We start from the raw sequence: 144,179 nt of genomic DNA, 5'->3' as shown, positions 1-144,179 counted from the left end.
ACTAATAAATTCAAGAACTTGCAAGGAACAAAATCAATATGCACAAATTAGTGGCACTCCTAGGTGCTCAGAAGGACCCATCAGAAAGAGACTGCTGAGAACGATCTCATTTACACCTGCATCCAAGATAGCAAGATACCCAGGAGGCCCCTGAACCAAGAAAGTGACAGCCCTGCAACAATGACGACAGACAGGGAGGGGAACACACGGAGATGGGGAGGCACTGTGCTCAGGGAAGAACCCACACTGGGAAAATACCTACTCTCCCCCAAAACCGGCTACAGAGTCCTCACTCTGGCTCCCGAATTTCTGGACTCGGCGCAAGCCTGGAGTGGGTGTGGACACGGGAAGGACCCCGCAGGGCTGAGGTGGGGAGAGCACAAGCACCAAAGAAGGCACACGCTCCCTGACTGCAGACCATCTGAGGAGCCCCAGGAACCAAATCCGCGAGCATACAAACACAGACAAGGACCAAGGATCACCCGAGCCCAGAAAGTGGGGACCCCACAGCCCCGCGCACAGCACAGCAGGAGGCCACGTCTCCTCACACAAAACGACGGAAGCCCCAGTGTCTACACAGGGCGCCCTTTCTCTGTGGGGTCCTGAGACCACGAACCCCTTGACAGTCCACTAAGGGACTTCTCCTCACCTCCTCCAGCGTCTGGTCCTTAGGAGGTTGGACTGCTGCCAGTGTGGGCGCGTCCTCCACAACAGGTCCGGTCAGTGTGGATGCAGAGCCACACCCTCCTCAGCTCGTCCTGTCAGGGTGGGAGGCGCCCCACATTCTCCAGAAGTCTCCACAGTGGGTCCTGAAAAGGCAGGGCTCAGGTCCCAGCTGTGGCTGTGCAGCCTGGGCTCAGGGCGGGAGCTGGGGTCTGGCGCCCTCTGCAGGCGGTGGAAGGCAGTGCAGGACTGTGGGAGCTCACCCTTCAGTGGAAGGTCCTGCTCCCTCCCCGGGTCCAGCTGAGGCCATTTCATTCCGGAAATTCAAAGTGCATGGAGCCCAATACCCCCCAACTTCCCCCCAAATAGCTAAGGAACAATGAATTGGAAACAATGTGGAATTACAACAGTCCTTGACCCAAACAGTGTCACTGAACATGGCCCTGATGCAGACCCACACTCTGACCTCAACTTGGTCTCAAGCCTGGACCCTACCCTAATCCAAGACCCTAACCCTAGCCCCCAACCCAAACAATGTTCACAAGAATCAAGAGGTAGAAACTGCAAATATCCATCAATGGCAAGTGCATAAGCAAAGTGTGGTAAAGGGTTTGAATTTGGGTTCAGGTTCAGGTTTTAGTCAGAGTTCTAATCAGGGTTTGGGTTTAGTGTTATGGTGAGGATTTAGAGTGAAGGACAAGGGAACAGAGTTATAGTTTAGGGCTTTAAGTTTATGATTTAGGCTTTAAGACTCAGGGCTTATGGGATAAAGTTCAAGGTCAAATTTGGGGTTTGACTTCATGCTGAGATTTGGGTTCAGGTTTCATGACTTGGAGGTCTGGTTTAGGGTTTGAGTTCGTGGTTCAGGGCTTGGATCCAGGGCTCAGGTACAGGCTTTGGGTTCCATTCCAGGTTTGGGATTCAGGGTTCTAGTTTGGGCTTTAAGGTCAGCTTAGGTTTCAGTGTTGGTAGGGTTTAAGGTTAGGTTTAGGGATGACACATTTTCTTCAGTTGTCATCATGGACAAAAAAATTCTATCTGAAGTTTCTAAGTCAGAAATGTATTTCATCTGGGGGCGCCTGGGTGGCTCCGTGTGTTAAGCCTCTGCCTTGGGCTCAGGTCATGATCTCAGGGTCCTGGGATCGAGCCCTTCATCAGGCTCTCTGCTTTACGGGGAGCCTGCTTCCCCATCTTTCTCTCTGCCTGCCTCTCTGCCTACTTGTGATCTCTGTCTGTCAAATAAATAGAATTAGTAAAAGCTATTATATGATCTTTTACAAACCATTTCCTATCTTTGCCTTCTCATGTGCCAAGACAGACAGGGATTATTTAAAACCCTGAAGAGAGTGCTCTTGCTTTTAAATTGCCTGTAACCTTCGTGTAATAGATTTATGATTGATGATAGATTTAGTTAAAATATAACTATTTAAAATATTTACTCTCAGTAAACGATTTCAACCTATGCTCATTTAAGTAACTTGGTGCATAATCCCTTTTCTATTAAACCATAGTGCAAGGACCAATGCCACGTTTCCGAGAGAACCCCAAGCTATTTTTCTAGAATGGCCATATGCATATATATCAGGCGTCCTGTTTTCACTCCCTTTGTGGAGCACCTACCCTGGAGGTCATGTAATAACCAATGACCAAAAAACAAACAAAAAACCCAAACATCCAGGTCGAAGTGCTATCCCTGCCTGGAGTTGAGGAGACTGCTCAGACAGATCCCAGGCAGGCATCTCAGCCCAGGCCTGTGCTGGGGAAGCTGTTTCCTGGCTTTGGGCGCAATCTGGAAGCCAGCAAACTGACCCAAGAGTGCAGCTGGCCTTTAGGACTGATGATCTTTTCGCAGCCAGGCTGCCCGTGGACACCCGCTGAGGGAGCCAGGCTAGGAGTCCGCCAAGCGCAGGCGCTGGCAATGGGGCAGCATGCTAGGGCATAGCCCTGCACCCCAGCCAGGGCTCAGGCCCCTGGAGTGAGGGGGCAGGGCCGGCGCAGAGAAGGGTCTTTCCTAATTTCCAAAGCTGGAAGTGAGCTCTCAGAGGACTCAGGAGGGAGGGGGGCGGGGGCGGGGTGGGGGCGGCCAGGAGAAGGGGCTTTGCTAATTGCCCAGGCGGGAAGGAGGGGCGCACAGCGCCAGGGTGCTGTGCTGCAGCCCATTCGGGACTGCAGGAACCACCATACTCGCTGCCCCTGCGCTCCCACGCTCCAGCTTAGCCCCAGAGGCCGCGGTGTCCCGTTCTCATTCCTGCCGCCTGCTGCCCCTCCCTGACCCATGGCTTCTCTGGAGGACCCTCTGCTCACAGGTAAAGTGACACCTCGACGCGCCCTCACCTGAAGCAGAAAACGCAGGACAGGAGCGGGGAGGGGGGGGTGGTGGAGTGGTCAGGGCCCAGGCAACCGCCAACCCCAGGGCACCAGGACCACCCAGGACGCCGCGCCACACCCCCTCCGCAGGGGGTCGGGCCAGGACATCGCCACAGGAGGTACCCCCCCCACCCCGCCAGTGGGCAGGCTAGCCCCCATAGTTCGGCACCCCCACGTGCATGTCAGAGCCTCCTGCCATTCCCAGGGCACCAAGAACCCAGAGAGTGAGGCCTTGGGTGCTTTCTAGTGACAGATTCAAGGCAATTCTTCGACTTTGGGACTTCAGAGTTAACATAGTTTTCATTTGTGATTATTATTTTTGTGTGGGCCATAGCTTTTCTTTTGACCTATGGTTGTTTTCACTCCCGGTTCTGAAGAAGCCCCTAAATCCTAACCCTGTTGAGGACTCCGAAAGCTCTCAGAGCAGCAGTGCTGGGGGACAGTGTGGACACATGGTTTGGTTTCTCCTCTGGCCTGCTTCTGTGGCAGCCCCGCTCTGTCCTCCTCAGACTTCAGAGCAATATCTGAACAAGTGGAGAAGCGACCAGGGGGTCAGGAAGGTGGCCACCGAAGAGTGACTTCTTTGGAGGGTGGCTGAGCTAGCAAGTGAGCATGTTAGTCCAGCTCTGCCTGCATTCAGTATGGAGCTGAACAGGGGCCAGGGAAGGGGAGGAGGAGCAGAGAGCAGGGACAAAGGGACCAAAGAGGAGATTCAGATGAAGGGAAGTAATGGGGAGGAAAAAGAAGAAACTCTAGAAGACAGGCATGTAGAAAGGAAAAGGGATGAAGTGGGCATTGGGAAAGGGCACCACCAGGGAAGGAGAGAGGGGAAGGAAAGAGGGAGGAAAGAGGAAAGGGGAAAGGGAGAAGGGAGGAGTCAGCATGCCAGGGCTCCCCCTGCATCTGAAGAAGAGGTGGCTGGTCCAGCTTGTCAAACAGGGTGCTCACTCTTTGGCCCCAGTTTCTGCTCCCAGTGCTACTGGGCTTTGCAAGGAAGGCAGGCTGTCCCTTGAGACCTACTGGAGCCGACTGGAGCCCACAGGAGGATGGGAGAATTAAGATGCCACCGGGTCCTGTCCTGAGCTGCTCCCAGCCACCAGCCTCACCACATGGTGCAAGAGGGACCCCAGAACAAAGGAAGGATACAGGCCAGCATGTCTGCTGGTGGCCCTGGGCACTTAGCTCATCGCAGTGAACCACACCGCCTCCTCAACCCACGCTTTTAAAGCCTCCTTTTTCATTTCTGGCTTTCATGTCTGTAGGAACATGAGGCAGATCTAACTCATCTCCGACAGACAATTCTGACTCACCCCGCGTCAGATTTTTATGAGTGGCTGTGATAGAGTAAGATAGCAATGCTCCAACAAACGGACTGTTTCCTCCCACTTGACCTCAACAGTCTTATACATTTTCTTAGCGAAAACATCTTGTCTCCTTCCATTAAGCTCATAACGTGGTCTAATAGTATACATGCGCCTTCGGTAGATGCGAAGCGATACAGAGGTCCTTTTTTTTTTTTTTTTAAATTTTACAAGGTAAAGTCAGTGAACACATCCAACTTGACCAATACGTCTCTAAAATGTCAATCCAGGCAAAGCTTTTTCTGCCTACAGTTTGGAGCCTACGTGGTGACATTTTTAAAATGCTTTCAGTCCCTCAGTGAGGCTCTTAGAAGCTAGCCAGGGCTTACTACGTGCGAGGCACTGTGTCAGGTGTTGGAGCTAAAGGGAAAGAGAGCTTGGAGGCTGGCTGGGGAGGGACATCCATGACACAACCACAGCTAGAAACGGAGGCCAGTGCTAGAAAAGAGAGAGCAGGCTGCATGGAGAGTGTGTACCATGGGGCTTGTGAGCTCACGAATAAGTGGGAGTAACTGGAGTGGGGAGATGGGGGAGAGAAGAGGGTCTTCCCATCAATGGGAATCACCTGTGCTTGGAGGCAGGTGCCATGAGAGGTCTCCACAGGAAGAAGGAGGCAGTGTGGTTGAAGGGCAGAGAGATGGGGCAGAACAGGCATCAGTCAGTTGGAGGGGTATGAATAGACTGATGGGAGGATTATGGGTGCCTTTGGAGGACTGAGAATTTGTTAGAAGATCAGTGCAGATTTCTATGGAGACAAATGCCAGGAACTGATAGGTCTTTGAAAGGTCACTCTGGCTGCCTTTTGGCAAAGGGGTTGGTAAAAGGCACTTGCAGGTGTGAACACACCAGGTGGGAGGTGAGTGCAGAAAATCCGGTGAGGGAGCATGGGAACTTGGTCCGGGGGTATATAAGGGAGAATAGCCTTTAAGGAGTTCCACAAATTGGCACCAGCTGTGGCTTCATTACAGAGCTGGAAGGGGGAGGTGGGTGTGTCCTGGAAGTTACAGAAATTACATGAGAAAGGGAAGTCTTTTTAGATCTCTTTTTCAACTACAGGAACTCTCACCTTATTGATAGAATTCCAGAGTGGGAACCAATGATATGAGGACATCTTTGAAATGTCTGAATATATTCTTCGACATCTTTGAAAGTGACGAGGAGACCTTGGCCTTAGGAGGCCTTGGCCCTCTTTGTAGCCAGAAAGATTTCACGTACAGATTTGAGTTCTCCATTTTAAAGTCAAGGAGTCAGTCCTTCCAAAGGACACCTCCTATCATTTTACCCTCTCATTATACCTCACGTGCTGGCATCTCCAAGACCCTCTGTTCCAGGTTGAGAGTATCCACTTTGGCCGGGCTGGTCTTGCCAAGAACACCACCACAGGAAATCTAGAGCCTATAATGCTATTAATAACATCATCTAGGACTGTGTTTGCTGCCCTCATAGCCTCTTCCCACCATGACTCACTGAAGCTTTTAACACATTGTATCCATTAAGCTATAGTTCCCAAAGCTCATCTTCTCTAGTGCCATTAATTTTTAGGGGACCAGGCAAACCTTAAACTTGTCCCCCCTAATTGGACCCCTGTTCCCCCACAATCTATTTGAAAGCCTTTCACCATGATTCTTGAATGAGATCTGAGACCACTGCTGGTACCTAACACTTCTTGGCACCTTGTCTGTTAGGTTCTTGGAAGAGGAGATGGCTATGGAGGTGAGTGGGAATGGGAGTGGGAGGATTTCTCCCTTCACTTCCCTTTTTGTGTTTTCAAATAATGGGTTTTGAGGGGGCCGGAAAGTTTAACCAGACCATTTATTTTCCATCTCCCATCGATAAAAAGTTTACCACTCCCCACTGGAAGAATTTATATCTTTCCTTTGAATCTACAGGAAAATCTCCCAAACCCAGACCACCACCATGTGGATTCAGCCATCTTCTGATTCACCTCCAGATTGTCTCCTCCTAACTGCTCAAGCCACAGGTTAAGGGCGAAATGTTCAATGCCCAAGCAATTAAGTGGGGAACACGTTTATCTAAGCAATTGCATGCAGCTCTCTATCTGCATACAGGGGGTCTCTCCCAAGCCTTTCCAACCTCAGCAAAAGAAGACAAAGCCCCAGCAGTCTGGGGTATATATCATTCATTCATTCCTGTGTTCAACACTCATGGCGGATCCCCAGCAAGACAGTGGGAGAGCAAGGAATGGAGAAATCCTGGAAGCTGAAGTCTGAGGAGGATTTCAAATTCAAGTCAGAGATGAAAGAAACATCTGGACTTGGTCCTCAGGTACATGCAGTATTCTGAACTGAGGCTAGAACCAGAGACCATTCTAATGAAAGGCCTCTACAGGTGGGTTCTCACAGGTGGGCCCCAACTCAGTTTCGTGTATATTCATTCATGAAATAGCTCTTTGGGTCAACATGCAGAAGAAAACCATTTCAGAAAACTGACAATGAGGAGAGGAAAGGGAAGCCAGAAGGCTTGTGAATGGGGAGAGAGGAGGAGCCAGGGCAGAAAACCAAGAATCCCTCCCTGCCCTCCTTGCTGCCAGGGAGGTCTGAGGGACTAGTTTCCACCTGGGATCCCAAGTCCAGAACAAAAGCAGCGGGGCCATGGCGGGGGAGGGAAGGGGGTCCTCAGCATGGGCGCATGGGGCTGCGGAAAGATGGGGGCTAGCGTGCCTGCTGGCGGGGGGCACCTCGCAAGGCGCTGTCCCCAGCCCGACCCCATGAGGACCCGGGTTTGGCGCAGCGTCCGGGGTGGTCCCGGTGCCCTGGGGTTCCGGGAGGCTGGGCCTCCACAACCTCCCTCTCCGCCCCCAGGTCGGGTCCGCGCTTTCTGCTCCAGGTGAGGGCGCGGCGCGGTGTCACTTTACCCCTGTGCAGAGGGTGGTCCGGAGAAGCCTTGGGGCAGGGAGGGGCAGCAGGCAGCAGGAGCGGGACAGCGGAGCCTCACATGGGAGCGTATGGGCGGCGAGTCCGGTGGGTCCTGCAGTCCCGACTGGGCCGCAGCACAGCACCGCGGCGCTGCCCGCCCCTCCTCCGCCAGCCCCTCCACCTCCTCCCAGACTCTCAGCCACATCCTCTGTGAGCTCACTTCCAGCTTCGGCAATTAGCAAAGCGCCTTCTCCCCGCCGCCCTCCACCCGCCCCCGCCCCCCTCCCTCCTGAGTCCTCCGCGAGCTCCCTTTTCGCTTTGGCAATTAGCAAAGCCCCTTCTCCGCGCCCCCCCGCCCCCCTCCCTCCTGAGGCCCCGCCCTGGCTGTGGCGCGGGCGGAAGCCCCGGGGGCTGCAAGCTTAACCAGCGCTGGCGCTGGGCAGCCTCCTAGCCTGGCTCCTTGAGCGGGTGTCCACCCGCGGCCTGGCTGCAAAAAGATCATCAGTCCTGTTAACCCTGGCTGCACTCTCCCGTCAGTTTGCTGGCTTCCTGATTGCGCCCAAAGCCATGAACCAGCTTCCCCAGCACAGGCCTGGGCTGAGATGCCTGCCCAGGATCTGTTTGAGCAGTCTACTCATCTCCAGGCAGGGATGGCACTTCCACATGGATGTTTGGGTTTTTTTTATTGTTTTTTGGTCATTGGTTATTATTACATGACCTCCAGGGTAGGTGCTCCACAAAGGGAGTGAAAACAGGATGCATGATATACCCCTCACCTCCCATGCTGTCTTTCTCTTAAATAATAAGCACTGCTGAACTATCTTAGATTCTGTACCTTCTCTCCAGCCATGAACCTATCACTGTCTTTAACTCTTGAAAACTTCATTAGACAAATTAATGTGGTGAAGGAAGCAATATGAGAAAGCCTATTAATCTGATGAGCATGGAACTGAACAAACCCTATAGATACTTTCCCTTTGATTTCTAGCCTATCAATACCTACAGTGAGTCACATACACTCAAGATTATTGTTTTTATTGTATACTTCATATATTCATTGATTTTGGACTCGTTATCATTTCGTTGAAGTGTTAAACTATGGTAATAAACAAACTTTTAATTAACTTTTCCTCCTATGATACAAATATAACTTGCACTTGAGCTTTAGCTAATTTTATGTTCTAAAATTGCCAAAACAAAATGATCAAGGTTTCTAGATTATTTACTGTATTTTCTACTATATAATATTGTTCTATCTCTTCTGTATAAAGAAAATGAATGCTTGGGGCTCTTGGGTGGCTCAGTGCATTAAAGCCTCTGCCTTCTGCTCAGGTCATGATCCCAGAGTCCTGGGATAGTGTCCCACATCAGGCTCTCTGCTCAGCAGGGACCCTGCTTCCCTTCCTTTCTCTCTGCCTGCCTCTCTGTCTACTTGTGATCTCTGTCTGTCAAATAAATAAATAAAATCTTTAAAAAAAGAAAATGAATGCTTGATAACTAAATGAATGCTTTACTGAACAAATTAAATATGGCAATAGCATTTTATTTTATCATGCTTTACATATTAAACAATAATATTATATCACTAGTCTACAAATAATCTACTCGCATAGTCATTTGGAAGCTTTTAGCAAAAGAATTCTTCCTCCTGATTGTAGTATAAAAGCCACAGAAATATACAGAAGACTCCTAGGATAGAAAGTTAAATCCAGTTATCCGTGATGCCTTGAGGAGGACCTGACCTATGTATGTCCTGGGATGCACTAGTAACTGTTACATGTGATAGGATTATATTTAATATATACAGTTTCATTTACTTCACAAAGGACATATAAATTTGAGAATAAAATATTTGATGAATCTATAAAGTCTATATCTATTTGTAACTAATGTGGTAGAATTAAGATGTTAATTTGAAAAAAAATTCATTGAACACATACACATATTCAATTGTTTTTATATATATAAACAGCATTATTTATTTATGTAAATAAATGCATTGTCAGTAAAATCCATTTACTTATCAATCATAAGGGTAATTTTAAGTACTAAGAGTAAGAAATATGTGAAAAGATAAGTGTTCAAGAGTGCAGTTTGTGGTAATTAATACAATATGATAGGCTCATGAAAAAGATATATTACTTGAACTTAAAAGCTTCTATAATTAAGCGATGACCACTTGAAATTTGTAATTAGTCTTGCTGCAGTTTTTCCTTGCACTTATTGCCCTTCCCCAGAAGTTCATTAAGAATTTCTGTGAATGTCCTTATGTTTAATCTCATTCATAGATTCCACTGCTGCTCACAAAACAAAGCCAAAAAGAGAGGTAACTCTATGTGGCACTCCATCCACAAGCAATACATTCATAAATAATTAAAAAGCTCTCTACTTCATTTGTTACCCATTCAGCTGATAATTTAAATGAGTAACTGAGGCCATTTTATCAGCACTTTTAATAGAATGCGACTCAGAAACTTCACAGTGTCATTTAAGAAGAAATGCTCACGTGTTAAGGTTTTTATTTTTTTAAATCAACAAAATAATTTTCAAATATTAAAAGCAAATGTCTCCTTTTCCTCCAAGTTTCCTTGCTATGTCAAAGTTACAAATAAATACATTAAAATCGTATTTTGAGTAGTAGATAAAAACAAAAGTTTTGAAACTGTGGGTTGAGTGTCTGGGTTAACTTGTATAAATATCTGAATTCAATGTATTTAGACTTTATTAGATTTTTTTTTAGACTATTTAAAAATACATGCTGAGATAATGACAACATTATTTTATTCATTTTAATAAATAAATTATTTTATTTAATTATGTTTAGATATTTATTTATTAAATTAATGATTTAATATTTAATAATCTAAATTTGAAATATTTTAAATTCTAAAAATATTTATTTAATTAAATTGATATATTTAATATAAATATTTAATAAATTATTTAATCATTATTATAATTATGCAATACATTATGTATTGTGTAATAATTGCATTTTAATAAATAAATAAATGTATTATTTACATTATTTTATTTTATTTTATTTTATTTTATTTACTTGACAAAGAGAGGGAGAACACAAGCAAAGGGAGCTGCAGGCAGAAGGAGAGGGAGAAGTAGGCTCCCAGCTGAGTAGAAAGTTCAACCTGGGGTTCCATCCCACGACCCTGGGATCACTACCTGAGTCGAAGGCAGATGCTTAAGTGACTGAGCCATCCAGATGCCCAAGGCTTTGTATTCTTCGCTTCTAAATATTGATGCTCCTTCATCTCTGGAGTTAGTAAATTGATGTTGAGAATTCATATCAAAGAATTGATAGTAGCTGTTAAACAGAAACATGTAATTTAGGGGGAAAAAAAGAGCAGAAGGAAGAGAAAGGCCAAAAGTAAAAAAGCACATTAATATAAAATTTAATTAGATAAAAAAGCTGATATTCCTGAAGGGGGCTAATAAAAGAGCTGCAAAGAGCTGATAGGATTAGGAAAATTGTCCACTCCTGGTCATTTCATAATTTTAAACTATTCCTTATTAATAAATATACTTAGTTCCAGAAACACAATCACATAAGAACATTTCCACCAAGTTTCCTCTAACAGCATTTACAAATTAGACGTTCAAACAATGCAGTTCATTACATGTTGCATCTGTATCTTAAAGTTTAAACACTTTCTCTGACACATTTTCTAACAATTAAAATTAAAAAAAAATATATATATACATATATATCTATGTATATATACATATACCTTATCCCTAAATGGAAAAAATATATATAGAGAGAGAGAAACCTTATCCCTAAATGAAACCTTTCTTTGTTTATTAGCATAAGTAGGTAAATTAGCAACAACAACAACAACAAACAGCTAATATTATAGAGGTAGGAACAATTGACCTTTTCATTTATTGCTATTTTCTAAAAATTCCTATTTTATTTTTTTCTCAAGTCTGTCATAATAATTTTCTAAATCTCCTGCCTTATTCAATTTTTTTCTTTTAGTGGAAATCTCTATTTCATATTTATTTTCTCTTCCTCCACTCTTTGCTCTAATAATTCAATGTATTATTAGATTTTCTGTTTTTCTCTTTATCCAGATATATCTTTTCTTTCTTTCTTTCTTTTTTAAATAATTTGATTTGCTGGCATTTTACATCAGTACATGCTTTCTTATGGATGTTAGAAATGTCTGTGGAACTACTAGAAGAATAAACTTTTTTACCTTTAAGAAGTTTACAGTCTAGAGTGCCTGGGTGGCTCAGTTGGTTAAGTGTCTTCCTTCAGCTTAGGTCATGATGCCAGGGTACTAGGATCCAGTCCTGCATCAGCTGCCTGCTCAGCAAGGAGTCTGGTTCTTCCTCTCCCTCTGCCCCTCCCTCTCTCACTCTAATAAATAAATAAAATCTTAAAAAAAAAAAACTTACTGAAATCTGAGACTGAATTACTAAATTCAGTCTTAATAAAAGACAGCTAAACAAAGCAATGATCACAACTGGAAAATTTAGCGAGATCATGGTTTAACATTTTTGGTTGACACAGGACCTCTTTCAGTAACAACTTTCCCTAAATATCAATTTCTTTTTAAGGCAAAAAATTTTGACAAGAAATCCAGATCCTTCTGATCATTTTCATATCAATTTAAGGTGACATCCTCAGAGTATATAATCAAATATGTAATTATTCTATCTGTTGCCTTGTATATTGCCTGTATCTTTTTCAGACTCAAAGTTCCATTGAGGTAGAGTTTTTTTTTTTAAAGCAGAGATTTTTTTTTAAGTGTTTGATATATACAAGATGCTTAATAAGTGTTTACAAAGCCTATGTATTACAGAAGCCTTAAACAGGCTTTAAAATAATGTAGGTGATATTAGTGATCATATCAAACAATTTTTAGGTTTCAGCCATGTAAATAACTACATTTCTCAGAGACAGAGAAACATACAAATGGTCTGGGTCCAGTAGGATAATGCTAGCATGTGTTGTAAATTCTTTTATATGACCTTATTCTTGCAAGAATTGGTTATGTGGCAGAAAAAAAGGTATCACTATCTTATACTTTAGTATTTAAAGAGATTTATGGAAGTCTTAATTTCTTACACTACCCCTTTGTTTCAGTGGACCCAATTTCCGTGGTAATGGTGAGAGGAAAGTAGGCAATTTAGGCAGCAGCAAAAATCTCCTACAAGGCACTATAAAATAAGGCTTGTTCTAGATCATGGGTCTGTCCAAAGGGGAATGTTAAAGGGTAGAATGGATGATGGATGCATTGTGGACTTATAACTTTAAGATTAATACTGTTATGCCCCAATAATGGGTCTATGATTAAAGGAGCGAGACTGATGTAAAGCAAAGGTCAAGCAAAGCTTTATTTCATGCCATGCATCAAGAATCTAACCAAACGTTCGGGGCCACACCTCTTATGAGAGAAGGCAACCATTCGCTGTTTCACAGTCTAGCTTTTAAGGGCAAAGGCCATGCAGTCAGGCCTGGCCACGCACAGGTGACCAATGAGATTTTAACACACACAGGAAACTCCACAGTGAGGCTAGATGACCAATTGAGGTTCAATTTACCCTAGTATAGACATTTGACCCAGCCTATTACACCTTGATTAGGATTGGTGCAAAAAAGGTTCCCAAAGGGCGGAGGAGTGGGGCATACTCCTTAATATCTAGGGAGACAATATGCAAACACCGCCCCCCTCCCGCTGATTGATGTCTCCACCTGGTCTGACCCACCCTTGTATATGGGCTTTGTTACCTGGAGCTGATTTCCAGGACTTGTTTTTAAGTGAATCCCCTGGGGGAAGGGGAACAAGGACAGTTTAAGGGTTAACCTCAATGAAAGCCTCTTGCTAAAATATAAAAATATAAAATAGGTCCTTACATTACAACAACTCAGTAGGTAAAGTACCAGTGTGGTGATAAAAGAAGTGAGGTAACTTGCATTGCACATTTTTTTTTTAAAACGTGTAAGTTGTATTTTTCCGTGCCATGACATCATACTTTATCTGCATCTCTGTCTACTAGTTTAAAACTAGTTAAACAAATTCAACAATTTTTTAAAAAATATTTTATTTATTTATTTAAGAGCAAAAGCCAGAGAGAGAGAGAGAGAGAGCATGAGCAATATGGGGCTCGATCCCAGGACTCTTGAGATCCTGATCTGAGCCAAAGGCAGACACTTAACTGACTAAGCAAATGAGACTCCCACAAACTCAACAATTTTATAAAATTTTTATTTGTTGGGGTGCCTGGCTGGAACAGTCAGTAAAATATGTAAATCTTGATCTTGGGGTTGTACATTTGAAATCCACCTTGGGTGTAGAGGTTTTATTTAAAAATAAAATCTTTAAAAAAATTTTTTTTCATTTTTTTATTTAAGCCATTGTATGGCAGTGTTGATCACTATATTGTACACCTGAAAGTAATATTAACCTTATTTTAACTAACTCCAATTTAAATAAAAATTTAAAAATAAAATAAAAATAATAATCATAAAAATAAAAAAGAGGAAAAATTATTTGGCAGGCAATTTTCTTAATTGCATTATTATTTATTATTATCATAGTCTGTGTGTGTCGGTGGGAAGTGGCTGGTATTACAGTGAGTTCCATATCTGTGTTACACTGAGGTCCATGTCTGTAGTCAGTCTTTTTTTTCTTTTAGTTTATTTTCAGGGATCCAAAATTCATTGTTTATGCACCACACCCAGTGCTTCATGTAATAAATTCCCTCCTTAATACCCACCACTGGGCTCACCCAACCACCTGCCACCCTCCTCTTCAAAACCCTCAGTTTGTTTCTCAGAGTCCACAGTCTCTCATGGTTTGTCTCTCCCTCCGATTTCCCCCAGCACACTTCTCTCCATCTCCCAGTGTCCTCCACGTTATTCCTTATGTATTGAGTCTTATAAAAACTTTTATTTCTTTCCCTATTCTGCTTTGCATATGCTTACCTTAGATGTTAAAATGTTATAAACCTCTCCTGCCTGGTCCATTTTCTCTCTCTTCTCTCATGATTTCTCATGCTCTCCCTGCCAACCCCACATGCCTTACAATATCTGGATATGACTAATTTCTTCCTGAGCTACTTTATTCTACTCTGCCATATGGTTACCCTTCCCTCTTCTGTACCATAACTTCTATCCCCTGCATTTGTGCTTTAACAATACCTAATTCTTTTCACTGCATCTGTATCTTTGAGGTCAATACTCAGTAGTGCAATCGCTGGGTCATAGGCTAGCTCTATTTTTCTGGAAAGAAGGGCCATATGTACCCCAGTGTTCATAGCAGCAATGTCCACTATAGCCATTCTGTTGAAAGAGCCAAGATCCCCTACAACAGACAAACGGATAAAGAAGATGTGATCCAAGGATACAATGGAATATCACTCAGCCATCAGAAAGGATGAATACCCAACTTTTGCATCAACATGGATGGGACTGTAGGAGATTATGTTAAGTGAAATAAGTCAAGCAGTGAAAGTCAATCATCATATGGTTTCACTTATTTGTGGAACCTAAGGAATAGCATGGAGGACATTAGGAGAAGGAAAGGAAAAATGAAGTGGGGGTATTGGAGGGGGAAATGAAACATGAAAAACTATGGACTCCAAGAAACAAACTGAGGGTTTTAAAGATGAGAAGGATGTGGGGATGGGTGAGCCTGGTGATGGGTATTAAGGAGGGCACATATTGCATGGGGCACTGGGTGTTTTACACAAACAATGAATCATGGAACACTACTTCAAAAACTAATGATGTATTGTATGGTAACTAACATAACATAATTAAAAAAAATAAAGGAGGGGGACAATACCTAACACTCAATATTTGCTAGTTTCTTGTTTACCTCCTTTTAAGAGTAAGCTCATTAGTGTTTTTTTTTTTTTGGTTTGTTTGTTTTTTTTTTTTTGTCTCAACTAAAAGAAGAAAAATAATACACATTATTTTGAAAACTTTTTGAACAGTGTACAAACGTTAGTCAAGTCCACAATGTCTCATCTCTTCTTCCTCCTAACATGGCTAAGATGAAAAACCCTTTATCTGGGAAAAGATCATTCTCCTGCCACCTTGTGTAAGATTTTGGCTTTAGCTTAGATTATCCTTTCTTTCCTTTTCTGAAAATAAGTTGAAAATATTAATAGCCTCAGTTTCTTCTTCCAAAATATGACTGCTTCTTTACCAAGTGCAAAAGCAACCCATTTTGACCATAGTAAACAGCTTGGACCTACTTTTTTTGGCTCACTGTTTTAGTGAGACAAGTGGAGTGAAGATGACACACCATTTCCAAATGTATTAATAATTGGTAGACCATACTTCTAAATTGAAGTTTTGTTGCCATTAAACTACGACCAGACTCGCTATAATTACAGAGGTAAATTCTTTATATTTACTATATTTGAAATTACCATATAATACCAAAATAAAATTATGATTATGTGAAGAGTCTGTAATATTAAGAAGATGACTTTGAAATGATTGATTATCTAAATGAAATTTCCCATTTTATAATCTTGTATAAGCTTCCGTTTTCATTTCCTATTTAAAATCTATTAGAAGACACTCTTATTTTCCCTTAAGTGGGAAGTCAAATGTGGAACAAATTCATCCCAAAGGAACTGATTCTATGTTCCACTGAAGACCAGGTGGCTTCCATGTGGCATTTTGCTTCTTGCATATTGTTCATCTCCTACAACAAATGGGGGTATGCTCTCTATTAAACTAATTCAACTCAATTAGAGACATTGTCTTCAAGGGATAACATCATAGAGACTAGAATCAGCATCATACTTTTGGGAAAATTGGGCCCAGGATTTTTGTTTTGTTTTGTTTTAAGATTTTATTTATTTATTTGACAGACAGAGACCACAAGTAGGCAAATAGCGGGGGGGTGGGGGGGTGGGGAAGCAGGCTCCCTGCTGAACAGAGAGCCCGATGCAGAGCTTGATCCCAGGGCTCTGAGATCATGGCCTGAGCCGAAGGCAGAGGCTAAACCCCCTGAGCTACCCAGGTGCCCCTGGGCCCAGGTTTTGATGGCTTCTTTCCTCAATCTTATAAAACCTATTTGAACTCTACTGGATGCCAGAACTGCTTAAAAATATTTGGTCCCTTGTAATTTTAACCTTCCAGTATTCAATGCACCTGATCCATGTAATATCCTATAGTATTTTTGTCAAATGAAGACTCTCAAAGTGTGTTTCTTGGGAGACACTTTTCAATTGGTTGCTTACATTTCTGCATTTATTATTTGTTCTAGGCCATCCTTTGAAGATGGTTGTATTGAATAGACTTGGAAGACAGAAATAGTATCTTTTAATTTTAACTTAACCTGTTGTGTTTGCAAATATTTTCTGCCTCTGTTTTGATTCTTCTTGTGGGAACTGAGGCTCAGAACTGATATATAACTCCCATCCCTACACACACACACACACACACACACACACACACACAAACACAAACACACACACACACACAAATACTGTTAATATTCTGGCTACCTCTATTGCTGTGAATAATAAACTATATTATTTCTGAACCATGAGTCTGCGTCTTCTATCAACACCCAAGAAACTACGGCAGACTCATACACCAGCTTTCAAATAAGGGAAAATAATCTCAGATGCTTTATATTTTTTGATAGTGTTACCTACTTCTGAACATATGACTGAACACATATAAAGCTGGAGCCCTGACCATTTAGAGCTTCTTCTGTGGAAGAACTATGCATTCACTAGTAAGCAAAAGTAGTTTCTTCTTTTTTTTTTCCTCCTGGACACCATTTCCTCTCTCACACTGTTGCTCAAATTGGATGGAGTCTAAGGTCCTTTGATACTCATGATACTCATGCAAATAAAATTTAAGCTCAAGGAAACCTGTCTTGTGTGTTACTTAATATCCAGTTTTTAGTCAACATCCAAAAACAAATAATCCAATAAAACCATGGATAGAAGACATAAACAAGTGTTTCCCCAAAGAACACATTCAAATGTTCAGTAGATACATGAAAAGATGTCCATCATCATGTATCATCAGGAAATTGCAAAGCAAAACTAGAAAGAGATACCACCTCACACCTGTCAGAATGGCTAAAATCAACACTACAAGAAACAAAAGGTGTTGGAGAGGATGTGAAAAAGTAACACTTGTGGGGGCTGCCTGGGTGGCTCAGTGGGTTAAGCCTCTGCCTTCAGCTCAGGTCATGATCTCAGGGTCCTGGGATCAAGTCCCACATCGCGCTCTCTGCCAGGCATGGAGCCTGCTCCCTCCTCTCTCTCTCTCTACTTGTGATCTCTCTCTGTCAAATGAATAAAATCTTAAAAAAAAAAAAGAAAAAGTAACAATTGTGAACTGTTGGTGGTGATGCAAACTGATACAGCCATATTTGAAAACAGTATGGAATTTCCATAAAATTTAAAAATAGAAGTCCTTTGTGATCCAACAATCCTGTTGGTGTGTATTTACCCAATGAATATAAGAAAACTTATTCAAAGGGATGCTAGCACCCCTATGTTTATAGCAGCATTATTTATAAAGCTAAGATATGGAAAGCGCCCAAGTATCCATCAATTGATGAATAAATAAAGAATAAGTGGTATGTATATACAATGGAATATTATTCTACCATAAAAAAGACTGAAATCTTGCCATTTGCAATAACATGGTTGGAACTAGACAGTATAATGCTAAAAGTGAAATAAGTCAGTCAGAGAAAGACAAATACCTTTACTCATATATGGAATAAAAGAAACAAAACAAACAAGCAAAGGGGAAATAATAAGACATAGAAAGAGAAACAAAGCAAGAAACAGACATTTCATTAAGGAGAACAAACTGATGGTTACTTGAGGGGATCTGAAAGGAGTGATGGATTAAATAAGTGATGGGGTTAATTAGAGCACTTGTCATGATGAGCACTGAGTGCTATATGTTATATTGTACACATGAAACTAATACAACCATATATGTTAACTAACTGGATTTCAAATGAAAATTTTTTAAAATCCCAGTTTTTAGCTCACATTCTGGCTTACAAAAGGGATTTAGTCAGGAATTTGGAGATTAGTTAATGAACAAATAAGGGGTGAACAGGCAGTTGTTAGATAAAATTACTATCCTTTCCGGCATGATCTTATACCTTTTATCTAGAATTATTTTTAGCACTTTAGACTCTTCCTATTTTATTTTGAGTCATTAAACAAAAATTTCCTCAAAGGACCTTAGACTCCATCCAATTTGAGCAACAGTGTGAGAGAGGAAATGGTGTCCAGGAGGAAAAAAAAAAGAAGAAACTACTTTTGCTTACTAGTGAATGCATAGTTCTTCCACAGAAGAAGCTCTAAATGGTCAGGGCTCCAGCTTTATATGTGTTCAGTCATATGTTCAGAAGTAGGTAACACTATCAAAAAATATAAAGCATCTGAGATTATTTTCCTTTATTTGAAAGCTGGTGTATGAGTCTGCCGTAGTTTCTTGGGTGTTGATAGAAGACGCAGACTCATGGTTCAGAAATAATATAGTTTATTATTCACAGCAATAGAGGTAGCCAGAATATTAACAGTATTTGTGTGTGTGTGTGTGTGTGTGTGTGTGTGTGTGTGTGTGTAGGGGTGGGAGTTATATATCAGTTCTGAGCCTCAGTTCCCACAAGAAGAATCAAAACAGAGGCAGATAATATTTGCAAACACAACAGGTTAAGTTAAAAAAAAGATACTATTTCTGTCTTCCAAGTCTATTCAATACAACCATCTTCAAAGGATGGCCTAGAACAAATAATAAATGCAGAAATGTAAGCAACCAATTGAAAAGTGTCTCCCAAGAAACACACTTTGAGAGTCTTCATTTGACAAAAATACTATAGGATATTACATGGATCAGGTGCATTGAATACTGGAAGGTTAAAATTACAAGGGACCAAATATTTTTAAGCAGTTCTGGCATCCAGTAGAGTTCAAATAGGTTTTATAAGATTGAGGAAAGAAGCCATCAAAACCTGGGCCCAGGGGCAGGTGGATAGCTCAGTGGGTTAAGCCTCTGCCTTCGGCTCAGGCCATGATCTCAGGGTCCTGGGATCGAGCTCTGCATCAGGCTCTCTGTTCAGCAGGGTGCCTGCTTCCCACCCCCGCCCCTGACTCTTTGCCTACTTGTGGTCTCTGTCTGTCAAATAAATAAATAAAATCTTAAAACAAAACAAAACAAAACAAAAATCCTGGGCCCAATTTTCCCAAAAGTATGATTCTGATTCTAGTCTCTATGATGTTATCCCTTGAAGACAATGTCTCTAATTGAGTTGAATTAGTTTACTAAAGAGCATACCCTCATTTGTTGTAGGAGATGAACAATATGCAAGAGACAAAATGCCACATGGAAGCCACCTGGTCTTCAGTGGAACATAGAATCAGTTCCTTTGGGATGAATTTGTTCCACATTTGACTTCCCACTTAAGGGAAAATAAGAGTGCCTTCTAATAGATTTTAAATAGAAATGACAATGGAAGCTTATACAAGATTATAAAATGGGAAATTTCATTTAGATAAGCAATCATTTCAAAGTCATCTTCTTAATATTACAGACTCTTCACATAATCATAATTTTATTTTGGTATTATATGGTAATTTCAAATATAGTAAATATAAAGAATTTACCTCTGTAATTATAGCGAGTCTGGTCGTAGTTTAATGGCAACAAAACTTCAATTTAGAAGTATGGTCTACCAATTATTAATACATTTGGAAATGGTGTGTCATCTTCACTCCACTTGTCTCACTAAAACAGTGAGCCAAAAAAAGTAGGTCCAAGCTGTTTACTATGGTCAAAATGGGTTGCTTTTGCACTTGGTAAAGAAGCAGTCATATTTTGGAAGAAGAAACTGAGGCTATTAATATTTTCAACTTATTTTCAGAAAAGGAAAGAAAGGATAATCTAACCTAAAGCCAAAATCTTACACAAGGTGGCTGGAGAATGATCTTTTCCCAATAAAGGGTTTTTCAACTTAGCCATGTTAGGAGGAAGAAGAGATGAGACATTGTGGACTTGACTAACGTTTGTACACTGTTCAAAAAGTTTTCAAAATAATGTGTATTATTTTTCTTCTTTTAGTTGAGACAAAAAAAAAAACAAACAAACAAAAACACTAATGAGCTTACTCTTAAAAGGAGGTAAACAAGAAACTAGCAAAGATTGAGTGTTAGGTATTGTCCCCCTCCTTTTTTTTTTAATTCTGTTATGCTAGTTACCATACAATACATCATTAGTTTTTGAAGTAGTGTTCCATGATTCATTGTTTGTGTAAAACACCCAGTGCCCCATGCAATATGTGCCCTCCTTAATACTCATCACCAGGCTCACCCATCCCCACATCCTTCTCATCTTTAAAACCCTCAGTTTGTTTCTTGGAGTCCATAGTTTTTCATGTTTCATTTCCCCCTCCAATACCCCCACTTCATTTTTCCTTTCCTTCTCCTAATGTCCTCCATGCTATTCCTTAGGTTCCACAAATAAGTGAAACCATATGATGATTGACTTTCACTGCTTGACTTATTTCACTTAACATAATCTCCTACAGTCCCATCCATGTTGATGCAAAAGTTGGGTATTCATCCTTTCTGATGGCTGAGTGATATTCCATTGTATCCTTGGATCACATCTTCTTTATCCGTTTGTCTGTTGTAGGGGATCTTGGCTCTTTCAACAGAATGGCTATAGTGGACATTGCTGCTATGAACACTGGGGTGCATATGGCCCTTCTTTCCAGTAAAATAGAGCTAGCCTATGACCCAGTGATTGCACTACTGAGTATTGACCTCAAAGATACAGATGCAGTGAAAAGAATTAGGTATTGTTAAAGCACAAATGCAGGGGATAGAAGATATGGTACAGAAGAGGGAAGGGCGACCATATGGCAGAGTAGAATAAAGTAGCTCAGGAAGAAATTAGTCATATCCAGATATTGTAAGGCATGTGGGGTTGGCAGGGAGAGCATGAGAAATCATGAGAGAAGAGAGAGAAAATGGACCAGGCAGGAGAGGTTTATAACATTTTAACATCTAAGGTAAGCATATGCAAAGCAGAATAGGGAAAGAAATAAAAGTTTTTATAAGACTCAATACATAAGGAATAACGTGGAGGACACTGGGAGATGGAGAGAAGTGTGCTGGGGGAAATCGGAGGGAGAGACAAACCATGAGAGACTGTGGACTCTGAGAAACAAACTGAGGGTTTTGAAGAGGAGGGTGGCAGGTGGTTGGGTGAGCCCAGTGGTGGGTATTAAGGAGGGAATTTATTACATGAAGCACTGGGTGTGGTGCATAAACAATGAATTTTGGATCCCTGAAAATAAACTAAAAGAAAAAAAAGACTGACTACAGACATGGACCTCAGTGTAACACAGATATGGAACTCACTGTAATACCAGCCACTTCCCACCGACACACACAGACTATGATAATAATAAATAATAATGCAATTAAGAAAATTGCCTGCCAAATAATTTTTCCTCTTTTTTATTTTTATGATTATTATTTTTATTTTATTTTTAAAGTTTTTATTTAAATTGTAGTTAGTTAAAATAAGGTTAATATTACTTTCAGGTGTACAATATAGTGATCAACACTGCCATACAATGGCTTAAATAAAAAAATGAAAAAAAATTTTTTTAAAGATTTTATTTTTAAATAAAACCTCTACACCCAAGGTGGATTTCAAACGTACAACCCCACGATCAAGATTTACATATTTTACTGACTGTTCCAGCCAGGCACCCCAACAAATAAAAATTTTATAAAATTGTTGAGTTTGTGGGAGTCTCATTTGCTTAGTCAGTTAAGTGTCTGCCTTTGGCTCAGATCAGGATCTCAAGAGTCCTGGGATCGAGCCCCATATTGCTCATGCTCTCTCTCTCTCTCTCTCTGGCTTTTGCTCTTAAATAAATAAATAAAACATTTTTTAAAAAATTGTTGAGTTTGTTTAACTAGTTTTAAACTAGTAGACAGAGATGAAGATAAAGTATGATGTAATGGCACGGAAAAATACAACTTACACGTTTTAAAAAAAAATGTGCAATGCAAGTTACCTCACTTCTTTTATCACCACACTGGGACTTTCCCTACTGAGTTGTTGTAATGTAAGGACCTATTTTATATTTTTATATTTTAGCAAGAGGCTTTCATTGAGGTTAACCCTTAAACTATCCTTGCTCCCCTTCCCCCAGGGGATTCACTTAAAAACAAGTCCTGGTAATCAGCTCCAGGTAACAAAGCCCTTATACAAGGGTGGGTCAGGCCAGGTGGAGACATCAATCAGCGGGAGGGGGGGCGGTGTTTGCATATTGTCTCCCTAGATACTAAGGAGTATGCCCCACTCCTCTGCTCTTTGGGAACCTTTTTGGCACTAATCCTAATCAAGGTGTAATAGGCTGGGTCAAATGTCTATACTAGGGTAAATTGAACCTCAATTGGTCACCTAGCCTCACTGTGGAGTTTCCTGTGTGTGTTAAAATCTCATTGGTCACCTGTGCGTGGCCAGGCCTGACTGCATGGCCTTTGCCCTTAAAAGCTAGACTGTGAAACAGCAAAGGGTTGCCTTCTCTCATAAGAGGTGTGGCCCCAAACGTTCGGTTAGATTCTTGATACTTCGCATGAAATAAAGCTTTGCTTGACCTTTGCTTTACATCAGTCTCGCTCCTTTAATCATAGACCCATTATTGGGGCATAACAGTATTAATCTTAAAGTTATAAGTCCACAATGCATCCATCATCCATTCTACCCCTTAACATTCCCCTTTGGACAGACCCATGATCTAGAACAAGCCTTATTTTATAGTGCCTTGTAGGAGATTTTTGCTGCTTCCTAAATTGCCTACTTTCCTCTCACCATTACCACAGAAATTGGGTCCACTGAAACAAAGGTGTAGTGTAAGAAATTAAGACTTCCATAAATCTCTTTAAATAATAAAGTATAAGATAGTGATACCTTTTTTTCTGCCACATAACCAATTCTTGCAAGAATAAGGTCATATAAGAGCATTTACAACACATGCTAGCATTATCCTACTGGACCCAGACCATTTGTATGTTTCTCTGTCTCTGAGAAATGTAGATACTTACATGACTGAAACCTAAAAATTGTTTGATATGACCACTAATATCACCTACATTATTTTAAAGCCTGTTTAAGGCTTCTGTAATACATAGGCTTTGTAAACACTTATTAAGCATCTTGTATATATCAAACACTTAAAAAAAATCTCTGCTTTAAAAAAAAAAAACTCTACCTCAATGGAACTTTGAGTCTGAAAAAGATACAGGCAATATACAAGGCAACAGTTAGAATAATTACATATTTGATTATATACTCTGAGGATGTCACCTTAAATTGATATGAAAATGATCAGAAGGATCTGGATTTCTTGTCAAAATTTTTTGCCTTAAAAAGAAATTGATATTTAAGGAAAGTTGTTACTGAAAGAGGTCCTGTGTCAACCAAAAATGTTAAACCATGATCTCGCTAAATTTTCCAGTTGTGATCATTGCTTTGTTTAGCTGTCTTCTATTAAGACTGAATTTAGTAATTCAGTCTCAGATTTCAGTAAGTTTTTTTTTTAAGATTTTATTTATTTATTAGAGTGAGAGAGGGAGGGGCAGAGGGAGAGGAAGAACCAGACTCCTTGCTGAGCAGGCAGCTGATGCAGGACTGGATCCTAGTACCCTGGCATCATGACCTAAGCTGAAGGAAGACACTTAACCAACTGAGCCACCCAGGCACTCTAGACTGTAAACTTCTTAAAGGTAAAAAAGTTTATTCTTCTAGTAGTTCCACAGACATTTCTAACATCCATAAGAAAGCATGTACTGATGTAAAATGCCAGCAAATCAAATTATTTAAAAAAGAAAGAAAGAAAGAAAAGATATATCTGGATAAAGAGAAAAACAGAAAATCTAATAATACATTGAATTATTAGAGCAAAGAGTGGAGGAAGAGAAAATAAATATGAAATAGAGATTTCCACTAAAAGAAAAAAATTGAATAAGGCAGGAGATTTAGAAAATTATTATGACAGACTTGAGAAAAAAATAAAATAGGAATTTTTAGAAAATAGCAATAAATGAAAAGGTCAATTGTTCCTACCTCTATAATATTAGCTGTTTGTTGTTGTTGTTGTTGCTAATTTACCTACTTATGCTAATAAACAAAGAAAGGTTTCATTTAGGGATAAGGTTTCTCTCTCTATATATATATTTTTTCCATTTAGGGATAAGGTATATGTATATATACATAGATATATATGTATATATATATATATTTTTTTAATTTTAATTGTTAGAAAATGTGTCAGAGAAAGTGTTTAAACTTTAAGATACAGATGCAACATGTAAGAACTGCATTGTTTGAACGTCTAATTTGTAAATGCTGTTAGAGGAAACTTGGTGGAAATGTTCTTATGTGATTGTGTTTCTGGAACTAAGTATATTTATTAATAAGGAATAGTTTAAAATTATGAAATGACCAGGAGTGGACAATTTTCCTAATCCTATCAGCTCTTTGCAGCTCTTTTATTAGCCCCCTTCAGGAATATCAGCTTTTTTATCTAATTAAATTTTATATTAATGTGCTTTTTTACTTTTGGCCTTTCTCTTCCTTCTGCTCTTTTTTTCCCCCTAAATTACATGTTTCTGTTTAACAGCTACTATCAATTCTTTGATATGAATTCTCAACATCAATTTACTAACTCCAGAGATGAAGGAGCATCAATATTTAGAAGCGAAGAATACAAAGCCTTGGGCATCTGGATGGCTCAGTCACTTAAGCATCTGCCTTCGACTCAGGTAGTGATCCCAGGGTCGTGGGATGGAACCCCAGGTTGAACTTTCTACTCAGCTGGGAGCCTACTTCTCCCTCTCCTTCTGCCTGCAGCTCCCTTTGCTTGTGTTCTCCCTCTCTTTGTCAAGTAAATAAAATAAAATAAAATAAAATAAAATAATGTAAATAATACATTTATTTATTTATTAAAATGCAATTATTACACAATACATAATGTATTGCATAATTATAATAATGATTAAATAATTTATTAAATATTTATATTAAATATATCAATTTAATTAAATAAATATTTTTAGAATTTAAAATATTTCAAATTTAGATTATTAAATATTAAATCATTAATTTAATAAATAAATATCTAAACATAATTAAATAAAATAATTTATTTATTAAAATGAATAAAATAATGTTGTCATTATCTCAGCATGTATTTTTAAATAGTCTAAAAAAAAATCTAATAAAGTCTAAATACATTGAATTCAGATATTTATACAAGTTAACCCAGACACTCAACCCACAGTTTCAAAACTTTTGTTTTTATCTACTACTCAAAATACGATTTTAATGTATTTATTTGTAACTTTGACATAGCAAGGAAACTTGGAGGAAAAGGAGACATTTGCTTTTAATATTTGAAAATTATTTTGTTGATTTAAAAAAATAAAAACCTTAACACGTGAGCATTTCTTCTTAAATGACACTGTGAAGTTTCTGAGTCGCATTCTATTAAAAGTGCTGATAAAATGGCCTCAGTTACTCATTTAAATTATCAGCTGAATGGGTAACAAATGAAGTAGAGAGCTTTTTAATTATTTATGAATGTATTGCTTGTGGATGGAGTGCCACATAGAGTTACCTCTCTTTTTGGCTTTGTTTTGTGAGCAGCAGTGGAATCTATGAATGAGATTAAACATAAGGACATTCACAGAAATTCTTAATGAACTTCTGGGGAAGGGCAATAAGTGCAAGGAAAAACTGCAGCAAGACTAATTACAAATTTCAAGTGGTCATCGCTTAATTATAGAAGCTTTTAAGTTCAAGTAATATATCTTTTTCATGAGCCTATCATATTGTATTAATTACCACAAACTGCACTCTTGAACACTTATCTTTTCACATATTTCTTATTCTTAGTACTTAAAATTACCCTTATGATTGATAAGTAAATGGATTTTACTGACAATGCATTTATTTACATAAATAAATAATGCTGTTTATATATATAAAAACAATTGAATATGTGTATGTGTTCAATGAATTTTTTTTCAAATTAACATCTTAATTCTACCACATTAGTTACAAATAGATATAGACTTTATAGATTCATCAAATATTTTATTCTCAAATTTATATGTCCTTTGTGAAGTAAATGAAACTGTATATATTAAATATAATCCTATCACATGTAACAGTTACTAGTGCATCCCAGGACATACATAGGTCAGGTCCTCCTCAAGGCATCACGGATAACTGGATTTAACTTTCTATCCTAGGAGTCTTCTGTATATTTCTGTGGCTTTTATACTACAATCAGGAGGAAGAATTCTTTTGCTAAAAGCTTCCAAATGACTATGCGAGTAGATTATTTGTAGACTAGTGATATAATATTATTGTTTAATATGTAAAGCATGATAAAATAAAATGCTATTGCCATATTTAATTTGTTCAGTAAAGCATTCATTTAGTTATCAAGCATTCATTTTCTTTTTTTAAAGATTTTATTTATTTATTTGACAGACAGAGATCACAAGTAGACAGAGAGGCAGGCAGAGAGAAAGGAAGGGAAGCAGGGTCCCTGCTGAGCAGAGAGCCTGATGTGGGACACTATCCCAGGACTCTGGGATCATGACCTGAGCAGAAGGCAGAGGCTTTAATGCACTGAGCCACCCAAGAGCCCCAAGCATTCATTTTCTTTATACAGAAGAGATAGAACAATATTATATAGTAGAAAATACAGTAAATAATCTAGAAACCTTGATCATTTTGTTTTGGCAATTTTAGAACATAAAATTAGCTAAAGCTCAAGTGCAAGTTATATTTGTATCATAGGAGGAAAAGTTAATTAAAAGTTTGTTTATTACAATAGTTTAACACTTCAACGAAATGATAACGAGTCCAAAATCAATAAATATATGAAGTATACAATAAAAACAATAATCTTGAGTGTATGTGACTCACTGTAGGTATTGATAGGCTAGAAATCAAAGGGAAAGTATCTATAGGGTTTGTTCAGTTCCATGCTCATCAGATTAATAGGCTTTCTCATATTGCTTCCTTCACCACATTAATTTGTCTAATGAAGTTTTCAAGAGTTAAAGACAGTGATAGGTTCATGGCTGGAGAGAAGGTACAGAATCTAAGATAGTTCAGCAGTGCTTATTATTTAAGAGAAAGACAGCATGGGAGGTGAGGGGTATATCATGCATCCTGTTTTCACTCCCTTTGTGGAGCACCTACCCTGGAGGTCATGTAATAATAACCAATGACCAAAAAACAATAAAAAAACCCAAACATCCATGTGGAAGTGCCATCCCTGCCTGGAGATGAGTAGACTGCTCAAACAGATCCTGGGCAGGCATCTCAGCCCAGGCCTGTGCTGGGGAAGCTGGTTCATGGCTTTGGGCGCAATCAGGAAGCCAGCAAACTGACGGAAGAGTGCAGCCAGGGTTAACAGGACTGATGATCTTTTTGCAGCCAGGCCGCGGGTGGACACCCGCTCAAGGAGCCAGGCTAGGAGGCTGCCCAGCGCCAGCGCTGGCAAAGCTTGCAGCCCCCGGGGCTTCCGCCCGCGCCACAGCCAGGGCGGGGCCTCAGGAGGGAGGGGGGCGGGGGGGCGCGGAGAAGGGGCTTTGCTAATTGCCAAAGCGAAAAGGGAGCTCGCGGAGGACTCAGGAGGGAGGGGGGCGGGGGCGGGTGGAGGGCGGCGGGGAGAAGGCGCTTTGCTAATTGCCGAAGCTGGAAGTGAGCTCACAGAGGATGTGGCTGAGAGTCTGGGAGGAGGTGGAGGGGCTGGCGGAGGAGGGGCGGGCAGCGCCGCGGTGCTGTGCTGCGGCCCAGTCGGGACTGCAGGACCCACCGGACTCGCCGCCCATACGCTCCCATGTGAGGCTCCGCTGTCCCGCTCCTGCTGCCCCTCCCTGCCCCAAGGCTTCTCCGGACCACCCTCTGCACAGGGGTAAAGTGACACCGCGCCGCGCCCTCACCTGGAGCAGAAAGCGCGGACCCGACCTGGGGGCGGAGAGGGAGGTTGTGGAGGCCCAGCCTCCCGGAACCCCAGGGCACCGGGACCACCCCGGACGCTGCGCCAAACCCGGGTCCTCATGGGGTCGGGCTGGGGACAGCGCCTTGCGAGGTGCCCCCCGCCAGCAGGCACGCTAGCCCCCATCTTTCCGCAGCCCCATGCGCCCATGCTGAGGACCCCCTTCCCTCCCCCGCCATGGCCCCGCTGCTTTTGTTCTGGACTTGGGATCCCAGGTGGAAACTAGTCCCTCAGACCTCCCTGGCAGCAAGGAGGGCAGGGAGGGATTCTTGGTTTTCTGCCCTGGCTCCTCCTCTCTCCCCATTCACAAGCCTTCTGGCTTCCCTTTCCTCTCCTCATTGTCAGTTTTCTGAAATGGTTTTCTTCTGCATGTTGACCCAAAGAGCTATTTCATGAATGAATATACACGAAACTGAGTTGGGGCCCACCTGTGAGAACCCACCTGTAAAGGCCTTTCATTAGAATGGTCTCTGGTTCTAGCCTCAGTTCAGAATACTGCATGTACCTGAGGACCAAGTCCAGATGTTTCTTTCATCTCTGACTTGAATTTGAAATCCTCCTCAGACTTCAGCTTCCAGGATTTCTCCATTCCTTGCTCTCCCACTGTCTTGCTGGGGATCCGCCATGAGTGTTGAACACAGGAATGAATGAATGATATATACCCCAGACTGCTGGGGCTTTGTCTTCTTTTGCTGAGGTTGGAAAGGCTTGGGAGAGACCCCCTGTATGCAGATAGAGAGCTGCATGCAATTGCTTAGATAAACGTGTTCCCCACTTAATTGCTTGGGCATTGAACATTTCGCCCTTAACCTGTGGCTTGAGCAGTTAGGAGGAGACAATCTGGAGGTGAATCAGAAGATGGCTGAATCCACATGGTGGTGGTCTGGGTTTGGGAGATTTTCCTGTAGATTCAAAGGAAAGATATAAATTCTTCCAGTGGGGAGTGGTAAACTTTTTATCGATGGGAGATGGAAAATAAATGGTCTGGTTAAACTTTCCGGCCCCCTCAAAACCCATTATTTGAAAACACAAAAAGGGAAGTGAAGGGAGAAATCCTCCCACTCCCATTCCCACTCACCTCCATAGCCATCTCCTCTTCCAAGAACCTAACAGACAAGGTGCCAAGAAGTGTTAGGTACCAGCAGTGGTCTCAGATCTCATTCAAGAATCATGGTGAAAGGCTTTCAAATAGATTGTGGGGGAACAGGGGTCCAATTAGGGGGGACAAGTTTAAGGTTTGCCTGGTCCCCTAAAAATTAATGGCACTAGAGAAGATGAGCTTTGGGAACTATAGCTTAATGGATACAATGTGTTAAAAGCTTCAGTGAGTCATGGTGGGAAGAGGCTATGAGGGCAGCAAACACAGTCCTAGATGATGTTATTAATAGCATTATAGGCTCTAGATTTCCTGTGGTGGTGTTCTTGGCAAGACCAGCCCGGCCAAAGTGGATACTCTCAACCTGGAACAGAGGGTCTTGGAGATGCCAGCACGTGAGGTATAATGAGAGGGTAAAATGATAGGAGGTGTCCTTTGGAAGGACTGACTCCTTGACTTTAAAATGGAGAACTCAAATCTGTACGTGAAATCTTTCTGGCTACAAAGAGGGCCAAGGCCTCCTAAGGCCAAGGTCTCCTCGTCACTTTCAAAGATGTCGAAGAATATATTCAGACATTTCAAAGATGTCCTCATATCATTGGTTCCCACTCTGGAATTCTATCAATAAGGTGAGAGTTCCTGTAGTTGAAAAAGAGATCTAAAAAGACTTCCCTTTCTCATGTAATTTCTGTAACTTCCAGGACACACCCACCTCCCCCTTCCAGCTCTGTAATGAAGCCACAGCTGGTGCCAATTTGTGGAACTCCTTAAAGGCTATTCTCCCTTATATACCCCCGGACCAAGTTCCCATGCTCCCTCACCGGATTTTCTGCACTCACCTCCCACCTGGTGTGTTCACACCTGCAAGTGCCTTTTACCAACCCCTTTGCCAAAAGGCAGCCAGAGTGACCTTTCAAAGACCTATCAGTTCCTGGCATTTGTCTCCATAGAAATCTGCACTGATCTTCTAACAAATTCTCAGTCCTCCAAAGGCACCCATAATCCTCCCATCAGTCTATTCATACCCCTCCAACTGACTGATGCCTGTTCTGCCCCATCTCTCTGCCCTTCAACCACACTGCCTCCTTCTTCCTGTGGAGACCTCTCATGGCACCTGCCTCCAAGCACAGGTGATTCCCATTGATGGGAAGACCCTCTTCTCTCCCCCATCTCCCCACTCCAGTTACTCCCACTTATTCGTGAGCTCACAAGCCCCATGGTACACACTCTCCATGCAGCCTGCTCTCTCTTTTCTAGCACTGGCCTCCGTTTCTAGCTGTGCTTGTGTCATGGATGTCCTTCCACAGCCAGCCTCCAAGCTCTCCTTCCCTTTAGCTCCAACACCTGACACAGTGCCTGGCACGTAGTAAGCCCTGGCTAGCTTCTAAGAGCCTCACTGAGGGACTGAAAGCATTTTAAAAATGTCACTACGTAGGCTCCAAACTGTAGGCAGAAAAAGCTTTGCCTGGATTGACATTTTAGAGACGTATTGGTCAAGTTGGATGTGTTCACTGACTTTGCCTTGTAAAATTAAAAAAAAAAAAAGGACCTCTGTATCGCTTCGCATCTACCGAAGGCGCATGTATACTACTAGACCACGTTATGAGCTTAATGGAAGGAGACAAGATGTTTTCGCTAAGAAAATGTATAAGACTGTTGAGGTCAAGTGGGAGGAAACAGTCCGTTTGTTGGAGCATTGCTATCTTACTCTATCACAGCCACTCTTAAAAATCTGACACGGGGTGAGTCAGAATTGTCTGTCGGAGATGAGTTAGATCTGGCTCATGTTCCTACAGACATGAAAGCCAGAAACGAAGAAGGAGGCTTTGAAAGCGTGGGTTGAGGAGGCCGTGTGGTTCACTGCGATGAGCTAAGTGCCCAGGGCCACCAGCAGACATGCTGGCCTGTGTCCGTCCTTTGTTCTGGAGTCCCTCTTGCACCATGTGGTGAGGCTGGTGGCTGGGAGCAGCTCAGACAGTACCTGGTGGCATCTTACCTCTCCCACCCTCCTGTGGGCTCCAGTAGGTCCCAAGGGACAGCCTGCCTTCCTTGAAAAGCCCAGTAGCACTGGGAGCAGAAACTGGGGCCAAAGAGTGAGCACCCTGTTTGACAAGCTGGACCAGCCACCTCTTCTTCAGATGCAGGGGGAGCCCTGGCATGCTGACTCCTCCCTTCTCCCTTTCCCCTTTCCTCTCTTCCTCCCTCTTTCCTTCCCCTCTCTCCTTCCCTGGTGGTGCCCTTTCCCAATGCCCACTTCATCCCTTTTCCTTTCTACATGCCTGTCTTCTAGAGTTTCTTCTCTTTCCTCCCCAATACTTCCCTTCATCTGAATCTCCTCTTTGGTTCCTTTGTCCCTGCTCTCTGCTCCTCCTCCCCTTCCCTGGCTCCTGTTCAGCTCCATTGCTAATGCAGGCAGAGCTGGATTAACATGCTCACTTGCTAGCTCAGCCACCCTCCAGAGAAGTCACTCTTCTGGTGTCCACTTTCCTGACCCTCTGGTCGCTTCTCCACTTGTTCAGATATTGCTCTGAAGTCTGAGGAGGACAGAGCGGGGCTGCCACAGAAGCAGGCCAGAGGAGAAACCAAACCATGTGTCCACACTGTCCCCCAGCACTGCTGCTCTGAGAGCTTTCTGAGTCCTCAACAGGGTTAGGATTTAGGGGCTTCTTCAGAACCGGGAGTGAAAACAACCATAGGTCAAAAGAAAAGCGACGGCCCCCACACAAAAATAATAATCACAAATGAAAACTATGTTAACTCTGAGTCCCAAAGTCGAAAAATTGCCTTGAATCTGTCACTAGAAAGCACCCAAGGCCTCACTCTCTGGGTTCTGGGTGCCCTGGGAATGGCAGGAGGCTCTGACAGGCGCGTGGGAGTGCGGAACTATGGGGGCTAGCCTGCCGTCTGGCGGGGGGGGGGGGGGGGGGGGGGGGGAGAGGTTACCTCCTGTGGCGCCGTCCTGGCCCTACCCCCTGCGGACAGGGTGTGGCGCGGCCTCCGGGGTGGTCCTGGTGCCCTGGGGTTGGCGGGAGGCTGGGCCCCGACCACCCCACACCCCGCTCCTGTCCTGCGTTTTCTGCTTCAGGTGAGGGCGCGTCGCGGTGTCACTTTACCTGTGAGCAGAGGGTCCTCCAGAGAAGCCATGGGGCGGGGAGGGGCAGCAGGCGGCCTGAAGGCCTGAACGGGAACGGGACACCGCGGCGTCAGGGGCTAGGCTGCAGCGTGGGAGCACAGGGGCAGCGAGTATGGTGTGTCCTGCAGTCCCGAATGGGCTGCAGCACAGCACCCTGGCGCTGTGCGCCCCTCCTTCCCGCCTGGGCAATTAGCAAAACCCCTGCTCAAGGCCGCCCCCGACCCGCCCCCCCCTTCCCTCCTGAGTCCTCTGAGAGCTCACTTCCAGCTTTGGAAATTAGCAAAGACCCTTCTCTGCTCCGGCCCCGCCCCCTAACTTCTGAAAACTGAGCCATGGCTGGGGTGCGGGGCTAAGCCCTGGCATGCTACTGCATTGCCAGCTCCAGCGCTGGGCAGCCTCCTAGCCAGGCTCCATGAGCGGGTGTCCACGTGCAGCCTGGCTGCGAATAGATCATCAGTCTTAAACGCCGGCTGCACTCTTGGGTCAGTTTGCTGGCTTCCAGATTGCGCCCAAAGCCAGGAACCAGCTTCCCCAGCACAGGCCTGGGCTGAGATGCCTGCCCTGGATCTGTCTGAGCAGTCTCCTTGACTCCAGGCAGGGATGGCACTTCGACCTGGATGTTTGGGTTTTTTGTTTGTTTTTTTTGGTCATTGGTTATTACATGACCTCCAGGGTAGGTGCTCCACAAAGGGAGTGAAAACAGGACGCCATATATAAGCATACAGCCATTCTAGAAAAATAGCTTGGGGTTCTCCTGGAAACGCTGCATTGGTCCTTGCACTATGGTTTAATAGAAAAGGGATTATGCACCAAGTTACTTAAATGAGCATAGGTTGAAATCGTTTACTGAGAGTAAATATTTTAAATAGTTATATTTTAACTAAATCTATCATCAATCATAAATCTATTACACGAAGGTTACAGGCAATTTAAAAGCAAGAGCACTCTATTCAGGGTTTTAAATAATCCCTGTCTGTCTTGGCACATGAGAATGCAAAGATAGGAAATGGTTTGTAAAAGATCATATAATAGCTTTTACTAATTCTATTTATTTGACAGACAGAGATCACAAGTAGGCAGAGAGGCAGGCAGAGAGAAAGATGGGGAAGCAGGCTCCTCGTCAAGCAGAGAGTCTGATGAAGGGCTTGATCCCAGGACCCTGAGATCATGACCTGAGTCCAAGGCAGAGGCTTAACACACTGAGCCACCCAGACGCCCCCAGATGAAATACATTTCTGACTTAGAAACTTCAGATAGAATTATTTTGTCCATGATGACAACTGAAAAAAATGTGTCATCCCTAAACCTAACCTTAAACCCTACCAACGCTGAAACCTAAGCTGACCTTAAAGCCCAAACTAGAACCCTGAATCCCAAACCTGGAATGGAACCCAAAGCCTGTACCTGAGCCCTGGATCCAAGCCCTGAACCACGAACCCAAACCCTAAACCAGACCTCCAAGTCATGAAACCTGAACCCAAATCTCAGCATGAAGTCAAACCCCAAATTTGACCCTGAACTTTATCCCATAAGCCCTGAGTCTTAAAGCCTAAATCATAAACTTAAAGCCCTAAACTATAACTCTGTTCCCTTGTCCTTCACTCTAAACCCTCACCCTAACACTAAACCCAAAGCCTGATCTAGAACTCTGACTAAAACCTGAACCTGAACCCAAATTCAAACCCTTCACCACACTTTGCATATGCACTTGCCATTGATGGATATTTGCAGTTTCTACCTTTTGATTCTTGTGAACATTGTTTGGGTTGGGGGCTAGGGTTAGGGTCTTGGATTAGGGTAGGGTCCAGGCTTGAGACCAAGTTGAGGTCAGAGTGTGGGTCTGCATCAGGGCCATGTTCAGTGACACTGTTTGGGTCAAGGACTGTTGTAATTTCACATTGTTTCCAATTCATTGTTCCTTAGCTATTTGGGGGGAAGTTGGGGGGTATTGGGCTCCATGCAGCTTGAATTTCCGGAATGAAATGGCATCAGCTGGACCCGGGGAGGGAGCAGGACCTTCCACTGAAGGGTGAGCTCCCACAGTCCTGCACTGCCTTGCACCGCCTGCAGAGGGCGCCAGACCCCAGCTCCCGCCCTGAGCCCAGGCTGCACAGCCACAGCTGGGACCAGAGCCCCGCCTCTTCAGGACCCACTGTGGAGACTTCTGGAGAATGTGGGGCGCCTCCCACCCTGACAGGACAAGCTGAGGAGGGTGTGGCTCTGCATCCACACTGACCGGACCCGTTGTGGAGGACGCGCCCACACTGGCAGCAGTCCAACCTCCTAAGGACCAGATGCTGGAGGAGCTGAGGAGAAGCCGCCTGAGTGGACTGTCAAGGGTTTCGTGGTCTCAGGACCCCACAGAGGAAGGGCGCCCTGTGTAGACACTGGGGCTTCCGTCGTTTTGTGTGAGGAGACGTGGCCTCCTGCTGTGCTGTGCACGGGGCTGTGGGGTCCCCTCTTTCTGGGCTCGGGTGATCCTAGGTCCTCGTCTGTGTTTGTGTGCTCGCGGATTCGGTTCCTGGGGCTCCTCAGATGGTCTGCAGTCAGGGAGCGTCAGCCTTCTTTGGTGCTTGTGCTCTCCCCACCTCAGCCCTGCGGGGTCCTTCCCGTGTCCACACCCACTCCAGGCTTGCACCGAGTCCAGAAATTCGGGAGCCAGAGTGAGGACTCTGTAGGCGGTTTTGGGGAGAGTAGGTATTTTCCCAGTGTGGGTTCTACCCTGAGCACAGTGCCTCCCCATCTCCGTGTGTACCCCTCCCTGTCTGTCGTCATTGTTGCAGGGCTGTCAGAGGACAGGTCTGTCACCTTCTTGGTTCAGGGGCCTCCCGGGTATCTTGCTGTCTTGGATGCAGGTGTAAATGAGATCGTTCTCCGCAGTCTCTTTTTGATGGTTCCTTCTGAGCACCTAGGAGTGCCACTAATTTGTGCATATTGATTTTGTTCCTTGCAAGATCTTGAATTTATTTGTTCGATTGGCCTTAAACTCAATCTGCCACTTATTTGACCAGCAGCATGGATTTAATTGGGAAGAGCAGAGAATGGCAGTCTGGGCTGAGCAAGCTAAGGTCCCATCACAGGCAAGTGCGAGAAACAAAGGAGAGGAACATTATTTCATGGAGGAGGAAGAAGTTGGGAAGGGTGCTTGAAGGAAAGTCCCTTGGAGAAAGGCAGGGTGATGGAGAATTCTCACCAGCTGAGCTGCAAAGCTCCTACAAAAAGTCAGGAGATGAACCTCCAGCTTCCCGTGTGGGGCCTGGAATTGGTGAGTCTCTCCTGTGGGGAATTGCAATGTGGAGTCTGTAATGGGCACTGAGCAGCAGGCGCCCCCTTCCAGCCTCCCCTTCTGGCATCCCCAGTCCACTTTACTGGGGCTTCCCTTCCTGCTTTTGCACAGTTCTAACCAGCTTGTGGTGGAACGTTGTGGAAAAACTGAAATTCCAAATCCACTGCTTCTACTGCACCTGAGATACAGGGGCCCATGATTTAATTCTCCCACGAGTCTCTTGCTAACATGTGTCCTCTCCATGTTGGGTGACCTGGATCTGGGAGGGCTTGGACTCCATCCCAAAGTCTGATGTTCTCTCTGCTTCCGTGTCGTCGTGCTAACATGGTTGTTTGGAAGATTCATTTCCTCTGTGGTGATTTCAAAGTGCAGTCAGCTTGTTATAGCAGCACAAATACGTGCTGTCTCCACACTCAGATTCCCCAGCCGTCATTTCTTTACCACGTTTGCCACTTCACACGGGATGCTTCAGTGTGTTTGATCCCACACCAGGACAATGTCCTGCAGAACCACCACATAACCTGAAATGAGGAGATCATTACAGAACCCATCCAAGGGTTAGTGTTAGGAACCAGGGACATGGCAGGGCTGATCTGAAGACCCCATGGAGAGCTGTCTGGGTGGCTGAGTTGACAGTGGAGGTGAGGGTGAGTGTCTGGCTCTGGCTTTGTGTCCAGGAGTCAGCTCTGTGTGGGTGTGTCCTCAGCTAGGCATGCAGATTTCTGCTCCTCTGAATCCTTTCCGGAGTTCCAAATGGCACAGTTTCCTTCTGGGCAGCAGGCTGAGTCCTCTGGGATTGCCCATGTGTCCCCAAATTGTAGGGCACCTACTGCAAGGCCTTTGGGGTCAGAATCCTGAGAACCGAACCAAACCAAAGGTTATGGTTAGGGCCCACCACATGGCAGGCCCGATCTGCCAGCACTCTGTCCATCTTTCTGGGGGAGGAAGCAGTCGAGGGATTTGTTCAGGGTGAGTGTCAAGCTCCAGGTTTGCATCCAGTGGCCTGCTGAATAGGGGGGTGTCCAGAGGTAGGAATGCAGATTTCAGTTCCTCTGAATCCTTTCTGGAGTTCCAAATGGCATGGTTCCTTTCAGGGTGGCAGGGTGAGTTTTATGGTGTTCCTCACTGTCCCCAATCTCTGAGGCTTTGGAGCCAGGCCGTCGGGGACACACCTCTCAGGACAGAATCTAGGCTTAAGAGTTTGTGCCTATGGGCATGGCTGCACTGATCTGAAAGCACTGTGGCGAGGATCACAGGGGTCTGAGTTGAGAGCATGGTTCAGGATCAGTATCAAGGTCTGGGTTTGTGTCCAGTGGACCGCTGAATGTGGGGGTGGTCTCAGATGTCCAAGACGATTTCCCCTACTCTGAATCCTTTCCAGCATTCCAAATAGCCTGGTTTCCTTCTGGGTGGCAAGCTGAAATCTCTGGGATTTCTCAGGTCTTGCCATTGCCCTTGCAAGGGCAAGATACTTTTTACAGTAAAAGAATTCACCAGATGAGCTGAACAGCAGAAAAGACACAGCTCAAGAGTTAATCAGTGAACAGGAATATCATGCCAAAAACTTCTTTGATAACACACTACAGAGCAAGGGAAGATAGGAGAGAAAGCTGAGATATAAAGGACAAACCCTCCAACTTTCCAACATCATTCCCTACTTGTTTATTTCCATTGCTGTCAGCTCCTTCCCAGTCAAAAATATGTCACCTGAGCCAGCCTTTTTTCTTCCTGAGATTGGGGCACTGCAAAGCCCACCAGAGGGGCCAAGGGCACCCCTATACCTGCTGAGCTGAGCCCATTTGTACCCCAACTGTGAGGAGGTACCAGCCTGTCCCCCTGGTGCTCCATGGTCTGTGGCAGTCCTTCCTTCTGGACCCTGCTTTGCTGCTCTATTTTCGCTAACCCTGGTCTCAAACTAGGGATTGCTCCTGGAAGAGGAACTCAGGGAGATGAGGCTCAGGAGGGTCTCCCTGCCTGGAATCTTCGTGTGAGGAGTGCACAGCCAACAGATTTTGCCCAGGGACTTGCAAAATGCAGAGAGGCAGATTTCTTTTCTCTCTTTCTCTCTCTCTCTAGCCTCATACTAACCAGGAGTTCTTAGAACTTTCTTCAGTGACTTCTAGGTGTAGCTTGGCCACTTTTTCACAGAAAGGCCACTTGAGCATGATGAAACACACGTATAAGCAATTACATTAAAAAAAAAAAACAATAAGCCAATGCACACAGACCTTTGACAGCAGCACAGGACGCTCAAGGGACCAGAGTTCCTACCTTGGGCAATAGTGGTAGAGGCCGGGTTCTGCCATGCAGGTCCCTAGACCTTTGGCAGTTTCCACGATTGCAAATCCAGACATGCAGAATCCTGAGGGACAACCTACTAACTGCAAAAGAGCAAAAATTCATCAGGATTCAGAGAGTGGAAATCCATTTGTACTGGAAAAGAAAGAAGTAGGCTTGCTGTGAATCCAGCAGGGAGGACAGGCATAGATAAAGGCTGGTGTATGGGTCACGGAAACTATTGTTTCTCAAGGGTCCTGCTGTCTCTGTAAAATGCTATGAGGACTGTCTCTTGGGGACCTCCTGCTTTCCTACCAGTGACACCCCCAGATTCTGCTTTGCTAGTCCCATGGATTCCTGGGGATACCCAGTTGATAAGCTATGCTGTCCTCATGACAACACTTGCTAATGGACTGAATGTTTGTGTCTTGTCCCAATTCAGATGTTGAAGCCCTGACCCTCAAGGAGTGCCATCAGGAGGTATGGGCTTTGAGAGGTGGTGAGGTCATGAGATTGGAACACTTGTGAATGAGATAAAAGCACTTCTGAGAAACGACCTGAGAGATTGTTCTGCCAGCTGTCATCCATGCAAGTCTACAACAGAAATATGGGCATTTGTAGATAATGAAGCAGTCTCTTGCTAGATATCAGATCTCCCAGGATCTTGCTTTTGGACTTCTCAGTCTCTAGAACTGCAAGGAATAGTACATGTTTTGCTGTTTCAGCCACCCAGTCTGTCATTTGTTGCAGCAACTTGAACTGAATAAAGCAGAGCCCAAGTCCTGGTTAATCCCTGCTTCTACTCATTTCCCCTCAGAAAGAGCTTCTAATCCAGAACTGACGTGCTTCAGACTCCTTCTGTGAGAGCCCAGACTTTGTAAAAGACTCCTCCCTCATGGCAACCAGCATTCTGTGACTCCTGAGGACTGTCCTCCCTGACTGTATTGAGTCAATCAAACTGATTTTGATTCTGGAGTCCCAGGATCAAGGACTGCATCAGGCTCCCAGCTTCATGGGGAGTCCGCTTCTCCCTCTGACCTTCTCCCCTCTCATGCTCTCTCTCTCACTCTCTCTCTCTCTCTCAAATAAATAAATAAAAATCTTTTAAAAATCTGATTTTAACAGACCATAAGCTTGTTCTTGCTGGTCTTTGGAAGATTAGGCATTAGCCCTTCGGAGAAAGTTCTGAATGGCTGCTTCATGAAGGGGTGAACTGTGTCCCCAAAGTCTCTTTTTGCTGCCTTCTAATCACAGATGCTGAGACAAATCCTCCCAGGTGCTGGTTTTTCAAAGCACTTAATGCTTTGGCTTTGAAGTTCCTCACTTGACAGTTCTGCTTTAATCAGTTTGTGACAAAACAGCCAATTGGTGGTGGATGCAAAGTGCACTGATAAAGTCAATATCAGGGAACAATTTTTTGAGTGTCATGCATGTGCACGTGTGTGCACACACATATCCATGTGCTAAGCATTATGGTAAATGTCTGACAAGAACTAAAACATCAAAAAGTCAAAATACCCCAATAGCTGATATTTTTATTATTCCTACATCCTAATCTATGAAAAACAGGGTCAGAGAATAAGAAGTGGCAAAAAGAATCAAGATTTGAGGCAGTTCGATTTCTCAGCCAGCCTTGATCAATAGGCATGTACACCTGTGTCTAGTTTCAGCTCTGTGTAACCTTGCCATAACCTTGGATAAGCCATTCATCTCTCAAGTTCAGGTTCTTGGTCCAAGGAGGGAAGGGGCACAGGTTGAGTACCTCCAGTGGGACATCCTGGCAGGCTTGTTCATTCAAGCATTCCTGTTTCAGTTTGAGTAATTGAAGCCAGTCTTTGTTTTACCGAAGGCCAAGCTTGTCCAGTGTGTCCATGCCACCAGCCAACAGCATTTGTCCATGCCATGTAACAACTGAGCAACATTCATAGGAATGGGGGGAGGAAAAGATGTCCACAGGTGTTGACAGATGTTCTGCATGGAGGAACAGGAGCTGGGGCCATCACCTGCTGTTTCTAGTGGCCTTCTCTGTCGAGTTAAAATAAATGGCAATTATTTGCAATGACAGGGGTCAAAGTAGAGGGTATTATGCCAAGCGAAATAAGTCAGTCAGAGAAAGACAATTATCATATGATCTCACTCATATGTGGAGTTCAAGAAACAAACCAGAATCATAGGGGAGTAAAGGAAAAAAATAAAACAAGATGAAGTCAAAGAGGGAGACAAACCAGAAGAGACTTTAAAAAAAAAGATTTTTATTTACTTATTTGACAAACAGAGATCACAAGTAGGCAGAGAGGCAGGAAGAGCGAGAGAGGAGGATGCAGACTCCCCAGGGAGCAGAGAGCCTGATGTGGGGCTCGATCCCAGGACCCTGAGATCATAACCTGAGTTGAAGGCAGAGGCTTTAACCCACTGAGCCAGCCAGGTACCCCTCAGAAGAGACTCTTAATCACAGTAAACAAACTGAGGGTTCTTGGAGGGGAGAGGGATGGCTGGATGGGGTAACTGGGTGATGGACATTAAGGAAGGCATGTGATACAGTGAGCACTGGGTGTTACAAAAGACTGATGAATCACTAACCTGTATGTCTGAAACTAGTATTATATGTTAATTAATTGTATTTAGATTAAAATTTTCTTTAAAAATAATTTTAAAATAAAATAAGTAACAATCCAATAATGATCAGAGTTATCCAGCAGGGAGTATCAGATCTAGATGTCAGTTAAATTTAAGGGGCTTGCCGAAGTATAGGAGAGTCACGCTAGGTCATTTTCCTGTGTGGGGAAGTCTTCAGGGGCAGTTCCAAAGACAAAGATTATTAATATTTCTCCTTCCCCCATTCCTCTTAGAACCAAAGATGTTTCCTCCACTCACCCACTGGCCCTGTATGTAGGTGTTGCTTTCTCTCTACCAATCAAAAAATCAGTGAGTAACTATAACTTCACCTTTTCCAATATCCCCCTACCCCCGACCTTTGGTCTTTAATGGCCATGGGCAACAGGGACAAAGACATTTTTTAAAAACTTACAGAGATCTATTATGCTCTACTACCTTGGCCCGCATGGGCCACTGCAAAGGGATTCTGTGAACCGTGTACTCAGATGAATGGTCATTATCTTCAAAAAGGCAGGGGCAGTGATAGACACAGGAACCAAAAAAGCAAGAGTTAACGGACCATCAGAATAATGGAGTACCAACACTTTTATGTCCTTGGCTTGAATCCTCAAGGTCCAGTGTCTCAACAGAATTTTCATTTTGGTCTCATCTGCCTCACTTGTCCACCCCTGGGCCAGTTGGCAGTTATACTGAGAACCGGAAATTTTCCTTAGAAGAGAGAAAGAGTATTTGTCAGTTAAACCAAGGAAATGTCCATTATAGGAAGTTAGGCCTTTTGTCATGGTACTCCATTAGCACCCTCCTGACTGTTAAAGAAAAAAAAAATATTGTGACACCCATTAAAGAGAGTAAGGAAGATTTTATTCAATGGATGCTACTATGATGAGATTTTATTGTATAGTATGGGAGAGAAATCTGGCTCAGCTCAGACAAATGGAGATTTACAGCTAAAGAGCATGGTGGGGATCACTGAATGTAAAATTAAGATGGAACATCAAGGGTAAGGATGAAGGGATTCTGGCTAAACCATCTGGACAGTAATATTGTTGAAGGAAGGCTAGGGTCATAAACTATTGAGATCAGGGGATAAGGAATTTTTTAAAAGACTTATTAATACATTTTAGAGAGAGGGAGCAGGGGTAGGGGTAGAGGGAGAGGGAAAGAGAATTTTAATCAGACTCTTCACTGAGCATAGAGCCTGAGGTGAGGCTTAATCTCAGGACCGTGAGATCATGACCAGAGTAGAAACCAAGAGTCAAACGTTCAACCAGCTGCACCAACCAGGTGCCCTGGGAATAAGGGATTGGATCAGATATTAAGGGTTATAGATACTGAAGCACCTGGGTGGCTTAGTTGGTTAAATCTCTGGCTTTGGCTTGGTCATGATCTGATCCCAGGATCAAGCCTGACATTGGGCTTGCTGCTCAGTGGGGAGTCTGGTTCTCTCTCTCCCTCTGCTATTCCCCCTGCTCAGGCTCTCTCTCTGTCAAAATAAATAAATCTTAAAAAAAAAAAAGTGGTAAGATACCAGGGGTGAGAGATAAGGAATTTGATCAGATATCAAGAGTAGGATAGAAGATTGCTGAAAAATGACCAAGCAGATTTCTTGCTAAAACTGGGCTAAGTGGGCGGAGCCTAAGGTCAAGGCTAGACAGAAAGAGGACTCAGAGGAACTTGACTCGAGTCTGGTCAAGGAGAAAATCTTCATCAGCCATGACCATTGTATTTTCTGCAGTCACACATTTTACTAATTCTTTTATCAGACATTCAGTGAACGAGAAACATGAACGCAGCAGCAATAATATAACAAATGTAAGCGCTCTAGAAGAGACAAAGGCAGTATGGGAATCCACCTCATCAGATTTAGAATATGCATGACTCCATGACTGAATTACTACCACTGCTTGACTGTTGAGATTAAGATGTAGTACAGAGGATCAGAGGGAAGGGAGGGAAATCTGAATGGGAGTCATCAGAAAGGGAGACAAGCCATGAGGCACCTTTAACTATAGGAAACAAACTGAGAGTTGCTGGGGGGGAGGGGAGTGGGAGACATGGAGAAACTGGGTGATAGGCATTAAGGAGGACACTTGATGTGATGAGCACCAAGGGTTATCCACAACTGATGAGTTACTAAATTCTCTGAAACCAATGATGTACTATCTAATGGCTAATTGAATTTAAATATCTAAAAAAGGCACTTAAAAAAAAAAGATGTAGCATAACTCACAATATCCTTTGAGTGGAAGAATGTGCGGACTTTCCACACCTCTGCTTTCCAAGTCCCATGGCTAGTAGCCACATGTGGCTAATGACCACTTAAAAGGTGGCCAATTCAAATGGAGAAATGCTGTAAAAGCAGAATAAACACTGGCTTTCAAAGACATATTGTAACCAAAAGTCAGAGAGTATTGCCACCCTCACATCACAAACATCGCATGACTTCTACAGCTAATGAGAGTGGGACCCAAGATGAGAGAGGTCAACCTGAAAGTCCATGATGTCAGAAAGAACATGGAGAAGAAAGAGTCACAATCCTGGAGTGGATGGGCTGAGGACTGTCAGAATGCCTTTTTTTTTTTTGGTGATTCTGTATACGGACAAGGAGAATTCACTGGAGATGACATCTGTATGCCTCACATTTTCAAGGGAAAATTATGAAAACGCATATAGACCCACAGCCATAGTTTAATTATGTTTGAAATATATTCAGAACTACTCCAATCAGTAAATTGCATATTTTCACATTTAGCTTCTCAATTTTCTCTTCGGCACCTCCCATTCTTGAAATCCCAACACAAATCACATCTCTTGCCTAAGGACCATAAACTACCTCACTATCAAAGGCTACAGTTTATTCATTCATTTGATTCATTCAAAGCAACCTAATCTTGAGTGATGTCTTAGGCGCTCTTCTAGGGACTGGTGACATGGTGAACAAAATAGGTAAAAATCTTACTTTCATGGAGCCTCTCTGGTATTTAGGGGAAAATCTTTCCTTATCAACATGAAAATACTTTTTATGGATGTTGCTTAGAATTTCAGTTTTTTTTTTTTTCTTGACAGTATCTCAGGTGATCATCTTTGAGGTGGTTCTCCTGAAAATATTTTTGGGGGGTACTGACTCGACTTTCTGAGTCAGACACTTTCCTAAAGACAGGGGTCAAAGGAAAAGTGACAACTGTCACTCTTGCAGTAAGAACAGGGATCACAATGCTTGAAACAGATATGCTGCTCAGCTGTCAGAAAGTCCACAAGGCTCCAAATGTGTGTGGCCAACTAACGGAACCTGTAACTCAGAGGTTATCATCCTGAGAGCAATGGGAAATCCCTCTAGTTAAGGACTCTCCTTGACGGAAGCTTGACAATGGCCTTGATTTACTTACTATGATGTTTAGGTAATTATACACATTAAGAAAAGTGCACAAGGCACTTACATTTCCATGATACCATCAAAGATATTGTTGTTTTATTAAAATGTTACATCTAGAGTTGTAACGTATAGAGTAGTTAAGTCAATCACTATGAGGTACAGGTGAGACTATTGTAACAGCCATACTTCCATAAAAAAGAAAATTTTTTTGTGGTTTCTGATCTAGGAATCAGCCAGTGAATAATTCTATATCAGTGTCCAGTTACCGGGCTAAACATGTAATCTATTTATATTTCTGAGGGTAAGCTGAATTGTGATCACTGAGCCAGCTGTATTCTAGTAACTACTCATTTACCCAACATAACAGATATAAGAAGGTAAAAGGCTTCTAAGGAGACTGGTTACTTATATTTTGAACCACATTTTGGCAGGTATAACTTGCAACTTGTGCTTAGTGGTAAGATTTCTGATATTTACTTTCTCCTTCCTTTGGCAAGTCAAGTTAGTTAAAAAGTAATTAGAGTAGAGTCCATTGTTTTTCTTAAATGCTTACAGAGATATAGAACTCTCAAGTTTCTTTACTAGACAGGATTAGATCACATTAGTGATAAAGATCAGAATGATTTACATTGCTAAAACGAGAACTTCCTGTCAGTTTGGAGAAAGCTCATTTTTATAACCAACATATTGGCTGGGCTAGAGATTAATGAGTGCTATGGGTGGGGTGATGAATGTGATATATTCAATGACCTGTGGAATTTGTTCTGTAATTTCCCCACTCCTCTGGTCAGCAGAGCGTCTTCTTCAGTACCCAGCACTGCCCATAACTGCATTCAGAAAATCACTCTCCAAAAATGGTTATTTGTTTTGCCTTTTTTATAATTTTTTAAAACATTTGATTTATTTACATGTCAGAGAGAGAGAATGAGAGCACAAGCAGGGGGAGCAGGAGAGGGAAGGGGAGAAGCAAGCTTCCTGCTTGGTGGGATTGCACAAGGGCTGAAGAAGACAGAATGGGAAGGGGACAAGGAGAATAGTGGGTTTCAGATTCTTGGGAACAGAGCCCACATCTATTTCTATGTTTATCTCACTGCTATAAACCCAGGTCACAGCAGAGTGCCTGCAGCAGAGTCATGGAAGTGCTCCAGAACTGATAACTATTGCTATTTATACTACTAACATTCCTCCACAAAGGGCCAAGTGTCATAGCTTCTCCCAGTTCCCCACACTGAACGCAATGAAGAATCAAACTATCGGGTGAAGGATGGCGAGGGGCATTTAACAGGACCCAGATCACAGGAGCCATATTGTATTGCAGGACCAGGGGTCTTACCAGTGACTAGGTATTCACTCCTCTTGAGAGGCTAGCTCCTTGGATCTCCCTCTTCAATCCTCTGAACCCATGTCTGGCATCAGAAACAAAAGTAAACATAACGTATCGCCCTTGTTTATTTTTTACTATTATTTGTTACAGAGGAAGAGAGAGATCACAAGCAAGGGGAGCTGCAGGCAGAGGGAAGGCAGGCCCCCCACTAGAGCCTGGTTTGGGATCCAATCCCAGGATCCTGGGATCATGACCTGAACCATGGGTAGATGCTTAACTGAGTAAGCTACCCAGGCGTCCCTTATTGTCCTTCTTTAAAATTTAATGTATTCTCTCTCCCTCTCTCTTTGTCCCCACTCTGTCACTCATACTCACACAATCACAGAGTCACAGACAATAGCAAGGCATTTCCCATTCTAATTCGCTAAGGCACTATGAGCTTAAGCTCAACAGAATCACTTTGCCAGCTGCTGCTCTACCGTGCCCTGATCCCTTCTCTATCCCCAAGCTCGATCTGTAACTCAAGTGTCATGGTGGTGGCTCTTTCTGCCCTCCCTCCACAAGGCTGTCATCAGCACACTCTTCCCCGTGGCTCCACTCCCCAGCACTGGCTGCCTTTGGTCTATGGGTATGCCCTCTCCTAGAGCTTTTCCACTCTCCCTGAGGGGAAGACAACCCTTACTTCTCCCCGGTGGCTGTCACGTGTCCGCTATATATTGTGACGATCAGCCCGATTAAGAGATTGGGAACTAAAAGACCGGCTTCTGCTTATGGATCAAACTAACTCTGGGGCTTGGGACACATGACAGCAGCACATGGTGGTAGAACTGAGATGGTTAGGGAGTTAATCTGCATTTTCACATCTGGTCAGCAGCAGAACAAAGAAGACACCCCAGATCTCCTATCTCCCAGAACAGTACTCTTCAAGTAACTTACAGCACCATCCTTCTCCAGCTTTGGAAGTGGCACTTTTCCAACCCCAAAGTCTTGATTCTAGGCAGCACTCCGAGAGATACTCCCTCCAGAATCACCCCTGGCTGGAAGTAGTGGTCGGCCAAGGCCTCCCAAATATCTTCCCTTCAGAGTTGCGCTTGCATCAAACTCAAAACTGTGGCACATACAGGACTTTTCTGTCGGCTTCTAGCTCTAATGACCTATTGGACTTCAGAGGTGCTCTTTTATACCCACTTACCTTATAACATCAACGTGTGACTCCTCTAGAATTCTCTCCATGGCTTTTCTCCTGTACTAATTGTTATGGACTGAATTGTGTCCCCACAAAAGTCATATGAAGAATTCCTAATCTCCAGTGTGACTGCATCTGGAGATAGGGCCTACCTAGAAGGAGGTACTGAAGGCTTGGTGAGGTCACAGGAGTCCTAATCTGCTAGGACTGGTGTCCTCATAAGGGTGAAACACATGAAAGCACTCCCCCTACCTCCCCTCTGGGGGCCCACAGAGAAGAGGTCATCTGAGGGCACAGTTGAAAAGGTAGTGATCTATAGAACAACAAGAAAAGGCTCACTGGAGACCAACCTTGCTGGCACCTTGATCTGGAACTTCTGGCCTCCAGATCTGTGAGAAAATACATTTCTGACATTAAAGCTCTCCAGCCTGTGTTTGTCTGTCCCCGATGGCCTGGCTCCAAAGCCTCAGAGATTGGGGACAGTGAGGAACACCATAGGACTCATCCTGCCACCCTGAAAGGAACCATGCCATTTGGAACTCCAGAAAGGATTCAGAGGAACTGAAATCTGCATTCCTACCTCTGGACAGCCCCATATTCAGCAGGCCCCTGGATGCAAACCTAGAGCTTGACACTCAACCTGAACAAATCCCTCGACTGCCCCCTCCCCCAGAAAGATGGACAGAGTGCTGGCAGATCGGGCCTGCCATGTGGTGGGCCCTAACCATAACCTTTGGTTTGCTTTTCAAGATTCTGACCCCAAAGGCCTTGCAGTACGTGCCCTACAATTTGGGGACACATGGGCAATCCCAGAGGACTCAGCCTGCTGCCCAGAAGGAAACTGTGCCATTTGGAACTCCGGAAAGGATTCAGAGGAGCAGAAATCTGCATGCCTAGCTGAGGACACACCCACACAGAGCTGACTCCTGGACACAAAGCCAGAGCCAGACACTCACCCTCACCTCCACTGTCAACTCAGCCACCCAGACAGCTCTCCATGGGGTCTTCAGATCAGCCCTGCCATGTCCCTGGTTCCTAACACTAACCCTTGGATGGGTTCTGTAATGATCTCCTCATTTCAGGTTATGTGGTGGTTCTGCAGGACATTGTCCTGGTGTGGGATCAAACACACTGAAGCATCCCGTGTGAAGTGGCAAACGTGGTAAAGAAATGACGGCTGGGGAATCTGAGTGTGGAGACAGCACGTATTTGTGCTGCTATAACAAGCTGACTGCACTTTGAAATCACCACAGAGGAAATGAATCTTCCAAATATCCATGTTAGCACGATCACACGGAAGCACAGAGAACATCAGACTTTGGGATGGAGGCCAAGCCCTCCCAAATCCAGGTCACCCAACATGGAGAGGACACATGTTAGCAAGAGACTCGTGGGAGAATTAAATCATGGGCCCCTGTATCTCAGGTGCAGTAGAAGCAGTGGATTTGGAATTTCAGTTTTTCCACAACGTTCCACCGCAAGCTGGTTAGAACTGTGCAAAAGCAGGAAGGGAAGCCCCAGTAAAGTAGACTGGGGATGCCAGAAGGGGAGGCTGGAAGGGGGCGCCTGGTGCTCAGTGCCCATTACAGACCCCACATTGCAATCCCCCACAGGAGAGACTCACCAATTCCAGGCCTCACACGGGAAGCTGGAGGTTCATCTCCTGACTTTTTGTAGGAGCTTTGCAGCTCAGCTGGTGAGAATTCTCCATCACCCTGCCTTTCTCCAAGGGACTTTCCTTCAAGCACCCTTCCCAACTTCTTCCTCCTCCATGAAATAATGTTCCTCTCCTTTGTTTCTCGCACTTGCCTGTGATGGGACCTTAGCTTGCTCAGCCCAGACTGCCATTCTCTGCTCTTCCCAATTAAACCCATGCTGCTGGTCAAATAACTGGCAGATTGAGTTTAAGGCCAATTGAACTAATAAATTCAAAAACTTGCAAGGAACAAAATCAATATGCACAAATTAGTGGCACTCCTAGGTGCTCGGAAGTAACCATCAAAAAGAGACTGCTGAGAACGATCTCATTTACACCTGCATCCAAGACAGCAAGATACCCAGGAGGCCCCTGAACCAAGAAGGTGACAGACCTGTCATCTGACAGCCCTGCAACAATGACGACAGACAGGGATGGGTACACACGGAGATGGGGAGGCACTGTGCTCAGGGTAGAACCCACACTGGGAAAATACCTACTCTCCCCAAAACCGTCTACAGAGTCCTCACTCTGGCTCCCGAATTTCCGGACTCGGCGCAAGCCTGGAGTGGGTGTGGACACGGGAAGGACCCCGCAGGGCTGAGGTGGGGAGAGCACAAGCACCGAAGAAGGCAGACGCTCCCTGACTGCAGACCATCTGAGGAGCCCCAGGAACCGAATCCGCGAGCACACAAACACAGATGAGGAACTAGGAGCACCCGAGCCCAGAAAGGGGGGACCCCACAGCCCCACGCACAGCACAGCAGGAGGCCACGTCTCCTCACACAAAACGACGGAAGCCCCAGTGTCTACACAGGGCGCCCTTCCTCTGTGGGGTCCTGAGACCACGAACCCCTTGACAGTCCACTCAGGCGGCTTCTCCTCAGCTCCTCCAGCATCTGGTCCTTAGGAGGTTGGACTGCTGCCAGTGTGGGCGCGTCCTCCACAACGGGTCCGGTCAGTGTGGATGCAGAGCCACACCCTCCTCAGCTTGTCCTGTCAGGGTGGGAGGCGCCCCACATTCTCCAGAAGTCTCCACAGTGGGTCCTGAAGAGGCGGGGCTCTGGTCCCAGCTGTGGCTGTGCAGCCTGGGCTCAGGGCGGGAGCTGGGGTCTGGCGCCCTCTGCAGGCGGTGCAAGGCAGTGCAGGACTGTGGGAGCTCACCCTTCAGTGGAAGGTCCTGCTCCCTCCCCGGGTCCAGCTGATGCCATTTCATTCCGGAAATTCAAGCTGCATGGAGCCCAATACCCCCCAACTTCCCCCCAAATAGCTAAGGAACAATGAATTGGAAACAATGTGGAATTACAACAGTCCTTGACCCAAACAGTGTCACTGAACATGGCCCTGATGCAGACCCACACTCTGACCTCAACTTGGTCTCAAGCCTGGACCCTACCCTAATCCAAGACCCTAACCCTAGCCCCCAACCCAAACTATGTTCACAAGAATCAAAAGGTAGAAACTGCAAATATCCATCAATGGCAAGTGCATATGCAAAGTGTGGTGAAGGGTTTGAATTTGGGTTCAGGTTCAGGTTTTAGTCAGAGTTCTAGATCAGGCTTTGGGTTTAGTGTTAGGGTGAGGGTTTAGAGTGAAGGACAAGGGAACAGAGTTATAGTTTAGGGCTTTAAGTTTATGATTTAGGCTTTAAGACTCAGGGCTTATGGGATAAAGTTCAAGGTCAAATTTGGGGTTTGACTTCATGCTGAGATTTGGGTTCAGGTTTCATGACTTGGAGGTCTGGTTTAGGGTTTGGGTTCGTGGTTCAGGGCTTGGATCCAGGGCTCAGGTACAGGCTTTGGGTTCCATTCCAGGTTTGGGATTCAGGGTTCTAGTTTGGGCTTTAAGGTCAGCTTAGGTTTCAGCGTTGGTAGGGTTTAAGGTTAGGTTTAGGGATGACACATTTTCTTCAGTTGTCATCATGGACAAAAAAATTCTATCTGAAGTTTCTAAGTCAGAAATGTATTTCATCTGGGGGCGCCTGGGTGGCACCGTGTGTTAAGCCTCTGCCTTGGGCTCAGGTCATGATCTCAGGGTCCTGGGATCAAGCCCTTCATCAGGCTCTCTGCTTGACGGGGAGCCTGCTTCCCCATCTTTCTCTCTGCCTGCCTCTCTGCCTTCTTGTGATCTCTGTCTGTCAAATAAATAGAATTAGTAAAAGCTATTATATGATCTTTTACAAACCATTTCCTATCTTTGCATTCTCATGTGCCAAGACAGACAGGGGTTATTTAAAACCCTGAAGAGAGTGCTCTTGCTTTTAAATTGCCTGTAACCTTCGTGTAATAGATTTATGATTGATAATAGATTTAGTTAAAATATAACTATTTAAAATATTTACTCTCAGTAAACGATTTCAACCTATGCTCATTTAAGTAACTTGGTGCATAATCCCTTTTCTATTAAACCATAGTGCAAGGACCAATGCCGCGTTCCCGAGAGAACCCCAAGCTATTTTTCTAGAATGGCTGTATGCTATATATGGCGTCCTGTTTTCACTCCCTTTGTGGAGCACCTACCCTGGAGGTCATGTAATAACCAATGACCAAAAAAACAAACCAAAAACCCAAACATCCAGGTCGAAGTGCCATCCCTGCCTGGAGTGGAGGAGACTGCTCAGACAGATCCCAGGCAGGCATCTCAGCCCAGGCCTGTGCTGGGGAAGCTGGTTCCTGGCTTTGGGCGCAAACTGGAAGCCAGCAAACTGACCCAAGAGTGCAGCCGGCGTTTAGGACTGATGATCTTTTGTCAGCCAGGCTGCGCGTGGACACCCACTCAGGGAGCCAGGCTAGGCGGCTGCCCAGCGCAGGCGCTGGCAATGCAGCAGCATGCCAGGGCTTAGCCCCGCACCCCAGCATGGGCTCCGGCCTCAGAAGTGAGGGGGTGGGGCCAGCGTAGAGAAGGGTCTTTGCTAATTTCCAAAGCTGGAAGTGAGCTCTCAGAGGACTCAGGAGGGAGGGGGGCGGGGGCGGGGGCGGGTCGGGGGCGGCCGGGAGAAGGGGCTTTGCTAATTGCCCAGGCTGGAAGGAGGGGCGCGCAGCGCCAGGGTGCTGTGCTGCAGCCCATTCGGGACTGCAGGACCCACCATACTCGCTGCCCCTGCACGCTCATGCTCCAGCCTAGCCTGTGAGGCCGTGGTGACCTGTTCCCGTTCCCGCCGCCTGCTGCCCCTCCCCGCCCAATGGCTTCTCTGGAGGACCCTCTGCTCACAGGTAAAGTGACACCACGACGCGCCCTCACCTGAAGCAGAAAACGCGGTCCAGGAGCTGGGCGTGGGATGTTCGGGCCCCAGCCTCCCGCCAACCCCAGGGCACCAGGACCACCCCAGACGATGTGCCACACCCTGTCCGCAGGGGGTCAGGCCGGGACAGCGCCACAGGAGGTAACCCCCCCCGCCAGAGGGCAGGCTAGCCCCCATAGTTCGGCACCCCCACGTGCTTTTCAGAGCCTCCTGCCATTCCCAGGGCACCCAGAACCCAGAGAGTGAGGCCTTGGGTGCTTTCTAGTGACAGATTCAAGGCAATTTTTCGACTTTGGGACTCAGAGTTAACATAGTTATCATTTGTGATTATTATTTTTTGTGGGTGCCATAGCTTTTCTTTTGACCTATGGTTGTTTTCACTCCCGGTTCTGAAGAAGCCCCTAAATCCTAACCCTGTTGAGGACTCTGAAAGCTCTCAGAGCAGCAGTGCTGGGGGACAGTGTGGACACATGGTTTGGTTTCTCCTCTGGCCTGCTTCTGTGGCAGCCCCGCTCTGTCCTCCTCAGACTTCAGAGCAATATCTGAACAAGTGGAGAAGCGACCAGGGGGTCAGGAAGGTGGCCACCGAAGAGTGACTTCTCTGGAGGGTGGCTGAGCTAGCAAGTGAGCATGTTAGTCCAGCTCTGCCTGCATTCAGTATGGAGCTGAACAGGGGCCAGGGAAGGGGAGGAGGAGCAGAGAGCAGGGACAAAGGGACCAAAGAGGAGATTGAGATGAAGGGAAGTAATGGGGAGGAAAGAGAAGAAACTCTAGAAGACAGGTATATAGAAAGGAAAAGGGATGAAGTGGGCATTGGGAAAGGGCACCACCAGGGAAGGAGAGAGGGGAAGGAAAGAGGGAGGAAGAGAGGAAAGGGGAAAGGGAGAAGGGAGGAGTCAGCATGCCAGGGCTCCCCCTGCATCTGAAGAAGAGGTGGCTGCTCCAGCTTGTCAAACAGGGTGCTCACTCTTTGGTCCCAGTTTCTGCTCCCAGTGCTACTGGGCTTTTCAAGGAAGACAGGCTGTCCCTTGGGACCTACTGGAGCCCACTGGAGCCCACAGGAGGGTGGGAGAATTAAGATGCCACCGGGTCCTGTCCTGAGCTGCTCCCAGCCACCAGCCTCACCACATGGTGCAAGAGGGACCCCAGAACAAAGGAAGGATACAGGCCAGCATGTCTGCTGGTGGCCCTGGGCACTTAGCTCATCGCAGTGAACCACACGGCCTCCTCAACCCACGCTTTCAAATCCTCCTTCTTCGTTTCTGGCTTTCATGTCTGTAGGAACATGAGCCAGATCTAACTCATCTACGACAGACAATTCTGACTCACCCCGTGTCAGATTTTTATGAGTGGCTGTGATAGAGTAAGATAGCAATGCTCCAACAAACGGACTGTTTCCTCCCACTTGACCTCAACAGTCTTATACATTTTCTTAGCGAAAACATCTTGTCTCCTTCCATTAAGCTCATAACGTGGTCTAGTAGTATACATGCGCCTTTGGTAGATGCGAAGCGATACAGAGGTCCTTTTTTTTTTTTTAATTTTACAAGGTAAAGTCAGTGAACATATCCAACTTGATGAATACGTCTCTAAAATGTCAATCCAGGCAAAGCTTTTTCTGCCTACAGTTTGGAGCCTACGTGGTGACATTTTTAAAATGCTTTCAGTCCCTCAGTGAGGCTCTTAGAAGCTAGCCAGGGCTTACTACGTGCCAGGCACTGTGTCAGGTGTTGGAGCTAAAGGGAAGGAGAGCTTGGAGGCTGGCTGGGGAGGGACATCCATGACACAAGCACAGCTAGAAACGGAGGCCAGTGCTAGAAAAGAGAGAGCAGGCTGCATGGAGAGTGTGTACCATGGGGCTTGTGAGCTCACGAATAAGTGGGAGTAACTGGAGTGGGGAGATGGGGGAGAGAAGAGGGTCTTCCCATCAATGGGAATCACCTGTGCTTGGAGGCAGGTGCCATGAGAGGTCTCCACAGGAAGAAGGAGGCCGTGTGGTTGAAGGGCAGAGAGATGGGGCAGAACAGGCATCAGTCAGTTGGAGGGGTATGAATAGACTGATGGGAGGATTATGGGTGCCTTTGGAGGACTGAGAATTTGTTAGAAGATCAGTGCAGATTTCTATGGAGACAAATGCCAGGAACTAATAGGTCTTTGAAAGGTCACTCTGGCTGCCTTTTGGCAAAGGGGTTGGTAAAAGGCACTTGCAGGTGTGAACACACCAGGTGGGAGGTGAGTGCAGGAAATCGGGTGAGGGAGCATGGGAACTTGGTCCCGGGGTATATAAGGGAGAATAGCCTTTAAGGAGTTCCACAAATTGGCACCAGCTGTGGCTTCATTACAGAGCTGGAAGGGGGAGGTGGGTGTGTCCTGGAGGTTACAGAAATTACATGAGAAAGGGAAGTCTTTTTAGATCTCTTTTTCAACTAGAGGAACTCTCACCTTATTGATAGAATTCCAGAGTGGGAACCAATGATATGAGGACATCTTTGAAATGTCTGAATATGTTCTTCGACATCTTTGCAAGTGACGAGGAGACCTTGACCTTAGGAGGCCTTGGCCCTCTTTGTAGCCAGAAAGATTTCACCTACAGATTTGGGTTCTCCCTTTTAAAGTCAAGGAGTCAGTCCTTCCAAAGGACACCTCCTATCATTTTACCCTCTCATCATACCTCACGTGCTGGCATCTCCAAGACCCTCTGTTCCAGGTTGAGAGTATCCACTTTGGCCGGGCTGGTCTTGCCAAGAACACCACCACAGGAAATCTAGAGCCTGTAGTGCTATTAATAACATCATCTAAGACTGTGTTTGCTGCCCTCTTGGCCTCTTCCCACCATGACTCACTGAAGCTTTTTACACATTGTATCCATTATGCTATAGTTCCCAAAGCTCATCTTCTCTAGTGCCATTAGTTTTTAGGGGACCAGGCAAACCTTAAACTTGTCCCCCTTAATTGGATCCCTGTGCCCCCACAATCTCTTTGAATGCCTTTCACCATGATCCTTGAATGAGATCTGAGACCACTGCTGATACCTAACACTTCTTGGCACCTTGTCTGCTAGGTTCTTGGAAGAGGAGGCGGCTATGGAGGTGAGTGGGGATGGGAGTGGGAGGATTTCTCCCTTCACTTCCCTTTTTGTGTTTTCAAATAATGGGTTTTGAGGGGGAGGGAAAGGTTAACCAGACCATTTATTTTCCATCTCCCATCGATAAAATGTCACACAGGAGAGAGGTGGCAGAAACGCACTTTCAGGTTAATTTTTTTTACAAGGAAGATTGACTTATGAACCTACTTTGTTATTCCCTTTCATTCAATTTCCCTGTACCTCCTTTTCTATGAAGTGTAACGGTAACCCATTATTATTTTTATTGTTGGCACGTGCTTTGTGAACCATAAAGTGTACGCTATAAATGGGAGCGCTTTTCTTTTTTTTTTTTTTTTGTAGTTTACGAAAATCTAATATTTTTTAAATTAATTTTTTATTTATTTTCAGCATAACAGTATTCATTCTTTTTGCACCACACCCAGTGCTCCATGCAAGCAGTGCCCTCTATGATACCCAACACCTGGTACCCCAACCTCCAAATCCCCCGCCCCTTCAAAACCCTCAGATTGTTTTTCAGAGTCCATAGTCTCTCATGATTCAGCTCCCCTTCCAATTTCCCCCACCTCCCTTCTCGTCTCTAACTCCCCATGTCCATGAAAAACTAATTTAAAAACATTCATCCACCAGAGTACCCAAAGGGCTCCCATATAAACTATCTGTCGTTACATTATGTCCCGATGTGGAGCTCGATCCCAGGATCCTGAGATCATGACCTGAACTGAAGGCAGAGGCTTTAACACACTGAGCCACCAGCCCCAATGTATTCTCTTCAGTACCAGAATTTGTAACCAATTGACAGATGAAAAAGGAGGCAGTCAAGTGAAAAACAATAGGTCTTAGACCTGCAAGAAATTTGAATTAGATGAATTCAGCTACTCAGGCACTGTTTCACATTTTCAGATCTCTGCAGAAAAGGGGTTAACCTTTTTACAGCATGTAAAAGAGAAGACTATAACACATACTATGTGTAAGCATGTAAATATCAAAAAATATCCCATTAGTTGCTAAGACACACAGGGCCTATATTTTCTCTCAAATTCATGAATATGTAGGAGCAATAAGTGAGAAGTGAATGTATACTCTTCACTTCGAAGTCTTTTAGAAATCTAAAATATGACTTTCTATGGTTTGTGTCTCCATATTCCTTTATTGCCAGTTTGAACAAATCCACATGCTTTGATTCAAAGGTAATAAATTCCTCTTATTTGGAAAAATGATGTTTATTTTTATTCTCTCACCCTTAGCAGGTGGTTTCATTTTAGCACACTTCAGAGTTATAATTTCATGCTTATTAAAAACATTTATTATGATCTACATAGATGAATGAAACTTTTATTTTATTAAATTATTTGACAAAAAATCTGTTATTTTTAAAATGTATTTCCTTTAGGGTTATTTTAGAGCATTCAGAGAGGATCTAGGAGTGTGGTATTATGTAGTTTTTAAGTAGGTATGAAATGGTTATTTATAGGATTGTTTCTTTAAGGCTTATGTATATTGTCCATTATATGCTATAAAATATTTTGAAAGTAAATTTAAGGTATGTTTTACATAGTTTATTTTTTGGAAATAAATATTGAAATGACTTGTGAAATTCAGAATATTCTCAACATTAATTTATTTTGAAATTTACCAGTTGTCTACTGAACTATTATATGGCAGATATTACTTCAGACGACACTGGTAAATGAAATACTTGGCTTTGTAGAACTTTTATTTTAATGGGTGAGACAATTCAAAGCTATAAACCTTAATAAAAATGGCATAGTGCATTCAAAAAGGATGAGTACAATGGGGAAAAAGAAAAACTCGATCAGGGTGAGAAAAATCAAGGTTGCTAGGCAGGGGATGGGGAGTTAAAATTTTTAATAGGAAGATCAGGGTAGTTACAATGAAGCTGACAATTGAACAAAGGTATGGAAAGGTGATGAATTTGCCCAGAACTATCAGCAATAAGGTCACTCCAGACAAAGGAATTGGCTATCTTGAAGGCCATAAGGTTGGATCATGCCTGGCATATCTGAGGAATAGCAAGGAGGCCACTGTGAGTGACTGAAGAGTAGCAGGGAAAGAGGTCACAGAGGTTAAATGAGTGGCTAGATCATGTAAAGCTTAGAAGTCATTGTAAAACTCTGGCTTTTATATTTGGAAACTTACTGTGTGATAGAATTTCTGCTAATAACTGAGAGTTCAATTGTCCATAAAATTTCAAGGACTCTTATTCTAGTAAGACAGAATGAAGAGAAAGAGTTCATATTTTCACATGGTGTAACAAATGCTCAGAGATACAACTGTAGGAAGCTATAGGATCACAGAAGAAGGCACTAAAATCACACCAATATATTTGATGACTGTGACTATATATAAATTTGTATTTTCTAGATTTTTTATAGTCATGGAATCACAATGTATATACTATTCATTGCCTGGCTTTTCTTTTCTCAGCATCATTACTTTGAGAATCTCCAATAGTAAATAGTTCATTTTGATGTTGAATAGTAATCTCTTTAATGAATAGATCATAATTTTTCTTTGCTCTATGGATGGACATTGATGAACATTTCCACTGTTTTCAATTCTTAAAAATAAAGCTGCTATGAAATTCATATACAAGTCCCTGTATGAACATAGGGCTTGTTTCTCTTGGTTAAATGCCTAGAAGTAAAATGGCTATTTTTGTAACTGCAACATATTTTGCATTTAAAAAAATTTTCAAACTATTTTCCAAAGTGGTTGTATCATGATATATGCCAACAACAGTTTAGATTTTTTGTTGCTTCTCAATCTAGCTCAGACCAAGTACAATTAGCCTTTATAATTTTAGCCATTCTAATAGATATGTAAGCATGTCTCATTATGATTTTAATTTGTATTTCTTTAATGTCTAAATGTTGAGAAATTTGTCATGTGCCTATAAGCCATCCATATACTTTTGGTGACATGTCTCTTCCATTATTTCCTTCACATGTAAAATTGGATACTCTGTTTGGTTATTAGTAAGGTTTTTTATTTTTATTCATTTTTAAATAATCAGAGTAGATGTCCATTATCAGATATGTAATTTGGAAATCGCTTGTCCATCTTTACAGTTTCTCAATGGAGCTTTGATAGCTGTGTCTTTCAAGAAATATGCTACTTCTTTCCTGGTACACGGAGGTATGACTACAACATTATCAATGTTGACCTTTGCAAAGAAAATCATGGCTTAAGATATATGTAGTCTGCAGTTGTTGGGAGTGTTCACCATCCTTGCCTCTAACTCATCTCTCACTGCCCACACATTCAGATATAGGGGAATATTGATTGACAAAATATTAATTGCCAAATAACACTAGTTGGAGAATAAGAAAAATGCAGGCACCTGATTATATAATATTCCTTAAATAAAATATGTTTTTATAAGTGCTATTAGAAGTAAATTCCTCTATACTTTAATCACACAGAATGATGGAATCCTAGATTTTTTTTTCTTGTATTTACTAAGAAAATGATCATGCCTCAAGTATATTAAAATGGAATAGGGAAAATTAAAAATTGTTTTAAGATGATTTGCGTGTGTTGTGCGTATGTGAGAGAGAAAGTGAGAGAGAAAGATAAAGAAAAAGAGAAAGGGAAAGACAGAGAGGTGGCTGCAGTGAATTGATGAGTTGGAGGATAGATTTTAAAGTTTTGTCTTTTGCTTTCTACATTTCTTTTTCCTTAGGTTCAAGAGAACAATCAGTAATATCTCAGAAGCCTGCTGGTAACATCAGCAGAAAGAATTAGAGGTTCCCAGAAAATTAAGATGACATATAGTTTTCCTGACATAAGAAAATCATTTTTTGTCCCCAGCTATTTTCAATGATCTATACCCCACCTGTGTACTTGCCCAAGCACACTTCTTCCAAAACTTCCTGGGAGGTTCTTACAAAGAAATGCAAAAACCTCACTCCTTAAGGATTTTGAGGGAACAAGGCAATGGGAAAACTAACAGTCACCACCAGACCAGGAAATAGCCTAAGCTATTGAGACAATAAATCAGTGGTAAAACTCCTAGTGCTATTTCAAAAGCAATCAAGGCCTTGCATTCCTTGTCCCAGAAAATGAGCCCAAGACCCCATCTAGTTTCTATCTGCTCTTGAAGCCTGCAGAGTCCCTTTCCCTTGTCCAACAGTTACCTCTGCTTTATTCTAACGTTGAAGTTTCTGCCCTCGGTGGAATACAAGCTTCATTCAGGAGAACATGCAATACATATTGCACAAATACATATGTGGACGTGCATGCATCCACAACCTTATGACCAACCATACACGGGATAATAAAACTCTCCCTTCTGAGTATTCATCTTAAATACTAAATAAAAATCTCTCTCCTGTTCAAACAGTCAAGGCTTTGGAACTTATTCCCTGTGATCTCCTTGTATGTTGTAAACAAAGATTCCTTTGTTTGACAACTCCACCTGTTTCTGTGATTCACCAAAGACTGACCTCAGTTAGTTCAGTTGCTGTAATGGCTTTCACTACTCTGATTCTACCTCTGCAAGTCTCCAAATTTAACTATTTTTTTCTCCCAATTCTGCATGTTCTTGGCTTTAAACTGCAACTCTGAAGAGAAGATTTGCTTGTTTAAAAAAAAAAATCAAGAAAAGGTAGTAGTAGTTAACATTGTTACTTTGAACTTCCTGCCCTAAGGGGCTCTCCTGTTCTTTCTCTTTGACTTCCTGGACTAAAACGACAGAAATTTGGCAATACATCACTCCCCAATCCAGATTACTGCCAGAACAGTTTATACTCTTAGAAAAATATTAGTTTAAAAGATCACATAATTAAATACTTAAGCATGTAGTGTAATATAGTGGTTTACAAGAAATATATTTTGGTCATCTGAATATTTGGTTTTCAACCATGGCTACTGACTCACAGCTCCTAAAACTCTTGGGATTTCCTGTGATAAGGGTGAGAGAGGTGTGTTTTGTTCTGTTAATGAAGTGACCTTCAGACCTCACTCAAGGCAAGGGCTGTTTGCCTGAAGGACCAACCACTTGGTGAAAGCCTTCACAACTTTTTGCCTCCCCTTCCTCCCAATACAGGATTATCTGGGGAGGGAAGAGGATCTGGAGATTAGATCAGCAAATGACAATGATTTAGTCAGTCATGACTATGTCATGAAGCCTCCACAGAAAAGCTGAAAGGACTGGGTTCAGAAAGCTTTTAGTTTGTTAAATGTATGAAAAGGCAGGAAGAGTGGCAGTCTTACAGAAGGTAATAGAAGCTCTGTGCCCATTCTCCATACCTTGCCCTGTGCACTTCTTTATCTATCTATTGATTTAAATCTTCTATTTTATCTTTTAATAAGCTGGCAAACATAAAGTAAGTATTTTTCTGAGTTTTGTGAGTCCCTGTAGCAAATTAAAAGAACGTAAGAAGTAGGCCACTGGGACCTCCAACCTGTAGTTGCTCAGTCACAAGCACAGGTAATAACCTGGGGCCTACAGTGAGACTGGCATCTGAGGTGGGGTTGGAGATAGTCTTGGAGGACTGATCCCTTAACTGATGAAATCTTACACTATGTTCAGGTAGATAGTGTCAGAATTTAGTTGAATTCTTGGAGATCCTGCTGTTGTCTGAAAATTATTTGGCATTGTTGGTATGATGTCCTAAAACCCAAAAAGATATAGCTACCTCAAAATAAGAATACGGTTGACAGCTTATATATAATAAGTGAGTATTTCAGGGATTTAAAATATACCCAATAAATAATGTAAGGAAATAAGGAAAGATTTTGAAATAAAAACAAGAATAAGAACCTAGTGGTACTAATAGATTAAATATATGTAATCTAGTTGAATTAAGAATACAATGGATAGAATACATAATGGATTCAATAGAGATAAGAAGTCACTTAAGGATATAGTCATCTGGATACCAGCAAAGCATTAAAATTATCAATATAAAAGAGGTGTAAGATGTAGGTGATGTGTGTGGAACAAAAGCTAGAGAAGAAATTAGATTTCCTTACTACTCATAGCCTGTTGACAAGTCCTTGAAGCTCCTCTGGGGACTCAGCTGCTTCCATGTGGACACATCCACTCAGGGCAAAAAGCATTCTTAGTCCACCCCCCAGGATACTGAAAATCTACTTTCACATGTAAAAATTACTTTGGAAACTTCTTTATCTCTACTCCCCACCCCTGCCCTCAAGATATACATTGGCAATCATCTCCCAAGCATATACCCACTGATACACATCAGAAGAGTCTCTTCCCTGAGTTTTTACTAAATAGTAATAAATGACCTTTCCCTAACAATAGCTAGCCCCCTCAAGGTCCTGGAAACCTTGTTTATAAAATACCTTGGAGGCTTGTGCTATCCCTAACCTCCTCCCAAATTGAAAGTATATAATCAGCCACTCTTCATGACCCTCTCTCTCTACTCCAAATAAATAAATAAATATTTTTAAATAAAATAAAATAAATGACTTTTTTTAAATGAAAGAAGAAAAAGGAAAGAAATATTTGAATATTAATGTACATCTATTTCTCAAGCATAAAATAGTCAAGACACTGGATTAAAACTTACATACAAGAAAAGAAAGAAAATATTCATAACTAGAGTTGACTCTATGAATCCCAAACTAGGGCATACATACCAAAGACACACAAAAAAAATCACAAGTGTTAGAGAGAAAAAAAAATAATTCATTAATAAAGAAACAAGAATCAGACTGACAGAAATTTTTTAAATAACATCAGATATAAAAAAGAATGAAGTAATAGCTTTATTATCTTGAAAAAAAATCACAAATGGAAACATTTAGATCCTTATAATAAAATGTCATTGGCATAGGAAGGCATAATAAAAAAAATATTTTCAGGAATACAGACCACAGATAATTTGCCTTAATTTGTGTAGGCAGCACTTAAATACTAATATTATTTTAACAGTTAAAATATACTCTATGATCTTTGAGGTTGGGGAAAAGAGGATGACCAAGTCATCTTGAAATAATTCAGTTTTATGAAAAAAGTAAAAAGATCAAAAAAAAGACTTGTAGAAAAGAGAGATAAAACATATGCATAATAAAAATAAATAAATAAATAAACAGCTGGAGTGCCTGGGTGACTTAGTCGGTTCAAGTGTCTGCCTTCAGCTCAGGTGATGATCCCAGGGTCCTGGTATTGAGCCCTGCATCAGGCTCCCTGCTCAGTGGAGAGTCTGCTTCTCCCTCCCATTGAGAAAAAAAATTTGACTTATTTATTTGAGAGAGATAATCTTTAAATTTTACTTATTTATTTGAGAGAGAGTGAGAAAAGAAAAACATGCACACAGCAGAGGGAATAACAGAGGGAGAGGGAGAAGCACGCCACTGAGCAGGGAACCCCCTGCGGGGCTCTATCCCAGGACCCGGGTATTATGACCTGAGCTATAGGTAGACACTTAACTCAGGTACCCCAATAAATACAATCTTTAAAAAAAAATAAATAATAATAAAAATAAATAATATTTCAGATAGTATGACTTTTTTAATGTAAGACTTGGTATAAAAACAGGATGACATACTTGTCTAATTATAGCAAAAGACTTTGATAAGTTTAGATGCAGTAGTACATAAAAAATTTAACTTCTTTCATTAACTGATAATTTAATTAGATTAAATTAAGAGACATCAAAATTTAGAGAATCTAATAGTCCTGATCTATTAATAAATGTAGCCATCCTAACCCCAAAACAAGAGTCTTCAGTAAGTATATAAGCATAAGTTGAACATTTACACAAACAGGCCATTATTTAGGCCAGAAGTCTATGCCAATAAATTCCTAGAGTTAAATATCAGGCTATATTTTCCAAGAATAAGGCAATAAAATTAGAAAACAATGACCAAAATATTAAATTCATATAATTGGAAGTTAACTTCATACCTAAAAAGAAATAATACAGCTAATTCAGAAATTTTTAGAATTACAGTACTTTGGTAATATCAACTCTCAAAATGAGTAACGGACAGGTGGGGCTAGCAAGAGACTCGTGGGAGGATTAAATCATGGGCCCCTGTATCTCAGGTGCAGTAGAAGCAGTGGATTTGGAATTTCAGTTTTTCCACAACGTTCCACCACAAGCTGGTTAGAACTGTGCAAAAGCAGGAAGGGAAGCCCCAGTAAAGTGGACTGGGGATGCCAGAAGGGGAGGCTGGAAGGGGGCGCCTGCTGCTCAGTGCCCATTACAGACCCCACATTGCAATCCCCCACAGGAGAGACTCACCAATTTTAGGCCCCACAGGGGAAGCTAGAGGTTCATCTCCTGACTTTTTGTAGGAGCTTTGCAGCTCAGCTGGTGAGAATTCTCCATCACCCTGCCTTTCTCCAAGGGACTTTCCTTCAAGCACCCTTCCCAACTTCTTCCTCCTCCATGAAATAATGTTCCTCTCCTTTGTTTCTCGCACTTGCCTGTGATGGGACCTTAGCTTGCTCAGCCCAGACTGCCATTCTCTGCTCTTCCCAATAAAACCCATGCTGCTGGTCAAATAACTGGCAGATTAAGTTTAAGGCCAATCGAACTAATAAATTCAAGAACTTGCAAGGAACAAAATCAATATGCACAAATTAGTGGCACTCCTAGGTGCTCGGAAGGACCCATCAGAAAGAGACTGCTGAGAACGATCTCATTTACACCTGCATCCAAGATAGCAAGATACCCAGGAGGCCCCTGAACCAAGAAAGTGACAGCCCTGCAACAATGACGACAGACAGGGAGGGGTACACACGGAGATGGGGAGGCACTGTGCTCAGGGAAGAACCCACACTGGGAAAATACCTACTCTCCCCAAAACTGGCTACAGAGTCCTCACTTTGGCTCCCGAATTTCCGGACTAGGCGCAAGCCTGGAGTGGGTGTGGACATGGGAAGGACCCCGCAGGGCTGAGGTGGGGAGAGCACGAGCACCAAAGCAGGGGGACGCTCCCTGACTGCAGACCATCTGAGGAGCCCAAGAAACCGAATCCGCGAGCACACAAACACGGACAAGGACCAAGGATCACCCGAGCCCAGAAACGGGGGACCCCACAGCCCCACGCACAGCACAGCAGGAGGCCACGTCTCCTCACACAAAACGACGGAAGCCCCAGTGTCTAAACAGGGCGCCCTTTCTCTGTGGGGTCCTGAGACCACGCACCCCTTGACAGTCCACTAAGGGACTTCTCCTCACCTCCTCCAGCGTCTGGTCCTTAGGAGGTTGGACTGCTGCCAGTGTGGGCGCGTCCTCCACAACGGGTCCGGTCAGTGTGGATGCAGAGCCACACCCTCCTCAGCTTGTCCTGTCAGGGTGGGAGGCGCCCCACATTCTCCAGAAGTCTCCACAGTGGGTCCTGAAAAGGCAGGGCTCAGGTCACAGCTGTGGCTGTGCAGCCTGGGCTCAGGGCGGGTGCTGGGGTCTGGCACCCTCTGCAGGCGGTGCAAGGCAGTGCAGGACTGTGGGAGCTCACCCTTCAGTGGAAGGTCCTGCTCCCTCCCCGGGTCCAGCTGATGCCATTTCATTCCGGAAATTCAAGCTGCATGGAGCCCAATACCCCCCAACTTCCCCCCAAATAGCTAAGGAACAATGAATTGGAAACAATGTGGAATTACAACAGTCCTTGACCCAAACAGTGGCACTGAACATGGCCCTGATGCAGACCCACACTCTGACCTCAACTTGGTCTCAAGCCTGGACCCTACCCTAATCCAAGACCCTAACCCTAGCCCCCAACCCAAACAATGTTCACAAGAATCAAGAGGTACAAACTGCAAATATCCATCAATGGCAAGTGCATAAGCAAAGTGTGGTGAAGGGTTTGAATTTGGGTTCAGGTTCAGATTTTAGTCAGAGTTCTAATCAGGCTTTGGGTTTAGTGTTAGGGTGAGGGTTTAGAGTGAAGGACAAGGGAACAGAGTTATAGTTTAGGGCTTTAAGTTTATGATTTAGGCTTTAAGACTCAGGGCTTATGGGATAAAGTTCAAGGTCAAATTTGGGGTTTGACTTTATGCTGAGATTTGGGTTCAGGTTTCATGACTTGGAGGTCTGGTTTAGGGTTTGGGTTCGTGGTTCAGGGCTTGGATCCAGGGCTCAGGTACAGGCTTTGGGTTCCATTCCAGGTTTGGGATTCAGGGTTCTAGTTTGGGCTTTAAGGTCAGCTTAGGTTTCAGTGTTGGTAGGGTTTAAGGTTAGTTTAGGGATGACACATTTTCTTCAGTTGTCATCATGGACAAAATAATTCTATCTGAAGTTTCTAAGTCAGAAATGTATTTCATCTGGGGGCGCCTGGGTGGCTCCGTGTGTTAAGCCTCTGCCTTGGGCTCAGGTCATGATCTCAGGGTCCTGGGATCGAGCCCTTCATCAGGCTCTCTGCTTGGCGGGGAGCCTGCTTCCCCATCTTTCTCTCTGCCTGCCTCTCTGCCTACTTGTGATCTCTGTCTGTCAAATAAATAGAATTAGTAAAAGCTATTATATGATCTTTTACAAACCATTTCCTATCTTTGCCTTCTCATGTGCCAAGACAGACAGGGATTATTTAAAACCCTGAAGAGAGTGCTCTTGCTTTTAAATTGCCTGTAACCTTCGTGTAATAGATTTATGATTGATGATAGATTTAGTTAAAATATAACTATTTAAAATATTTACTCTCAGTAAACGATTTCAACCTATGCTCATTTAAGTAACTTGGTGCATAATCCCTTTTCTATTAAACCATAGTGCAAGGACCAATGCCGCGTTCCCGAGAGAACCCCAAGCTATTTTTCTAGAATGGCCATATGCATATATATCAGGCGTCCTGTTTTCACTCCCTTTGTGGAGCACCTACCCTGGAGGTCATGTAATAACCAATGACCAAAAAAACAAACCAAAAACCCAAACATCCAGGTTGAAGTGCCATCCCTCCCTGGAGTGGAGGAGACTGCTCAGACAGATCCCAGGCAGGCATCTCAGCCCAGGCCTGTGCTGGGGAAGCTGGTTCCTGGCTTTGGGCGCAATCTGGAAGCCAGCAAACTGACCCAAGAGTGCAGCTGGCCTTTAGGACTGATGATCTTTTCGCAGCCAGGCTGCCCGTGGACACCCGCTCAGAAAGCCAGGCGCTGGCAATGGGGCAGCATGCTAGGGCATAGCCCTGCACCCCAGCCAGGGCTCAGGCCCCTGGAGTGAGGGGGCAGGGCCGGCGCAGAGAAGGGTCTTTGCTAATTTCCAAAGCTGGACGTGAGCTCTCAGAGGACTCAGGAGGGAGGGGGGCAGGGGCGGGGCGGGGGGGGCCAGGAGAAGGGGCTTTGCTAATTGCCCAGGCGGGAAGGAGGGGCACACAGCTCCAGGGTGCTGTGCTGCAGCCCATTCGGGACTGCAGGACCCACCATACTCGCTGCCCCTGTGCTCCCACGCTCCAGCTTAGCCCCAGAGGCTACGGTGTCCCGTTCTCATTCCTGCTGCCTGCTGCCCCTCCCTGCCCCATGGCTTCTCTGGAGGACCCTCTGCTCACAGGTAAAGTGACACCTCGAAGAGCCCTCACCTGAAGCAGAAAACGCAGGACAGGAGCGGGGGGGGGGAGGGGGGGGAGGGTGGAGTGGTCGGGGCCCAGGCTTCCGGCAACCCCAGGGCACCAAGACCACCCAGGACGCCGCGCCACACCCCCTACGCAGGGGGTCGTGCCAGGACAGCGCCACAGGAGGTACCCCCCCCCTGCCAGCGGGCAGGCTAGCCCTCATAGTTCGGCACCCCCACGTGCATGTCAGAGCCTCCTGCCATTCCCAGGGCACCCAGAACCCAGAGAGTGAGGCCTTGGGTGCTTTCTAGTGACAGATTCAAGGCAATTCTTCGACTTTGGGACTTCAGAGTTAACATAGTTTTCATTTGTGATTATTATTTTTGTGTGGGGGCCGTCGCTTTTCTTTTGACCTATGCTTGTTTTCACTCCCAGTTCTGAAGAAGCCCCTAAATCCTAACCCTGTTGAGGACTCCGAAAGCTCTCAGAGCAGCAGTGCTGGGGGACAGTGTGGACACATGGTTTGGTTTCTCCTCTGGCCTGCTTCTGTGGCAGCCCCGCTCTGTCCTCCTCAGACTTCAGAGCAATATCTGAACAAGTGGAGAAGCGACCAGGGGGTCAGGAAGGTGGCCACCGAAGAGTGACTTCTCTGGAGGGTGGCTGAGCAAGCAAGTGAGCATGTTAGTCCAGCTCTGCCTGCATTCAGTATGGAGCTGAACAGGGGCCAGGGAAGGGGAGGAGGAGCAGAGAGCAGGGACAAAGGGACCAAAGAGGAGATTCAGTTGAAGGGAAGTAATGGGGAGGAAAGAGAAGAAACTCTAGAAGACAGGTATGTAGAAAGGAAAAGGGATGAAGTGGGCATTGGGAAAGGGCACCACCAGGGAAGGAGAGAGGGGAAGGAAAGAGGGAGGAAAGAGGAAAGGGGAAAGGGAGAAGGGAGGAGTCAGCATGCCAGGGCTCCCCCTGCATCTGAAGAAGAGGTGGCTGGTCCAGCTTGTCAAACAGGGTGCTCACTCTTTGGCCCCAGTTTCTGCTCCCAGTGCTACTGGGCTTTTCAAGGAAGGCAGGCTGTCCCTTGGGACCTACTGGAGCCCACTGGAGCCCACAGGAGGGTGGGAGAAATAAGATGCCACCGGGTCCTGTCCTGAGCTTCTCCCAGCCACCAGCCTCACCACATGGTGCAAGAGGGACCCCAGAACAAAGGACGGACACAGGCCAGCATGTCTGCTGGTGGCCCTGGGCACTTAGCTCATCGCAGTGAACCACACCGCCTCCTCAACCCACGCTTTTAAAGCCTTTTTTTTCGTTTCTGGCTTTCATGTCTGTAGGAACATGAGCCAGATCTAACTCATCTCCGACAGACAATTCTGGCTCACCCTGTGTCAGATTTTTATGAGTGGCTGTGATAGAGTAAGATAGCAATGCTCCAACAAACGGACTGTTTCCTCCCACTTGACCTCAACAGTCTTATACATTTTCTTAGCGAAAACATCTTGTCTCCTTCCATTAAGCTCATAACGTGGTCTAATAGTATACATGCGCCTTCCTTAGATGCGAAGCGATACAGAGGTCCTTTTTTTTTTTTTTTAATTTTACAAGGTAAAGTCAGTGAACACATCCAACTTGACCAATACGTCTCTAAAATGTCAATCCAGGCAAAGCTTTTTCTGCCTACAGTTTGGAGCCTACGTGGTGACATTTTTAAAAAGCTTTCTGTCCCTCAGTGAGGCTCTTAGAAGCTAGCCAGGGCTTACTACGTGCCAGGCACTGTGTCAGGTGTTGGAGCTAAAGGGAAGGAGAGCTTGGAGGCTGGCTGGGGAAAGACATCCATGACACAAGCACAGCTAGAAACGGAGGCCAGTGCTAGAAAAGAGAGAGCAGGCTGCATGGAGAGTGTGTACCATGGGGCTTGTGAGCTCACGAATAAGTGGGAGTAACTGGAGTGGGGAGATGGGGGAGAGAAGAGGGTCTTCCCATCAATGGGAATCACCTGTGCTTGGAGGCAGGTGCCATGAGAGGTCTCCACAGGAAGAAGGAGGCCGTGTGGTTGAAGGGCAGAGAGATGGGGCAGAACAGGCATCAGTCAGTTGGAGGGGTATGAATAGACTGATGGGAGGATTATGGGTGCCTTTGGAGGACTGAGAATTTGTTAGAAGATCAGTGCAGATTTCTATGGAGACAAATGCCAGGAACTGATAGGTCTTTGAAAGGTCACTCTGGCTGCCTTTTGGCAAAGGGGTTGGTAAAAGGCACTTGCAGGTGTGAACACACCAGGTGGGAGGTGAGTGCAGAAAATCCGGTGAGGGAGCATGGGAACTTGGTCCGGGGGTATATAAGGGAGAATAGCCTTTAAGGAGTTCCACAAATTGGCACCAGCTGTGGCTTCATTACAGAGCTGGAAGGGGGAGGTGGGTGTGTCCTGGAGGTTACAGAAATTACATGAGAAAGGGAAGTCTTTTTAGATCTCTTTTTCAACTACAGGAACTCTCACCTTATTGATAGAATTCCAGAGTGGGAACCAATGATATGAGGACATCTTTGAAATGTCTGAATATGTTCTTCGACATCTTTGCAAGTGACGAGGAGACCTTGACCTTAGGAGGCCTTGGCCCTCTTTGTAGCCAGAAAGATTTCACCTACAGATTTGGGTTCTCCCTTTTAAAGTCAAGGAGTCAGTCCTTCCAAAGGACACCTCCTATCATTTTACCCTCTCATCATACCTCACGTGCTGGCATCTCCAAGACCCTCTGTTCCAGGTTGAGAGTATCCACTTTGGCCGGGCTGGTCTTGCCAAGAACACCACCACAGGAAATCTAGAGCCTGTAGTGCTATTAATAACATCATCTAAGACTGTGTTTGCTGCCCTCTTGGCCTCTTCCCACCATGACTCACTGAAGCTTTTAACACATTGTATCCATTAAGCTATAGTTCCCAAAGCTCATCTTCTCTAGTGCCATTAGTTTTTAGGGGACCAGGCAAACCTTAAACTTGTCCGCCCTAATTGGATCCCTGTGCCCCCACAATCTATTTGAAAGCCTTTCACCATGATTCTTGAATGAGATCTGAGACCACTGCTGGTACCTAACACTTCTTGGCACCTTGTCTGTTAGGTTCTTGGAAGAGGAGATGGCTATGGAGGTGAGTGGGAATGGGAGTGGGAGGATTTCTCCCTTCACTTCCCTTTTTGTGTTTTCAAATAATGGGTTTTGAGGGGGCGGGAAAGTTTAACCAGACCATTTATTTTCCATCTCCCATCGATAAAATGTTTACCACTCCACACTGGAAGAATTTATATCTTTCCTTTGAATCTCCAGGAAAATCTCCCAAACCCAGACCACCACCATGTGGATTCAGCCATCTTCTGATTCACCTCCAGATTGTCTCCTCCTAAATGCTCAAGCCACTGGTTAAGGGCGAAATGTTCAATGCCCAAGCAATTAAGTGGGGAACACGTTTATCTAAGCAATTGCATGCAGCTCTCTATCTGCATACAGGGGGTCTCTCCCAAGCATTTCCAACCTCAGCAAAAGAAGACAAAGCCCCAGCAGTCTGGGGTATATATCATTCATTCATTCCTGTGTTCAACACTCATGGCGGATCCCCACCAAGACAGTGGGAGAGCAAGGACTGGAGAAATCCTGGAAGCTGAAGTCTGAGGAGGATTTCAAATTCAAGTCAGAGATGAAAGAAACATCTGGACTTGGTCCTCAGGTACATGCAGTATTCTGAACTGAGGCTAGAACCAGAGACCATTCTAATGAAAGGCCTCTACAGGTGGGCTCCAACTCAGTTTCGTGTATATTCATTCATGAAATAGCTCTTTGGGTCAACATGCAGAAGAAAACCATTTCAGAAAACTGACAATGAGGAGAGGAAAGGGAAGCCAGAAGGCTTGTGAATGGGGAGAGAGGAGGACCCAGGGCAGGAAACCAAGAATGCCTCCCTGCCCTCCTTGCTGCCAGGGAGGTCTGAGGGACTAGTTTCCACCTGGGATCCCAAGTCCAGAACAAAAGCAGCGGGGCCACGGCGGGGGAGGGAAGGGGGTCCTCAGCACGGGCGCATGGGGCTGCGGAAAGATGGGGGCTAGCGTGCCTGCTGGCGGGGGGCACCTCGCAAGGCGCTGTCCCCAGCCCGACCCCATGAGGACCCGGGTTTGGCGCAGCGTCCGGGGTGGTCCCGGTGCCCTGGGGTTCGCGGGAGGCTGGGCCTCCACAACCCCCCTCTTCGCCCCCAGGTCGGGTCCGCGCTTTCTGCTCCAGGTGAGGGCGCGGCGCGGTGTCACTTTACCCCTGTGCAGAGGGTGGTCCGGAGAAGCCTTGGGGCGGGGAGGGGCAGCAGGCAGCAGGAGCGGGACAGCGGAGCCTCACAGGGGAGCGTACGGGCGGCGAGTCCGGTGGGTCCTGCAGTCCCGACTGAGCCGCAGCACAGCACCGCGGCGCTGCCCGCCCCTCCTCAGCCAGCCCCTCCACCTCCTCCCAGACTCTCAGCCACATCCTCTGTGAGCTCACTTCCAGCTTAGGCAATTAGCAAAGCGCCTTCTCCCCGCCGCCCTCCACCCGCCCCCGCCCCCCTCCCTCCTGAGTCCTCCGCGAGCTCCCTTTTCGCTTTGGCAATTAGCAAAGCCCCTTCTCTGCCCCGCCCCCGCCCCCTCCCTCCTGAGGCCCCGCCCTGGCTGGGGCGCGGGGGAAGCCCCGGGGGCTGCAAGCTTGACCAGCGCTGGCGCTGGGCAGCCTCCTAGCCTGGCTCCTTGAGCGGGTGTCCACCCGCGGCCTGGCTGCAAAAAGATCATCAGTCCTGTTAGCGCTGGCTGCACTCTTCCGTCAGTTTGCTGGCTTCCAGATTGCGCCCAAAGCCAGGAACCAGCTTCCCCAACACAGGCCTGGGCTGAGATGCCTGCCCAGGATCTGTTTGAGCAGTCTACTCATCTCCAGGCAGGGATGGCACTTCCACATGGATGTTTGGGTTTTTTTATTGTTTTTTGGTCATTGGTTATTATTACATGACCTCCAGGGTAGGTGCTCCACAAAGGGAGTGAAAACAGGATGCATGATATACCCCTCACCTCCCATGCTGTCTTTCTCTTAAATAATAAGCACTGCTGAACTATCTTAGATTCTGTACCTTCTCTCCAGCCATGAACCTATCACTGTCTTTAACTCTTGAAAACTTCATTAGACAAATTAATGTGGTGAAGGAAGCAATATGAGAAAGCCTATTAATCTGATGAGCATGGAACTGAACAAACCCTATAGATACTTTCCCTTTGATTTCTAGCCTATCAATACCTACAGTGAGTCACATACACTCAAGATTATTGTTTTTATTGTATACTTCATATATTCATTGATTTTGGACTCGTTATCATTTCGTTGAAGTGTTAAACTATGGTAATAAACAAACTTTTAATTAACTTTTCCTCCTATGATACAAATATAACTTGCACTTGAGCTTTAGCTAATTTTATGTTCTAAAATTGCCAAAACAAAATGATCAAGGTTTCTAGATTATTTACTGTATTTTCTACTATATAATATTGTTCTATCTCTTCTGTATAAAGAAAATGAATGCTTGGGGCTCTTGGGTGGCTCAGTGTGTTAAAGCCTCTGCCTTCTGCTTAGGTCATGATCCCAGAGTCCTGGGATAGAGCCCCACATCAGGCTCTCTGCTCAGCAGGGACCCTGCTTCCCTTCCTTTCTCTCTGCCTGCCTCTCTGTCTACTTGTGATCTCTGTCTGTCAAATAAATAAATAAAATCTTTAAAAAAAGAAAATGAATGCTTGATAACTAAATGAATGCTTTACTGAACAAATTAAATATGGCAATAGCATTTTATTTTATCATGCTTCACATATTAAACAATAATATTATATCACTAGTCTACAAATAATCTACTCGCATAGTCATTTGGAAGCTTTTAGCAAAAGAATTCTTCCTCCTGATTGTAGTATAAAAGCCACAGAAATATACAGAAGACTCCTAGAATAGAAAGTTAAATCCAGTTATCCGTGATGCCTTGAGTAGGACCTGACCTATGTATGTCCTGGGATGCACTAGTAACTGTTACATGTGATAGGATTATATTTAATATATACAGTTTCATTTACTTCACAAAGGACATATAAATTTGAGAATAAAATATTTGATGAATCTATAAAGTCTATATCTATTTGTAACTAATGTGGTAGAATTAAGATGTTAATTTGAAAAAAAATTCATTGAACACATACACATATTCAATTGTTTTTATATATATAAACAGCATTATTTATTTATGTAAATAAATGCATTGTCTGTAAAATCCATTTACTTATCAATCATAAGGGTAATTTTAAGTACTAAGAATAAGAAATATGTGAAAAGATAAGTGTTCAAGAGTGCAGTTTGTGGTAATTAATACAATATGATAGGCTCATGAAAAAGATATATTACTTGAACTTAAAAGCTTCTATAATTAAGCGATGACCACTTGAAATTTGTAATTAGTCTTGCTGCAGTTTTTCCTTGCACTTATTGCCCTTCCCCAGAAGTTCATTAAGAATTTCTGTGAATGTCCTTATGTTTAATCTCATTCATAGATTCCACTGCTGCTCACAAAACAAAGCCAAAAAGAGAGGTAACTCTATGTGGCACTCCATCCACAAGCAATACATTCATAAATAATTAAAAAGCTCTCTACTTCATTTGTTACCCATTCAGCTGATAATTTAAATGAGTAACTGAGGCCATTTTATCAGCACTTTTAATAGAATGCGACTCAGAAACTTCACAGTGTTATTTAAGAAGAAATGCTCACGTGTTAAGGTTTTTATTTTTTTAAATCAACAAAATAATTTTCAAATATTAAAAGCAAATGTCTCCTTTTCCTCCAAGTTTCCTTGCTATGTCAAAGTTACAAATAAATACATTAAAATCGTATTTTGAGTAGTAGATAAAAACAAAAGTTTTGAAACTGTGGGTTGAGTGTCTGGGTTAACTTGTATAAATATCTGAACTCAATGTATTTAGACTTTATTAGATTTTTTTTTAGACTATTTAAAAATACATGCTGAGATAATGACAACATTATTTTATTCATTTTAATAAATAAATTATTTAATTTAATTATGTTTAGATATTTATTTATTAAATTAATGATTTAATATTTAATAATCTAAATTTGAAATATTTTAAATTCTAAAAATATTTATTTAATTAAATTGATATATTTAATATAAATAATAAATTATTTAATCATTATTATAATTATGCAATACATTATGTATTGTGTAATAATTGCATTTTAATAAATAAATAAATGTATTATTTACATTATTTTATTTTATTTTATTTTATTTTATTTACTTGACAAAGAGAGGGAGAACGCAAGCAAAGGGAGCTGCAGGCAGAAGGAGAGGGAGAAGTAGGCTCCCAGCTGAGTAGAAAGTTCAACCTGGGGTTCCATCCCACGACCCTGGGATCACCACCTGAGTCGAAGGCAGATGCTTAACTGACTGAGCCATCCAGATGCCCAAGGCTTTGTATTCTTCGCTTCTAAATATTGATGCTCCTTCATCTCTGGAGTTAGTAAATTGATGTTGAGAATTCATATCAAAGAATTGATAGTAGCTGTTAAACAGAAACATGTAATTTAGGGGGAAAAAAAGAGCAGAAGGAAGAGAAAGGCCAAAAGTAAAAAAGCACATTAATATAAAATTTAATTAGATAAAAAAGCTGATATTCCTGAAGGGGGCTAATAAAAGAGCTGCAAAGAGCTGATAGGATTAGGAAAATTGTCCACTCCTGGTCATTTCATAATTTTAAACTATTCCTTATTAATAAATATACTTAGTTCCAGAAACACAAGCACATAAGAACATTTCCACCAAGTTTCCTCTAACAGCATTTACAAATTAGACGTTCAAACAATGCAGTTCATTACATGTTGCATCTGTATCTTAAAGTTTAAACACATTCTGTGACACATTTTCCAACAATTAAAATTAAAAAATATATATATACATATATATCTATGTATATATATATATACCTTATCCCTAAATGGAAAAAATATATATATAGAGAGAGAAACCTTATCCCTAAATGAAACCTTTCTTTGTTTATTAGATTAAATAGGTAAATTAGCAACAACAACAACAACAAACAGCTAATATTATAGAGGTAGGAACAATTTACCTTTTCATTCATTGCTATTTTCTAAAAATTCCTATTTTATTTTTTTCTCAAGTCTGTCATAATAATTTTCTAAATCTCCTGCCTTTTTCAATTTTTTTCTTTTAGTGGAAATCTCTATTTCATATTTATTTTCTCTTCCTCCACTCTTTGCTCTAATAATTCAATGTATTATTAGATTTTCTGTTTTTCTCTTTATCCAGATATATCTTTTCTTTCTTTCTTTCTTTTTTAAATAATTTGATTTGCTGGCATTTTACATCAGTACATGCTTTCTTATGGATGTTAGAAATGTCTGTGGAACTACTAGAAGAATAAACTTTTTTACCTTTAAGAAGTTTACAGTCGAGAGTGCCTGGGTGGCTCAGTTGGTTAAGTGTCTTCCTTCAGCTTAGGTCATGATGCCAGGGTACTAGGATCCAGTCCTGCATCAGCTGCCTGCTCAGCAAGGAGTCTGGTTCTTCCTCTCCCTCTGACCCTCCCTCTCTCTCTCTAATAAATAAATAAAATCTTTTAAAAAAAGACTTACTGAAATCTGAGACTGAATTACTAAATTCAGTCTTAATAGAAGACAGCTAAACAAAGCAATAATCACAACTGGAAAATTTAGCGAGATCATGGTTTAACATTTTTGGTTGACACAGGACCTCTTTCAGTAACAACTTTCCCTAAATATCAATTTCTTTTTAAGGCAAAAAATTTTGACAAGAAATCCAGATCCTTATGATCATTTTCATATCAATTTAAGGTGACATCCTCAGAGTATATAATCAAATATGTAATTATTCTATCTGTTGCCTTGTATATTGCCTGTATCTTTTTCAGACTCAAAGTTCCATTGAGGTAGAGTTTTTTTTTTTTTTTAAGCAGAGATTTTTAAAGTGTTTGATATATACAAGATGCTTAATAAGTGTTTACAAAGCCTATGTATTACAGAAGCTTTAAACAGGCTTTAAAATAATGTAGGTGATATTAGTGGTCATATCAAACAATTTTTAGGTTTCAGTCATGTAAATAACTACAATTCTCAAAGACAGAGAAACATACAAATGGTCTGGGTCCAGTAGGATAATGCTAGCATGTGTTGTAAATTCTCTTATATGACCTTATTCTTGCAAGAATTGGTTATGTGGCAGAAAAAAAGGTATCACTATCTTATACTTTATTATTTAAAGAGATTTATGGAAGTCTTAATTTCTTACACTACCCCTTTGTTTCAGTGGACCCAATTTCCGTGGTAATGGTGAGAGGAAAGTAGGCAATTTAGGAAGCAGCAAAAATCTCCTACAAGGCACTATAAAATAAGGCTTGTTCTAGATCATGGGTCTGTCCAAAGGGGAATGTTAAGGGGTAGAATGGATGATGGATGCATTGTGGACTTATAACTTTAAGATTAATACTGTTATGCCCCAATAATGGGTCTATGATTAAAGGAGCGAGACTGATGTAAAGCAAAGGTCAAGCAAAGCTTTATTTCATGCCAAGCATCAAGAATCTAACCAAACGTTTGGGGCCACACCTCTTATGAGAGAAGGAAACCCTTTGCTGTTTCACAGTCTAGCTTTTAAGGGCAAAGGCCATGCAGTCAGGCCTGGCCACGCACAGGTGACCAATGAGATTTTAACACACACAGGAAACTCCACAGTGAGGCTAGGTGACCAATTGAGGTTCAATTTACCCTAGTATAGACATTTGACCCAGCCTATTACACCTTGATTAGGATTGGTGCAAAAAAGGTTCCCAAAGGGCGGAGGAGTGGGGCATACTCCTTAGTATCTAGGGAGACAATATGCAAACACCGCCCCCCTCCCGCTGATTGATGTCTCCACCTGGCCTGACCCACCCTTGTATATGGGCTTTGTTACCTGGAGCTGATTTCCAGGACTTGTTTTTAAGTGAATCCCCTGGGGGAAGGGGAACAAGGACAGTTTAAGGGTTAACCTCAATGAAAGCCTCTTGCTAAAATATAAAAATATAAAATAGGTCCTTACATTACAACAACTCAGTAGGGAAAGTCCCAGTGTGGTGATAAAAGAAGTGAGGTAACTTGCATTGCACATTTTTTTTTAAAACGTGTAAGTTGTATTTTTCCGTGCCATTACATCATACTTTATCTTCATCTCTGTCTACTAGTTTAAAACTAGTTAAACAAACTCAACAATTTTTTTAAAAATGTTTTATTTATTTATTTAAGAGCAAAAGCCAGAGAGAGAGAGAGAGAGAGCATGAGCAATATGGGGCTCGATCCCAGGACTCTTGAGATCCTGATCTGAACCAAAGGCAGACACTTAACTGACTAAGCAAATGAGACTCCCACAAACTCAACAATTTTATAAAATTTTTATTTGTTGGGGTGCCTGGCTGGAACAGTCAGTAAAATATATAAATCTTGATCTTGGAGTTGTACGTTTGAAATCCACCTTGGGTGTAGAGGTTTTATTTAAAAATAAAATCTTTAAAAATTTTTTTTTCATTTTTTTATTTAAGCCATTGTATGGCAGTGTTGATCACTATATTGTACACCTGAAAGTAATATTAACCTTATTTTAACTAACTCCAATTTAAATAAAAACTTTAAAAATAAAATAAAAATAATAATCATAAAAATAAAAAAGAGGAAAAATTATTTGGCAGGCAATTTTCTTAATTGCATTATTATTTATTATTATCATAGTCTGTGTGTGTCGGTGGGAAGTGGCTGGTATTACAGTGAGTTCCATATCTGTGTTACACTGAGGTCCATGTCTGTAGTCAGTCTTTTTTTTCTTTTAGTTTATTTTCAGGGATCCAAAATTCATTGTTTATGCACCACACCCAGTGCTTCATGTAATAAATTCCCTCCTTAATACCCACCACTGGGCTCACCCAACCACCTGCCACCCTCCTCTTCAAGACCCTCAGTTTGTTTCTCAGAGTCCACAGTCTCTCATGGTTTGTCTCTCCCTCCGATTTCCCCCAGCACACTTCTCTCCATCTCCCAGTGTCCTCCACGTTATTCCTTATGTATTGAGTCTTATAAAAACTTTTATTTCTTTCCCTATTCTGCTTTGCATATGCTTACCTTAGATGTTAAAATGTTATAAACCTCTCCTGCCTGGTCCATTTTCTCTCTCTTCTCTCATGATTTCTCATGCTCTCCCTGCCAACCCCACATGCCTTACAATATCTGGATATGACTAATTTCTTCCTGAGCTACTTTATTCTACTCTGCCATATGGTTGCCCTTCCCTCTTCTGTACCATAACTTCTATCCCCTGCATTTGTGCTTTAACAATACCTAATTCTTTTCACTACATCTGTATCTTTGAGTTCAATACTCAGTAGTGCAATCGCTGGGTCATAGGCTAGCTCTATTTTACTGGAAAGAAGGGCCATATGCACCCCAGTGTTCATAGCAGCAATGTCCACTATAGCCATTCTGTTGAAAGAGTCAAGATCCCCTACAACAGACAAACGGATAAAGAAGATGTGATCCAAGGATACAATGGAATATCACTCAGCCATCAGAAAGGATGAATACCCAACTTTTGCATCAACATGGATGGGACTGGAGGAGATTATGTTAAGTGAAATAAGTCAAGCAGTGAAAGTCAATCATCATATGGTTTCACTTATTTGTGGAACCTAAGGAATAGCATGGAGGACATTAGGAGAAGGAAAGGAAAAATGAAGTGGGGGTATTGGAGGGGGAAATGAAACATGAAAAACTATGGACTCCAAGAAACAAACTGAGGGTTTTAAAGATGAGAAGGATGTGGGGATGGGTGAGCCTGGTGATGGGTATTAAGGAGGGCACATATTGCATGGGGCACTGGGTGTTTTACACAAACAATGAATCATGGAACACTACTTCAAAAACTAATGATGTATTGTATGGTAACTAACATAACATAATTTAAAAAAAAAAAAGGAGGGGGACAATACCTAACACTCAATCTTTGCTAGTTTCTTGTTTACCTCCTTTTAAGAGTAAGCTCATTAGTGTTTTTTTTTTTTTTTGGTTTGTTTGTTTTTTTTTTTTTGTCTCAACTAAAAGAAGAAAAATAATACACATTATTTTGAAAACTTTTTGAACAGTGTACAAACGTTAGTCAAGTCCACAATGTCTCATCTCTTCTTCCTCCTAACATGGCTAAGTTGAAAAACCCTTTATCTGGGAAAAGATCATTGTCCAGCCACCTTGTGTAAGATTTTGGCTTTAGGTTAGATTATCCTTTCTTTCCTTTTCTGAAAATAAGTTGAAAATATTAATAGCCTCAGTTTTTCTTCCAAAATATGACTGCTTCTTTACCAAGTGCAAAAGCAACCCATTTTGACCATAGTAAACAGCTTGGACCTACTTTTTTTGGCTCACTGTTTTAGTGAGACAAGTGGAGTGAAGATGACACACCATTTCCAAATGTATTAATAATTGGTAGACCATACTTCTAAATTGAAGATTTGTTGCCATTAAACTACGACCAGACTCGCTATAATTACAGAGGTAAATTCTTTATATTTACTATATTTGAAATTACCATATAATACCAAAATAAAATTATGATTATGTGAAGAGTCTGTAATATTAAGAAGATGACTTTGAAATGATTGCTTATCTAAATGAAATTTCCCATTTTATAATCTTGTATAAGCTTCCGTTGTCATTTCCTATTTAAAATCTATTAGAAGGCACTCTTATTTTCCCTTAAGTGGTAAGTCAAATGTGGAACAAATTCATCCCAAAGGAACTGATTCTATGTTCCACTGAAGACAAGGTGGCTTCCATGTGGCATTTTGCCTCTTGCATATTGTTCATCTCCTACAACAAATGGGGGTATGCTCTTTAGTAAACTAATTCAACTCAATTAGAGACATTGTCTTCAAGGGATAACATCATAGAGACTAGAATCAGAATCATACTTTTGGGAAAATTGGGCCCAGGATTTTTGTTTTGTTTTGTTTTAAGATTTTATTTATTTATTTGACAGACAGAGACCACAAGTAAGCAAATAGCGGGGGGGGGGGGAAGCAGGCTCCCTGCTGAACAGAGAGCCTGATGCAGAGCTCGATCCCAGGGCTCTGAGATCATGGCCTGAGCCGAAGGCAGAGGCTTAACCCACTGAGCTACACAGGTGCCCCTGGGCCCAGGTTTTGATGGCTTCTTTCCTCAATCTTATAAAACCTATTTGAACTCTACTGGATGCCAGAACTGCTTAAAAATATTTGGTCCCTTGTAATTTTAACCTTCCAGTATTCAATGCACCTGATCCATGTAATATCCTATAGTATTTTTGTCAAATGAAGACTCTCAAAGTGTGTTTCTTGGGAGACACTTTTCAATTGGTTGCTTACATTTCTGCATTTATTATTTGTTCTAGGCCATCCTTTGAAGATGGTTGTATTGAATAGACTTGGAAGACAGAAATAGTATCTTTTTTTTTTAACTTAACCTGTTGTGTTTGCAAATATTATCTGCCTCTGTTTTGATTCTTCTTGTGGGAACTGAGGCTCAGAACTGATATATAACTCCCATCCCTACACACACACAAACACACACACACACACACAAACACACACACACACACACAAATAATGTTAATATTCTGGCTACCTCTATTGCTGTGAATAATAAACTATATTATTTCTGAAACATGAGTCTGCGTCTTCTATCAACCCCCAAGAAACTACGGCAGACTCATACACCAGCTTTCAAATAAGGGAAAATAATCTCAGATGCTTTATATTTTTTGATAGTGTTACCTACTTCTGAACATATGACTGAGCACATATAAAGCTGGAGCCATGACCATTTAGAGCTTCTTCTGTGGAAGAACTATGCATTCACTAGTAAACAATAGTAGTTTCATCTTTTTTTTTTTTCCTCCTGGACACCATTTCCTCTCTCAAACTGTTGCTCAAATTGGATGGAGTCTAAGGTCCTTTGAGGAAATTTTTGTTTAATGATTCAAAATAAAATAGGAAGAGTCTAAAGTGCTAAAAATACTTCTAGATAAAAGGTATAAGATCATGCCAGAAAGGATAGTAATTTTATCTAACAACTGCCTGTTCACCCCTTTTTTGTTCATTAACTAATCTCCAAATTCCTGACTAAATCCCTTTTGTAAGCCAGAATGTGAGCTAAAAACTGGGATTTTAAAAAATTTTCATTTGAAATCCAGTTAGTTAACATATATGGTTGTATTAGATTCATGTGTACAATATAACATATAGCACTCAGTGCTCATCATGACAAGTGCTCTAATTAACCCCCATCACTTATTTAATCCATCACTCCTTTCAGATCCCCTCAAGTAACCATCAGTTTGTTCTCCGTAATGAAATGTCTGTTTCTTGCTTTGTTTCTCTTTCTATGTCTTATTATTTCCCCTTTGCTTGTTTGTTTTGTTTCTTTTATTCCATATATGAGTAAAGGTATTTGTCTTTCTCTGACTGACTTATTTCCCTTTTAGCATTATACTGTCTAGTTCCAACCATGTTATTGCAAATGGCAAGATTTCAGTTTTTTTTATGGCAGAATAATATTCCATTGTATATAGATACCACTTATTCTTTATTTATTCATCAATTGATGGATACTTGGGCGCTTTCCATATCTTAGCTTTATAAATAATGCTGCTATAAACATAGGGGTGCTAGCATCCCTTTGAATAAGTTTTCTTATATTCATTGGGTAAATACACACCAACAGGATTGTTGGATCACAAAGGACTTCTATTTTTAAATTTTATGGAAATTCCATACTGTTTTCAAATATGGCTGTATCAGTTTGCATCACCACCAACAGTTCACAATTGTTACTTTTTCTTTTTTTTTTAAGATTTTATTCATTTGACAGAGAGAGATCACAAGTAGAGAGAGAGAGAGGAGGGAGCAGGCTCCATGCCTGGCAGAGAGCGCGATGTGGGACTTGATCCCAGGACCCTGAGATCATGACCTGAGCTGAAGGCAGAGGCTTAACCCACTGAGCCACCCAGGCAGCCCCCACAAGTGTTACTTTTTCACATCCTCTCCAACACCGTTTGTTTCTTGTAGTGTTGATTTTAGCCATTCTGACAGGTGTGAGGTGGTATGTCTTTCGAGTTTTGCTTTGCAATTTCCTGATGATACATGATGATGGACATCTTTTCATGTATCTACTGACCATTTGAATGTGTTCTTTGGGGAAACACTTGTTCATGTCTTCTATCCATGTTTTTATTGGATTATTTGGTTTTGGATGTTGACTAAAAACTGGATATTAAGTAACACACAAGACAGGTTTCCTTGAGCTTAAATTTTATTTGCATGAGTATCATTAACAGGAAAAAATATGCATATATGTATGTACAAGTGTGTTTATGTATACATCTATCTATCTATCCTCTATCCCATGTCTTCTAATTGTGGTAAATCCTGTAAGGTGGGGAATGGGATAGTCTGAAGAAATATGCTTCTGGATATGCTGGGTAAGCAAATTTAATTGCACTCAGATGCATTGGATATAAGTGAATCACTCAAATGAGTTATTTAATATTATATAGAAACAAATTAAAAGTTTATGTAGTTGAAAATAATAGGTAGTTAAAATAATTTTTTTGTTTGTTGTTTTTGTGTCTTTTTTTGTTTATATATACTATGGTGTGAATGTTTATGTCTCCCAAAATCATATTATGAAATCTAACTCTGTAAGTGCTAGTATTAAAACATAGGGGCCTTTGGGAGGTGATTAGGTCATAAGTGGGATTACAGTCCTTTTAAAGGAGACCCCAGTGAGTTCTCTTGATTCATTCATCATGTACGTTTACAGTGAGAAGATAGCCATCTATGAGGAAGTGGGCTCTCCCTGGATCTGCCCATTCCTTAATCTTGAACTTCTCCGTTCTAGAACTGTGAGAAATAAATTCCTGTTCTTTATAAGCTATTAAGTCTATATCATGTCCTTTATAGCAGCCTGCATGCAGAAGGACACTATGACCTAAAATGAGAGCAATAAATATAAAGTTTCAGTAAAGTCAGTTGGTACAATGTTTTTTTTTTTTTTTTAATTAGAGAAGACATGCTGCTTCATGTTAAACCTTGATATTGTATATGTTTCTTGAAGGGCCACTTCTTACTCCTTTGTGTGTTTTCCACAAAGTCCAGGATGATGCCTTACATAAAGGTAATATTTTATAAATACTGTTGGAAATATATACTTCTCTAAAATCTTATTTTGCCTACAGATTACTTGGATCCACTTTGCCTTGTGTAGAATATTTGAAATATATTAAGAACAGAATGTCTCTCTAAATAACATTTAGAATCATCATTAGTTTATGACTCCTGACTGATTTGTTTATGCAGTGATACTTACTGCAAGAACACTGAAGTTTGTAATATAATTTTGAATTAATCACCAAGCTAGTTTATTTTAACTTATGAAAATATAATTTCTCATGTTGGTTTAATTCTGCTCTTATGTTATGGTCATGACATTTTCATTAAAATAAAGTAGAAAATAGAAGTAAATAATAAATGAAAAATAAAAATTAAAAAATAAAAAAATAAAAGCAAATCTCTTGTGAAATGTTAAACTTTTCTTACTTATTTTGTTTTGCTTTTCTTCTACCATGCTGGCAAAGCTGTATATTGCAGATAGGTACAATTTTCTAGGTGCTAGGTTTGTTACTTTTGCTAAAATTTTCAAAATATAAGGAGTTGAATAGTCATGGATTGTTTATTAAACTCCTTATCTACACATATAAAAATAAAACAATGATGGTGACCTGGGTATTTCTAAAATTGTATTCTGTTTTTCCATACTATGGTTTACAATGTAATTAATAAAGATTCTGCATATATTAACATCATCCCATTCTATCTCATCTGTATGTCCATACAGAGCATGTATGATTTCTATTCATTGCTATGTTGTGGTGAAGAGATTGTCTGAAGTAGCCTATATTTATGCAGGTAGATCTTAAGCTACGGTGCTCTTGTTTATTTGCTTGTTCGTGATCAGTATGTTTGAAAGATGGTAACTATTGCATCAGGTGTGACGATTAAAAAATATTATTGGTGCCTGATACACTGTGATAAAATAGGTAAGTCAATTCATAATTTGTTAATTAAATTAGAAAAGAAATTCCTTTGGATTTGTTCTTTATTAAGAGTTTTTTTTTTTTTTTAACGAATGCCTTGGGATGTTTTTTGTGTAATATATATCACATGCCTCAACCTTTAAATTTGAATTTAGAAAAGAGTTATCAGAATGAGCCTAGAAAATATTGTTATGGGGGCGCCTGGGTGGCTCAGTGGGTTAAGCCGCTGCATTCGGCTCAGGTCATAATCTCAGAGTCCTGGGATTGAGTCCCACATTGGGCTCTCTGCTCAGCAGGGTGCCTGCTTCTTCCTATCTCTCTGCCTGCCTCTCTGCCTACTTGTGATCTCTCTCTGTCAAATAAATAAATAAAATCTTAAAAAAAAAGAAAACATTGTTTTGAAATATTTTTGTTCTGTTGTATTATGTTAACTTAGGAAATAATGGTAGTTATTTTTATTAGCATTTCCTACTTTCCACATGCCCTTACAGATGAGATATCATGTTTTTCCTACTCTTTTTATCGTGGTTGTTATATTCTTCATGATCAATAACAATCAATGAAAATTCATAACATTAATTTTCTTTGGAAAAGTGATATTTTAGCAGGAATCCATGACCAATAATTTTAGCTGTTGTTCTTCCAGGAGATGAGACTATCAATGTTCCCGAAATTTCAAGAAATAGAACTTATTAATTGTGTTGGTTGATGTTTATTGTCTCTGAACTTAGAGGTGCATAATTCAATTTAAAATTTATTTTGGGGGCGCCTGGGTGGCTCAGTGGGTTAAAGCCTCTGCCTTTGGCTCAGGTCATGATCCCAGGGTCTTGGGATCGAGCCCCGCATCGGGCTCTCTGCCTAGCAGGGAGCCTGCTTCCTCTTCCCTCTCTCTCTGCCTGCCTCTCTGCCTACTTGTGATCTCTATCTGTCAAATAAAATAAATAAAATCTTAAAAAAAACGGAGTGGACCTTATAGGGGTGCTTATCTGAAATTGAGGGACATTATAAAAAAATAAAAAATAAAATTTATTTTGAATTGAAAACAAGATCTTACTGAAGTTTAGGCATCCCACTTTATATCAGGCCTCCAGTACATTCTAATTTATTTATAGAAAATATCATAAACATGAATGACACTTTTCCTATTGCATTTATATGAAACTGCAATGACTCAAAGATGTCAGATTTGAAAAGCACTACCTTTCTATAATTTCTGTTTCTTAGGAGGAATGGATATACCATTTTAGCTCAATTATCCAACAGTATTCAAAACCACCATGAATTTTAAAACATAGTTATTACACCCTAAAAATCAAGTATGAAAATGTATAAACAACCAAATCTCTATCTGTAAATGAAATACTCCCACACAGACGGGTTTTAAAACTTTCTAACTTAAGGAATTTGATAGCACAGACTCAGGGTAGTAGTTTCAGTGCCTACAGTATACTTTCAGGGAGAGAGTAATGTAAGCTCTGAGTCACTTTCTGCCTAGAGATGACCTAATAGTGGTTCTGGCATTGTTTGTTTTTGAAAATACGTTCCTGGGCGTCATTCAGAAAATGCAGAGTTTGGCATCTATATAAATTAAGGATGATCTTTTTGAACTTTTGTCTTTCATTACATCAAATTAACATAATTGTACAGAAATTCCACTAAATTAAGCATTGTTAGGAAATGTGTAAATTGGAGCTACTCAAATTAGTTGCTCTTTGAACTATGTGCTGTTGGTTCAGGATTAGATAAGGAGTTTGAAGGCAAACCTAAATCATTGCTTCCTTTTTTGAGAGATTCTCAGCATATTTTCTTAAAATTAGCTGAAATAAACAATGTGTTTAGTCGCAAAGTGATTTGCATTTTTGCACAAACTCCCTATCTCCTTGAGAATTATAACAGATATTTCATGAAACATCATTGATCTTTACTTTGTTACACTGCTGTAAAGTACATTTAGAGTTGCCAGTTAAAGGTGTTAGTGTTGAGATGAAATGTCATGCATTTTTCTTCACTTCCATGCAAATGAACACAGTAAATTATTAAGACACAATGAAGAAAAAAAAATTGACAATGAGTTCCAGATTTTAAAAATCACTTGCCATTCAATCCAAATTGTGAGTTTGATCAGTTACCGAACACTTTATAATGCACCCCCGGTAATTTTACAGAGATTACTTTTTTCTTACCAATTCTTGATTATTCTGTCTTGCAATTCAGAGAAAGCTAACTAATTTAAAATAAACTTCCGTTAATTTTGATTGTTATAAACTTAAAATTGATTAATTTCCATATACAGAGTTTAAAATGTTCACAATTTACATTAAATATATATTCTGTGTATACCTTGGAAAAATTATACTGAAAATTGAAATTAAACTGATGTTGTATATAGCTGCAAGAAGCCGCCTGTCCCATTTCATCTTACTATATAAGTTGTGTCAGGTAATTTATAAAATCCCTGCTGCATAACAAATCTATTTTTTGTTGGAATGGGTAGTAATGTTTCTTCTTATTTCGAAATAAGAGTTGGTCTATGAGTGCCTCTGCAACTGTATTTTTCCTAAGTGGCTTCATGGTCCTGAACTGAGAAAGCTCAGAGCATTAAACATCAAAGTAATATATTTTGACACAATTAGACATCAAGGAAATGCAATTAAAATGACACTGAGAGGGCGCCTGGGTGGCTCAGTGGGTTAAGCCGCTGCCTTCGGCTCAGGTCATGATCTCAGGGTCCTGGGATCGAGTCCCGCATCGGGCTCTCTGCTCAGCAGGGAGCCTGCTTCCCCCTCTCTCTCTCTGCCTGCCTCTCCATCTACTTGTGATTTCTCTCTGTCAAATAAACAAATAAAATCTTTAAAAAAAAAATGACACTGAGATATCACTACACACTTACCAGAATGGCTAAAATAAAATATAATGACAAGCCCAAAAGAAAAAAATATACCATTTGATGATACACAATGGCAAGTTGTACCATAACTTAACCATCTCAGAATAGTGTAGTGTTAAATTTGTTTTTCTAAGCCATGTTTTGGGTCACTTACCACTTTTCAAGGATATAAAGTGCTATCATTTTACTTAAAACTGTGAAATTTGGTCAGATTTAAATTTCAATTTATGTTAAAACATTCTGTAAACTGTGTTAGACTTTGACATTTGTTCCCTCACTTCAGTGAATAACACTATATCATATTCTGAAAAATACGCTAATTTTTATTTTGAAAAATATCCCTTTTTCCTCTTATGGTAATTATTAATATGAATTAATCGTAGAATTTGATATGGTCCAATATGACCATAAATACTTTATAGTATATTATCAAATTTAATAATAAATATAATGTACTTCTTTGGACAATTTTTAAAGACCAGTCTACTCTTTAAACAAAAAAAATGGAGATGCACTTCTTTAGTTCACACAAATTTCATTTTATTATATATAACCTCAGATAAATTTCAACAAATCATAATTTATTAAAATCATGTCTACTTAAAAATCTCATAGAAGAGTTAAACCATCAAAAATAAAAATAAACACACACAACACACACACATCACCCATGTATTGGCAAATCACAATTGCTGTAACAATACATTAGGCATTCCACAGTTAAGGGCTATCAAAATTTCCATCAGTGACAAAAAGATTTGTATCCAAATGGACTGATTTGCCAGAATCCAAGAAAAAGTCTCCTAGGATTTATTTAAATGTAAATATTTGAACAAATACTTCTTAAATTTAGGAAATTCAGAACATACGATTAAAGAATATTTGCAGTGCAGACTATATTCAATCCTTCCTTCAAAATGTGCCTTTGAGTACATAATTCTGTTTTCTCGATCTAAATTGAGCTGTCTTCCAAGGAAGTTTTCCAAAATGTGTGTCTCTGTGTGATAAATGTTCTAAGACCTAACATGCTTCATTGTATTTTTACTGTGCTCTCAAATTTAATCAATAATTTGGATTGATGTATAATACCTAGTTTCAAATATCTTTTCCATCTATAAAAACTCCCAGCTGTCTCTTTATATGCTATTACTATTGAGAATTGTGCTGTCAGTATTATTCTTGTACATTTTAGGTGATCTGTTCTTCTCTTGGGCATCATTTATGCTCTTCTCTGTTTTTGATATTCTTAAAACTCACCATAATGTATACGAGTGGTTTTTAGTGTGTGTAGTTTTTGTTTTGTTTTGTTTTGTTTCTGATATCTCGTGTTTGGCATCATTTTAAGTCTGGTATCTTTTATCTTTCTTTAATTCTCCAAAATTTATCTCAGTACTTATTTAAATATTTTCTTTATTTTTTTTTCTCTTCTGCTGTATTTGGGCAGAAGTCATTAATTTGTTTGTTTGTTTTTCCCAACTCATTTATTCATTTTACAGCTATATTCATCTTAGTCTCCATTTATTGTATTCTTTATTTCAACAATTTTCACTTAATTTATATTCACAGTATAGTATCTTTCTTTTCCTTGTATAAGTATATCATTATTTTATCATATACTTTTAAGCTATTTTTAAAAATATTTTATTTATTTATTTGACAGTGAGAGATCACAAGTAGGCAGAGAGGTGGGCAGAGAGAGAGGAAGAGAAGCAGGCTACCTGCTGAGCAGAAAGCCCGATGTGGGGCTTGATCCCAGGACCCTGAGATCATGACCTGAACGGAAGGCAGCGGCTTAACCCACTGAGCCACCCAGGCGCTCCTTTTAAGCTATTTTTTAAAAGTAAAGTCATTCTTTTTTTTTTTAAGATTTTATTTATTTATTTATTTGACAGAGAGAGATCACAAGTAGACAGAGGTTAGGCAGAGAGAAAGAGAGGGAAGCAGACTCCCTGCTGAGCAGAGAGCCTGATGCAGGACTTGATCCCAGGACCCTGAGATTATGACCTGAGCTGAAGGCAGTGGCTTAATCCACTGCGCCACCTAGGCGCCCCTAAGCTATTTTTTAAATTCCTGTTCCAATAACACTTGGATTGGCATATAAAGTTAACCACATCATATTTTTTAGGTAAGTAATTGTACTTTTTATGTGCATAGTTATTTTGGTCCATGAGTTCAGCTCTTCTTAGGATCATCAAATCTCTGTAAAGTCTGGGTATGCTGGGATTTTCTAAGCAACAATAAAATACATTGAAACCTGGTAGCTTAATTATAATAATGTTTTCTTTCTCAATCATTCACAATAGTATTCCATTCTGAGTAGCTTCCTTCTATTTTGCAGCTATAGTGTTTGGAAAAACTTGAATTATGATATTACTGTGATAATGTGAATTAGTCAGGGTTTTTCAGAGAATCGGGAAGAGAAAAAAAGGAAGATATTCTCCAGGGCCAACTCTAGAAGTGACTATTAAAACATCTGTCCAAATTCAATTGAACAAAACTCAGAAATGCCATCTCCAGTGAAATACAAAAAAGATTATATATAGTTCTGGGCACACACATCTCATTTGACCCAATGATGTATATCAATGAAAGACTGAAGGCCAATCACCACTCCATGGGAGAATTTAAAAATAAATTTACTAATGAGGCCAAGAATTCAGAATCACCAATACTTCAGAACTAATAATAACTGCCTTCACTTGATGTTATTCTATAAGATAAATCCTACGGTCAAGTTTCAATTTTAAATTCTTAAATCCTTATGAAGAAGCATCATTTGGAGGGAGCAGTTTTCATAATTTATCATCCATCAGCCTTTTTTAAAAGATTTTATTTATTTATTGGACACAGAGAGAGAGAAAGAGAGCGAGAGAGAGAGATCACAAGTAAGCAGAGAGGCAGGCAAGCAGGGAGGGAAGCAGGCTTCCTTTTGAGCAGTGCCCGATGTGGGGCTGGATCCCAGGACCCAGAGACCATGACTTGAGATGAAGGCAGAGGCTTAACCCACCACCCACGTGATGAGAGAGCCACTCAGGTGCCCCTCATCCATCAGTCTTAATTGATTGGAGGAAAATGTGTGGAGGAATAATGCCTTAGGGAGCTAATCTCTCTAAAGAATTTTCAAGTCTTTACCCCTTCAAGGTTTTGTACAGTTCTGATAGCCTCTAAACATCCAGCGGATTTCTACAGTGACAGGCCTGTTAAAACCTGTCTTCAAACCAGGAATAGAGCTTGAAACATACCAGTCAAGGGCAACTTTGAGTATTTTAAGGCGTTTATCATCATTTCTTTGTTTTTGGTTAATATCTGAAATAGTTCCATATTACACTTGGATAATTTCTCCAGAGCTGACTTTGAAGGAGGCATTCAGTTCCAGCTAGTTCCATATTTTGGCAAGAACTATACTTCTATATTAAAAAAAAAAAACATATTTTAGGGCGCCTGGGTGGCTCAGTGGGTTAAAATCTCTGCCTTCGGCTCAGGTCATGATTCCAGGTTCCTGGGATTGAGTCCCACAGTGGGCTCTCTTCTCAGCTGGGAGCATGCTTCCATTCCTCTCTCTCTGGCTGCCTCTCTGCCTTCCTATGATCTCTGTCAAGTAAATAAATAAAATTTTTAAAAAAACATATTTTATACCAGTTATTCATGTTTATTAACTAAGATATCACAATACAAATAATACAAACAGTTGCTCTTTATTAATACCTTCAACCAAGATAAAAAAATATGTCATATTTTCTCCAAAAATTTTATATCATCTGATAGGTCAGATATATATATAAAATTACATTTAAAGTTTTAAAAATATCAGCAAATATTTTCATTTAAATGCCAATTTGAAAAGAAATCTACTTTTCCAAACACGACTTTTTATCCTATTTATTTTGAATTTTGTCAACAACTGATAAAATGTTTAGCGAGACTATAAATTTTTGATCGAAAAAAATGATTAATAGATGTAGGTTCAAATTATTATGTTCCATTAAAAATGATTTAGTCTTTGATGAACATCTGTTTGGTAATATGTTGTATCCAGATATAGTCAATTAAAGACATATATAAAATTATAGGGAAATGACATCTTCCGTTCCATTATGAGTAGAGCTTTTAAAATGCTATTTGCCACAACCTGTCATCTTGTCATTATGTAGCATTATGTAGCAATTAAAAAATGTATACTCTTCACTTAGAAGTCTTTTGGAAATCTAAAATATGACTTCCTATGGTTTGTGTCTCCATATTGCTTTATTGCCAGTTAAAACAAATCCACATGCTTTGATTCAAAGGTAATAAATTCCTCTTATTTGGAAAAAGGATGTTTATTTTTGTTCTCTCACCCTTAGCAGGTGGTTTCATTTTAGCACACTTCAGAGTTATAATTTCATGCTTATTAAAAACATTTATTTTGATCTACATAGATGAATGAAACTTTTATTTTATTAAATTATTTGCCAAAAAATCTGTGAGTTTTTAAAATGTATTTCATTTGAAGGGTTATTTTAGAGCATTCAAAGAGGATCTAAGAGTGTGGTATTATGCAGTTTTTAAGTAGGTATGAAATGGTTAATTATAGGATTGTTTCTTTAGGCTTATGTATATTGTCCATTATATGCTATAAAATATTTTGAAAGTAAATTTAAAGTATGTTTTATGTAGTTTATTTTTTGGAAAAAAATATTGAAATGACTTATGAAATTCAGTATACTCTCAACATTAATTTATTTTGAAATTTACCAGTTGTCTACTGAACTATTATATGGCAGATATTACTTCAGACTACACTGGTAAATGAAATAATTGGCTTTGTAGAACTTTTATTTTAATGGGTGAGACAATTCAAAGCTATAAACCTTAATAAAAATGGCATAGTGCATTCAAAAAGGAAGAGTACAATGGGGAAAAAGAAAAATTCGATCAGGGTGAGAAAAATCAAGGTTGCTAGGCAGGGGATGGGGAGTTAAATCTTTAAATAGAAAGATCAGGGTACTTACAATGAAGCTGATAATTGAACAAATGTATGGAAAGGTGATGAATTTGCGCAGAACTATCAGCAATAAGGTCACTCCAGACAAAGGAATTGGCTATCTTGAAGGCCATAAGGTTGGATCATGCCTGGCATATCTGAGGAATAGCAAGGAGGCCACTGTGAGTGACTGAAGAGTAGCAGGGAAAGAGGTCACAGAGGTTAAATGAGTGGCTAGATCATGTAAAAGCTTAGAAGTCATTGTAAAACTCTGGCTTTTATATTTGGAAACTTACTGTGTGATAGAATTTCTGCTAATAACTGAGAGTTCAATTGTCCATAAACTTTCAAGGATTCTTATTCTAGTAAGACAGAATAAAGAGAAAGAGTTCATATTTTCACATGGTGTAACAAATGCTCGGAGATACAAGTGTAGGAAGCTATGGGAGCACAGACGAAGGCACTAAAATCACACCATATATTTGATGACTGTGACTATATATAAATTTGTATTTTCTAGATTTTTTGTAGTCATGGAATCACACAGTATATACTATTCATTGCCTGGATTTTCTTTTCTCAGCATCATTACTTTGAGAATCTCCAATTGTCTTTGCTCTATTGATGGACATTGATGAACATTTCCACTGTTTTCAATTCTTAAAAATAAAGCTGATATGAAATTCACATACAAGTCCTTGTATGAACATAGGGTTTGTTTTTCTTGGTTAAATGCCTAGAATAAAATGGCTATTTGTGTAACTGCAACATATTTTTCATTTAAAAATTTTTGAAACTATTTTCCAAAGTGGTTGTATCATGATATATGCCAACAACAGTTTAGATTTTTTGTTGCTTCTCAATCTAGCTCAGACCAAGTACAATTAGCCTTTATAATTTTAGCCATTCTAATAGATATGTAAGCATGTCTCATTATGATTTTAATTTTTATTTCTTTAATGTTTAAATGTTGAGAAATTGGCCATGTGCTTATAAGCCATCCATATACTTTTGGTGACATGTCTCTTCCATTATTTCCTTCACATGTAAAATTGGATACTCTGTTTGGTTATTAGTAAGGTTTTTTATTTTTATTCATTTTTAAATAATCAGAGTAGATGTCCATTATCAGATATTTAATTTGCAAATCCCTTCTCCATCTTTATGGTTTCTCAATGGAGCTTTGATAGCTGTGTCTTTCAAGAAATATGCTACTTCTTTCCTGGTACACGGAGGTATGACTAGAACATTATCAATGTTGACCTTTGCAAAGAAAATCATGGCTTAAGATATATGTAGTCTGCAGTTGTTGGGAGTGTTCACCATCCTTGCCTCTAACTCATCTCTCACTGCCCACACATTCAGGTATAGGGGAATATTGATTGACAAAATATTAATTGCCAAATAACACTAGTTGGAGAATAAGAAAAATGCAGGCACCTGATTATATAATATTCCTTAAATAACATATGTTTTTATAAGTGCTATTGGAAGTAAATTCCTCAATACTTTAATCACACAGAATGATGGAATCCTAGATTTTTTTTCCTTGTATTTACTAAGAAAATGATCATGCCTCAAGTATATTAAAATGGAATAGGGAAAATTAAAAATTGCTTTAAGTCGATTTGTGTGTGTTGTGCGTATGTGAGAGAGAAAGTGAGAGAGAAAGAGAAAGAGAGAAAAAGAGAAAGGGAAAGACAGAGAGGTGGCTGCAGTGAATTGATGAGTTGCAGGATAGATTTTAAAGTTTTGTCTTTTGCTTTCTACATTTCCTTTTCCTTAGGTTCAAGAGAACAATCAGTAATATCTCAGATGCCTGCTGGTAACATCAGCAGAAAGAGTTAGAGGTTCCTAGAAAATTAAAGAAGAGATATAGTTTTCCTGACATAAGAAAAGTCATTTTTTGTCCCCAGCTATTTTCAATGATCTATACCCCACCTGTGTACTTGCCCAAGCACACTTCTTCCAAAAATTCCTGGGAGGTTCTTACAAAGAAATGCAAAAACCTCACTCCTAAGGATTTTGAGGGAACAAGGCAATGGGAAAACTAACAGTCACCACCAGACCAGGAAATAGCCTAAGCTATTGAGACAATAAATCAGTGGTAAAACTCCTAGTGCTATTTCAAAAGCAATCAAGGCCTTTCATTCCTTGTCCCAGAAAATGAGCCCAAGACCCCATCTAGTTTCTATCTGCTCTTGAAGCCTGCAGAGTTCCTTTCCCTTGTCCAACAGTTACCTCTGCTTTATTCTAACGTTGACGTTTCTGCCCTCGGTGGAATACAAGCTTCATTCAGGTGAACATGCAATACATATTGCACAAATACATATGTGGATGTGCATGCATCCACAACCTTATGACCAACCATACACGGGATAATAAAACTCTCCCTTCTGAGTATTCATCTTAAATACTAAATAAAAATCTCTCTCCTGTTCAAACAGTCAAGGCTTTGGAACTTATTCCCTGTGAACTCCTTGTATGTTGTAAACAAAGATTCCTTTGTTTGACAACTCCACCTGTTTCTGTGATTCACCAAAGACTGACCTCAGTTAGTTCAGTTACTGTAATGTAATATCAAGCATATCTAGTTAGTTGATCATTTTGTTCAAGTCTTACATATCTTACCAATATGATGACCATTTGTCTATGTAATCTTAAAATAAGGGTGTTGAAATTATTTTCCATTTGTCGTCCAAGGTAGAAGTTATGATTTTTGTTCTTAGTTTTTCCCTATATATCCCCAAATCTGTTGTTATGTATTAAAATTCAAGAATTATTATACTCCCGGGGCGCCTGGGTGGCTCAGTGGGTTAGGCCGCTGCCTTAGGCTCAGGTCATGATCTCAGGGTCCTGGGATCGAGTCCTGCATCGGGCTCTCTGCTCAGCAGGGAGCCTGCTTCCTCCTCTCTCTCTCTCTCTGCCTGCCTCTCTGCCTACTTGTGATCTCTCTCTGTCAAATAAATAAATAAAATCTTTAAAAAAAAAAAGAATTATTATACTCCCTGATGAATTCATCCTTTTACTCTTCTGTAATTTTGACTTGATCTTTATGTCTAATAATGAAATTTGCTTTAAAATCACTTTTCATTATCTTGATATAACCACCAAAGTTATAGTGTGATTAGAGTTAATATAGCATATTTTTTCTTTTACTTTTTAAAGCACTTCTATATTGAATCCTGACAAAGAAACAAAACAGATTTTTAACTCTGGAAGCATCTTTCTAAATTATCTTTTTTTTTTTTTAATGAGGCAGTAGCAATTTTTGTTAAGGGACCTAAACTGAAAGTAGGTTTAGAAATTTATTTATTTTTTTATTTATTTAGTAAAAGATTTTATTTTATTTATTGACAGCAAGAGAGAGAGAGAGAGAGAGAAGAAGCACACAAACAGGGGGAATCATGTGCAAGGGAGAGGAAGAAGCAAGCTCCTTGGGGTGCAAGTAGTCCCATGCAGGGCTGGATCCCTGTACACTGGAATCATGACCTCAGCCAAAGGCAAACATCTGCTTAAACAACTAAGTCATCCAGGCACCCCTAGAAAATTAAAAAAAAAAAAAGACCTTTTAAAAACATTTTGTTTCTTTCTTGTTTTTTTTTTTAATATTTTATTTATTTGACAGACAGAGAGACAGGAAGAGGAACTATAAGCAGGGCAGAGGGAAAAGGAGAAGCAGGTTTCCCACTGAGCAGAGAGCCTGATGTGGGGCTCCATCCCAGGACCCTGGGATCATGACCTGAAAAGAAGGGACACTTCTTGGAGGAAGCCACCCAGACACCTCTTTTCTTTGTTTTTAATATATGGCAACTGATGCTTCCCAGCCACGAGGAGCATATTACCCATTGATTAAATCTTTGATAACAACCTATTTAAAAAGGTGTGTAAATATATACTTACTCAGATTTATACACTTTGTGTTTTCTTCATAGTTTGGGGCTGGACCCCATGGTCACAACACTGCTTCCAGTCTTTGCCTTCCCATCTTTTGATACCAGGTATTTGGTCAGCAAAGCAAATTAGTATCAAAATTAATAAGCCCTTGGCACCATATCTCTGGAGCAGGGCTTGCTCTTAGCCAAGGCCCAGAGCAGTTGACCTCCCCTCGCTAGTGCTATAGCCCCAAGGACTAGGTCCCTGCCACCAGAACTCAGTCTTACATGTTATGCTAAGCAGACAAAACCAAACCAGGAAAGCTCCAACAGCTTTCACTGGCCTGCCTCATCTCCAACTCTCTCGACGTCTAGGCAGTACCAGATGACAGGGAGGGGTCTTGGTCCAACATATGGGAGGGAAGGAAGTAGCCACGAGCAAGTACCTGCCTCTCTGTTCCTTTCTTTCATGAGCAGGTTGTAAGGAGGAGGAAGAGGAAGGGGAAGAGAGGTGAACTTCAAGGGGTGAAGGCCTCAGGTAGGCAGCTGGCTCCTGCCAGTAGGAAAGGGACAAAGGAGAAGGCAGTGAGTCTTGCAGGGAGGGTGAGGGGTAAGGGTTACAGCTTATGACGGAATCTGGACAGGAGTAATAGGGATACTAGTCATTTGAGTCCACCATTGGCAAGCTGGGCTGGGTGTCAGGGCAGATAGGCCTCCCTGGGCAACGGCACATGAGAGAAGGTGGAATTCTTCTCTGAGGAGCAGGTGAAGCTTTGGGTGTTGGGAAAGCATAGACAGTATTGTTCCAGGGCCAAGGACAGGTCCGGGTACTCCTGGTTGGAGGTCAAGGCCACAGTATGATCCAGGTCTTCTACCAGCAGCTTGAAGGTACCACATGCCAGCCACCCCTCATTATTGTGTATAACTCTCTGGTGCACTTATTGGCTTATCCATCAAATGACTCCTTCAGCAGCTTAAAAACCACCTCCACAGGCACTCCAGGATATGGGAGGCTTCCAGAGTGAAAATTTTGCACAGGATCACCCCCAAAAGACCAGAAGTCACTCTGGTGGATGTAGATCTGGTCAAACATGGCCTTAGGGACCATCCACTTCACAGGCAGTCCACTGTTGGTTCTCATTTTATAGTAACTGATGTGGTGATATCTCTGGCAAGGCTGAAGTCTGAGATCTTCATCATGTTGTCCTTTGTCACCAGCACTTCCCTGGTGGCCAGGTCTTGGTGTATGCACTTCTTGGAGGCAAGGTACTCCATGCCTCAGGCTATCTGGTAGGCAAAGAATACCGGGTGCTTGGAGGAGAGTTGCTCTGCTGCATTGTGGCTGATATTGTAACAGTACTCCAGGTCAGGAGGCCTCTGGGCCTGCAGGTACTCCTGTATGTTGTCTTTGGAGGCATATTCCATGATAGTGTACGAAGGACCATCCTGTGTGCAGGACCCAGCAGGTTGATGGTGTCCTTGTGCTGTCCAATCATCTTCATCATCTCCATTTCTGAGATTAGGTTTGACAGGTCTTTCTCTGCTGCATCTGACTTCAACATCTTCACAGACACTTTAGTCAAATGGTTGGATTTGTCTTTGTCCAGCCCAATGGCCTCCTCCAACACCACTTGCCCAAAGTAGGCCTCTCTTAGGGGTCTGCCTAAACTGCCTACAACCAGCCTGCCTCAAGGCAGTTATGAACTCTAGATTATCCTCAAAAACATTAAACCACAAGCTAAAAATTCTCTTCACTAGGTCTCTGTCGCAGGTCTAATTTTCTTATCTTTCATCATTTATCTTTTTCCTAATTCTTATTTTCAGTATAGTTTATTTGGCTTCCAGGTGTTTCCCCGGGTTTCTGTATGCTGTTTCATAGGGAAGAATTATCCTGTCATAAAATTATTTCTTGAGCATTCATTACATCTCTCAGTTAAAATGGGTTCTTTTATGGTATTGATTCATTTGAGTTTTCTCAAAATGGGAAGAATTTTCAAAATGGTGTTTTCCTCAAGGTTCAGAGTATGTCTTAGCCTCATCTTTACTCTTTTTGAAATTCACTTTTCAAATTCTTGTCCCTCTTTTTATCTTTTTAAATTAAAATGTTTTATTTTTACTATTTTTTTATTTGAGTGTAGTTGATAGTCAGTGTTACATTGATTTCAGGTTTTCAATATCTCCATACATTATTCTATGATCACTACAAATATAGCCGCCATCTGTCACCATATAACACTATTATAATATCATTGACTATATTCTCTACACTGTCCCATATCTCTTTTTAAAATCTCTGATTGTTATGTTTTCTGTTATTCCAGTTTTCGACCATCATTTTACTTGGTTACTTTAATAAAATATGCCTGATTACACACTCTATGCTGAAAACCATAGCATTTGATTTATAGTAGTCTTCTTCTTCTTCTTCTTCTTCTTCTTCTTCTTCTTCTTCTTCTTCTTCTTCTTCTTCTTCTTCATTAACATATAATGTATTATTAGCCCCAGGGGTACAGGTCTGTGAATCACCAGGTTTACACACTTCACAGCACTCACCACAGCACATACCCTCCCCAATGTTCATAACCCCACCACCCTCTCCCTAACCTCCCCACCCCCCCCCGGCAACTCTCAGTTTGTTTTGTGAGATTAAGAGTCTCTTATGGTTTGTCTCCCTCCCGATCCCATCTTGTTTCATTTACTCTTTTCCTGTTCCCCAAACCCCCCACATTGCACCTCCATTTCCTCATATCAGGGAGATCATATGATAGTGCCTTTCTCTGGTTGACTTATTTTGCTAAGCATAATACCCTCCAGTTCCATCCATGTCAACGCAAATGGCAAGATTTCATTTCTTTTGATGGCTGAGTAGTATTCCATTGTGTATATATATATATATATATATATATATATATATATATATATCATTCATTTGTTGATGGACATCTATGTTCTTTCCATAGTTTGCCTATTGTGGATATTACTGCTATAAACATTTGGTGCACATGCCCCTTTGGATCATATAGCAGTCTTCTTTACCTCTATCAGAACCCCAGGAAGCTTTATTTATTTATTTACTCACATAAACAGATGATCCAACACAACGTTTTTTGATGTTCCAATGTATTATAATGTCTTACCGCTTAACACTATGCTTACTGCTCTCTTTCACTGTCTGACTAAATCCTCATCATCACTATGCCATTTAATGAGAAAGAACATTTGAACTCAGAGTTCTCTCCATATCAGGGAATGAAGACTCCACCCTTCTGTTTCTGCAGGTAAAATAAATGTTGATGTCTGTCCTGCACATACCCCATCCTGTTCACCAGAATATTCACCATCAAAATATATACACAATGAAAACCATACCTCACCACTTCTATTACCACCCAGCATGCTAAAAACACCATCATATGTTCCTGAATTATTGACTTGATTGATAACCCCACTTCCACACATACTGCACTCCTTTCTCCCTGCAAATTTATTTTGGTACAGCAATTTAACCTAAAAATCAAGTCAAATGATTTTATTCTGCTGTTGAGGGTCTTTAGGTATCTTCCCCTTTCATATTAAATAAAAACTGAAGGCGTTTCAATGTACTAGAAGGTCATACATCAATACGTTCTTCCTCTCTCCACCACTATGAACTCCTCATTGGCCTCCTTGCTTTTCCTCAAAAGTAACAGACAAGCTGTTCACACAAAGTCTATATACTTACTTGCTCTGCCTAGAGCAATCTTTTCCTTTAATATTTGTATAACACTCTCCTTCACTTCCTGGGTCTTTGTGCAAATAACATCTCATAAATGAGATATAACCACCCAACACAAAATAAAATTAACTTTCATCCCAGCATTCTCCAATGGCTTTTACCTTTCTTGTATTACTTTGTATCACTTATCACCATCAACCATCAATCATTATTCTATTACTGGTTTATTTTCTTATTTGAGACAGAGAGAGAGAGAATTGGGAGGGTGCGCAGAGGAAGAAGAAAACACCCCACTGCCTAGAAAGCCTGCTGGGGAGTTACATCCCAGGACCCTGAGATCATGACCCAAGCCAAAGGCAGTCACTCAATGGACTGAGCCACCAAGGTGCCCCTCTATTATTGGTTTATTTCACTATTATATTTCAAAAGAATGTAAGCTCTTTGTGGTCAGGTATTTTATATGTTTTATTAATTGAAGTATTCTCAGAAAGGTAGCTGGCAGATTGTAAGGGCTCACTAAACTGTATTTTGTTGTTATTATTGGGCTCCTTTATGGGCTTTACCTCTTACGCTAGAAGTCTATCCTTCAGATGTAAGCGATAAGAATAGAGCCGTGCTGCCTGTTCAAATGTGTAAAAAGCCTGTATTAAGTGGATATTTTAAAAGCTAAATGAATGGCTTAATATTTGTATATAGGAGGAAAGGGAACATATTTTCCACAGTTTAGAAGTGGAGTTCTTTTATAGAGTTCTTGTACAAGCCTACACTATGGAACAATAATGGGCAGTTGTACATTACAATTATACAAACACTTTGGTAATTTATATCCTTTTTTTGTTATTCTTGACTGGATCATTTAATTCCTTAGGAGCATTATAGCATTTCAACTTTTCATGTTCAATAAACTTATTGGGGTTGCTACCTTTTTTATTCAAATGGAGAAATAGTCATGATTTAATCTAAATAAAGTGTTATTGATTGTGTTGTTTTCTAGGAATGAGTCGCACATGCTAGTTTAAAAGTTTTGTTAAAGTCCCAAGTCTGTCACTGATAAAAGCCTTTTGTAGATTAGTAACTTGATCAAAACGGAAAAGTTATGTAACACCAATTGTTATACTGTCTTTGTTTCCATCTTGCATTGTAATAACACCCATCTTAACTCTATTTAAGACAAATCATTGCCAGATGGATTTCTGGCATTGATTGCAGGATATGAAATCTAGTATAACTAAAAGTTTTTGGTTTTAGTAGCATATAAATCAATTTAGAAAAATATATGTATTTGAATATAAGATAAAGTTTTAAATTATTTGGCAATAGTAAACTAAACTTTTTTTTTTGTAAATTTTTATTTTCTAAAATTTCATTGAGCTCTCTTGCAATAAGAAACAAGTTACAAAAAATTAAGGTTTATTTACCCCAATTCAAAATTATTAGGAATATAATCATAGAGGTTGAAGTATTTAAAATATTGAACCCAAAATGTTTTATTAGGTAAATTCATGAATGCTGAGCATTCACTGTTAAAATATACTAATACTATTGATAGACTGGTAGAAGCCTAAAATCAAATATTTATTAAATATTTATATCCATATCTTTTCATAGCTTGGTAATTCATTTCTCTAGCATTAAATAATATTCCATTGTTTGCATGTACTACACTTTCTTTGACCTTTCACTTATGGAAGGATATCTTGGTTGCTTCCAAGCTTTTGTCAGTTATGAATAAAACTACTATAGACATCTTTGTGGGTATAGATTTCATCTTCTTTGGATAAATACCAAGAGCTGCTACTGCTGAATCATCTGGCAAGAATATGTTTAGTTTTGTAAGAAACTGCCAAGTTGTTTTCCATTCTTTATTCTCAATACACATGGAAGAACATTCCTGTTGCTCCACATCCTCACCAACATTTCATGTTCTGTTGTCAGTGCTCTGGATTCTGGGTATGTACTGGTGTCTCTTTTTTGTTTTAATTTGCATTTTCCTGATGACCTTTGATGTGAAGCATCTTTTTATATGCTTATTTGCCATCTGTAATATTTTCTTTGGTGAGGTATCTGCTAAGGTCTTTGGCTCATTTTTAATCAGGTTTTTCCCCCATTGTTGAGTTTTAAGGGGTCTTTGTGTATTTTTGATTAACAGTCCTTTGCCAGATGTGTATTTTGCAAATTTTTTTTCATAGTCTGTGCTTTGCCTTTTCATTCTCTTGGCATTGTGTTTCACAGAGTAGACATTTTTAAATTCAGTGCTTGTGTTTTTTAGCTAAAGTTATTGCGAAAACCAAGGTCATTTAAATTTTCTTCTATATTACCTTCTACATGTTTCATGTTTAGGTTTATAATCCAATCTGAGTTCATTTTTGTGAAGAGTGTAGGATATCTGCCTGGATTTATTTTATTTTATATTTTTAGATTTAGCTTCACCATTGCTACAGAACCATTTGTTTAAAAGATTGTATTTTGCTCTCTTGTATTGCTTTTGCTTTTCTATTATATATGAAATATAATTGATAATATATATTCTGTTGCTTTAATCTAGTCTTTCTGTTGTATTACAATATCATGCTTACAATTATCGTTATGGTAAACTTTTTTTTAAGATTTTATTTATTTATTTGACAGAGAGAGAGATCACAAATGGGCAGAGAGACAGCCAGAGAGAGAGATGAGGAGAAGCAGGCTCCCTGCTGAGCAGAGAACCCAATGCGGGACTCGATCCCAGGCCCCTGGGATCATGACCTGAGCCGGAAGGCAGAGGCTTAACCCACTGAGCCACCCAGGCGCCCAATCGTTATGGTAAACTTTGAAGTCAGTCCTCAGTCTTTGTTCTCCTTCAACACTATGTTTACTATTGTGAGTCTTTGCCTCTCCATATAAACTTTAAAATAAGTTTGTTAATATTAAAAAAAAAGAACTTGCTGGTATGCATTAATTGTATAGATAAACTTGGAAACCAGTGACCTCTTGAGCTTAGCAGGAGATAGACCATGGACATCAGTTGTCACAGTGGTGCCTCTGGCAGAACCTATTGCAAATCCCTAGGCAAAATGAGACCTCAAGGATCTGAGAGAATGTCTAAGAAGTACTTGATACATCCCTTGGGTATGGTTTATTGAAGTGTCCACCTGTCTGAAAGCTGGGGAATCTAGATAAGGGAGGGAAAATTAGTTATGATAAAACATATCAACAAACATCAGTAAATTTTGTAAAACTAATTGTCATGGCTCATATACAATATGACCAACAGAGGGACCATCAGAAGGAAAGCATCAGTTATGTTTATTGTGAAATTTTTTATTCAAAATAAAGCAATGTGAGGGGAAGACACAATGAGAAAATTACCATTTTTTAAATGGTAAACATCTTACAAAATGGAATAGGTTTTATATTCTAAGTAGTATATTGAAAAGTAAAACATTGGGGCGCCTGGGTGGCGCAGTGGGTTGGGCTGCTGCCTTCAGCTCGGGTCATGATCTCAGGGTCCTTGGATTGAGCCCCGCATCTGGCTCTCTGCTCCACAGGGAGCCTGCTTCCCCCCCCCCCTCTCTCTGCCTGCCTCTCTGCCTACTTGTGATCTCTGTCTCTCAAATAAATATATAAAATCTTTAAAAAAAAAGAAAAGAGAAGTAAAACATTAAAAAATAAAATTTCAATGAAAAAAATTATTTAATTTTAAAAAAAGGTTAAAAATAGCAGAACCATTTTTCTTATAACTGGAAAATACACTGTATATACATCTATCAAAATAACTTGTCATGGGGGAGCCTGGGTGGCTCAGTAGGTAAAAGCATCTGCCTTCGGCTCAGGTCATGATCCTAGGATCCTTGGATCGAGGCCCACATCGGGCTCTCAGCTCAGCAGGGAGCCTGCTTCCTCCTCTCTCTCTCTGCCTGACTCTGCCTAATTGTGATCTCTGTCAAATAAATAAATAAAAACTTTTATAATAAATATTTGAAAAAATAACTTGTCATGTGTGAAATCAGGAGCATATGAAAAAAAATAATATCTGAGGACAATACTTCTGCCATGTTTTGTGGCTTGCTAATATTTTTAAACAGTCAGGCAACTTTTAGCCTTATTGAAATACCTGCTAAGATACCTGCAGTGCCTTTTGGAGCCCTATGACTATAAAAATTAATTGCAAATATTCAAAATGTTTACTATGGTGTCACTATTTAGGGCCACCACCAAGTATGTTTCAGAAGTAAGCATAACTGTTACTCTTCCATAAGGCAAAAGGGCATATTTTCAGGAGTTCCATCTGCTGTACCAGGAGGTGAATCAAGTAATGATTTTTGTCTATAAAATAATTCACTTTTCAATCTAACATTCCTCATTCCACATTATAATAATAAAAACTAGGAGGAGACTAAAACAAACAAACAACTACAACTACAACAACCAGCTTTTCCCACAGTGGAAAAGTAAATATAACCTTAGGAGTAGCCTGAAATTTATTTTTAAATATTTTTAAGATAAACGTTTTTGTTAGAAAACCATATATTTTATATTACTAAGAAATAACAGGCAACGTTTTATGAACTTCTAAAAAGTCTAGTTACTTGTATTTATCTATTAAGTCATCTCTTTATCAAGTAGAACATGATCACACCTCTTGTATCTACCCAAGTTTGTATGCTTTGGTTGTTTTATGTTTGCTATTTCCTTGCTTAATTTTTACAATATTTGATACATAATAGTATCTTTAAGTCCATCTATGGTTTCACAGAATTTGTTTGAACTTCATAAAAATGTACCATACTTTTTGCACTGTCCTTGTTTTACTTCTCTATTAGCTTTCCAAGTTTTATTCACTTTAGAGTGTGTAGCTATCATTTATTTTTACTCCTCCATAATGCTATGTTTACAAATTTGTATTTATCTGTACTTTTAAAAATATCTTAATTATATACCATTTCTCATCTCACGTAACACTCATGTTACTTCTACACTTATCAGATATTATGTAACGGAAAACCACAACTCAGCAACAATAGAACACCATTTTTCAAAATTAAATGGCTTACCAGAATTCTTTAATTCTATCCTTTATTTGTATTAGATGACCCTTTATTCTGGTATTTGGCATTGTTCATATGGAGGAAAGCTTATAAGTTGATATTCCATAAATAGAAGTATTTATTATGATTGATTAATTATTTTCATTTAGAATGCATAGAATATGGTTGATTTAATATTTCTTTCTTACTCTCTGCCTGGAACATAGTGCTATCTATACAATAGCCACTAAAATATTAAGTTAATTACCTAGACTTTAAACTGCATATTAATAGGAATAGCATACAGAACTCTTCTCAGATTGGGACACCTGGGTGGCTCAGTCAGTTAAACACCTGAGCCTTTAGCTCGGGTCATGATCTTAGGGTCCTGGGACTCAGTTCTGCAACAGATTCCCTGCTTAGCCGGGAGTTTGCTTCTCCCTCATCCTGCTGCTCCCCCTGCTTGTGCTCTCTCTCACTCTCTCTCTTACAAATAAATAAAATTAAAAAAATAAATTCTTCTCAGATAGCTAATATAGAATATCGTCTTTGTATTCATCAAAGGGAAAGTGCCATATAATAATGAAATCCAGACTACTTCAAATTCACTTTTTAACCAGTAAGAAAGTACTGGAAACAAGCCAAAAATGTCTTCAATGAATTAAAGAAATAGATTGATTTTCAATATCTTAATGTTTCTAATGTTAAATTGCAAGATTTTTATACTAGATATCAGTGTAAATATTCATTATACAAGGATATTCTAAAAATAAACCCGAGAAAACTACTTGATATATATGATGACAAAAACGAGTTTGACCAATGTCAGTTTGGGTAAAATTTACAACACCTACCACCTGAAACTCTTGTTCTATATGGTGCCATCTTGTGATGCTGGGCAGCGGCAGTGAGCCACAGCTCCCAGTCAGCTAGAAGATTACAGGGGTGAACACCTGATATTCTTACAAGCATTCTATATATAGAATATATATATAGAATATATATATTCTTCTTTTTTTAATGTAATATTTAATAAATTGCATGTGATATTTGATACTTTGTTATAAAATAGGCTTTGCTTAAGATGATTTTGCCCAAATGCAGGCAAATGTAAGTGTTCTGAGTATGTTTAAATAAGCTTAAGGTAAGCTATGATATTTGATTGTTTAGGGGTATTAAATGCATTTTCAATTTTTTATGTGTTTCTCTGTACATAGCCCCCTTGTAAGCTGAGGAACATCTCTATATGTATATGTCGCCTTGGTATGGCTTACATATTATTGGCATGAAACATCTAGAACAGTACGTGTGCCATAGAATTGTCTACAACATCAAACAAGTTTCTTGAAAACTTGTGCCAAAGGGGTTATGTCTTTAAGGATTCTTATTTCAGAAGGGTTCTCTCAAACGTAAGATTTTTCAGAAGTTAAGTGAAAATCTGACCAAACTAAACATTTTTCCATTTTCCCTAGTGAGCAAAGATAGCTAAAATCTATCTGCCATTTTCAACACTGTACTCAAAGATTGTAATTCTAATTTAAGAACAGATTATTTATATCAAAACCACATGTTGGCCTAATCTTATACAATATTCATAAGTCACACTCAGACCCTTGGACACTTTTATTTGTTGAGTCTATATGGTACTACGGACATTCATCTTTTTTGACCTCATAGCTTCATGTATGTCTATACTTTTGAAAATACATGCATCATAGTTCCATTGTAAAATGTCTGGGTTATAAAATGTGCTATGCTATCAAAATGGTAATAAGAACATACAAATGACCTGATGTAATGAACTGGACCAGATTGCCAGATATCACATTTCATACCAGAAAGATTCAGTGGTAAGTTTTAAAATGGCCAGCTATACATTGACTGAATTATAACTCATTTAACTTCTTTCTTTGTGTACAGTATTATACATTAGTCAGTATTATAGTAGATAAGTACTTTGGACAGATGTAAATATGCTGTAATAAAAAATGTTTTTCTTCTTTCTTTTAGTCCTTTTTACTTGTGAGACTAGCCACAAATACCATGCCTCCCCCAAAATAATTTGCAATCAAAATTTATCTCTAAATGAATTTATTGCACAGAAAATATATATATATATATACACTTACAGTAGACATGTTCAAAAATAGTTACACAACAGCAGGGCCCTAAATGTAAGCAGTATAGTTGTTTTGTTTTGTTTTGTTTTTTTCTTTTATAAAAAAGAGGTTATGTGAAATATTGGGATTTTATTTCCAGGCCTAGTATTTCAAGACAGTTAACTACACTTACGGTGTCAACAGCCTCTTGTTGGCAGTACGATTTTATTGGCTCCATGGAATAACAGCAAGAATTTACTATTGCTTCTTTCTTTTATGACACACACAGAAAAAAAAAATTGACACATTTGCTCAAGACCAACCAGAATCATTTTAACCTATCAAAATTGATGGGAGGCCTTCACTGCCAAAGTCACTGCTGCGTTTTCACAATTCATTGCAGACAATCTGCTACTCCCATTATGATAAAGGAGAGAAGAGTCATAATCAGGGAAGAAAGCTAGATTAATACTTGAAATTATCATTGAATTATTTAGCCTGCTATAGGATTATTATTATTAGTGTCATTTGATAATTTCTCTCATTTTATTAAACACAACTGTGAGTAATTACGCTACCTAATATTTCTCTGTATTGGCTGACTAGCTAGCAAACATTCATGAAAATATCCATTAGCCACACATATAAAATGGTGCATTATGATGCTGTTGAATCAGAACATACCACTACCTGATCCTGTAGCTCTTTGAGGATTTGCAAATCAATTAATTCTATCTTTGTTGGATTCTTCCCATACAATTAGAAAATTTATAATCGAGTCCATGAACATTATTAGTTTTGCCATTTTAAACCAGCAATCACACTTTGATTTTTACAACAAAAGCAGAAATATAAACACACACATTTGGATCAGTTTTCTGTTAGTCTGTCTGGACTTCAAAATCCTATTCCTCAAGATGATGCACACCAAAGTTCTGGATTAAACAAGAAATTAGATGGCACCTGAACACTTGGTTTAATATTCTCAAAAGGACTATGCAACTTCTTTCTTACATTAAGACATTGTTTTACAAAGATCCACACTTTTATAATGTTAGTATTTTTAATAATCAATAAAGTCAATTAATCATGATTAAAAATCAAACATAAAAATTTCTACTTTTTGCTTTTGCCCCCTCCATTTAGAACTTATTTATAGCCTGATAATTCAAAGGTCCCTATGTTTATGAAAATCTGGACAGAAATAGCTCTAAGATCCCATTCAGAACTTGATATTAATCTAAGTCTTTTGGCTCCATTTATCCTGAGAGCAAAGAGTAGGACAAAGGATTTGAGTACTGTTAGTTTATCTGGGAGATTATCCAAGGTAGAAAAGAATGGGAAAGTGATACAGTGAAGAAGCAACTTTGTCAAAGAGGTACATTGTTGATATAATTGTTGTGGATAGAAAATGAAGGCTTGCTTTTACTGAAAGGTCCTGAGAAACTTCTTTAAGTTGTCCTCATGAAGACCTGAAAACTGACAATTTTACCTATGGTTCTTATTTCCACTTCACTGAGAGCTGTCCTCAGAGGACATTAACTCTCCTACACTTTCGGGTTGTGTTGGAGACATTCTAAAATGAGAGAGAGAACATGAGATGCTATCACTGTTAAGTAACTGCAATTTCCCATGGAACTATCCACCACAGGTTTGGCTATAATCAGGAGTTGGGCCTTGATATCAGAGGGATTTGAGGCAGTATCATTTTAGGTTAATCATTATATCTGAAATTTCCAAAAACTTCAACTGATGAAACTTTGATTATAAATCTATAAATATAACAATAAATCTACAGTATTCAAATTATTTTCATAGAAATACACAAACAAAGCATCAATTGACTAATATTTAAATGTTACAAAATACTGAACTGAAAGAATTTGGTCATATTAACAACGTGTAAGAAGTAGAACTTAGGTTTAGGTTAGAAGTCAGGATGCATTTGGGACTCAGTTAAGAAATTGAATGGAGGGACGCCTGGGTGGCTCAGTGGGTTAAGCCGCTGCCTTCGGCTCAGGTCATGATCCCAGGGTCCTGGGACCGAGCCCCAAATCAGGCTCTCTGCTCAGCAGGGAGCCTGCTTCCTCCTCTCTCTCTCTGCCTGCCTCTCTGCCTGCTTTTCATCCCTCTCTGTCAAATAAATAAATAAAATCTTAAAAAGAAATTGAATGGATGTCTGACTATCTTATAGGTTTGCTAAAAATCAGTGACTTTGTGTTCACGTGTGGCTATGCAGGAATTTTTAACTTTCTCTAAGAAGTTATTAGATTTGATTATATAATGGCAGTAAAGAATGGGGAAAAGCAAAGTACAAACCCCATAAAGACAAAGACACTGAGTATGAGAAAAGAGTAATAGATAAGAAGAATCAATGCATTTGAGGAAAATGGGAATTGAAATACACAATGATTGTTGATTTTTTTAGATGGAGAAAACAAAACTAGCTTGCAAGAAGGAAATAACAGAAGACATGCTGTGATGTGATACAGAATCCTGGAAAAGGCAGTAACGTGGAATAAAGGAGTAGGGAGAGCATATCAGGTAATTTGGATAGGAAGGAGTTAGGAGATAATTGCTTGATAAATTTTATATGGCCCACTTAAATGCACAGATTTCTCTTCTTTAATTTATATGGAGAACAGGGTGTCCTTTCTCTTCCCTTTCAGAGCACCCGAGGTGTACTCTTTCAGACTGAAAACCTAAAAAGCTCAGGACTCAGTTGCTTAAGCACAGCTGAGAGGACATATTTCAATTAAGATTTACAGTTTGCTGTAGGTAGTAGACTGTCAAAAGTGGTTTAACCATATTTTTCATTTAACAAGAAGACTACGGAGAGTGTTTTCTGGTGTTGGTTCAGAGTCTTAAGAAAGTCAAGTGAACTATCTTAGAGGTTTTCATGGCTTTTTATTCACAGTTGAAAAAATTGCTGTTGGAGTTCTCACTATTAAGCCCACATTTCTGGCAGAAAGATAGAGGTAAAAGAGAATGATATCTTGTACGACTGATACTTTGTCATAAGGTTACAATGTAACTAGAAAAGAGACAATAAAATATTTGATGTTGTTTTAAGTTTCCTTGTTGTCAATCCCTCAGTGCTTTCTGATATTAAAGGAAAGAGTAGATGGATATTGACCTGGCAACTATCAACACCTGTCAGTCTCTCTTGGATAACCAATATCTCTATAATCTCTTCTTCCCAGTAAAAAAAATAAAATATATTCATAACCCACACTGTGCCATCTCAAGTTACTGCACCAAGATAAAATTACAATGATTTTCAGTTGTTCCAAATGGACAGAATACCCTTCCTTATGATATCATGTCTTATAAGATAGATAATTGGCATGCTACCAATATACCCAGATGTGACTGTGGAAGAGACAGGGAAAAAAATAATAATATTTATTTATTCCTTGGGTTGACCCTGTTTACACAGATGCATTACTATTAGAAAAGGTTGGTTTGGGACATTGGAATGAATTTACTTAATGGGTCTGTATGTAATTGGGTTGGAGGAAATTTTTAATTTCTACAAAAATTATTAGAATTCGATCTTATTCTCTTTTGTTGATTTTCACATGTTAACAAAGCCAACGTTTTTGTCTAGCAGACAAGATCTTAAATCCTAACAAAACTCAATTTTCCCTTTTTTTTTTAAAGTTTGAGAGCCTCATGTTCTCTCATGCTGCTTTAAATACAACTCAAAAAAACAAAAGGAGCTAAATGGGGCAGTAAGACCAGACTTTTTATTTTATTTTATTTATCTTATTTTTAATTAAAAAATTAAAGATTGTATTTATTTATTTGAGAGAGAGAGAGAGCATGAGTGGGGCAGGGGGATGTAGCTGCAGAGAGAGACTGAGAAATATACTCCCTAATGAGCAGGAAGCCCAAAATGGGGCTCGATCCCAGGATCCTGACTGAGATCATGACCAGAGACAAAGGCAGATACATGTGCAAAATCCCTTTTTTTCTGGGAAACAATACTTTACAAGAGATGTTTGAAAAAGTACTGGGGAATCAACTTTAATCGGAGATACAAAAATTTAATTGACTTTTGTAAAGCTACAGGGATCCAAATGATGGGAATCCCAGCCCGTTTAGGTTGTGGACCACAGAGTATTCTTCTCTGAAATTTTTTATTTTCTTCCATGTCTACTAACTCCAGTCCAAGTTCACTGATCTCTTTTTAGATAGTGCAAAACATGGCAAAGAATACCAAACAAGTGCCCAATATTCTACATTTATTACATCATTTCTCACATATAGAAGTGTGTTATCAAGGCTGGTTCTGTGAACGAACCTAGTTATGCTAAAGTGTGTTTTGTTCTCCAAGAAATTAAATGCATGGTTATCACACAATTATAAAATACTTGTGTCAAGAATTTTTATTCAAAAATTAATAAGAGAAGCAGATATTAAAACTAGTTCACATGGTTATTTGGGATATAAGCAGAGTTGTGCAGCAGAAGTGCTCTGGGCCCATAATTTGGGTTATAGAATTTATGTTTTCTAATGAAAAATCACTAACTTGCATTATTGTTAACAAGAATCCTGTGCATTACCATCAGTTTTCTCCATTATAACCTCTTGCTCTACAGTTTGTAAATAACTTTGTCAATAGCAAGCTAATAAACAGGGTGACTCCAATGGATTGAGATAATCTCTAGAGTTTCTGCTACATAATGAACAGGACTCCATTGAAAGGACACCTAAGAATTTATTTTGCCCCAAAATTTGATCACTTTTTTCACTGTCCTTACCTATTTTCCAAACCTAGTCCTTTTGCTTCACCTTTCAGTCTACGGACAACCCTGTATCTGACTGACTTGTTAATTCTGGGAATGTCTTGCAGATTAATTTGCTTGCCCGAGGTGGTTCCTCTAATTGATGTCTAAGAACCCTAATTAGTTAAGAAAACTTTTTTTTAACATTTTCATTGCTATTTATTATTATTATTATTATTATTGCTAATATCTCTATTATAAATAATTCACAAGGGCATCTTTCTGACAAAAGACAAAGAGCTGGCTACTAGTAGAAAAAGTACATTTAACTCTGTCAGTGAAAGTGGTAAAGGGATTTGAGAAAATAAGGCAAAGCAGTGGAATTATGTGTTAAAACTTTAAATATTATAGACACATTTACTTAATTTCTAATACTGTTGTTGCTTATAATTAAATAAGATGTTTTCCATGAACCACGCATTACAGCAAATATATTGTTTATACAGATTAAATTTTCATCAAAAGGGACGCCTGGGTGGCTCAGTTGGTTAAGCAGCTGCCTTTGGCTCAGGTCATGATCCCAGCGTCCTGGGATCGAGTCCCGCATCGGGCTCCTTGCTCGGCCGGGAGCCTGCTTCTCCCTCTGCCTCTGCCTGCCATTCTGTCTGCCTGTGCTTGCTCTCTCGCCCACTCTCTCTGATAAAGAAATAAAATCTTAAAATAAATAAATAAATTTTCATCAAAAAATTGTAAGTGTATTTTATTGTAGGATATGATAAGCATTTTGCAGATGAGAAAAGTGAAATTTAGAAAAGTATGTCTTTTCAAATCCCTTATACAATATCTGGCCTAGATAGAAGGATATACTATCACAATTGAGGAAGACAATTGAGATTACTTAAAATGATAAACTTTACTGTATAGGGATTTTTACAAGTTTGCCACAGATTCAGATTCTTTTAAAATATATATCTATTTTGTGTAAAGAGAATGCACTGAGAAGTAAAAAGAAAGTGATATATCAGTGCTATCAACTAATGGCTATAATATCATCACCTTATTTATGAACAATGAAACAGTGTGCAATATTTAAATAAATTTAAATAAATTCCTATTTATTTTATATATTTATAAATTTAAATAAATTTCTATTTATTTATTATTAAAGAAATTCCTCTAACAAACAGTATGTTTTGAAGGTTGCTAGCAGGAAAGTGTTGTACGACATGGAAGTAATCAGAAAATGTGATCTAAAATTCTGCTTTCAAGGGCGCCTGGGTGGCTCAGTGGGTTAAAATTCTGCTTTCAAGAAGCTATCACAGTAAGTACTGAGCATTAGCTATTATATGCTATGGATGAATAACTGAAATCTACATTTGAAACTAATGGTACACTATATGTTACCTAATTGAATTTTAAAAAGTTAATAAAAAAAAACCACTATTTTATAAAACAATATTCCCAACAGGCTCTTTTGCTTTAAAATACTCACTTTGTAATGAGAGTCATTACTTTTGTCTAGCCAATTCTTACAGCACTGTTTATCCCTTCTCTGCTTTATCCCTTCCCAGTATCAATAAAGGCTCACTTGGGTTACATAGAAGCCATGAGAAGGCTTGTAATAGATCTGGCTGGTTTTCACCAGCAATTTGACCACCATGTGCACAGGAAGTCTATTGATAAAGTCTTTATTGCAATAAGTTGCAAATACATGGATGATTTTGAATTCTCTTTCTTGAGGTCTTGTTTCATGATAATAAATTTAGGGTGGCTTATTGGAATGGATGTTATTAACATATCTTCATAGTTATAAGCACATGGAATTGTAAAATAGATGAATGAATGTGGCATTACTGACAACTGTCCTCATTTTGAAATCAAATTACAGTGTACTAAGATGAGGAAGCAAAGCAGATTTGGGATTATGAGTGAAATAATTTAAAAAAGTCTTGGGGTATGATCAGACTATTGGGTAATTCAGTAGAAAAATGTCAACTGATTGAGATTCTGTGTTCCCTGATTTCAGAGAGAAGTTAAGATAAATAAGTAACACGAGGAGACTAGGAAGCCAAACATAAGTGATAATTTTGTGCCAGGGTGTGTTTACATCTGTTTATCTTCTTGCTTTACCACTAAGGTTGCTCCTAGAGGAGAGTTTAAATATGTGTTGGAGCTAATCTCTGTGGATTACACAAGAAACCACATCCTACAGCTCTCCCTGAAACACCCCTTATGATTTCAATGTAATTTGGTTTTTGCATTTTTAGAAATAACAAAATACTTTGCAAACTCATCTACTTTATTACCATCACAAGTGAGTCAGCTGACTCCACATTTTAACACAGTGACAGTCACAGAGGAATGGAGGAATGAGTAGAGTTATCAATATATGTGCTTTTAAGAAGTATGACAGGGTAGCAGCTATTTCCAGGAACCAAAACATGGGTCAGCAGCTGTGCAGGAAAAGTGATGGAATAAATGACTCATTTCAGAGGAGTTCTATAACATATTAGTTCTATAATGTATCTTCAGCCCCCAATTACCCGCTTTGATCTAAAGATAAGGATTTACAGTTAAGGTCCCATTTATGATTTGACTGGTGTGGTCTGAATCATGTTTACTATTGTTTTGACTATTACTTGAAGCCTATAGTAGTACTTGGGATATGTGTTGTGTATTCTGTGAACATGTGCTATTTTTAGATTAGATAATTTCTGTCTCGAACCCCTGTTCATTTGTTTGTTTTTGTTTATTTGATAGTGGTTTCAGTAAATGGATATATCTGAAAAATTGCAAAGCCACTATTAAAACAAGTTATTATTATATATAGCATGGAATTGCACATTCCTCCTTTGAATCCGACAGAGCTTCACCATATCCTTAACAATTTGGGAAAAACATGCTATTATTTTTCTTTATAAAATTTCTCCTGTTAGGCTGTGATGGTTGTCATCAGCAGTAACTCCTCTGAAGGCTTTGTCAAAAGAGTTGAAAAAATTGGAAAGGTGTGTGAATGAAGCTGTTTGCTGAATATAAAGAAAAGAGCATTGAAGTACAATTCACACTCTTACTTCTCCTTCTATGCTTTCAGATGTTTGACATTTGAAAATTTTGCTTCTAGAAGAGATGCCCTATATAATTCTTACTTTAAGGAGCAAGTTGCTTTTATAATTTTTTTATTATTCTACCATTCCAGTATTTCCATTTAAATTAAATTCAATACCATTTAAAAAAAATCAAAAGTGCAGCCAGTATTCAATTCCTGGGCTAAATAATTTTAGAAAGCTTTGTGTTATTGAACCTACAGGGTTTTTCTGTAGTTTTAACTCTTTCTTTCTGTGATTTTTCCCATTAGTCACGTAAGTGACTGCAATATAACAGACATTGAGGATAAAGAAGGACTGAATAGAACAATCCTTGGCCTCATGAAGTTGAGAATCTAGCAAGGGAGTCAAACAATTCAATCATTCAGAGACAATTTATTGAGTGCCTGGCCTAAAATGAGCACAACAAAACCCCAGGCCAGAGGAATCATTTTAATGGGAGAGATAGATAATAGGTAAGCCAACTTTAAAAAAAAAATCGTACTGCTTTTTCTTTAATAGAGATGCATATTTGAACTAAATAAGCACATTTTAAAAAGAGCAGTGATTGAGAAGAGGTTTTTTAACTGAGTGGTCCGAAAGGGCCTCCCTGAAAAAGTCTGTTTTGAACAGATTTCTGAATAATATCAGCTAGGAAGCTGCGTAAAAATCTCAGGGATGGGTGATTTTTCCAGTCGAAAAACTCTAAAGGCTCCAAAGTCACAATAGAGCTATAAGTTTCTCTAATAAAGTAACTTCTGACAAAGAATGAGAAGAAATAACTAACCCAGGTTTGAAAGAAAAGGGACAGACTTTCTATGGAATTCATATTTAATTAAAGCTCTAAAGGACAAAAATACAATAGAGCAAAATTCTGGTCACGCTGATATACCTAACGAAAGTTCATAAACAAGGTGTGGGTAGCAAAGAGTGTGTGGGAATGTTGGTAAGAACAGTGGGGAAGAGTCATCCCTGAACATGTTCTTAAATGAAGCAATTCTTGGGTTGTATTAAAGGGTAAATTGGAGTTTGCCTAAGTGATTAGAGAAGGATGCCTCAGCTTATGGAAGTTCAAAGCCATAAAGATGTGATAAACTACTGCAGATATTTTCATGTATATTTGTTGTTGCTTCTAGTAATGGTGATCTAAAAACTCCTACTTAAGACAACTAAAAATCCAGACAAAATAGCTTTTAAAGTTAAAAATATCAGAATGATTATAAAAATAAGTGAGGGATTACTGGGCCAAAATACGAAATACAATGAGAGCCTAGAGATATATGCCCTGAAGCCATTTTAGCTATGAGAGCATTTGAAACTGCTAAAACACACTGAGCTGTGTTGTTAATAGACTCTTGATACTAGAGAAACAAATCCAGCAGCAATCAAATTTGAGGACTTTGGTACAACCCAAATTTAACTTGAGATCCCCAAAGCACAAGGAGAAGCAGAAATAAGACTATAGCCTACCTTGCCTTCTGTGTAAACTGAGAAAGCCAATCACTGAATTTGGAGTATGATTGTCTTGTAGAGTCTCAGATATAAGAGAAAATCCTACCAAGGAGGACCATACCGTTATTATAGCTCTTAATTATCCCTACTCAATAAGAGTTTCAAATATAATGTCTTGAACATAGCAAAATGTAACAAAGCACACAAAGAAAAACCATTAACAAGATTTGATAGACAAAATGGGATTAAGTATGATGTTAAAATGATCAATAAAGATTGTAAAATGGCTTGATTACTCTGCTCAAAGAAATGAAAGGGGAAGCAAATTGAACAAAAAACTGACACTAAAAATGATATTGAGAAAGGTTTTATAAATGAACCAAATGGATACTCTAGAACTTTAAAGATATGACAGCTAATTTAAGATACCACAGGGGTGCCTGGGTGGCTCACTTAATTAAACCTCCAATTCTTTTTCCTTTTTTTTTAACACCTTAATTTTATTTTATCTCTTTCAATTTGTCTCAGGTCATGATGTCATGGTTGTGAAATAGAGCCCAGAGTTGGGCTCTGTGCTGAGCCTGGAGCCTGCTTAAGATTCTTTTCCCTTCTTTTTCTATCCCTCCCTGCACTCTCACTTGCTCACTCTCTCTTGCTTGCAAATAAATAGATAGATAGATAGATAGATAATAGACAAAGCAAAATAAAAGCAGATTATGAAAATAAATATAAAGATTTTGAAATGAAAACAAGTTCAAAATAAAATAGAGAAGACCTACACAGCTAAAAGTTCATTCAGAAAATCTACTATTAAAGAAGTCAGTATGACACAGTGTTAAGATATCAAAAGATTTGAGCATGTACTTTACAGAAAGGGTAATCCAAATGGCCACTCATATATAAAAACTGTTTATCTTTATTATGAATCTGGAATTAAATTAAATTAAATTAAAAATAAATTAAAACCTGAAATGACATACTATTACACACTTACCATATTGGGCAACAGTAAAATTGCCTTGCAAGAATGTGAAAGAATGAAAGTGCCCATAATAAAAACATTTGAGGTAAGTTGGACAATATTTAGAAAACTTAAAAATAAAAATAAAAATTTGGTCCATTCCTAGAAATACAACATGGAACTAAATGAATATTTTCACCAGGATATGCAAACAGATGATTATAGCTATTTCATTCATAACGGCAGATCAGTAGTGGTCTATTTGCACAATGTTACATTAAATAAGAGAGAATATTAACAAACTGGGAGGAGGGGCTAGGTTGTTATCAGAAACAGATCTTCTATGGTGCTGATTATGTTCTATTTCTCAAAATCTTTAAGTTAAAAAAGTTTTCAAATTTATATCTAGATAGATAGATGATAGATAGACAGATATCCCAGAAGCTGCAATGCTAGGCTAAGACCAGGCTTTAAAGGGCTTTTCTATACTCTACTAAATACTTGAAACCATTCATTATATCATAGCTCAGTGTTCAAATCTCCATTTGTTTCCTCAGGTTCCTAATATTTACCTTAAGGTGACCTGATTCAGACTTTGGATCACCTTTGTCTAAATATTTCTATTTTAACAAAGTCCTTTTTAACACTGAGAGACTAAAACTTAGAAAAATACTCTGATTGTTATCTCACTAGGGTGGAAAATATATAGTTACCCATTAACTAATGATATCCATGTCTACATTAGATCAATGACATTTTTTTTTTAAATATTTTATTTATTTATTTGACAGAGTGAGATCACAAGTAGACAGAGAGGCAGGCAGAGAGAGAGAGGGAAGCAGGCTCCCTGCTGAGCAGAGAGCCCGACGTGGGACTCGATCCCAGGACCCTGAGACCATGACCTGAGCCGAAGGCAGTGGCTTAACCCACTGAGCCACCCAGGCATCCCTAGATCAATGACATTTTTAATTCTTGGGAGCTTTTGGTTAAATGAAATTTTTAAGCTTCCTTTAAAGGAAGCTTTAAGCCATCACCACATGAATAAAATTAAAGAACCAAATGAAAACAGGCCAAGTATTTACAGAGTAATAGAATGTGCAGTGGAAAGAGTACAATTCTGAAATCATAAAGCCTAAATTAGTGTGATGCATTTTTGCTACCCATGTAATCATAAACCAGTTATCTAAATGTGTTAGCCTCAGTTTTTTCACCCATGAAATGGTGATGATAATACTTATTATGCAGCGTTGTTGTGTGGATGTGATGAAGCATGGAGCATGAGAGTCTCATATTCCATGCTAAAATGATAGCTATTTTTATACTTATAATAATTCTAGTAATAGTAATTAAATTGTTCAAAATGGTAATATTCATTTATATTGAGGCATTGTATTGACTATTATTAGACACATTTACCAACATAAATTTCATTTTACTTTACCCCCTCTGAGGATATATATTCCCTAATTCAATATGAATCTCCTTATGAATAATAATTATCATAATAAATATGCTGATTTTTCTTCTATTTGTTTTTAAGGAGGTATCCTTTACTGTTGAACATAAAGAAACTTAAGCAAGTCTGTCTTATTCAAACTTTGCATGCTGCTTTCTTATGAAACTAGATTATAGAGTTGTATGAAATAAATTCATGCAGTTAAGACATTGATGTTTGGAACACTGGGTGGTCAGTTTAGTATTTCAAAAGAAGATATTAAATTTAAACCTTAAAACTGAGCTCTTTCAGCCTTTTTTATAGACCATCCTTCATGCTTCATAAGTACTCCTCCATTGTAAAGTAAGTAATAGTTTTTGTCACAGTGTATATACCAAAAATGGATTTTATATTCTATTATTTCAGAGTTAGTTGCAGTTTCTACTGCCTTACTTCCTTTTTTGAAAAATAGATTAATTCTACAAAAAGTTTTTTCCAGCTTTATTGAAAAAAATCGACATATTTGTAAATTTAAGAAATGATTTCTTATAACATTGCGAACTTTTAACATTGTGTAAATTTTGTACAATTTGATAAATTGGTATACATCTTTATTGCAATATAATCTACACAAAAATGTTAATACATCTACTATCTCGTATAGTTGCCACTGATTTTTATGCATGTATCGTAAGGAATTTTAAGATCTACTCTCTTAGCAACTTTTATGTATATAGTATTGTAGAGATAAACTTCAGAGGTCTTGTGGGTTTTGTTCCAGACTGCCTCAATAAAGTGATTATCTCAATAAACTAAGTCAAATTATTATATTTTTTGGTTTCCCAGTGCATATAAAAAATTATGTTTCCCAGTGCATATAAAAAATAAAAACTATACTGCACTGTTCAAAAGCATTATGTTTTTAAAGAAAATCAATGTATATACCTTAAGTACACTAGTTCTGAGTTTTCAGTGGGTCATAATTACTGATCACAGATCACCATAACAAATACAATAATAATGAAAAAACTTGATATATTGCAAGAATTACCAACATGTGACAAAGAGACACAAAATGAACAAATGTTGTTAGAAAAATGGTGGCAGCAGACCTCTTTTATACAAGATTGCTATAAACTTTCAACTTGTAAGAATGTGATATATGCAAAGTTTATTAAAGGGAAGCACAATAAAAAAAAGTATGTATATCTTATTAACTATGATCATCATGCTGTACATTAGATCCCCAGAACTTTTTCATATTATAGTTGCAAGTTTGCACCCTTTGACCATCTTACTCCACCCCAGGTTCACCCCTTGTCAACTCAACTCTAAGTTTCCATTAGTTTTCCTTTTCCTCAGATTCTGTATGTAAGGGATATCATAATACATAAATTTAAAAAATATATAAAATCTTTGAAATATTTCACTTAGAATAATACCTTCAAGATCCATCCATGCTGTTGTAAATGGCAGTATTTCTTAATTTTTCATGGTTAAGTAGTATTCCGTAGTATATATTTACCATACTTATTTTACTCATTCATCCATTAATGGATACTGAAGTTATTTCCATCTCTTGCTTAGAGTTAATAATTTTATAATAAACATAAGAGTGCAGATATGTCTTTGAACAGTGACTTCGTTTTCTTTAGATAGATACCTAGAAGTGGGATTACTGAATCATATGGTAATTTTACTTTTAATAATATGAATAATCTCCATACTGTTTTCCATACAAATTTATATCCCTATTACAGTGCATAAGTTCCCCGTTTTCCCCAATATTTACCAAAATTGGTTAGTTTCAATTTTTTGGTAGTATATATTCTAATATCTTGCTGTGTTTTTCAGAGGTAAACAACAACAACAACAACATAAGGACTTTGCCCTGAGATTTTTACGTTGAGCACTTTTTAATGCTCCTGTTGGTCATTTATCAAACTTTTTTGAAAAAAAAGTCTATTGAGATCCTTTTGCTATTTTTTTAATCATATATTTTTTTCTATTTGTATCTGTTGGTTATTAACCTCTTTTCAGATATAAGATTCGTAAGTATTTTCTTACATTCTGTGGATTGTGTTTTCATTCTCTCTCCCTTTTTTTGGCAATGCAGAAACGTTAGTTTGATGTAATACCATTTATTTATTTTTGCTTTTTTTGCTTGTGTTTTTGGTCTGGTATCCAAAAAACTATTGGCAAGACCAATGTCAAGGAGAATTTTTCCTATGTTTTCCTTTAGGAAATTTAGTTTCATGCATCACCTTTAAGTCTTTAATCTATTTCAAGTTCAGACTTATGAGTGATATAAGGTTCCCTTTTCATACTGTTTATGTGACTATTCAGTTTTAAATATCATTTATTGAACAGACTATCTTTCCCCATTACATATGTTGGCCCCTGTCAAATATTAGGTGACTGTATGAAAGGATTTATTTCTGGACTCTCAATTCTGTTCTACTTGTTTATTGGTCTGTTTTTATGCCAGTATACTTTATTGTTTTGAGCATGAGGGCTTTGTAGTATAGTTTCAAATCAAGAAGTGTAATCTCCCTTCTTCATTCTTTCTCAGAACTGCTTTGATTATTTGTTGTCTTTCATGGTCTCATATAAACTTTAGGATTCTTTACTTACTTCTGTAAAACAATAATATTGGATTTTTTTTAAGATTTTTAATTTATTTATTTGACAGAGAGAGATGACAAGCAGGCAGAGAGGCAGGCAGAGAGAGAAGAGGAAGCAGGCTTCCTGCTGAGCAGAGAGCCTGATGCGGGGCTCGATCCCAGGACCCTGGGATCATGACCAGAGCCGAAGGCAGCGGCTTAACCCACTGAGCCACCCAGGCGCCCCTAACATTGGATTTTTGATAGGAATTGGATTTACAGATGGTTTACGGTAGTATGGACATTTTAACAATGTTAATTCTTACCATTCATAAATATGAGCTATCTTTCCATTTCTGTCACCTTCAATTTCTTTATCAATGTCATAGTTTATGGAGTACAGATCTTTCATCTTCTTAGTTAAATCTATTCCTAAGTATTTTATTATTTTTGATGCTATTGTGAATTAGATTGTTTTCTTTATTTTTTCAGATAGTTCATCATTAGAATGTTAAAATGCTCCTGTCTTGTGCTTACTTTGGCAGCACATATACTAAAATTGGAATGATGCAGAGAAGATTAGCGTGATCACTGAACAAGGATGACATGACAAACTGGGAAGCAGTCCATAAAAAAAAAAGAAACAAAACAAAATTCTTTTCTTTTATATATTGATCTTGTATTTGGTAATTTTACTAAATTTGTTTATTCAAATTTTTTGTGAATTTTTTAGGATTTTTTAACATGTAAGTTCATGTTATCCAAAAAAAGAAAATTTTACTTCTTCCTTTTTTTTTTTTTTTTTTGGAGTCTCTTGTTTCTTTGTGTTCCTTGTTTCTCTGGCTAGGACATCCACTACTGTGTCAAATGAGAGTAGTGAAAATGGACACACTTGTCTTTCTTCTGATCTTTAAGGGGAAAACTTTCAAAAGTTTTGATTGAATATGAGATTAGCTCTGGGCTTGCAATCTGTGTTTTTTCTTTAATGGGTTTTTTAAATTATTTTTAAAAATTTTTTATATAATGTGTTTTAATCCCTAGGGGTACAGGTCTGTGAATCACCAGGTTTACACATTTCACAGCACTCACCATCACTCACCATAGCATCTGCCCTCTCCAATGTCCATACCCCAACACACCTCCCCCCAGCAACCCTCAGTCTGTTTTGTGAGATTCAGTCTTTTATGGTTTGTCTCCCTCCTAATACCATCTTTTTTTATTTTTCTTTTCGTACGCCCGAAACTGCCTATGTTGCATCTCCACTTCATCATATCAGGGAGATCATATGATAGTTGTCTTTCTCAGATTGATTTATTTCGCCAAGCATAATACCCTCTAGTTCCATCCACGTCATCACAAATAGCAGGATTTCATTTCTTTTGATGGCTGCATAGTATTCCATTGAACATATATACCACATCTTATTTATTGATTCATCTGTTGAAGGACATTTAGTTTCTTTCCATAGTTTAACTATTGTGGACATTGCTGCTATAAACATTTGGGTGCATGTGCCCCTTCAGAATGCCACGTTTGTATCTGTAGGGTATATACCCAGTACTACAAGCACTGGGTCATAGGGTAGTTCTATTTTCAGCTTTTTGAGGCACGTCCACGCTGTTTTCCAGAGTGGTTGCACCAGCTTGCATTCCCACATACAGTGTAGGAGGGTTGCCCTAACTCCACATCCTCGCCAGCATCTGTCATTGACGGACTTGTTCATTTTAGCCATTCTGAACGGTGTGAGGTGGTATCTCATTCTGGTTTTGATTTGTATTTCCCTGATGCCGAGTGGTGTGGAGCATTTTTTCATGTGTCTGTTGGCCATTTGGATGTATTCTTTGCAGAAATGTCTGTTCATGTCCTCTGCCCATTTCTTCATTGGATTATTTGTTTTTAGGGTGTTGAGTTTGATAAGCTCTTTATAGATTTTGGATACTGGCCCTTTATCTGGTATGTCATTTGCAAATATCTTCTCCCAGATAACTTCTGACAGTGATCTTTTGGCTTTGTTAACTGTTTCCTTTGCAGTGCAAAAGCTTTTGGATCTGATGAAATCCCAATAGTTCATTCTTGCCCTTGCTTCCCTTGCCTTTCGCGATGTTCCTAGGAAGAAGTTGCTGCTGCTGAGGTCAAAGAAGTTGCTACCTGTTCTCTCCTCAAGGACTATGATGGATTCCTTTCTCACATTATGCTTCTTCATCCATTTCCAGTCGATTATAATGTATGGTGTTAGGATGGTCCAATTTCATTTTCTGCATGTGGCTGTTCAATTTTCCAGACCCCAAGGCCAATGGCTCCTTCTCTTCCCCAGGGACAGTGTGCTGTGCCTTCCCCACACTTGCTCCTGGGGAGCGCAGTGACAGACGTGTGCAACCATGCATCTCTCTCATGCAGAGGGGATGCCCAGGCAAAGAGGATTTCGCTCCATGCGGGTTTATTACACCGTGCTGTGGAGACTGGCTCCGGCAAGCAGCAGGCAGCATCCCACAGACCCGACTCTGATTTCCCAAAGAATGCTGTGCTTTCCCAGAGGGGATGCCCGGGCAAAGAGGCTTTCGCTCTATGCGGGTTTCTCCAAAAGTGCTGCGAATACTAGGCTAAGGCAAGCAACAAAAGCAGCCCACAGAACCGACTCTGATTTCCCAGCGACGGCCATGCTTTCGCAGAGGTTTTCAGCTTGGCGCGAACCTCACTTCGCTGCTGCTTCTTCAACAAGGCTGTGGTCGTTCGCTCTGTCGCGGCAGGAAAGAAGAGCCGCGGGAGAGCTGGTGCCTCTTGGTTCTTGCTTTCCCGGGCTCCATGTTCGCGCCCGGGGTTCACCTTGCTAAGCCGAACTAAGCAGACACAGTCACAACCCTGCAGCAGCGTGCGTGGACTAGCATGGCACTCTATGCCTATTACCATCTCCTGGCGTAGGTAAGGCTTTGCCTTTTGCTCCGGCGCTCGGGCAGACTCGGGGTCTAGGCCAGTGCCTTCACCATAGGAGAGAGGAGGCGACAGGATTCCTGCACCGGGCCCGAGCACTGGGATGGGGAACAGTGGGGACTGTCTCCACTCTTTCCCCGGCACACCCCCTGCCACCCACAATGCTGCCATATCTTGGTGGAAGACGGCATCTGACTGCACGTTTCTCCATGGGGTTGTTTCGGCGAGTTCCGTGTATGGCAACTGGTGGCAAGCCCAAGTCTGCCCTTGGGACAGGTGGCCAAGGAGATGCTTTCCCCTTGGGACCAGAGGCACAGGACAGGCCTGCCTTCTGCCCAGACTCCTTCCTCAGAGTGGAGCACGCACCCATGCCCTTGTCGTCCCCTCATGTCTCCTTAGCAGCCAGGCTTCAATCTCTCCGCACAGGGAGCAGAGGACACTTGTCTTCTCATGGCCTGCTGTTCGTGCCTCGGCAGGCTATTCTGACTCCCGAGCGTTTCCAGACCCCACGGCCAAGGGATCCTTCTCTTCCCCGGGGGCGGCGTGCTGTGCCTTCCCCAAAATTGCTCCTGGGGAGCGCGGTGACAGACGTGTGCAACCATGCTTCTCTCTCAGGCAGAGGGGATGCTAGGGCAAAGAGGATTTAGCTCCATGCGGGTATCTTCCACCATTTTGCCGAGACTCGCTCAGGCAAGCAGCAGCAGCATCCCCAAACCCAACTCTGATTTCCCAACGAATGCTGTGCTTTCCTAAGGGAGAGGCCCAGGCAAAGAGGCTTTCGCTGTATGCGGGTTTCTCCCACCGCGAGACTGGGCTAAGGGAAGCAGCAGAAGCCCGGACAACATTTCTCAGCGAATGCTGTGCTTTCGCAGAGGATTTGGTTTGGAGCGAACAGCACTTCGCCACTGTTTCCTCAGTAAAGCTTCAGTCGCGTCAGGGAAGAAGAGCTGCGGGAGAGCTGGTGCCTCTTGGGCCTTGCTTTCCCTGGCTCCATGTTCGCGTCCTGGGTTCACCCTGCCAGGCACAGTCACAACCGTGCAGTAGCGCGCTTAGCCTAGGATGGCACTCCATGCACACTACCATCTCCCGGTGTAGGCATCGCTTGGCCTTTTACTCTGGCGCTCAGGCTGACTCGCGGACTAGGCCTGTGCTTTCCCCACAGGAAAGGAGAGGTGACAGGATCCCTGCACACCGCCCGTGCACTGAATAGGGAGCTTTGGGGGACTGTCACCACTCCTTCCCCTTAAAACCCGGGCCTCCTCCAAGCTTCTACATCCCGGAGGAAGACGGCATCTGATGGCCAGGTCTTTCTGGGAGTTGTTTCTCGAGTTTAGGGTAGGCGCCTGGTGGCAAGCCCATGGCTCCACCATGGTCAGGTGGCCAAGGAGCTGCTGTCTCCTTGGGCCCAAAGGCTCAGGACAGGCATGCTTTCTGCCCAGACTCCTTCCTCAGAGTGGAGCCCTTTCCCCTGCCCTAATCTTCCCCTCGTGTCTCCTTAGCAGCCCGGCTTCCTTCGCTCTGCAGTGACAGATGTGTCCCTTTCCTTAAGGCTCTTTCCACAGGCACCACCGCGCTTCTTTCTCAGGCAGAGCGGATGCCCAGGCAAAGAGGATTTCGCTCCATGCGGGTTTATTCCACCGTGCTGTGGAGACTAGCTCCGGCAAGCAGCAGGCAGCATCCCACAGACCCGACTCTGATTTCCCAAAGAATGCTGTGCTTTCCCAGAGGGGATGCCCCGGCAAGAAGCTTTCGCTCTATGCGGGTTTTTCCAAAAGGGCTGCGAATACTAGGCTAAGGCAAGCAACAAAAGCAGCCCACAGAACCGACTCTGATTTCCCAGCGACGGCCATGCTTTCGCAGAGGTTTTCAGCTTGGCGCGAACCTCACTTCGCTGCTGCTTCCTCAGCAAGGCTTTGGTCGTTCGCTCTTTCGCAGCAGGGACGAAGAGCCGCGGGAGAGCTGGTGCCTCTTGGGCCTTGCTTTCCCGGACTCCATGTTTGCGCCTGGGTTTCACTTTGCTAAGCCGAACTAGGCAGACACAGTCACAACCCTGCAGCAGGGTGCGTGGCCTACCATGACACTCTATGCCTATTAGCATCTTCTGGAGTAAGGCTTTGCATTTTGCTCTGGCGCTCGGCAGACTCGGGGTCTAAGCCAATGCATTCACCAGAAGGGAGAAGAGGCCACAGGAAATCTGAGTTGGGTTTGGGGAGGCTGCTACTGCTTGCCTAAGCGAGTCTCCGCAGCATGTTGGAAGATACCCGCATGGAGCGAAATCCTCTTTGTCCTAGCATCCTTTCTGCCTGAGGGAGAAGCATGGATGCACACGTCTGTCACCGCGCTCCCCAGGAGCAATTTTGGGGAAGGCACAGCACGCCGCTCCCGGGGAAGAAAAGGATCCCTTGGCCGTGGGGTCTGGAAATGCTCGGGAGTCAGAATAGCCTGCCGAGGCACGAAAAGCAGGCCATGAGAAGACAAGTGTCCTCTGCTCCCTGTGCGGAGAGATTGAAGCCTGGCTCTAAGGAGACATGAGGGGACGACAAGGGCATGGGTGCATGCTCCACTCTGAGGAAGGAGTCTGGGCAGAAGGCAGGCCTGTCCTGTGCCTCTGGTCCCAAGGGGAAAGCATCTCCTTGGCCACCTGTCCCAAGGGCAGACTTGGGCTTGCCACCAGGTGCCATACCCAGAACTCGCAGAAATAACCCCATGGAGAAACGTGCAGTCAGATGCCCTCTTCCACCAAGATATGGCAGCATTGTGGGTGGCAGGGGGTGTGCCGGGGAAAGAGTGGAGACAGTCCCCACTGTTCCCCATCCCAGTGCTCGGGCCTTGTGCAGGGATCCTGTCGCCTCTTCTCTCCTGTGGTGAAGGCACTGGCCTTGACCCCGAGTCTGCCCGAGTACCGGAGCAAAAGGCAAAGCCTTACCAGAGCAGGAGATGGAATTAGGAATAGAGTGCCATGCTAGGCCACGCACGCTGCTGCAGGGTTGTGACTGTGTCTGCCTAGTTCGGCTTAGCAAAGTGAAATCCGGGCGCGAACATGGAGCCAGGGAAAGCAAGGCCCAAGAGGCACCAGCTCTCCCGCAGCTCTTCTTCCCTGACGCGACAGAAGCCTTGCTGAGGAAGCAGTGGCGAAGGGCTGTTTGCTCCAAACCAAAGCCTCTGCGAAAGGACAGCATTCCCCGAGAAATGTTTTGGGGGCTGCTGCTGCGTGCCTGAGCCCAGTCTCGCGGTGGGAGAAACCCGCATACAGCGAAAGCCCCTTTGCCTGGGCATCTCCCCTTGGAAAGCACAGCATTCGTTGGGAAATCAGAGTTGGGTTTGGGGATGCTGCTGCTGCTTGCCTAAGCGAGTCTCCGCAGCATGTTGGAAGATACCCGCATGGAGCGAAATCATCTTTGCCCTAGCATCCTTTCCGCCTGAGAGAGAAGCATGGTTGCTCACGTCTGTCACCGCGCTCCCCAGGAGCAATTTTGGGGAAGGCACAGCACGCCGCCCCCGGGGAAGAGAAGGATCCCTTGGCCTTGGGGTCTGGAAACGCTCGGGAAGCAGAATAGCCTGCCGAGGCACGAACAGCAGGCCATGAGAAGGCAAGTGTCCTCTCCTCCCTGTGCGGAGAGATTGAAGCCTGGCTGCTAAGGAGACATGAGGGGAAGACAAGGGCATGGGTGCGTGCTCCACTCTGAGGAAGGAGTCTGGGCAGAAGGCAGGCCTGTCCTGTGCCTCTTGTCCCAAGGGGAAAGCATCTCTTTGGCCACTTGTCCCAAGGGCAGACTTGGGCTTGCCACCAGGTGCCATACCCGGAACTCGCAGAAACAACCCCATGGAGAAACGTGCAGTCAGATGCCCTCTTCCACCAAGGTATGGCAGCATTGTGGGTGGCCGGGGGTGTGCCGGGGAAAGAGTGGCGACAGTCCCCACCGTTCCCCATCCCAGTGCTCGGGCCCTGTGCAGGGATCCTGTCGCCTCTTCTCTCCTGTGGTGAAGGCACTGGCCTTGACCCCGAGTCTGCCCGAGCGCCGGAGCAAAAGGCAAAGCCTTACCTACGCCAGGAGATGGTAATAGCCATAGAGTGTCATGCTAGGCCACGCACGCTGCTGCAGGGTTGTGATTGTGTCTGCTTAGATCGGCTTAGCAAGGTGAACGCCGGGCGCGAACTTGGAGCCCGAGAAAACAAGGCCCAAGAGGCACCAGCTCTCCCGCGGCTCTTCTTACCTGCCGCGACAGAGCGAACCACCAAAGCCTTGCTGAGGAAGCAGAAGCGAAGTGCGGTTTGCGCCAAGCTGAAAACCTCTGCGAAAGCATAGCAGTCGCTGGGAAATCAGAGTCGGTTCTGTGGGATGCTGCCTGCTGCTTGCCGGAGCTAGTCTCCACTGCACGGTGGAATAAACCCGCATGGAGCGAAATCCTCTTTGCCTGGGCTTCCGCTCTGCCTGAGAGAGAAGCGCGGTGGTGCCTGTGGAAAGAGCCTTAAGGAAAGGGACACATCTGTCACTGCAGAGCGAAGGAAGCCGGGCTGCTAAGGAGACACGAGGGGAAGATTAGGGCAGGGGAAAGGGCTCCACTCTGAGGAAGGAGTCTGGGCAGAAAGCATGCCTGTCCTGAGCCTTTGGGCCCAAGGAGACAGCAGCTCCTTGGCCACCTGACCGTGGTGGAGCCATGGGCTTGCCACCAGGCGCCTACCCTAAACTCGAGAAACAACTCCCAGAAAGACCTGGCCATCAGATGCCGTCTTCCTCCGGGATGTAGAAGCTTGGAGGAGGCCCGGGTTTTAAGGGGAAGGAGTGGTGACAGTCCCCCAAAGCTCCCTATTCAGTGCACGGGCGGTGTGCAGGGATCCTGTCACCTCTCCTTTCCTGTGGGGAAAGCACAGGCCTAGTCCGCGAGTCGGCCTGAGCGCCAGAGTAAAAGGCCAAGCGATGCCTACACCGGGAGATGGTAGTGTGCATAGAGTGCCATCCTAGGCTAAGCGCGCTACTGCACGGTTGCGACTGTGTCTGCTTAGTTCGGCCTGGCAGGGTGAACCCAGGACGCGAACATGGAGCCAGGGAAAGCAAGGCCCAAGAAGCACCAGCTCTCCCGCAGCTCTTCTTCCCTGACGCGACAGAAGCCTTGCTGAGGAAGCAGTGGCGAAGGGCTGTTTGCTCCAAACCAAAGCCTCTGCGAAAGGACAGCATTCCCCGAGAAATGTTTTGGGGGCTGCTGCTGCGTGCCTGAGCCCAGTCTCGCGGTGAGAGAAACCCGCATACAGCGAAAGCCCCTTTGCCTGGGCATCTCCCCTTGGAAAGCACAGCATTCGTTGGGAAATCAGAGTTGGGTTTGGGGATGCTGCTGCTGCTTGCCTAAGCGAGTCTCCGCAGCATGTTGGAAGATACCCGCATGGAGCGAAATCCTCTTTGCCCTAGCATCCTTTCTGCCTGAGAGAGAAGCATGGTTGCTCACGTCTGTCACCGCGCTCCCCAGGAGCAATTTTGGGGAAGGCACAGCACGCCGCCCCCGGGGAAGAGAAGGATCCCTTGGCCTTGGGGTCTGGAAACGCTCGGGAAGCAGAATAGCCTGCCGAGGCACGAACAGCAGGCCATGAGAAGGCAAGTGTCCTCTCCTCCCTGTGCGGAGAGATTGAAGCCTGGCTGCTAAGGAGACATGAGGGGAAGACAAGGGCATGGGTGCGTGCTCCACTCTGAGGAAGGAGTCTGGGCAGAATGCAGGCCTGTCCTGTGCCTCTTGTCCCAAGGGGAAAGCATCTCTTTGGCCACCTGTCCCAAGGGCAGACTTGGGCTTGCCACCAGGTGCCATACCCGGAACTCGCAGAAACAACCCCATGGAGAAACGTGCAGTCAGATGCCCTCTTCCACCAAGGTATGGCAGCATTGTGGGTGGCCGGGGGTGTGCCGGGGAAAGAGTGGCGACAGTCCCCACCGTTCCCCATCCCAGTGCTCGGGCCCTGTGCTGGGATCCTGTCCCCTCTTCTCTCCTGTGGTGAAGGCACTGGCCTTGACCCCGCGTCTGCCCGAGCGCCGGAGCAAAAGGCAAAGCCTTACCTACGCCAGGAGATGGTAATAGCCATAGAGTGTCATGCTAGGCCACGCACGCTGCTGCAGGGTTGTGACTGTGTCTGCTTAGATCGGCTTAGCAAGGTGAACCCCGGGCGCGAACTTGGAGCCCGAGAACACAAGGCCCAAGAGGCACCAGCTCTCCCGCGGCTCTTCTTACTTGCCGCGACAGAGCGAACCACCAAAGCCTTGCTGAGGAAGCAGAAGCGAAGTGCGGTTTGCGCCAAGCTGAAAACCTCTGCGAAAGCATAGCAGTCGCTGGGAAATTAGAGTCGGTTCTGTGGGATGCTGCCTGCTGCTTGCCGGAGCTAGTCTCCACTGCACGGTGGAATAAACCCGCATGGAGCGAAATCCTCTTTGCCTGGGCTTCCGCTCTGCCTGAGAGAGAAGCGCGGTGGTGCCTGTGGAAAGAGCCTTAAGGAAAGGGACACATCTGTCACTGCAGAGCGAAGGAAGCCGGGCTGCTAAGGAGTCACGAGGGGAAGATTAGGGCAGGGGAAAGGGCTCCACTCTGAGGAAGGAGTCTGGGCAGAAAGCATGCCTGTCCTGAGCCTTTGGGCCCAAGGAGACAGCAGCTCCTTGGCCACCTGGCCGTGGTGGAGCCATGGGCTTGCCACCAGGCGCCTACCCTAAACTCGAGAAACAACTCCCAGAAAGACCTGGCCATCAGATGCCGTCTTCCTCCGGGATGTAGAAGCTTGGAGGAGGCCCGGGTTTTAAGGGGAAGGAGTGGTGACAGTCCCCCAAAGCTCCCTATTCAGTGCACGGGCGGTGTGCAGGGATCCTGTCACCTCTCCTTTCCTGTGGGGAAAGCACAGGCCTAGTCCGCGAGTCGGCCTGAGCGCCAGAGTAAAAGGCCAAGCGATGCCTACACCGGGAGATGGTAGTGTGCATAGAGTGCCATCCTAGGCTAAGCGCGCTACTGCACGGTTGCGACTGTGTCTGCTTAGTTCGGCCTGGCAGGGTGAACCCAGGACGCGAACATGGAGCCAGGGAAAGCAAGGCCCAAGAGGCACCAGCTCTCCCGCAGCTCTTCTTCCCTGACGCGACAGAAGCCTTGCTGAGGAAGCAGTGGCGAAGGGCTGTTTGCTCCAAACCAAAGCCTCTGCGAAAGGACAGCATTCCTAGAGAAATGTTTTGGGGGCTGCTGCTGCGTGCCTGAGCCCAGTCTCGCGGTGAGAGAAACCCGCATACAGCGAAAGCCCCTTTGCCTGGGCATCTCCCCTTGGAAAGCACAGCATTCGTTGGGAAATCAGAGTTGGGTTTGGGGATGCTGCTGTTGCTTGCCTAAGCGAGTCTCCGCAGCATGTTGGAAGATACCCGCATGGAGCGAAATCCTCTTTGCCCTAGCATCCTTTCTGCCTGAGAGAGAAGCATGGTTGCTCACGTCTGTCACCACGCTCCCCAGGAGCAAGTGTGGGGAAGGCACAGCACGCCGCCCTTGGGGAAGAGAAGGATCCCTTGGCCTTGGGGTCGGGAAACGCTCGGGAACAGGATAGCCTGCCGCGGCACGAAATGCAGGCCGGTGGCCAGACATGTGTCACCCGCTCCCTGTGCGGAGAGATGGAAGCCTGGCTGCTAAGGAGACATGAGGGGACGACTAGGGCACGGGCGCGTGCTCCACTCTAAGGAAGGAGTCTGGGCAGAAGGCAGGCCTGTCCTGTGCCTCTGTTACCAAGGGGAGAGCATCTCCTTGGCCACCTGTCCCAAGGGCAGACTTGGGCTTGCTACCAGGTGCCATACCTGGAACTTGCAGAAACAACCCCATGGAGAAACGGTCAGTCAGATGCCATCTTCCACCAAGATGTGGCAGCATTGTGGGTGACAGGGGGTGCGGCGGGGAAGGAGTGGAGACAGTTCCCCACAGTTCCCCATCCCAGTGCCCGGGCCGTGTGCAGGGATCCTGTTGCCTCCTGTCTCCTGTGGTGAAGGCACTGGCCTTGACCCCGAGTCTGCCCGAGCACCGGAGCAAAAGGCAAAGCCTTACCAGAGCAGGAGAGGGAATTAGGAATAGAGTGCCATGCTAGGCCACGCACGCTGCTGCAGGGTTGTGACTGTGTCTGCCTAGTTCGGCTTAGCAAAGTGAAATCCGGGCGCGAACATGGAGTCCGGGAAAGCAAGGCCCAAGAGGCACCAGCTCTCCCGCGGCTCTTCGTCCCTGCTGCGAAAGAGCGAACGACCAAAGCCTTGCTGAGGAAGCAGCAGCGAAGTGAGGTTCGCGCCAAGCTGAAAACCTCTGCGAAAGCATGGCCGTCGCTGGGAAATCAGAGTCGGTTCTGTGGGCTGCTTTTGTTGCTTGCCTTAGCCTAGTATTCGCAGCCCTTTTGGAAAAACCCGCATAGAGCGAAAGCTTCTTTGCCGGGGCATCCCCTCTAGGAAAGCACAGCATTCTTTGGGAAATCAGAGTCGGGTCTGTGGGATGCTGCCTGCTGCTTGCCGGAGCTAGTCTCCACAGCACGGTGGAATAAACCCGCATGGAGCGAAATCCTCTTTGCCTGGGCATCCGCTCTGCCTGAGAAAGAAGCGCGGTGGTGCCTGTGGAAAGAGCCTTAAGGAAAGGGACACATCTGTCACTGCAGAGCGAAGGAAGCCGGGCTGCTAAGGAGACACGAGGGGAAGATTAGGGCAGGGGAAAGGGCTCCACTCTGAGGAAGGAGTCTGGGCAGAAAGCATGCCTGTCCTGAGCCTTTGGGCCCAAGGAGACAGCAGCTCCTTGGCCACCTGACCGTGGTGGAGCCATGGGCTTGCCACCAGGCGCCTACCCTAAACTCGAGAAACAACCCCCAGAAAGACCTGGCCATCAGATGCCGTCTTCCTCCGGGATGTAGAAGCTTGGAGGAGGCCCGGGTTTTAAGGTGAAGGAGTGGTGACAGTCCCCCAAAGCTCCCTATTCAGTGCAGGGGCGGTGTGCAGGGATCCTGTCACCTCTCCTTTCCTGTGGGGAAAGCACAGGCCTAGTCCGCGAGTCGGCCTGAGCGCCAGAGTAAAAGGCAAAGCGATGCCTACACCGGGAGATGGTAGTGTGCATGGAGTGCCATCCTAGGCTAAGCGCGCTACTGCACGGTTGTGACTGTGCCTGGCAGGGTGAACCCAGGACGCGAACATGGAGCCAGGGAAAGCAAGGCCCAATAGGCACCAGCTCTCCCGCAGCTCTTCTTCCCTGACGCGACTGAAGCTTTACTGAGGAAGCTGCGGCGAAGTGCTGTTCGCTCCAAACCAAATCCTCTGCGAAAGCACAGCATTCGTTGAGAAATGTTGTCCGGGCTGCTGCTGCTTCCCTTAGCCCAGTCTCGCGATGGGAGAAACCCGCATACAGCGAAAGCCTCTTTGCCTGGGCCTCTCCCTTAGGAAAGCACAGCATTCGTTGGGAAATCAGAGTTCGGTTTGGGGATGCTGCTGCTGCTTGCCTGAGCGAGTCTCGGCAACATGGTGGAAGACACCCGCATGGAGCGAAATCCTCTTTGCCCTAGCATCCCCTCTGCCTGAGATAGAAGCATGGTTGCACACGTCTGTCACCGCGCTCCCCAGGAGCAATTTTGGGGAAGGCACAGCACGCCGCCCCCGGGGAAGAGAAGGATCCCTTGGCCGTGGGGTCTGGAAACGCTCGGGAAGCAGAATAGCCTGCCGAGGCACGAACAGCAGGCCATGAGAAGACAAGTGTCCTCTGCTCCCTGTGCGGAGAGATTGAAGCCTGGCTTCTAAGGAGACATGAGGGACGACAAGGGCATGGGTGCGTGCTCCACTCTGAGGAAGGAGTCTGGGCAGAAGGCAGGCCTGTCCTGTGCCTCTGGTCCCAAGGGGAAAGCATCTCCTTGGCCACCTGTCCCAAGGGCAGACTTGGGCTTGCCACCAGTTGCCATACCCGGAACTCGCCGAAACAACCCCATGGAGAAACGTGCAGTCAGATGCCGTCTTCCACCAAGATATGGCAGCATTGTGGGTGGCAGGGGGTGTGCCGGGGAAAGAGTGGAGACAGTCCCCACTGTTCCCCATCCCAGTGCTCGGGCCCGGTGCAGGAATCCTGTCGCCTCCTCTCTCCTATGGTGAAGGCACTGGCCTAGACCCCGAGTCTGCCCGAGCGCCGGAGCAAAAGGCAAAGCCTTACCTACGCCAGGAGATGGTAATAGGCATAGAGTGCCATGCTAGTCCACGCACGCTGCTGCAGGGTTGTGACTGTGTCTGCTTAGTTCGGCTTAGCAAGGTGAACCCCGGGCGCGAACATGGAGCCCGGGAAAGCAAGAACCAAGAGGCACCAGCTCTCCCGCGGCTCTTCTTTCCTGCCGCGACAGAGCGATCGACCACAGCCTTGCTGAGGAAGCAGCAGCGAAGTGAGGTTCGCGCCAAGCTGAAAACCTCTGCGAAAGCATGGCCGTCGCTGGGAAATCAGAGTCGGTTCTGTGGGCTGCTTTTGTTGCTTGCCTTAGCCTAGTATTCGCAGCACTTTTGGAGAAACCCGCATAGAGCGAAAGCCTCTTTGCCCGGGCATCCCCTCTGGGAAAGCACAGCATTCTTTGGGAAATCAGAGTCGGGTCTGTGGGATGCTGCCTGCTGCTTGCCGGAGCCAGTCTCCACAGCACGGTGTAATAAACCCGCATGGAGCGAAATCCTCTTTGCCTGGGCATCCCCTCTGCATGAGAGAGATGCATGGTTGCACACGTCTGTCACTGCGCTCCCCAGGAGCAAGTGTGAGGAAGGCACAGCACACTGTCCCTGGGGAAGAGAAGGAGCCATTGGCCTTGGGGTCTGGAAAATTGAACAGCCACATGCAGAAAATGAAATTGGACCATCCTAACACCATACATTATAATCGACTGGAAATGGATGAAGAAGCATAATGTGAGAAAGGAATCCATCATAGTCCTTGAGGAGAGAACAGGTAGCAACTTCTTTGACCTCAGCAGCAGCAACTTCTTCCTAGGAACATCGCGAAAGGCAAGGGAAGCAAGGGCAAGAATGAACTATTGGGATTTCATCAGATCCAAAAGCTTTTGCACTGCAAAGGAAACAGTTAACAAAGCCAAAAGATCACTGTCAGAAGTTATCTGGGAGAAGATATTTGCAAATGACATACCAGATAAAGGGCCAGTATCCAAAATCTATAAAGAGCTTATCAAACTCAACACCCTAAAAACAAATAATCCAATGAAGAAATGGGCAGAGGACATGAACAGACATTTCTGCAAAGAATACATCCAAATGGCCAACAGACACATGAAAAAATGCTCCACACCACTCGGCATCAGGGAAATACAAATCAAAACCAGAATGAGATACCACCTCACACCGTTCAGAATGGCTAAAATGAACAAGTCCGTCAATGACAGATGCTGGCGAGGATGTGGAGTTAGGGCAACCCTCCTACACTGTATGTGGGAATGCAAGCTGGTGCAACCACTCTGGAAAACAGCGTGGACGTGCCTCAAAAAGCTGAAAATAGAACTACCCTATGACCCAGTGCTTGTAGTACTGGGTATATACCCTACAGATACAAACGTGGCATTCTGAAGGGGCACATGCACCCAAATGTTTATAGCAGCAATGTCCACAATAGTTAAACTATGGAAAGAAACTAAATGTCCTTCAACAGATGAATCAATAAATAAGATGTGGTATATATGTTCAATGGAATACTATGCAGCCATCAAAAGAAATGAAATCCTGCTATTTGTGATGACGTGGATGGAACTAGAGGGTATTATGCTTGGCGAAATAAATCAATCTGAGAAAGACAACTATCATATGATCTCCCTGATATGATGAAGTGGAGATGCAACATAGGCAGTTTCGGGCGTACGAAAAGAAAAATAAAAAAAGATGGTATTAGGAGGGAGACAAACCATAAAAGACTGAATCTCACAAAACAGACTGAGGGTTGCTGGGGGGAGGTGTGTTGGGGTATGGACATTGGAGAGGGCAGATGCTATGGTGAGTGATGGTGAGTGCTGTGAAATGTGAAAACCTGGTGATTCACAGACCTGTACCCCTAGGGATTAAAACACATTATATAAAAAATTTTTAAAAATAATTTAAAAAACCCATTAAAGAAAAAACACAGATTGCAAGCCCAGAGCTAATCTCATATTCAATCAAAACTTTTGAAAGTTTTCCCCTTAAAGATCAGAAGAAAGACAAGTGTGTCCATTTTCACTACTCTTATTTGACACAGTAGTGGATGTCCTAGCCAGAGAAACAAGGAACACAAAGAAACAAGAGACTCCAAAAAAAAAAAAAAAAAGGAAGAAGTAAAATTTTCTTTTTTTGGATAACATGAACTTACATGTTAAAAAATCCTAAAAAATTCACAAAAAATTTGAATAAACAAATTTAGTAAAATTACCAAATACAAGATCAATATATAAAAGAAAAGAATTTTGTTTTGTTTCTTTTTTTTTTTTATGGACTGCTTCCCAGTTTGTCATGTCATCCTTGTTCAGTGATCACGCTAATCTTCTCTGCATCATTCCAATTTTAGTATATGTGCTGCCAAAGTAAGCACAAGACAGGAGCATTTTAACATTCTAATGATGAACTATCTGAAAAAATAAAGAAAACAATCTAATTCACAATAGCATCAAAAATAATAAAATACTTAGGAATAGATTTAACTAAGAAGATTAAAGATCTGTACTCCATAAACTATGACATTGATAAAGAAATTGAAGGTGACAGAAATGGAAAGATAGCTCATATTTATGAATGGTAAGAATTAACATTGTTAAAATGTCCATACTACCGTAAACCATCTGTAAATCCAATTCCTATCAAAAATCCAATGTTAGGGGCGCCTGGGTGGCTCAGTGGGTTAAGCCGCTGCCTTCGGCTCTGGTCATGATCCCAGGGTCCTGGGATCGAGCCCCGCATCAGGCTCTCTGCTCAGCAGGAAGCCTGCTTCCTCTTCTCTCTCTGCCTGCCTCTCTGCCTGCTTGTCATCTCTCTCTGTCAAATAAATAAATTAAAAATCTTAAAAAAAATCCAATATTATTGTTTTACAGAAGTAAGTAAAGAATCCTAAAGTTTATATGAGACCATGAAAGACAACAAATAATCAAAGCAGTTCTGAGAAAGAATGAAGAAGGGAGATTACACTTCTTGATTTGAAACTATACTACAAAGCCCTCATGCTCAAAACAATAAAGTATACTGGCATAAAAACAGACCAATAAACAAGTAGAACAGAATTGAGAGTCCAGAAATAAATCCTTTCATACAGTCACCTAATATTTGACAGGGGCCAACATATGTAATGGGGAAAGATAGTCTGTTCAATAAATGATATTTAAAACTGAATAGTCACATAAACAGTATGAAAAGGGAACCTTATATCACTCATAAGTCTGAACTTGAAATAGATTAAAGACTTAAAGGTGATGCATGAAACTAAATTTCCTAAAGGAAAACATAGGAAAAATTCTCCTTGACATTGGTCTTGCCAATAGTTTTTTGGATACCAGACCAAAAACACAAGCAAAAAAAGCAAAAATAAATAAATGGTATTACATCAAACTAACGTTTCTGCATTGCCAAAAAAAGGGAGAGAGAATGAAAACACAATCCACAGAATGTAAGAAAATACTTACGAATCTTATATCTGAAAAGAGGTTAATAACCAACAGATACAAATAGAAAAAAATATATGATTAAAAAAATAGCAAAAGGATCTCAATAGACTTTTTTTTCAAAAAAGTTATATAAATGACCAACAGGAGCATTAAAAAGTGCTCAACGTAAAAATCTCAGGGCAAAGTCCTTATGTTGTTGTTGTTGTTGTTTACCTCTGAAAAACACAGCAAGATATTAGAATATATACTACCAAAAAATTGAAACTAACCAATTTTGGTAAATATTGGGGAAAACGGGGAACTTATGCACTGTAATAGGGATATAAATTTGTATGGAAAACAGTATGGAGATTATTCATATTATTAAAAGTAAAATTACCATATGATTCAGTAATCCCACTTCTAGGTATCTATCTAAAGAAAACGAAGTTCAAAGACATATCTGCACTCTTATGTTTATTATAAAATTATTAACTCTAAGCAAGAGATGGAAATAACTTCAGTATCCATTAATGGATGAATGAGTAAAATAAGTATGGTAAATATATACTACGGAATACTACTTAACCATGAAAAATTAAGAAATACTGCCATTTACAACAGCATGGATGGATCTTGAAGGTATTATTCTAAGTGAAATATTTCAAAGATTTTATATATTTTTTAAATTTATGTATTATGATATCCCTTACATACAGAATCTGAGGAAAAGGAAAACTAATGGAAACTTAGAGTTGAGTTGACAAGGGGTGAACCTGGGGTGGAGTAAGATGGTCAAAGGGTGCAAACTTGCAACTATAATATGAAAAAGTTCTGGGGATCTAATGTACAGCATGATGATCATAGTTAATAAGATATACATACTTTTTTTTATTGTGCTTCCCTTTAATAAACTTTGCATATATCACATTCTTACAAGTTGAAAGTTTATAGCAATCTTGTATAAAAGAGGTCTGCTGCCACCATTTTTCTAACAACATTTGTTCATTTTGTGTCTCTTTGTCACATGTTGGTAATTCTTGCAATATATCAAGTTTTTTCATTATTATTGTATTTGTTATGGTGATCTGTGATCAGTAATTATGACCCACTGAAAACTCAGAACTAGTGTACTTAAGGTATATACATTGATTTTCTTTAAAAACATAATGCTTTTGAACAGTGCAGTATAGTTTTTATTTTTTATATGCACTGGGAAACATAATTTTTTATATGCACTGGGAAACCAAAAAATATAATAATTTGACTTAGTTTATTGAGATAATCACTTTATTGAGGCAGTCTGGAACAAAACCCACAAGACCTCTGAAGTTTATCTCTACTATACTATATACATAAAAGTTGCTAAGAGAGTAGATCTTAAAATTCCTTACGATACATGCATAAAAAACAGTGGCAACTATACGAGATAGTAGATGTATTAACATTTTTGTGTAGATTATATTGCAATAAAGATGTATACCAATTTATCAAATTGTACAAAATTTACACAATGTTAAAAGTTTGCAATGTTATAAGAAATCATTTCTTAAATTTACAAATATGTCGATTTTTTTCAATAAAGCTGGAAAAAACTTTTTGTAGAATTAATCTATTTTTCAAAAAAGGAAGTAAGGCAGTAGAAACTGCAACTAACTCTGAAATAATAGAATATAAAATCCATTTTTGGTATATACACTGTGACAAAAACTATTACTTACTTTACAATGGAGGAGTACTTATGAAGCATGAAGGATGGTCTATATAAAAGGCTGAAAGAGCTCAGTTTTAAGGTTTAAATTTAAAATCTTCTTTTGAAATACTAAACTGACCACCCAGTGTTCCAAACATCAATGTCTTAACTGCATGAATTTATTTCATACAACTCTATAATCTAGTTTCATAAGAAAGCAGCATGCAAAGTTTGAATAAGACAGACTTGCTTAAGTTTCTTTATGTTCAACAGTAAAGGATACCTCCTTAAAAACAAATAGAAGAAAAATCAGCATATTTATTATGATAATTATTATTCATAAGGAGATTCATATTGAATTAGGGAATATATATCCTCAGAGGGGGTAAAGTAAAATGAAATTTATGTTGGTAAATGTGTCTAATAATAGTCAATACAATGCCTCAATATAAATGAATATTACCATTTTGAACAATTTAATTACTATTACTAGAATTATTATAAGTATAAAAATAGCTATCATTTTAGCATGGAATATGAGACTCTCATGCTCCATGCTTCATCACATCCACACAACAACGCTGCATAATAAGTATTATCATCACCATTTCATGGGTGAAAAAACTGAGGCCAACACATTTAGATAACTGGTTTATGATTACATGGGTAGCAAAAATGCATCACACTAATTTAGGCTTTATGATTTCAGAATTGTACTCTTTCCACTGCACATTCTATTACTCTGTAAATACTTGGCCTGTTTTCATTTGGTTCTTTAATTTTATTCATGTGGTGATGGCTTAAAGCTTCCTTTAAAGGAAGCTTAAAAATTTCATTTAACCAAAAGCTCCCAAGAATTAAAAATGCCACGGATCTAATGTAGACATGGATATCATTAGTTAATGGGTAACTATATATTTTCCACCCTAGTGAGATAACAATCAGAGTATTTTTCTAAGTTTTAGTCTCTCAGTGTTAAAAAGGACTTTGTTAAAATAGAAATATTTAGACAAAGGTGATCAAAAGTCTGAATCAGGTCACCTTAAGGTAAATATTAGGAACCTGAGGAAACAAATGGAGATTTGAACACTGAGCTATGATATAATGAATGGTTTCAAGTATTTAGTAGAGTATAGAAAAGCCCTTTAAAGCCTGGTCTTAGCCTAGCATTGCAGCTTCTGGGATATCTGTCTATCTATCATCTATCTATCTAGATATAAATTTGAAAACTTTTTTAACTTAAAGATTTTGAGAAATAGAACATAATCAGCACCATAGAAGATCTGTTTCTGATAACAACCTAGCCCCTCCTCCCAGTTTGTTAATATTCTCTCTTATTTAATGTAACATTGTGCAAATAGACCACTACTGAACTGCCGTTATGAATGAAATAGCTATAATCATCTGTTTGCATATCCTGGTGAAAATATTCATTTAGTTCCATGTTGTATTTCTAGGAATGGACCAAATTTTTATTTTTATTTTTAAGTTTTCTAAATATTGTCCAACTTACCTCAAATGTTTTTATTATGGGCACTTTCATTCTTTCACATTCTTGCAAGGCAATTTTACTGTTGCCCAATATGGTAAGTGTGTAATAGTATGTCATTTCAGGTTTTAATTTATTTTTAATTTAATTTAATTTAATTCCAGATTCATAATAAAGATAAACAGTTTTTATATATGAGTGGCCATTTGGATTACCCTTTCTGTAAAGTACATGCTCAAATCTTTTGATATCTTAACACTGTGTCATACTGACTTCTTTAATAGTAGATTTTCTGAATGAACTTTTAGCTGTGTAGGTCTTCTCTATTTTATTTTGAACTTGTTTTCATTTCAAAATCTTTATATTTATTTTCATAATCTGCTTTTATTTTGCTTTGTCTATTATCTATCTATCTATCTATCTATTTATTTGCAAGCAAGAGAGAGTGAGCAAGTGAGAGTGCAGGGAGGGATAGAAAAAGAAGGGAAAAGAATCTTAAGCAGGCTCCAGGCTCAGCACAGAGCCCAACTCTGGGCTCTATTTCACAACCATGACATCATGACCTGAGCCAAATTGAAAGAGATAAAATAAAATTAAGGTGTTAAAAAAAAAGGAAAAAGAATTGGAGGTTTAATTAAGTGAGCCACCCAGGCACCCCTGTGGTATCTTAAATTAGCTGTCATATCTTTAAAGTTCTAGAGTATCCATTTGGTTCATTTATAAAACCTTTCTCAATATCATTTTTAGTGTCAGTTTTTTGTTCAATTTGCTTCCCCTTTCATTTCTTTGAGCAGAGTAATCAAGCCATTTTACAATCTTTATTGATCATTTTAACATCATACTTAATCCCATTTTTGTCTATCAAATCTTGTTAATGGTTTTTCTTTGTGTGCTTTGTTACATTTTGCTATGTTCAAGACATTATATTTGAAACTCTTATTGAGTAGGGATAATTAAGAGCTATAATAACGGTATGGTCCTCCTTGGTAGGATTTTCTCTTATATCTGAGACTCTACAAGACAATCATACTCCAAATTCAGTGATTGGCTTTCTCAGTTTACACAGAAGGCAAGGTAGGCTATAGTCTTATTTCTGCTTCTCCTTGTGCTTTGGGGATCTCAAGTTAAATTTGGGTTGTACCAAAGTCCTCAAATTTGATTGCTGCTGGATTTGTTTCTCTAGTATCAAGAGTCTATTAACAACACAGCTCAGTGTGTTTTAGCAGTTTCAAATGCTCTCATAGCTAAAATGGCTTCAGGGCATATATCTCTAGGCTCTCATTGTATTTCGTATTTTGGCCCAGTAATCCCTCACTTATTTTTATAATCATTCTGATATTTTTAACTTTAAAAGCTATTTTGTCTGGATTTTTAGTTGTCTTAAGTAGGAGTTTTTAGATCACCATTACTAGAAGCAACAACAAATATACATGAAAATATCTGCAGTAGTTTATCACATCTTTATGGCTTTGAACTTCCATAAGCTGAGGCATCCTTCTCTAATCACTTAGGCAAACTCCAATTTACCCTTTAATACAACCCAAGAATTGCTTCATTTAAGAACATGTTCAGGGATGACTCTTCCCCACTGTTCTTACCAACATTCCCACACACTCTTTGCTACCCACACCTTGTTTATGAACTTTCATGAGGTATATCAGCGTGACCAGAATTTTGCTCTATTGTATTTTTGTCCTTTAGAGCTTTAATTAAATATGAATTCCATAGAAAGTCTGTCCCTTTTCTTTCAAACCTGGGTTAGTTATTTCTTCTCATTCTTTGTCAGAAGTTACTTTATTAGAGAAACTTATAGCTCTATTGTGACTTTGGAGCCTTTACAGTTTTTCGACTGGAAAAATCACCCATCCCTGAGATTTTTACGCAGCTTCCTAGCTGATATTATTCAGAAATCTGTTCAAAACAGACTTTTTCAGGGAGGCCCTTTCGGACCACTCAGTTAAAAAACCTCTTCTCAATCACTGCTCTTTTAAAAATGTGCTTATTTAGTTCAAATATGCATCTCTATTAAAGAAAAAGCAGTACGATTTTTTTTTTAAAGTTGGCTTACCTATTATCTATCTCTCCCATTAAAATGATTCCTCTGGCCTGGGGTTTTGTTGTGCTCATTTTAGGCCAGGCACTCAATAAATTGTCTCTGAATGATTGAATTGTTTGACTCCCTTGCTAGATTCTCAACTTCATGAGGCCAAGGATTGTTCTATTCAGTCCTTCTTTATCCTCAATGTCTGTTATATTGCAGTCACTTACGTGACTAATGGGAAAAATCACAGAAAGAAAGAGTTAAAACTACAGAAAAACCCTGTAGGTTCAATAACACAAAGCTTTCTAAAATTATTTAGCCCAGGAATTGAATACTGGCTGCACTTTTGATTTTTTTTAAATGGTATTGAATTTAATTTAAATGGAAATACTGGAATGGTAGAATAATAAAAAAATTATAAAAGCAACTTGCTCCTTAAAGTAAGAATTATATAGGGCATCTCTTCTAGAAGCAAAATTTTCAAATGTCAAACATCTGAAAGCATAGAAGGAGAAGTAAGAGTGTGAATTGTACTTCAATGCTCTTTTCTTTATATTCAGCAAACAGCTTCATTCACACACCTTTCCAATTTTTTCAACTCTTTTGACAAAGCCTTCAGAGGAGTTACTGCTGATGACAACCATCACAGCCTAACAGGAGAAATTTTATAAAGAAAAATAATAGCATGTTTTTCCCAAATTGTTAAGGATATGGTGAAGCTCTGTCGGATTCAAAGGAGGAATGTGCAATTCCATGCTATATATAATAATAACTTGTTTTAATAGTGGCTTTGCAATTTTTCAGATATATCCTTTTACTGAAACCACTATCAAATAAACAAAAACAAACAAATGAACAGGGGTTCGAGACAGAAATTATCTAATCTAAAAATAGCACATGTTCACAGAATACACAACACATATCCCAAGTACTACTATAGGCTTCAAGTAATAGTCAAAACAATAGTAAAAATGATTCAGACCACACCAGTCAAATCATAAATGGGACCTTAACTGTAAATCCTTATCTTTAGATCAAAGCGGGTAATTGGGGGCTGAAGATACATTATAGAACTAATATGTTATAGAACTCCTCTGAAATGAGTCATTTATTCCATCACTTTTCCTGCACAGCTGCTGACCCATGTTTTGGTTCCTGGAAATAGCTGCTACCCTGTCATACTTCTTAAAAGCACATATATTGATAACTCTACTCATTCCTCCATTCCTCTGTGACTGTCACTGTGTTAAAATGTGGAGTCAGCTGACTCACTTGTGATGGTAATAAAGTAGACGAGTTTGCAAAGTATTTTGTTATTTCTAAAAATGCAAAAACCAAATTACATTGAAATCATAAGGGGTGTTTCAGGGAGAGCTGTAGGATGTGGTTTCTTGTGTAATCCACAGAGATTAGCTCCAACACATATTTAAACTCTCCTCTAGGAGCAACCTTAGTGGTAAAGCAAGAAGATAAACAGATGTAAACACACCCTGGCACAAAATTATCACTTATGTTTGGCTTCCTAGTCTCCTCGTGTTACTTATTTATCTTAACTTCTCTCTGAAATCAGGGAACACAGAATCTCAATCAGTTGACATTTTTCTACTGAATTACCCAATAGTCTGATCATACCCCAAGACTTTTTTAAATTATTTCACTCATAATCCCAAATCTGCTTTGCTTCCTCATCTTAGTACACTGTAATTTGATTTCAAAATGAGGACAGTTGTCAGTAATGCCACATTCATTCATCTATTTTACAATTCCATGTGCTTATAACTATGAAGATATGTTAATAACATCCATTCCAATAAGCCACCCTAAATTTATTATCATGAAACAAGACCTCAAGAAAGAGAATTCAAAATCATCCATGTATTTGCAACTTATTGCAATAAAGACTTTATCAATAGACTTCCTGTGCACATGGTGGTCAAATTGCTGGTGAAAACCAGCCAGATCTATTACAAGCCTTCTCATGGCTTCTATGTAACCCAAGTGAGCCTTTATTGATACTGGGAAGGGATAAAGCAGAGAAGGGATAAACAGTGCTGTAAGAATTGGCTAGACAAAAGTAATGACTCTCATTACAAAGTGAGTATTTTAAAGCAAAAGAGCCTGTTGGGAATATTGTTTTATAAAATAGTGGTTTTTTTAAATTAACTTTTTAAAATTCAATTAGGTAACATATAGTGTACCATTAGTTTCAAATGTAGATTTCAGTTATTCATCCATAGCATATAATAGC

Source organism: Mustela nivalis (assembly GCF_964662115.1).
Source record: "Mustela nivalis genome assembly, contig: HAP1_SCAFFOLD_158, whole genome shotgun sequence".
Lineage (NCBI taxonomy): Eukaryota > Metazoa > Chordata > Mammalia > Carnivora > Mustelidae > Mustela > Mustela nivalis.
Note: the sequence above shows the minus strand (reverse complement) of the source record.